This window comes from Bufo bufo, chromosome 3 (assembly GCF_905171765.1).
Source record: "Bufo bufo chromosome 3, aBufBuf1.1, whole genome shotgun sequence".
NCBI classification, from domain to species: domain Eukaryota; kingdom Metazoa; phylum Chordata; class Amphibia; order Anura; family Bufonidae; genus Bufo; species Bufo bufo.
Window position 1 is genome coordinate 40664003 of NC_053391.1, and position 144179 is coordinate 40808181.

At 45.3% G+C, this 144179-nt stretch overlaps 2 protein-coding genes and 1 pseudogene across 2 annotated transcripts; all 3 read right to left on the reverse strand.

The window, feature by feature from the left end:
- Positions 1-38861: 38861 nt before the first annotated feature.
- LOC120994498 (carbonyl reductase [NADPH] 1-like) lies at positions 38862-56403 on the reverse strand. The gene is made up of 3 exons (XM_040423119.1): positions 56053-56403; positions 52023-52130; positions 38862-39432 (listed from the first exon to the last, which is right to left on the reverse strand). The coding sequence occupies exons 1-3, from the start codon at positions 56336-56338 to the stop codon at positions 38996-38998; spliced, it is 831 nt and encodes a 276-aa protein (XP_040279053.1). The 5' UTR covers positions 56339-56403; the 3' UTR covers positions 38862-38995.
- Positions 56404-62589: 6186 nt separating this feature from the next.
- On the reverse strand, positions 62590-88452 carry LOC120994497 (carbonyl reductase [NADPH] 1-like). Its single transcript, XM_040423118.1, has 3 exons — positions 88101-88452; positions 78079-78186; positions 62590-63097 (listed from the first exon to the last, which is right to left on the reverse strand). Exons 1-3 carry the CDS (start codon positions 88384-88386, stop codon positions 62655-62657), a joined length of 837 nt encoding a protein of 278 aa, XP_040279052.1. The 5' UTR covers positions 88387-88452; the 3' UTR covers positions 62590-62654.
- An 8756-nt stretch (positions 88453-97208) lies between these two features.
- On the reverse strand, positions 97209-115302 carry LOC120994499 (annotated as a pseudogene).
- Positions 115303-144179: the final 28877 nt, after the last annotated feature.

The following is a 144179-nucleotide window of genomic DNA, read 5'->3' on the forward strand; positions in this document are numbered from 1 at the left end:
CCATTAGTCTCTGGAAAGTTCCTGGGGCATTACATAACCCGAACGGCATACAATTGAATTCGAACAGGCCCATGGGAGTGGTGAAAGCAGTCTTTTCCCTATCTGCAGGGGCCATGGGTACTTGCCAGTAGCCACTGGTCAAGTCCAATGTGGAGAAATAGGCAGAGGAGCCCAGAGCAGTTAGTGACTCCTCAATGCGGGGCAGTGGGTATGCATCTTTGTGGGTTATTTCATTAATTTTCCTATAATCCACACAGAAACGGATACCACCATCCTTCTTCTTTACAAGGACCAGGGGTGCCGCCCACGGGCTACGACTGTCCCGGAGTCTTTCATCTCTTGGATCATCTCTTTTACAGTCTGATATGAAGTAGGCGGTAAAGGTCTGTATCTCTCCTTGATAGGAGGATGAGAGCCAGTCGGTATGGTGTGTTGTATGGCACTAACCTCTCCATAATCAGTAGCATGCTTACTGAAGGCCTGGTGGTGCTCTTTGACAAGCTGTATAATCCCTTCTTGTTGTTGTTGGGGGGTAGTCTCGTCCCCGACATGGAGCTCTTCCCACCAGGGCACCTGTGGCTGGGTCACCGGCGAACATCCACTGACTGCAGCTGGCGGCTTTTCTGTCACTGGAAGACGAATGATGTCTTGGAAGGACACCTGGGACAGCTGGGCAACACGGCAATGCTTAGTAAGCGCAACAGGATGATTACTCAGATTAATCAGACGGACAGGTACTTTACCTTGGGAGACGTTCACCAGGCACTTGGCAGCTCTCACATAAGGATAGTTCTCCAACTGGATTGGTTCCACCAGGGCTGGATAATCTCGGCCTTGGACTCCCAGGACAGCACGACACCATAAAAGAGTTTGAGAATTAGGAGGCAAAGTCACAGGCTTAATATCACGGATCCTGGCAGTACAAATTTCTCCTTTCCCATTAGCAAACCTCTGCTGGGCACTTAACACAGTAATAGTCTTTTGAATCACCCTCTTGGATGCAGAGGAAGCAGTGGGCAAAGTCTGGTTTAATACGGCAAGTATTTCTGAATAACAGTTTTTGAAGACATTGGTGCCTAGAATGACAGGATGTCCTCCTCTGTCGCCGGCCTGTACTACTATCACCCCCTGTTGCGGTAAGGTTACTTCACCCACCTGCAGGGTGGGTTCCCAGTATCCATGAATCTTTACTGGTTTGCCATTGCTGGCGATAATCTCTACCCAGGATTCAGGCGGCTGGATCAATTGGTCGGTGTCCCAGAACTTTTCAAATGCAGGCAGCTGAATGGTAGTGACCTGGGACCCAGTATCTAATAGGGCTTCAAAGGGGACCCCATTGATCTCTATATTGATTTTAGGATGGGATCCTACATACCGTGGCATCCAATTTGGATCTTTTGGACCTATTGTTCTACCTCCCGAGGGGTGGTCCTCAGCCTCAGGGGTTGCCCGTTTAACTGCCAGCACGTGGATTCTGTGTGTCCCACCTTTTTGCAGTATGTACACACGGGCCGCTTGCGATTTCTATTACGCCTCCCAGGATCCCTGGGGTGAGTCTCTTGGTATGGAGGTGGGAACGGCCTAGGAGGTGACAGGAACTCTTCTTCTGACATTATGGGTTTTTCCCATTCCTCTATTTTTCTGCACACTCTCTCTAGACTTTTAGTGAGGTGATTTACTTGCTCTGTCAGCATGGCGATAGTATCGGTAGCTGAAGCTTGAACAGCTTGACCGGCCTGAGCTTGGTTAGTGATAAGCGGATTTGGCCTGCAGGCTGATGACTCAGGTGGGGTGCTCAACTCCGTAGATGCTGCTGACCCCAGAATTTTTATAGCCAGTTCTTTAAAGTCCAGAAAGGCACTGTTAGGGTGCTGGGCGGACAGCATCTTTAATTGGGTCCTTATTTGCTCACTAGACACCCCGGTGATAAATTGTTCCCTTAGGGTCTGGTCCTGATTATCAGCCTCTTTGGGATCTATCTGGATTACAGCCCCTAAAGCCTCCTGAAGTGATAGGGCATAGTCACGGAGGGACTCACCGGACTTCTGTTTCTTGCCAAAGAAGTGCATCTTTATCTCTGAGGCAGTCCTGGTTTCAAAAGTGGCCCTGAGGCGGGTGAATATCTGCTCCAGAGTACTCCGCTCAGCAGCAGGCCAGGATAATACCTCTCTGCGGGCAGCTCCCTCCAGTTGTGCTAGCAGGATTTCCATTTGCTGGTCGGCATTTATGGGGTACAGTTTGAATAATGCCAGCAACTTTTCTTTAAAGTCTCTTAGGGTATGGGTCTCTCCTTTATAGCGGAAAACCGTGGGGCCCCAAAATAGTAAGGCATGGTAAAGGGCATCATGCTGGGGGCTATAGGATGATTAGGAGCCGCAAGCTCTCCCGGGGCCGGCTGCTCGGGCACTCCCGGTTCCGACATGTTAGCTTATTACGATGTGGCCGCTGGCGACTAAAGGGGCCGGAACAATCCCCTTCCCTCCGGTTACAAGTCCTTACCGGTATCGCCGGGCTTGCGCAGGCCAAATCTCGAGAGACTCCGGACGTCCTGAGTACGCGGTGACGTGGAACAAGCAGGGCCGCGGCGGTGCGATGATGAAGAGGGGCGGGATTCTCTGTGTCTTTGAAGGGATCCGCCCACGAAGGTCCTCAGCAGCGCGGGAAACTTTACTCCAGGCGGCCGGTGGCCATCTTGGTCACCATTCCCTGACAGCAAGCAGGGTTGTTGACAAGTGAATAAATTGTAATCCACAACACGATTTTCTTTTCCTGGGGGTAGCGCAACACAGCACAGCGCCTCCGAATCCTCCCAGGCACACTTGTAATCCACCGACTTGGGAATAAAGGGTACAGTCCTTGCAATACGGTGGTGGAATAGTTAAAGCACACAGTTCACACTTCTCTGCACTCCAGAAGCATGCGGATCCTGTTCGTGACGCCAAAAAGAGCGATGCAGTATCCCAGGGGGTCAGTAGCCGCTTTGAGTATGCGGGGAGTCGTAGTGCAGGGCAACCCACTAACCTGGGATTCACTGTCGTCTTCAATCTGGGTAAATACTGGAACAGGCAGTTCATAAATGTCGTGACGCCAGTGCCAATTGAACGGTGACACACCGTGTAGTGATAGGTGGAATAATGGAGGAGTCCAGGTATTCATACAACAGGTCAACTTTACTGCATGGATTTGTAGTAGGCTGAACAGCCAGAGAATACAGTTCCAAAGTTATTCCACATTTTACCATACAGTTAACAGTAGTGGTTCAGGCTTTTACCTACAACAAGGTTAACTTCGAGACAGGCCTCCTAGGTTCAGGGATTCCCTCTTATGCTACTTGCAGCAATATCCTTAAGGTCCGGACACCTAATTCCTGGTGATAACCCTTGAGCAAATAATTGGTAGAGGTCTTCTTCCCTCCTGATGGCAGGCTCTATCTCTTGAGTTCTTCAGGTATAACTAACCTGGGAAGCTGGGTGGGTATGACCCTCCACACCAGTAGTGCAATCTCTGCACTCTTGACTGAGCCCTGAATCTCTCAGCACTCTCTCCAGAAACTTCTAACTCCCTTCCTAGGCTAGGCCCTAGCCTATTTATACTGAACTGGGGGCTCCCTCTGCTGGCTGTAATAATGATTGCCTGCAACAGGCCTAACTGGCTTAAAGGGAAATACACCTCACAATCTAGCAGTGTCGGGTAGCCTACCCGTATGCTGCAAGCGGGAAGGCCGAAGTTACGCTGTAGCGCAGACAGGCGAGCAGCGGCAGGGTGTGAACACCAGAAGCGCGAACAGACGGCCCGCACTTTATGCAGCAGCTCTGACATGTCGGGGTAGTTGCGAATGAACTTCTGCACCACCAAATTCAGCACATGCGCCAGGCAAGGGATGTGCGTCAAACCGGCTAGTCCCAGAGCTGCAACGAGATTTCGCTCATTATCGCACACCACCAGGCCGGGCTTGAGGCTCACCGGCAGCAACCACTCGTCGGTCTGTTGTTCTATACCCCGCCACAACTCCTGTGCGGTGTGGGGCCTGTCCCCCAAACATATGAGTTTCAGAATGGCCTGCTGACGTTTACCCCGTGCTGTGCTGAAGTTGGTGGTGAAGGTGTGTGGCTGACTGGATGAGCAGGTGGAAGAAGAGGAGGAGGAAGCTGAGTAGGAGGAGGAGGAGACAGGAGGCAAAGAATGTTGCCCTGCGATCCTTGGCGGCGGAAGGACGTGCGCCAAATAGCTCTCCGCCTGGGGCCCAGCCACCACTACATTTACCCAGTGTGCAGTTAGGGAGATATAGCGTCCCTGGCCGTGCTTACTGGTCCACGTATCTGTGGTTAGGTGGACCTTGCCACAGATGGCGTTGCGCAGTGCACACTTGATTTTATCGGACACTTGTTTGTGCAGGGAAGGCACGGCTCTCTTACAGAAGTAGTGGCGGCTGGGAACAACATACTGTGGGACAGCAAGTGACATGAGCTGTTTGAAGCTGTGTGTGTCCACCAGCCTAAATGACAGCATTTCATAGGCCAGTAGTTTAGAAATGCTGGCATTCAGGGCCAGGGATCGAGGGTGGCTAGGTGAGAATTTACGCTTTCTCTCAAATGTTTGTGAGATGGAGAGCTGAACGCTGCCGTGTGACATGGTTGAGATGCTTGGTGACGCAGGTGGTGGTGTTGGTGGTACATCCCATGTTTGCTGGGCGGCAGGTGCCAACGTTCCTCCAGAGGCGGAGGAAGAGGCCGAGGCGGCGGCAGCAGCAGCAGAAGAGGCCGAGGCGGCAGCAGCAGAAGATGTAGCAGGGGGAGCCTGAGTGACTTCCTTGTTTTTAAGGTGTTTACTCCACTGCAGTTCATGCTTTGCATGCAGGTGCCTGGTCATGCAGGTTGTGCTAAGGTTCAGAACGTTAATGCCTCGCTTCAGGCTCTGATGGCACAGCGTGCAAACCACTCGGGTCTTGTCGTCAGCACATTGTTTGAAGAAGTGCCATGCCATGCTCGGTCCCAGATGGCGGCGGTCAGTAGCAGGCGGAGTCTCTTGGCGGCGGGTGTTCTGATTTTTCCCACTGCTCTCTCTTTTGCTACGCTGTTGGCTCGGTCTCACCACTGCCTCTTCCTCCGAACTGTGAAAGTCAGTGGCACGACCTTCATTCCATGTGGGGTCTAGGACCTCATCGTCCCCTGCATCGTCTTCCACCCAGTCTTGATCCCTGACCTCCTGTTCAGTCTGCACACTGCAGAAAGACGCAGCAGTTGGCACCTGTGTTTCGTCATCATCAGAGACGTGCTGAGGTGGTATTCCCATGTCCTCATCATCAGGAAAAATAAGTGGTTGTGCGTTAGTGCATTCTATCTCTTCCACCCCTGGGGAAGGGCTAGGTGGATGCCCTTGGGAAACCCTGGCAGCAGAGTCTTCAAACAGCATAAGAGACTGCTGCATAACTTGAGGCTCAGACAGTTTCCCTGATATGCATGGGGGTGATGTGACAGACCGATGGGCTTGGTTTTCATGCGCCATCTGTGCGCTTTCTGCAGAAGACTGGGTGGGACATAATGTGAACGTGCTGGATCCACTGTCGGCCACCCAATTGACTAATGCCTGTACCTGCCAGGCCTTACCATCCTTAGAACGGCATTGGGCCCCACCAAATATCGCTGTAAATTCTGCTGGCTACTGGGACCTGAGGTAGTTGGTTCACTAGGACGTGTGGCTGTGGCAGAACGGCCACGTCCTCTCCCAGCACCAGAGGGTCCACTAACACCACCACGACCATGTCCACGTCCGCGTCCGCGTCCCTTATTAGATGTTTTCCTCATTGTTCCCGTTCACCACAATTTTGAGAATGGCAAATTTGGGAATGCTTTTTCAACCCAGAACAAAAAGTCTGCTTTGACGGTCACTACAAATAACTTGACCAGCTAAAACTTTGCAGATTTGGTTGAATAGAGATGTGAGACCTGTTTTTTTTTTGCGCTGTGTGACAGTTATAGGTTTAATCACAGAATGACACTTCTATCAGCACGCTAGCGTGTGTCTTAGGTTTTTCTGAATGATACTATCAATAACTTCAATGTAAGATTTTCTTTTTGGGATATATTTCAAGTAGGCCTGAAATACCACAAACTAGTTATTTTCAGAATGGCAAATTTGGGAATGCTTTTTCAACCCAGAACAAAAAGTCTGCTTTGACGGTCACTACAAATAACTTGACCAGCTAAAACTGTGCAGATTTGGTTGAATAGAGATGTGAGACCTGTTTTTTTTTGCGCTGTGTGACAGTTATAGGTTTAATCACAGAATGACACTTCTATCAGCACGCTAGCGTGTGTCTTAGGTTTTTCTGAATGATACTATCAATAACTTCAATGTAAGATTTTCTTTTTGGGATAGATTTCAAGTAGGCCTGAAATACCACAAACTAGTTATTTTCAGAATGGCAAATTTGGGAATGCTTTTTCAACCCAGAACAAAAAGTCTGCTTTGACGGTCACTACAAATAACTTGACCAGCTAAAACTGTGCAGATTTGGTTGAATAGAAATGTCAGGTCTATTTTTTAGGCGCTGGGTGACAGGCTCAACTTGCCCCTGATGTAATATATGGCCGAAAAATAACCAGACTGTTGATGGTTAAATGCACTTCGGTGACACAGGCTCAGCCTGCAGCTGATGTAGTATATGGCCAAAAAATAATCAGACTGTTGATGGTTAAATGCACTTGGGTGAAACAGGCTCAGCCTGCAGCTGATGTAGTATATGGCCAAAAAATAACCAGACTGTTGATGGTTAAATGCACTTCGGTGACACAGGCTCAGCCTGCAGCTGATGTAGGATATAGCACAAAATAACCACACTATCGATGGTTAAATACACTTGGTGATAGCTCGTGCTGGCGCACCACAAGTCACAAAATGGCCGCCGATCACCCCAGAAAAAAAGTGATCTAAAAACGCTCTGGGCAGCCTCAAAAAAGTGAGCAAGTCGATATTAGCACTTCAATGATCCACAGCTGCAGATCGATCCCAGAATGAAGTCTTTTGGAGGAGTTAATCTGCCTAATCTCGCCCTAACGTCGCAGCTGCAACCTCTCCCTATACTGATCATAGCAGAGTGACGTGCGGCGCTACGTGACTCCAGCTTAAATAGAGGCTGGGTCACATGGTGCACTGGCCAATCACAGCCATGCCAATAGTAGGCATGGCTGTGATGGCCTCTTGGGCCAAGTAGTATGACGCTTGTTGATTGGCTGCTTTGCAGCCTTTCAAAAAGCGCCAAGAAAGCGCCGAACACCGAACCCGAACCCGGACTTTTACGAAAATGTTCGGGTTCGGGTCCGTGTCACGGACACCCCAAAATTCGGTACGAACCCGAACTATACAGTTCGGGTTCGCTCATCCCTAATAGATTTGTGTTTAAAGTACACCTGATAATTGAAAAGTATAGACTGTCTGTTTAAATAATTATATATAAATTATAAAATAAATAAATAAGGAAATCATTGAGATGCAGTTTTAGTGGCATTAAAAATACCACTACAAACAAAAAAAATGGGGTTTGTTCCAAAGTGGCGGACTGTGTGGTTGCCATGAGGTCCACAGTGTCAGGGGGCCCAAAACTGAACTGCTCCTTTTGTTTCCTAATTCCCACATACAGTTGTGGCGTTTTTTTTTTTTTTTCTGTCACCACTAGGGGGAACTCACTGCATGTGAACGTATGCCATTACTAATGAACTCCACCTAGTGGTAGCTGCATGAATGTGTAAAGGGGAACAGGTGCTCTAACTGTGAAAAAAATAGCCCATATAAAGGCATATTCTGAAATTACAGTGGATATTAACTTCAATAAAATAAAGTACACTTGTTGGACCTCTCATCGGGAATGAGGTTCATTCTGAATTTTGATATGATTTCTTTGTACACCAGGTATACCTTATACCGGCTGTACATATATAATTATATACAGGAGATACCCAGGTTATACCAGCATGCTCCATAACACTATATACAAGAAGGTGTATAACTTATACCAGCTGTACATATATGATTATATACAGGAGATACCCAGGTAATACCAGCATGCTCCATATCACTATATACAAGAAGATGTATAACTTATACCAGCTGTACATATATAATTATATACAGGAGAACCAAATGTACCTCTCTGGTCCAGACATCACCACCTTACTATCCAGAATCCCACAATGTCTATCTTCTATATCATCCTTCTTCTCCCTTCGCTTTCTAAAACTTAACATGGATAAAACAGAATTCATCATCTTTCCCCCATCTTGCTCAACCCCCCCAACAGACCTATCTATCACGATCAATGGCTGCACACTCTCCCCGGTCAACCAAGTCCGCTGCCTTGGAGTGACCTTGGATTCTGCCCTCTCCTTCCGACACATCCAAGCCCTTTCCACCACCAGCCGCCTCCAACTCAAAAACATCTCCCGCATCCGCGCTTACCTTAACTTTGAATCTGCAAAAATGCTTGTACATGCCCTCATCATCTCCCGCCTAGACTACTGCAACACTCTCCTCTCTGGCCTTCCATCTAGCACTCTTGCACCCCTCCAATCTATCCTCAACTCTGCTGCCCGACTAATCCACCTCTCACCCTATTACTCCTCTGCCTCTCCCCTCTGCCAATCCCTTCACTGGCTCCCCATTGCCCAGCGAATTCACTTCAAAGTACTAACAAATACATACAAGGCCGTCCACAACCTGTCCCCTCCCTACATCTCTGAGCTACTTTCCCGATACATCCCCACACATAATCTCCGATCCTCACAAGACCTCCTTCTCTCCTCTCCTCTTATCGCCTCTTCCCACAATCGCCTCCAAGATTTCTCCCGCGCATCCCCCATACTCTGGAACTCACTACCCCAACATATCAGACTCTCACCTACAATGGAATCCTTCAAAAGAAACCTGAAAACCCACATCTTCAAACAAGCCTACAACCAGTGACCCTGCTGCCTCTATACCACCATGACCAGCTTCACCCGCACCTACTGTGTCCTTCTCCCATACCATGTAGATTGTAAGCCCTCATGGGCAGGGCCCTCTCTCCTTCTGTAGCAGTTTGTAACTCGTCTTGTTCATGATTAATGCAATTGTCTGTATTATGTATGTATACCTCTTCTCATATGTACAGCGCTATGGAATGAATGGTGCTTTAATAATAAATAATAATAATAATCTGCCTGACTGCACTGTGCCAGCTGTAAGGTCTGGTGGAGGAGGGATAATGTTATGGGGGGTTTTCAGGGGTCGGCCTCGGCCACTTAGTTCCAGTGCAGTGAAATCTTAATACTTCACCAGACCAACACGTCTCGGACAGTTGTATTCTTCCAGTTTTGTGGGAACAGTTTGGGGAAGGCCCTTTGCTGTTTCAGCATGACTGTGCCCCAGTGCACAAAGCAAACTCCATAAAGGCACGGCGTCTGGTGTGGAAGAATTTGACTGTACAGAGCCTTGACCTCATCTCCATTTAACACCTCTGGTATGAACTAGAATGAAGATTGCGACCCAAGTCCTCTCCTCCAACTGACCTCACAAATGTTCTTCTTGATGAATGGGCAAAAATTCCCCCACACACCCTCCAAAATCCTGTAGAAAGCCTTCCCAGAACAGCAGAGGGGGGACCAACTCCATATTAATGCCTACGGAGGTAGAATGTACAGTTGTCCTAATACTTACCGTATGTCCATATATTGTAACAATTAGGTCCAGCAGGTGGCAGAATATAAAACATTTTGTGTTGGCTTCATTGTTATTATTACTATATAATACCGTGCTCCTTTCTAATAGGTTTCTAAGGGTTGTCAAGTCCCATGTCTTATGGTTTTATTCTCTGTCATATTACTGTCAGGGTTGATACTCACTGCCTAGTAAGACGGTTAAAACATAACATTTTATTAAAGATTATTTTAAACTATGGCTGATCCCTCTCATTAAATCTAGAGGTAGGCAATCGAAGTGTTAATTGGGGATACGTATATGTGTAACTGTACCCTATATCAAGTTGCGGTTATCTCTTAGCACTGTTTTCAGATACCCACAGTAATAAGAAAAATATCCGTAGTTAAAGTGGCAATATATCATGCTGGGCTATTGTATGTTTGCAGTCCCAGCAATGTCCCCACTAAACATCGATAGTGACCCAGGTATATTGAAAACACCCGGTCACCATCCAATGTTTAATTTCTATGGGGTCCCTATGTGAACCCAGGAAAGTACCACCCCGCTGTCCGTATACTTGACAGTCAAAATGGTCACCCGGAGGGCCCCTTGCCACCGATAAAATCATGACCAGCCCTGCTCGACGCGTTTCTGGTATCCCTGTGTCGGGTACCTCTTCAGGAGCATAAGGGCAAAAAATTGCTGAGTAAATAGTTAGTTGCCTAAGTGACGGAAATAACGGTGAACGCCGCACGTGGTTTGTGCAGCCGTATCGGCAATAGTATGGTCGTGTTATATTACTGTCAGGGTTGCCAGCCTCTACTTCAGCAATTTCTGGACAACTAAGCTGCAAATCACAGGCAGACCCAAATTTTTACAGACACATCACAAAATCAAGAGTTACTAATTGAGAGCATACTGTAAGTCATGGCGGCATATTGGACACGTATATAAAGTATGTAGGACTATAGTTACACACATGTACAGTATGCAGGACTTGGAGCCCTACCTTCCATGAACAAATTAAAAAGGGTCACTAAGTTTAGCCTGAGGAAGAGACAGGAGCGGACGCTGACCGGGATTAGGAGTGCTACAGTAAGTGAGCCCTGGGCATTGCATTTATCAGACGTCACATAGAACTCTGCACTAACTCTTCACAACAAGCCCTCGTTCCAGTGGCGTACATAGAGAAGTAAGGGCCCCATAGCAAGGATCAAACAGGGCCTCCCACACAGGACAGAAGGGTTTTCCGCCTGAACCCTTTTGAATGACCCTTGGGCCATTTTCCCACTGCCTCATTTGCTAAAAGTTGTTCCTTTAGAGGGTAGAGTCCTGACCAAGTTTTCACCTCCAGTAGAAGTGGAGATAATCCTAACTAAGACTGGGCCCCCTCTTGCCCTAGGCCCAATAGCAGTCGCATGGTCTGCCGCTATGGTAGTTACGCCCCTGCCTTGTACCCACTTTGCTGCTCCTCACCTCCCACTGCCCGCACCATCCACCAGCCCAGCTCCGGCACTAAACACCGCTCCCTGCCACCTGCTCCACCTCACTTTCTTCCCGAGGAGAGCGGTTGCTGCTGGCCATGTAGTGAGAGACTCTGATCACCTGGCCTAGCGCTGCAGCATGGGAAAGATAGCCACGCTTTCATTGGTGGCCGGTGAGACTCCTCCTTCTGACCTCCTCCATCCCTATGTAAAATTGTGGCTGCTCCAGCTCCCACTGCGCTTGGACAGTGTAGACTTCAGAGGTTCGGGGCACAGATTCACGGATGGTGTTTTTTTCTCCCGGATGCTAAGGACTGAAGAAGAAAACACCAGGTTTTTGCGGAATGTCCCTAAATTTACGGATGGTTGGCAGACCTGATTACTGTATTGTATACCGTTTGTTTGCATTGACGTTTGGCCCTGCTATCTCCCTGTAGCCCGGCTCTGATGTCCTCCTGTTTTTCTAATGTTTTATATGTTTACACATCCACATCCTTGAGGAACTCTGGAAAGAATCATATTTTCTGCTGTTTTGTGCATAATTACAAGAATATCAACTTGAAGATAAAGCTCAAGGTGAATACAGAAATCCATAACCATATTGTCTGATGAACCTTATGGTATGGCCAGACACTGTGGCTGGCTGGTAGTGAGCGTGGCTTGGCTGTGTATGGTCAGCTTTAGACAAATCATAGTGTCACCGCCAGCTCTGTGAGAAGGCCTGTTAGACGTTCTTCGCTACCTCTTGCATGAAGTTCTTTGTTTTGGTTTCACTTTGTCATCTCCTTTCCTTCTCCCAGCTGTCATCTATTTGCACTGATTGTCTCCCTTTATATTCCCTCCCATACTGCCTAACTTTGCGGTTTATACTTCATCCTGGATGAGTTGTTCACTGCTGGATGCTCCTTCTCCTGATTCCGCAGATAAGTCTGTTTCCTTTATTTGTGTTTACTTGCTGGCTTGATTGTAGGTGACCCTGACTCCGTCCGTATTAAGTGCAGGGAGCCGGTGGTCGTGTCCCCTCACTATTATAGGGTTTTCAGGTGTCAGATAGTATAAGGTACGTGGACATGCAATCGTCTACCATAAAGATCTTTGCATGGGCATAGCAGTCAGGGAGAGCTCTAGGGGTTTTATAGGGCTCACCCATATGCTCCTTAGTTTGGGATCAAGCCAGTCGGATGTTTATTTATAAGTTCCAGCTTTCTGTAACACCATCCGTGACACTTAGATTCTTCTAGCAAATTCTCAGCCTCATTCCAGCATCCTGATCTATCATATCTGTGTGGTGTCATGGCTGAAGATCTGGATCTCAATCTGCAATCCAATGACAAAGCTAAATGCTCTGTTAATCCTTCTTGAAAGGCTAGCGAGAATCTGGAAAATGCAAAACATGTAACAATGTAAACTTTTTGTCTAAAATCTCAAACCTATGGCAGAAATTGTGGCGTTTTATCTTCACTATCTACCATCCTGCGTATGATGTGTCACCACTAGAGGGAGCTCTAGGACAACTGTACAGCATATGAGCTTGACCTAATAAAAAGCCAGGAATATGTTAGTGTAACACCCCAGAGTGGTGTTACCACTTCTGCACCCTGCTACTGTCTTTATTGGTCTAACCTCATGTCATCTTATGCATTTATTCCAGGTCCTCCACACTGTGCATTTCTAATATTATGTAACTGTTCATGCAATGTGCCCAGGTGGCAGCAAACATGGCAGCACTATACTTAGATAGAATGGAACCTTCCATTTCATTCTACCCCCTCTCTGGAGAGAAGTGGGCTTGTCCTACTTCCTGCAGGAAGGGTTGGGACAAGTTAGAAGTCAATCTAGCTCACCCCCTGCTAAGGGAAGGGTGTGCAGGGGCACGTCTCTGCTGGACGTGCCCACACCAGCCAGAGCACCTTAAGCTCTGCTGGCCATGGAGGCCAAAGCTTGAAACCTCAGGAGCAAGGAGGAAAGGTCCCTGGCATAACCTAGAGTCAGACTACAAAGTGATTTGCAGCATACAGAAGAAGCTGAGTTATATAGCCAGCCTGTCAGTACAGTAGAGTCAGAGAGAAACAGATGTAGCAGAGTGGAGTTTGCCTGCCAGTCTCATGCTAAAGCCTGCTGGAACCAAGACAAAGCCTGTAAACCGTTTTGGAGAAACGTTTATTCAAGTAAAGCTGCCACTGAACTTTATCTCAAGGTCTGGACTCAAGGTATTCTTTTATTCCTCAATTATTCCCCCTATTTATTGCTTTGGAGCCAAAGCCTGGGGTCCAGCGGTATCCAGGTAGGAGCACTGTGACACACATAAAGAGACATTTTAGGCCTCACTATACCACTCTGCATTTCCTACACCTAGGACGTGTTTTATATAGAGAGGGCCCTGGGAGGAGGCCCCTATTGCATTAGAACTTCAAAAACATTTAACTGAAGATAGTAAATCTGATGAGCATTGGGAGGCCTCACCTCTGGCAACCCCAACCCACTTTTAAATGCCAGGATTGAAAAGTGGCGCGAACATCGAAGAGTCGCAAATCAGGGTACAAATTCATAAATTATATGCAACTTTTTGTACACCATAAAATGCCATAAAACTGAGTCAATTATCCACAGTAAGATACAGGGCTGATTCTGGGGATGTTTTGAGGTGCAGATGACATGAGGAAAAGTGACTCAAAAGAGTAAAAGGTAAGACCTGTTGAAAGAATCACCTAAAACAATGGGTATGCTGCCGAGGCGTTATGGTAGTGCCACAAATGAGATTTTTAGGTTAGGCTAGGTTTAGGAAGGTTAATCGATGTGGAAAACACAAAAAACTTAAATTTTTTTGAAGATTCAGTTTCAGATTGAGAGTGGACATGATGGACAGACAGTCTCTGGTATTCTGTAGTAGTTCAGGTGTGAAGTCATGGGATGAAGTATATAACTGGGTGTCTTCAGTCTAGAGATGGTACTGAAAGGCCTCTTGCACACGACTGTTGTGCTCCCGTGGCCGTATTGCGCAATACACAGGGCACCGGTCGTGTGCATTCCGCATCACGGATGCGGACCCCTTCAAGTGAAATCCGGAGATGCGGTGTGGAACGGAAGCACAGAATGGAACCCCACGGAAGCACTACGGAGTGCTAGCTTTTTGCGGAACGGACAGATCACGGACCCATTCAAGTCGAAAGGGTCTGGATCCGTCCCGGCCGCCGCACAGACGTTGCCCGTGCATTGGGGACCTCAAATTGCGGTCTCCAATGCACGGAACGGAACCACAACGGCCGTGTGCAAGAGGCCAAAGACAAAACTGCTGAGAAAAGGGGCTGAAAAAAGAGAGCACCGAGGACAGAACCCTAAGGAACCGGACGTTGTCAACATTAGGTTTAATTTTAAATGTCCGTCTTAATCGGTTCTGAACCAGGGTAATTTTAATCTTCAGAGGCAAAAAGTTTAGACACTTTTCACACATGTTATTTTAACAGCTATAACTTTTTTATTGGTTGCACAAAAAAAATTTTTTTTTGCTTTTATTTTTCTTAGAATAAGGCTTCATGCAGACGACCGTATCCTTTTTACGGTCTGAAAATCATGGATCTGCAGAACACGGATACACGAATAGGACATGTTCTATTATTTTTCGGGGGCCGCAGGACGGATGTACGGAGGTGGACGGTACACACTGTTCTTGCTGCCCCATTGAAATGAATGGGTCTGCATCCGATCCGCATTTTTTGAGGATTAAAAATATGCTTGTGTGCATGAGGTCTCATGCAGGTTTCTTTTCATATCAATTTTATACACTTTTATTGTGATATTTTTAAGCTTACAGTTTGAAAAAAAATACATACTGAAAACTATGCTTATTTATATTTTAGTATTTTTATGGCAATAATACAGTATTAATAAATACAAATGAAGAGGGTGGCTCCACTTTTCAGACCAAAACAGGTGAGGTGCAAATATGCTAATTGGATCACCCTATCCAATAGTATAAGTGAAAATGAACAAAAGATCTAGCAGGCACTCTCTATATGGAATATTGCTGAAGCGCTGAGGTATATGTTAAAATATACTACTTATTTATGAATAATACATAGATAGATGATGTACAATAAAAATGCATAAATATTGTTGGCATATAGATAAACGCTGTGCTATAGTGTGCCGATTGGGCGCCCAATATAAAAAATGACATAAAATGCAAAAATAAAAATGAAAAAAGTTAATTAAAAATATATAGGATGAATCTCCCAAAATAACTCGCTGGTGTTAGGCAGTCCTGTGGTTAATGGGTAGTTGCAATAGATTTAGTAATCTACCACGATAGGCAAATAAACATAAGTAACGTAAATGTTGACAGCGTTGTACCTGTACTGTGAATATCATCGCTTGTAGGAGCGCTCGTTTAAATGAATGCGTAATAATTCTTAAGACTTTCCAGTGTCCTCCACATCCTCATACGCGTTTCGGGACAATACACGGTCCCTTCATCAGTGAGTGGAGGATCTTCATTTGCCAATATTATATATATGGTTGACTATTAGGGAACTGAATTCTATTGGTCCGATAATTAAATGGACATAATTAATTCGATTGGCTGTGATTAACTCATTCTGCCTTAGTACTTTGTAGTTCCTATATAAACAATCTCATAGGGAGCTGAAATATGTAAAAATTTTAAAAAAAGGTATTTAAAAATATATTGGCACAATAATAGTAACAATGTTTAGATGTTATAAAACATGTATTAAATTATAAAAATCTAGAAATTTCTTTAATAAAATAATATATATAATGGATGATATAAAAAAAATTTCAGAAGGTATAAGGGAGGAAAAGATGTTCTGATCAGGTGTGCAGGACAAATGTGATAGGTAGAGGCCGCTCACCAAGGGGGGACCGCAACAGGAATAAACTGCTAGGGTCCGCCATCGATGGGCTGCCTCCACCTGTATATAAATGTTATTGATTTCCATTTCAGCATTTAGTCCATATGGCACCATTGAGTTGAATTCAAAAATTCTCCTAGATTCCAATCTGGACTTCTTATTTAGGTGGTTCCCCCCCTGCAACCTCTTTTTACTCTCTCTAATGCTGTAAATTTCAAACTAGTGGGATCTTTGTTGTGTACTGACTTGAAATGTTTAGACAATGTGTGATTCTGATGTTCAGATATACGTCTTTTAAGTTGTCTTTTGGTACGTCCTATGTATAATTTTTGACACGGACATTCTATAGCATATATAACTTCTGTCGAATTGCAAGTGAGGAATTCTTTAATTTACTGTCTATGATGATTGAATCTGGATGTTACATATGTCGTTTTTTTTCGGAAAGGTGGTGGTAGTGCAATTAATACATTTTCCACATCGGTAGAATCCCGTAATGTCTGCCCATTCATGTATAGTTTTAGTTGTTGAGGTCACTTGTTTGATAGATGGTGCTACCTTTAATCTAATGTTTGGAGCCTTGGTGAATGTGATTTGTGGATTGTCTGGAATTAAAGGACCTATTATTCTGTCTTGTTGTATATAGTGCCAATGTTTATTTATAATATTTCAATTTTTTTTGTATTGTGAATTAAATGGAAGAATAATTCTAAAAGAAGTGTCTTTTTGTTCATGGATTTTACTTTCTTTAGTAAAAAAGGATTTTCTATTAATTTTTCGTACTGAATTTAACGAGGATTCTAACAATGGGACTGGGTATTTTCTTTCTACAAATTGTTTTGAAATTTTTTGGGCTTCTTCTTCAAATTAAATTTCATTTGTACAATTTCTTTTGATTCTTCTAAATTGGCCCTGGGTTATATTAGTTAACCACACTGGCAAATGAAAACTGTCATAACGAATAAAACTATTTTTAGCTGTTGGTTTTTTATGTGTAACACAAATTAGTTGATCTTTCTCGACAGAAATTTGTAAATCCAGAAATTCCAATTCGGTCTAACTTATTGTAGATGCGAATTTTTAATTGTAATTATTTGAGTTAATATCTTGTATAAAAGAGTATTAATGTTCCTTACTGCCTCGCCAGATAAAGCTAATGTCATCTATATACCTTTTCCAGAGCACCAGGTCCTCCCCCAGGCTTGGCACAATGGTTTCCAATTCCCACTGTGCCATAAATAAATTAGCGTAGCTGGGGGCGAACCTGGTGCCCATGGCGGTACCCTGAATTTGCAAGTAGTAGTCCAAATTCCAATAAAAATAATTATGATTTAAAATAAACTCAATTCCTTCTGTGATAAGTGTTATTTGTTCCAGTGGAAGTTTACCTTCTAAAAGTAATTGTTTATTTACAGATTATATTTCTTGTTTGTGATTTATACAGGTACAGTACAGACCAAAAGTTTGGACACACCTTCTCATTCAAAGAGTTTTCTTTATTTTCATGACTATGAAGGCATCAAAACTATGAATTAACACATGTGGAATTATATACATAACAAACAAGTGTGAAACAACTGAAACTATGTCATATTCTAGGTTCTTCAAAGTAGCCACCTTTTGCTTTGATTACTGCTTTGCACACTCTTGGCATTCTCTTGATGAGCTTCAAGAGGTAGTCCCCTGAAATGGTCTTCCAACAGTCTTGAAAGAGTTCCCAGAGATGCTTAGCACTTGTTGGCCCTTTTGCCTTCACTCTGCGGTCCAGCTCACCCCAAACCATCTCGATTGGGTTCAGGTCCGGTGGCTGTGGAGGCCAGGTCATCTGGCGCAGCACCCCATCACTCTCCTTCATGGTCAAATAGCCCTTACTTTCAAAGTTTTCCCAATTTTTCGGCTGACTGACTGACCTTCATTTCTTAAAGTAATGATGGCCACTCGTTTTTCTTTACTTAGCTGCTTTTTTCTTGCCATAATACAAATTCTAACAGTCTATTCAGTAGAACTATCAGCTGTGTATCCACCTGACTTCTCCTCAACGCAACTGATGGTCCCAACCCCATTTATAAGGCAAGAAATCCCACTTATTAAACCTGACAGGGCACACCTGTGAAGTGAAAAACATTTTAGGGGTCTACCTCTTGAAGCTCATCAAGAGAATGCCAAGAGTGTGCAAAGCAGTAATCAAAGCAAAAGGTGGCTACTTTGAAGAACCTAGAATATGACATATTTTCATTTGTTTCACACTTGTTTGTTATGTATATAATTTCACATGTGTTAATTCATAGTTTTGATGCCTTCAGTGTGAATCTACAATTTTCATAGTCATGAAAATAAAGAAAACTCTTTGAATGAGAAGGTGTGTCCAAACTTTTGGTCTGTACTGTATATAGGGACTGAACGTCCAACGTACCTATGTGTCAATTTGGATCAAATGGTAAGTGTTCCAATGTGTTTATTATTTGAGATGTATCTTTTAGATAGGAGTTGATGTTTTTTACTCTTGGTTGAAGCAAAGTATCAATATATTGAGATAAGCTTAAAGTTAAAGAGCCGATCCCCGATATGACGGGTCGGCCTGGTGGATTTGTTTTGTGTTTGTGTATTTTGGGTAAACAATATAGCGTTGGTAATCTTTGTTCAGTACCCAAAATATAATTGTATTCAGTATCTGATAAAATACCTCTATCCCGACCTTTGTTACAGTAATGGATCAGTTCTTGATGATATTGTTCAGTTGGAACCTTTCTATGTTTTCTGTATGTAGTGGAATCTGACAGTTGTCTTCTGCATTCAGTGTTGTATATATTAGTGTCTTGAATCACAATTGCGCCCTCCTTGTCCGCTGGATTAATTGTTATATTTTTTTGTTTTTGTAATTGACAGATAGCTTCTTTTTCTTTTCTTGATAAATTATATTTCATATTTGGTTTATTATGTAATTTGCGTATGTCTGTTTCAACACATTGTCTAAAAGTAACTAGTTCCTTGCTAGCCTCTTGTCTTGGATAAGTCTTAGATTTATTTTTTAATGTTGTGTGTTCATATAAATCATTATTTTGGACATTCTTCGTAATCGTGTTTTTCATAAAATACTTCTTAAGACATAATTTTCTAATACATTTTTCTACTCCTATGAATGTGTCGATCTTATTGAGTGAATTTGTGGGGGAAAATTTTAACCCTTTATTTAATAAACTGTGTTGGGCTGTAGTGAGGGTGACCGAACTTAAGTTGACTATCGTGTCTATATCCGTGGTACTCTGTGTGTTCTTTTGGGTTCTCTTCTTAAATCTACCTCTCCTTCTAATCTTCTTGTTCTTTCGTACTTTCTTTCTTCCTGTGACTGTTGGTTCGCTCGTCCTTGATATTGTGTCTTCCGTGGTTGATGTGAGTTGTGTTGGTGATGGGGTCTGTATTATTGGTCTGATTGGTGCCTGTGTCTTAAATTGTATTTGTGATTCTGTGGTGATATTTTTGTTGGAGAGTGAGGTGATCTCTGCCGAGGGCGTGGTTCGTGGTGCGGTGGAGTCCTGTCTAAAAAATTGTTTTGTTCTTCTAATATCTCAAATCTATTTTTAACCGGTATAGAATACTGGTTTTGTTTGTTTGGAACAGTTTCTTGTATGGTGTTGGGTCTTTCTTCGTAGTGATTGTTTTGTTTGTGTTGGGCAAAATATATAGTATTTTTTAATTTTTTGATTTTTTTATCTATAATTTCTTGTTCTACTTTGTCTAAATATTTGCATAGTCTTTCTTGCCATACATTGTAATCTTCATTTTTAGGAAATTTGTCAATGGTAACTTTAATTTCATTTATTTGTGTTGTGATGTTTGTTAACATATCTGCCCTTCTTTTTATAATTAAGTGTATTAATGCTATTGATTGCTCATGTAGTAAACAATCCCATTCCTTATTAAATTCTGTGTTACATAAATCCAAGGCTGGTGTTTTGACTAATTGTAATCCTTTAGGAACTTTATTATGTTCAATATATTTTTTAAGTGATTTGATCTCCCAGTGCTGTTTCAATTGTTTGACTAAGAGAGATTCAGCTTCTCTAAATGTATTTGACATATTTATACCTTGTTGTTTGATATCTATATCTTCAGGTCTATTTAATGTAAAAGTCTCCGCTTTGAGACGTTTACTTTCAGCAAGATTCCAAATATCCATTTTGTCTGAAGGGTGAGCTTAACACCTAATTGGGTGATAGAAAACGACTGAGTACAAATGAAGAGGGTGGCTCCACTTTTCAGACCAAAACAGGTGAGGTGCAAATCTGCTAATTGGATCACACTATCCAATAGTATAAGTGAAAATGAACAAAAGATCTAGCAGGCACTCTCTATATGGAATATTGCTGAAGTGGGAGGGGGGGGGGGGAACCACCTAAATAAGATGTGCAGGTTGGAATCTAGGAGAATTTTTGAATTCAACTCAATGGTGCCATATGGACTAAATGCTGAAATGGAAATCTTTGGATTTCTATAACATTTATATACAGGTGGAGGCCGCCCATCGATGGCGGACCCTAGCAGTTTATTCCTGTTGCGGTCCCCCTTGGTGAGCGGCCTCTACCTATCACATCTGTCCTGCACACCTAACCAGAACATTGTTTCCTCCCTTATACCTTCTGAAAGAAAATTAATATCATCCATTATATATATTATTTTATTAAAGAAATTTCTAGATTTTTATAATTTAATACATGTTTTATAACATCTAAACATTGTTACTATTATTGTGGCAATATATTTTAAAATACCTTTTTTAAAATTTTTTACATATTTCAGCTCCCTATGAGATTGTTTAAATAGGAACTACAAAGTACTGAGGCAGAATGGGTAATCACAGCCAATCGAATTAATTATGTCTATTTAATTATTGGACCAATAAAATTCAGTTCCCTAATAGTCAACCATATACAGTACAGACCAAAAGTTTGGACACACCTTCTCATTCAAAGAGTTTTCTTTATTTTCATGACTATGAAGGCATCAAAACTATGAATTAACACATGTGGAATTATATATATAACAAACAAGTGTGAAACAACTGAAAATATGTCATATTCTAGGTTCTTCAAAGTAGCCACCTTTTGCTTTGATTACTGCTTTGCACACTCTTGGCATTCTCTTGATGAGCTTCAAGAGGTAGTCCCCTGAAATGGTTTTCACTTCACAGGTGTGCCCTGTCAGGTTTAATAAGTGGGATTTCTTGCCTTATAAATGGGGTTGGGACCATCAGTTGCGTTGAGGAGAAGTCAGGTGGATACACCGCTGATAGTTCTACTGAATAGATTGTCAGAATTTGTTTTATGGCAAGAAAAAAGCAGCTAAGTAAAGAAAAACGAGTGGCCATCATTACTTTAAGAAATGAAGGTCAGTCTGTCAGCCTTAAAAATTGGGAAAACTTTGAAAGTAAGGGCTATTTGACCATGAAGGAGAGTGATGGGGTGCTGCGCCAGATGACCTGGCCTCCACAACCACCGGACCTGAACCCAATCGAGATGGTTTGGGGTGAGCTGGACCGCAGAGTGAAGGCAAAAGGGCCAACAAGTGCTAAGCATCTCTGGGAACTCCTTCAAGACTGTTGGAAGACCATTTCAGGGGACTACCTCTTGAAGCTCATCAAGAGAATGCCAAGAGTGTGCAAAGCAGTAATCAAAGCAAAAGGTGGCTACTTTGAAGAACCTAGAATGACATATTTTCAGTTGTTTCACACTTGTTTGTTATGTATATAATTCTACATGTGTTAATTCATAGTTTTGATGCCTTCATAGTCATGAAAATAAAGAAAACTCTTTGAATGAGAAGGTGTGTCCAAACTTTTGGTCTGTACTGTATATATCATTAAAAAGTTAGGTAATTCAGTGGCTCACTGGTACACCTAGAAACCGGGTAGACAATAAATTGGAAAAATATAGTTGTGATGGCACACTCTCATCTGGTATATATTGAAATAGGTTATTAGGTTTAAAAACGTATTTATTTATATTTTTGGTATAAAAACAATTTTTAGATATACATCTAGCACCTTAGTGCTAGACCTGTCCTATTTTTTTGATGGACAACGGTTCACGGACCCATTCAAGTCAATGGGTTTGTGAAAGAACACGGATGCACACAAGATTGGCATCCGCGTCCGTGATCCGTGGCCGTAGGTTACTTTCATACAGACGGATCCGAAGATCCGTCTGCATAAAAGCTTTTTTAGAGCTGAGTTTTCACTTCGTGAAAACTCAGAACCGACAGTATATTCTAACACAGAGGCGTTCCCATAGTGATGGGGACGCTTCTAGTTAGAATATACTACGAACTGTGTACATGACTGCCCCCTGCTGCCTGGCAGCACCCGATCTCTTACAGGGGTTAATTGTGCATATCATAGTCCCCTATAAGAGATCAGGGGCTGCCAGGCAGAAGGGGGCAGACCCCCCTCCCTCCCCAGTTTTAATTTCATTGGTGGCCAGTGCGGCCCCCCCAGCCCCCTCCCTCCCTCTATTGTATTCATTTCATTGGTGGCCAGTGTGCGGCCCCCCCGGCCCCCCTCCCTCTATTGTATTATCATTGGTGGCCAGTGTGCGCCCCCCCCCGGCCCCCCCTATATTGTTTTAATATCATTGGTGGCCAGTGTGCGCCCCCCGGCCCCCCCTTTATTGTTTTAATATCATTGGTGGCCAGTGTGCACCCCCCGGCCCCCCCTCTATTGTTTTAATATCATTGGTGGCCAGTGTGCGGCCTCCCCTCTCCCCCCCGATCATTGGTGGCAGCGGAGAGTTCCGATCGGAGTCCCAGTTTAATCACTGGGGCTCCGATCGGTAACCATGGCAACCAGGACACTACTGTAGTCCTGGTTGCCATGGTTACTTAGCAATATTAGAAGCATCATACTTACCTGCTGCGCTGTCTGTGACCGGCCGGGAGCTCCTCCTACTGGTAAGTGACAGATCATTAAGCAAATGTCACGGCTGAGGATGGGGAAAACCCTCAGCCGTGCGGTATCAGCAGATGGAGTGGTCGCTGCTCGACCAGGACAACAGGATTAGGGAGCAGGTGACCTCCTAATCGCATCTCTAACCTGACCCTGACTCCTAGCTACATGAGCCGACCTTGATGGTAGGAGGGCTCATGCTCCGGAACCTTGAAGTCCCTGCTAGCCCTCAAGATGGCCCTAAACTAGGAGCTGGGTAGACAGCCCGTTCCTCCTGGACACGGAGAAACAGGAGTCTAAAGTGGCCAAGCAACACAGACAAGGAAACATAAACAGACATATGGCAGTGACAGGTAAGTGAGCCTAGTACCACACTTACCTGCCACAGACACACAACCTGGAACCCAAGTGCTGCTGTCCACAAACACCAAAGACAGAGCACACCACACACATCACAGGAAACCAGGAAACCATATGCTGCAATAAGAAACGACCAAACAAACATCTACCAAACACCATACATGAAGTAAACACACAACCTCATAAACATAGAGAATCACAATTTATGACCACAAGGGTGGCCCTCACTGGCAGATGGAAATGTGACCAGGAGAGTTCCTCCAGCTTACAACAAGGCCGGAGTACCCCTCAGACATCAGGTCTAAACTGAGGCTTTATAGCCCATGCAGCCACACCCACAAACGGACACACCCAGTGCACACACACACTAGGAAGGAAGTTAACCCTTCCAAGCCAGGGAAGGGAAACACACACTTAAAGGAGAAGTGTCCAAAACATGAGACACACTGTGGCTGTTGCCGCAGGCAACGACATGGGTGGCACTCATGTCCTGGGAGTCAGCCCGTAGGCCGGGACACTGCCACCACATGTACACAACGACTAAACGTTGCCACGGGCAACCACAGTGAGGGGAACATGTAAGTGCACACCACACATAACACAGAGTGCACACAAACATACCAAAGTGCATACAAACACGCACACAACTCCAAGGGAACCACACACAAAGCTGTTGTCCGCGGCAACCGCACTTGAGCCTAACAACATAATGCCTCAAGCTGCGGTTGAAACTACAACCCAAACCGCGGGCAACTGTATGCGGCTCCCAAGGAGTCACGGCCAAAACCGTGGCCGTGACAGCAATGCGCCGCACAGACCTGTCACTTACCAGTAGGAGGAGCTCCCGGCCGGTCACAGTCAGCACAGCAGGTAAGTATGATTCTTCTAATATTGCTAAGTAACCATGGCAACCAGGACTACAGTAGTGTCCTGGTTGCCATGGTTACCGATCGGAGCCCCAGCGATTAAACTGGGACTCCGATCGGAACACTCTGCTGCCACCAATGATCGGGGGGGGGGGGGAGAGGGGAGGCCGCACACTGGCCACCAATGATATTAAAACAAGGGGGGGGGGGGGCCGCACACTGGCCACCAATGATATTAAAACAATAGAGGGAGGGGGGGCCGCACACTGGCCACCAATGATATTAAAACAATAGAGGGAGGGGGGGGGCGCACACTGGCCACCAATGATATAAAAACAATAGAGGGGGGGGGGGGGGGCCGCACACTGGCCACCAATGATATTAAAACAATAGAGGGGGGGGGGGGGGGGGCGCACACTGGCCACCAATGATATTCAAACTGGGGAGGGAGGGGGGTCTGCCCCCTGCTGCCTGGCAGCCCCTGATCTCTTACAGGGGGCTATGATAAGCACAATTAACCCCTTCAGGTGCGGCACCTGAGGGGTTAATTGTGCTGATCACAGCCCCCTGTAAGAGATCAGGTGCTGCCAGGCAGCAGGGGGCAGTCATGTACACAGTTCGTAGGATATTCTAACTTGAAGCGTCCCCATCACCATGGGATTGCCTCTGTGTTAGAATATACTGTCGGATATGAGTTTCACGATCTAACTCAAATCCGATGGTATATTCTAACATAGAGGCGTTCCCATGGTGATGGGGACGCTTCAAGTTAAAATATACCATCGGATTGGAGAAAACTCTGATCCTATGGTATATTAACTCCTGACTTTACATTGAAAGTCAATGGGGGACGGATCCGTTTGCAATTGCACCATATTGTGTCAACGTCAAACGGATCCGTCCCCATTGACTTGCATTGTAAGTCAGGACGGATCCATTTGGCTCCGCACGGCCAGGCGGACACCAAAACAACATTTTTTTAATGTCCGTGGATCCTCCAAAAATCAAGGAAGACCCACGGACGAAAAAACTGTCACGGATCACGGACCAACGGAACCCTGTTTTGCGGACCATGAAAAAATACTGTCGTGTGCAGGAGGCCTAAAACAGATTTATTGTTTGTGTTAGTGACGTAAATTTTGATATAAAATACTGTATCACATTCCAAATTTTTTGCAACTGCATTTGCATTGCAACAGTGATTTGGGCTAAGAACTTTTTTGTGTGATTTTTTTTTTAAATCACTATCTTTAATAAAAATAAAATAAAAAAGACTACTGAGGGACAAATTATAATTTTTTTTTTTTTTACCTATACTTTCCACTGTAACTGAAGCTGCACGGCATCCCTAGCAGTCTTTGACAGTGTTAACCCTGTTAAGGGGATTATCCAGGTTTTCTGAAAGTGGATATAACAATATTCATAAATGTTTTTAATTTCTCTGCGTGCGTGATAGAATGTGGTGACAATTGGAAAAAAACAAGCATAGGACAAGATGACATAAGCTAAAAAAACCTATAGGAGTTAGCCGTGTGTGTTAAGATTAGAGATGTCCCGAACTATTCGCCAGCGAACATTGCTTGTTCGCCTTCGCTGCGGCGGGCGAACATATGCGATGTTCGGTCTGCCCCCTATACATCATCATTGAGCAAACTTTGACCCTGTACCTCACAGTCAGCAGACACATTCCAGCCAATCAGCAGCATACCCTCCCTCCCAGACCCTCCCACCTCCTATCAAAAAGTAAGGACAGCATCCATCTTCGATTCATTCGGAAGCTGCAGTGTCACAAATTTGACTAAGTTGTAATCGCATTGCGAATTCAACTTAGAGCTGGGTTCCTAATGGTTGTATTGCTAGGATATAACGAAGATTGAGAATTTAGTGCTATATTCGTTATATTCGTCAATTCTAGCAATACAACCATTAGGAACTCAGATCTAAGTTGTAATCGCAATGCGATTAATGCAGGTTATATTAATCGCATTGCGAATTCAACTTACCACACTCTGCGTCAACTACGTAATTTTCCATGGTAGTTTTGCCATGGATCCCCCTCCGGCATGCCACAGTCCAGGTGTTAGTCCCCTTGAAACAACTTTTTCATCACTATTGTGGCCAGAAAGAGTCCTTGTGGGTTTTAAAATTCGCCTGCCTATTGAAGTCTATGGCGGTTCGCCCGGTTCGCCCGTTCGTGAACATTTGCGTAAATTCGCGTTCGCTGTTCGAGAACGTAAAATTTTATGCTCGCGACATCTCTAGTTAAGATAAGATAAAATTTGTACGTGCTAAGTCGCAAATATGCATTTCTTGCTAAAAACCTAAACTCATCAGTTAACACATTTTTGGAAAAGTGAAACTTGTAAAATACTAACCAATCAATAGATGGATTTAGTTCTAACCAATCAAAAGCCATTATTGAAATATTTGTAAACCAATCATGTTTTACTTTGAGAAGTTACACCCCTTTGAATTGGATATAAATAAAAGGCCCAGGACACTCGCACTTTGGGTTCCTGCCAGAATTTGAACTATACTCAGACTTCTGTCATTTTCCTCCGTCGACGTCATTCACCTGAACACGAGGCAACGATCATCACGTGACTGACCCTTGGTCTGCCACAACATTTTCTGGTGGAGAATTGCGGACACCACAACATTGCTGCAGACCGCGATACGGAGACCAGGACCCAGGAAGACCGCGGTAAGTAACCCATTGTGTTACTGCCTGTCACCTGAGCTCTGCTCGATGTTCTGCAGTGTGGTGTGTGAACGTGGTGCCCGTACCGTGTTCTGGTGAATGTTTTATTTCCCCTATATGTGCAAAACTGTCTTTAGGCGTATGAATGCACGAATGTGTAAGTGGCTGAGATAAGCTGGATCTTGGAGGGGTCTGGCCCTGCTCCCCCTGAGCCAAGGAGAACGTCTAGAGCTCGCTGACTGGCTCGTCCAGTCCCTGACTCTGGAGGCCTCTGGTTCTGGTGGAGAAAGGGTTGACGGACCTATCCTGGAGGAGGCTGTGAGAAGTGGCAGTGTATAAAGCTGTCCAGTAAGATTGGATAGGGGCCCTGCAGTTCCTTGTTGGTACCTGAAAAGGCTCCTGAGGTCAGGGGTTGTTCCAATGTTATGTCATACTGTGTGGTTTCACATGTACTGAGTGCCTGCTGATATTGTGTGAGGAGGAATTACTGCATTGTTGCCAACTCCTGTGCTGTATAGTGTATACATGCGTGGCTATTATGATACCAGTGTGGATTGGGTGGTTGCTTTTATAATCATTTGGATTGCAGTATTTGTTTGCTTCCTGTGCCATAGAAAGAACGTAGAGGGGTTTAGGGGGTTTCCAGCGAGTAACCCCAGAGAAGTATCCAGACCGCATATAAAGCCACTTGGGTGGATCTGGAGAGTCTTCTAGAGACTAAAGGAGGGGAAGTACTTAAGAATCAAATGATAGCAAAGGCCCCTGGTACTGTCCCTGTAGATAAGGCCACAGACCAGTCAGGCCAGGAATTTATCATGGCCCTTAAACCCTGGGTAAAAGAGCAATTGGACAATCAGACTGACACTTTTATGATGCAAACACAAGACGCTAAGCAGACTGTAGCTGACTACGCCACAGCTTTAGCACAGCTCTGGCTTGACTATAGGTATGAGACAGGAGACAGTAAGGACATGAGACTTCTAAAACATACATTTATGTCTGGATTAAAAGCATCCATACAGGATGCTGTAAAGAAGGCTGGCCCTGATTGGCGGACCTGCCAGGTCCCTGACCTAGTGGCCATAGCAAAGGGAGCTGAGCTAGACTTGCAAAATAAAAAGAAGCCAATAATGGCTAACCAACCCTTTAAACCTAAGGGCAGGTTCCAGGAAAGGGTACCAAGTGGAGCCCAGTACCCACATAACTGGGACCAAGTAGCATGCTGGAATTGTGGGAAAAAGGGGCATTACTCAGTCAAATGTCCCCGGAGAGGTCAGGCTACTGCCCAGACCTCTCAATGAAGTGACGGCAATCCTGTGAGTTCCCTCAATGTTAACTACCTCCTCGACACAACCCCAGGTCCACAACTAATCATCACATCCACATGTGAGGACACAGGAAATTCAATAGATTTTTTGGTAGACACAGGCGCAGCCCATACCCTAATACAAGAAAAATATCTGCCTGAGGAGCTTATCTCCTCAGATTACGTTTATTGTCAAGGGGTTGAGGGAACAACTGTTAAACTCCCACTAACAAAGCCTGTTAAACTTAACATTCATGATGCCTTATCTATTGTCACACGTGTGTTGGTAAGCTCAGATAGTCCATATAATTTGCTGGGGACTGACATACTCAGTGCCATGAGAGTATCTGTGGATTTCTCTTCAGGAAAACCCCAAATTACAGTCCCTGTGCCTGAAGAGACTCTGTGTGCACTTATGTCCTCAATGACACTTAGTGCCTCCTCTACCTCTAAATTTACACCCCCAGATTGGCTGTCTGAAGCGCCATCACATTTGTGGGCAACTTCCAAGACAGACGTGGGCAGAATACCAGTAACTCCGGTGGTTGTGCAGCTGAAACCTGGCATTTAGCCGCCATGTGTACGTCTGTACCCACTAAATCCTTCACAGGAAGATGCTATTGCAAATGATCTAAAATATCTGTTGGGGAAAGGGTTAATAATCCCTATAAAAAGCCCCTTCAATACACCCCTATTTCCTATGAAGAAGAGACAGACTGTGAAGGGTCAGCCTCCAATCTATCGTATGATACATGATTTAAGGGCAGTGAATTCTGTAACTGTCATAAATACACCACAGGTGCCCAATGCACACACGCTGTTAAACCAGGTGCCCATAGATGCCACATCTTTTACTGTCATTCATCTTGCAAATGCTTTCTTCTCTGTCCCTTTACATGAAGAATGCTGGCCCTATTTTGCTTTCACTTTCCGTCACAAGCAATATGCATGGGTAGTTTTGCAGCACGCCAGACCTGCAGGGTATTGCGATAGTGAGGTCACGGTTATGGGCAATCGAGGGTTACTCACTTTTTGGAGGAGAACCCTGGGCAGGCATGCGGCAGTGAAGGAGAGGTAGACACAAGTTCCTCTGGGGCACACTCTGTATGGAGAGACCTGGCCTGATGTTGGGTGAGGTGCCCTGGATGTTGCAGGTATTTTGAGTGCCTATAACGGTGGTACACCGATTTGTAGGAGGATTAATGGAGTATTGGAGTACACAGGTGGTAAACCAAACGTTGCTTTACTTTAGGAAACAGTCCAACTTTATACAGACAGTTGCAGTAGATGATAATGATGCAGTTCTTTACAGTACAAATGCACAGCAGGTTTACTTCACAGCACAGCAGGTTTCAATCTTGCAAGATACTTGGAGGGTATACAGTTAATGCTTTGCAGTACAATGCTGCTCTATCCCCACAACTATTCTAGCTGGCTGGATCCCAAGGCCCGGATGCCTAATTGCTGGCTTAAATCCTTGGTATATGAATTGGCACTTGCTTTAATTATTACAGTACCTTTGCTGATTAGCTGGATTCTCTGCTGAATTAAATAGATGACTGCAGGTTTCTCCCAGGAGGTGCACTCCTACTACTGGGGTGTCTTCTGAGCTAACTGAGGCTCACTTTATCTACAGGCAGGCTAGAGTTCTTCACTAGCCTCCTGGACGTAGCTAGCAGCCAGGACTATCAAGCTGCATGTCAGGAGGAGGCCCTCAGCATATCTCTGGCTGGTACCTTCTCACTTCTGTCTCCACAGACTCCTGACTATGATCTAACTCCTCCCTGTCTGGGCCTGAACATTTATACTATGGGCTCTCTATCTCCCTCTAGTGTCTAGGATGTCTAACTACACCCAAATAGGCCTGCTGAGCATATAACAGGGGAAACATTGCATGTAAAAGCACATATAAAATACATTAAAGTACATAGTTAAATATAATATTACTGTCCCTTGTGAGCAGAAGTAACACGTGAACCAATTGACCCTTGTGTAGTGCCCACGCCTACCTAGTGGGACACTACATACCCCTATGCTACAACGTTGCCCGTCCTCGGCGCAACATGAAGGGGCCCTGCCCAGCTGGATACTGCACCTGAAAGACAAAAATAATGCAAAGCAGGAACATACATCTACATTTGCAAATACATATACTGTATATATATCAGGCAGTTCTGCTGGCTTAGGAGCAAGTACGGTGAAAAGGGGCGTCGTTCTCTTTTCTCAGGATAATGTAAGGGAACAGGGGCGCTGACCTGGTGCAGCGTATCAATAATACCAGGATAGTCCATAATAGAACAGTAGTAGTCCATAGAAAAATGCAAACATCAAATAACAATTCTTGGAGGCTCAAAGAACAACTTGAGTCCGTACCCAGGTTTTCCTTAATTATTCGTTGAAAGTGTTCCAATCCAGCAGAGGTATAAGATCTCAGAGGCTCACATACAATGGAGTCCATCTCTGGGTACATTTCCTTAAAGTAGCAAGATCTCAGAGGCTCATGTGCATTAGAGTCTATCCCTGGGCGCATTTCCTTGGAATTTAAATGGCATAATAAAAGTCACAGCACATAAAAGTAATCCACATTATTTAAAATGGCATATAAAAAGAAGTGCTGCAAGATCCCTTAATCAACCTGAAAAGGGGGTTAAAAAGGGTTAAAGGTGCAAACAAAAATAGGCACAACTGGGTTTTCAGCTCTGAGCAGAAGCAGGCAGGAGGTCCTGTAAACAATATGGCCTTGATGCATGTGGTATTTTCAGTGGTTTACCGCCTCCACTGAGCCGTGGGCAACTGGCAGCAGCAACAGAGGACCAAAACAAAGGACTCCTCTCCTGGAAGGGTTAAATCCTCAGCAATAAGGTCCCTTGACAAAAGAAGCAAGATCATGGCCTAGCAGGCCTACTCACAGGGGCATGTCAACTCCACTTGGCATAACAGTGGTGCTCCCTGGCTCCATTCTCAAACTGGGCCTGTATTGAGATTCCACAGACGGATGGGCCCACAAAATGGTATTAGGAGGCAACTGCAACATGAAAGGACCCCTAATTGGTATGGGCCCCATAGGCCTAGGGGTAATCACAGTTGGGGACCGCATCGGTCCAGGCATAATAGTGGTAGGCTGTTGCATTGGCCTAGGTACCGCTGTTGCAAGCGGTTCTGTGGGTTCCTGGACAACTGGCTCTGCGCGACGGTGCACAGTATAGGAGGGCCTCACCGCAGCCGCAGACACAGTAGGTGGCCGGCGGGTAGGGACAGGTACCCTTACCTCTGACCCGGCGATGTCCGAGTACTGGAGTCTAATTTCTTCTTTCCTAGGTGGAGTCCGGAATCTGGCAGTAGCAATCCGGTGCAGTCCACGCAGCTGTTCCTCCAGACGGACGATTTGGTCATCCAGACTCTCGGATTCGGGATCGCTGTCTTCCGGAGCTTCCACTGGTACAGGTAGGAAAGTTGCATCCTGCGCAGCCGCTGCAGGTTCAGGTGGCGCGTCCGGTCTTTTACCCTTTCGGATATTGTCCAGGGTCGCATGGAATCGCTCCAGGTTTTCTAGTTCCTTTATAGTTTTCTCCCGGCGAGGCAGCTCAGGGGACGGATATGGGCTCACCCACTTCTCCACTACTGTTGGTTGCCAAAAGACGTTCGGGCCAATGAAAGAGCCCCGCTCTTGAAAGGCATGATGTGCCGGTTCTGGAGAGCGTGCTGGTTCACGCTCGCAGGCAGTGTAGTCCTCATCAGTTTCCCAGTCCTCCGGTTCTTTTCTGGGACGGGTCACAGCAGTGGCATAGGGGCCTCGCAGGCCCTCGGCAGGGGTGAACTCCACTTCCTCTCTCTCGCGGAGGTTATGCATGTACTCCGGGAGGTAGCTCCGCTTGACGGACCTCTGATTAACATACAAGTCTCTGCCGGTGTTATAATCTTGAATAAAACCGTAGCCACGGTCCTTGTCAAATGCCACAACCAACCCCATTCTCCTTTCTAGGCGGGGTTGGGTGTCAGTGTGGCGCTCATGAACGGTCTTTGCCAGTTCCTCATAGTAGATCTTGGTCTTGGTAGTTTTCTTTATGGCGGCCTCCCGTATCTCTGCCATCAGCGCCGACCATTTAAACGAGGGCTGGAAAAAGTCTCTACAGGAGCCATAATAGGTCTCCGGTTGCGTCCTCGGTGGCGGGCAGGTGGGTCTCTCCGGTCCCGGAGAGTAGGCCGGTGGAGCGTCCTCTTGCTCTACACCAGTACAGTCCATTTGTAATCCAGTGGGTGCCGACATAATATTAGAGCAGTCCTCACTCTTCAACATGCTCGATCCTTCTCTGGAGAGCGACAGGGCGGCACTAACAATTGAAGACAGATCCTCCCATTGATCTGGGAGGCCGCCCCCCAGGTACTCCAGTATGGGGGAGGCGGAGTCCATCATTGCAGACATGCAAATGTCCAGACAGTAGCCTTTCCCACACTTTCAGCAGAAGGCACCAATTCTTCCCGCCAAACAAAGTATGAAGATGACGCAGCAATAAATCCAAGCAAGCTAAGCGGCCATCTTGAGCAAAACGCTGTCTATTCACTGACAGCAAGCGGTGGCTTTACAACAGCAAAACAGTCCATAAAAGGCACAGTTTCACACCGCAAATTATTACAGTTCTTTGGCCCAGCAATTTTTCATTAAAGCAATAGGGCTTAGTCACTTTTTAGGTGGATAATGGCACACAGTTTTTGTAATCCAACAATGGCGCGGATATGCTCGTATCCTGTTTGTGACGCCAATTTATGCAGCACGCCAGACCTGTAGGGTATTGCGATAGTGAGGTCACGGTTATGGGCAATCGAGGGTTACTCACTTTTTGGAGGAGAACCCTGGGCAGGCATGCGGCAGTGAAGGAGAGGTAGACACTAGTTCCTCTGGGGCACACTCTGGATGTAGGGACCAGACCTAATGGTGTGTGAGGTGCCCTGGGTGTTGCAGGTATTTTGAGTGCCTGAGGCAAGGTCCCTGACTATGATCTAACTCCTCCCTGTCTGGGCCTGAACATTTATACTATGGGCTCTCTATCTCCCTCTAGTGTCTAGGATGTCTAACTACACCCAAATAGGCCTGCTGAGCATATAACAGGGGAAACATTGCATGTAAAAACACATATAAAATACATTAAAGTACATAGTTAAATATAATATTACTGTCCCTTGTGAGCAGAAGTAACACGTGAACCAATTGACCCTTGTGTAGTGCCCACGCCTACCTAGCGGGACACTACAGTTTTACCACAAGGGGCTGCCAATTCCCCTGATATTTTCTCTACTGCTCTACATTCTGTGTTGCAGTCCTGGCAGCCGGCCTAACCGGACACTGTTCTTCAACAATATATTGATGATCTGTTGCTTTGTTGCCACAGCTCTGAACAGTGTAAGGAAAAAACTTTATCTTTGCTTATTTTCCTTGCTGAAAATGGTTGTAAAGCCTCCAAAGAGAAGCTGCAACTTTGTAAATCTACTATGATTTTCCTAGGTCACTATATTTCTCCAGGTACTAAACCCGTCACATCTGAGAGGGTTACTGCTATACAGCAGCACCCCCTGCCAAGTACTCCAAGGGCTCTGCGTGCCTTTATTGGACTTGTTAGTTACTGTCGCCCCTGGATTAAGGATTGCTCTCAGATGATGCAGCCACTATATGACTGCCTCAAAGGAGAGACCTTTGAACTCACACCAGGAGCTGTGAGTGCATTTCATGCATTACAACTAACTCTCACCACAACACCAGCGATGGGCATCCCCAATTACAAACAAACTTTTACATTGTATTGTCATGAGCAAGGGGGATTTGCCTCAGGTGTACTGACTAGTGTTGATCACGAATATTCGAATTGGCAATTTTTATCAAGAATATAGGTACTTCGAAAATTCGCGAATATTTAGAATATAGTGATATATATTCGTAATTTTGAATATTCAAGATTTTTTGTAATGCAAATTTCCGTAATGCAAATTTTTATCGCAAATATTTCAATTGCCGAGTAAAAACATGATTTCTCCCTGCTTCTTCCTTGTGGGCCAATGACTCGTTGGCCCACAAGCAAGAAGCAGGGAGGAATCATGACTTTAAATGGGAAAAATGATGAATATTATAAAAAAACAAATATAAACACTATATCGAATATATTAGTTTTTCGAATATTCGTAATATTCTAAAACAAGAATATATAGCAATATAGTAAATATACGAGAAAAAAACAGAATATAGAGCAATTTACCTAATATAGTGCCCGTTTCAAAGAGTGCAGGTGGATTACATACAGCTACCCAAGGTGAGCACATATGAGTATGTCCTTGTAGACATTGATGTATTCTCAGGCTGGCCAGAAGCCTGGCCAGTAACTACGGCTACGGCCAAAAATACTGCTAGGAAAATATTGTCAGAGGTAGTCTGCAGATGTGGGATTCCAGAGGTGATAGAATCAGACAGAGGTACCCACTTCACTGGGGAGATAATGGGACACATACTGAAGACCCTAGGAATCACACAAGCCCTGCACACTCCCTATCACCCGGAAAGCAGCGGAAAGGTGGAAAGACTTAATGGGACAATTAAATTAAAGTTACAAAAGTATTTAGACTCACACAGTTCTATGAACTGGGTAGAAGCTTTGCCAGTAGTATTATATGCCATCCGCACTACTCCTACTGGACAAGAAAAGCTTAGTCCTTTTGAAATTTTGTTTGGTTCTGCACCAAGGACAGGGTTATATTTTCCACAGCAGCTGCAAGCAAACTACTCTACCCTGACTTCATATTTGGTGGAGTTGCATGAACATCTGTCAAAGGTGCATTAACGTGTTTTCTCTTCTATACCAGATCCTAATTCTCTTGAAGGTACACACTCTCTGGTTCCTGGAGATTGGGTAGTCCTGAAGAGGCATGTAAGAAAGACCTTGGAGCCAAGGTTTGACGGTCCATATCAGGTGACCACACCCACCGCCGTCAAGCTGAACGGGAGACCAGTCTGGGTCCATGCAAGTCACTGCAAAAAGGTTCTGAAGACAGACAGTCACGAACAGGAAAGCAGCCCCACTGTTGTGAATCCAACCAGTTGTTAGAGTAACGTGGATCAGTAGACTATCACAATGCATGCAATGCCTTGCCTGTTTCTTTGTATTGTATGTTTTTGTGCGCAGGTGAAAAGAGGAAAACATACTAATTCCATTTGGCAACTACATCAACAGACTGCCAAGCAGCTGAATACTACTGACTGTTGGATATGCTCTCACATCCCCGCCAACCACAAGGGAAACCCTCTGATAGGTGTTCCAATCTCTATGAATGATTTGAATCTCACGGACTATAGTTATGATGTTCAAATAGATGTAGAACACACCTCACATAATGCCGTTTCTGATCAAGGGATATACTTAGAGATTACTGGTATAATCTCTCCGCCCACTATATGTTTCGGGCCTATGTATTTGGGCCTCTTTGTCAGTTTACCACAGATATATGTGGGGAAAACAGACTGTAGAAATGCTACTCTGATGTTCAATATGGAATTTGGGGAGACTTCATGTGACATAGTGAATACTAACTGTAATAGTTTGTGTTTCTGTCCAACTATGAAAGCTTATTGTGCCCCCAGGTGTGCCTGTCCAGAAAAAACGGACGAGGACCAATGGAATTGTGAGACCAAATTGTATGATAATATGATATGTGTGAGGAATATGGATTAATATTTACTGTCAGCCATGTCCTCACACCCCCATTTGCTGACAGATAGCGGAGGTAGTGAACTCCACAGGAGGGCCCTGCTTCAAATCCACAGCCTTGATTGTCATTTTATTCACCTCTTGGCATGTTCATCAGTGTACATGCAAAATAAGTTCCCACAACCCCAGCTATCTGAGTGTCAGCTGGCAAGGAAGAAAGCCCCAGGGGTCCAGGCTTCAAGGAGGCCCCAGGTAGATAAGGTCACACCTCAGTCAACCAGTTTGGAGCCAGGCTAAATCCTGCAGGAAAACCCCCAGCAGGAGGTATCAGCCCTTGCCCAGAATCAATGATGCCTCCCAGACATGTTGGCACCTACCTTTCATAAGGAATTATGTATTGCCTGGCCATCGCAGGGGCAAACCGGATACATATTTGTGTCCCGGTGGCCACGATGTACGTGCCATTGGTCTTTGTTTAATGGGGCGAGATCAGGGAAGGGAGAAATCCATAAGTCCCCATAGAAACCACATAACGGTACCAGGTTTGGACTCTTCTTGTAGCCGGAACCCAGGCAGGTCCGTTGGTCCCAGAACCATCTCCCTGTGACCCTCTGGTCTGGAGCTATGAACCCTAAAGGGTTTTGTGGGTCATTTGCTGCTAGCCCAGATGAGGGAGAGTGGACACCTCCCTGAGGCTGGGAGGGGAGGGGCCGGCTACAGGTTAAAAGGCTTGTGCCAGCAAGAGGGCGTGTCTTTCTCTGAAGAAGGGTCACATCGTGTAATGTGTTTAGAGGGACCCAGGAACTAGCTGAGATCACAGCCCTTCATGTGGACTGCAGCAAAGAACACACCACCACCAAAAGGAACTTTCATCTATCCGGTAACTGACTTTTACACTGCTTAACCCTGTTGTACCCATATAATCTGTATCTGTAACCTCAGACCACTGTATATATTCTCTGTGTATATTGTGTTAAATCTAGTGTCTAGTGAAAAGGCTCTCTCAGCTTGTTGCCTCTCTGTGCCCGCGTGGACAGGAGGTGTGTGTGTAAACTGTACCAACCTGACCTTACCTGCTCCTCTGGAGGGCGTAACATCATGTTTTTGGTAACCCATGACCATACCGCATCTCATGAGCTCGACGTAGGTGACGTCAAGCAGGCACGAGGTGTGGTATTCGTCACATATTGGTGGCAGCAAAGTGGGATCGAGATACTAGTGTGTGAGACCCATACTCCCAGACACTAAAGACTACCAACAGTAGCTTTTGCCGCTGGAGTCTTAAGATCAGCTCAACACTAGACAGTCTGAGTGCAAATACAATAAGGTGTGTGGGCATCAGGGTGCAGTCTGTGTCAGTGACCATCCGTTGCAAGGACAGCCAGTATCACAAGGAGAAAAGCTAAGGAGATGGCCGATGCTTTGAATGGTGATGGAGAGGAGGTTGAAAGCGAGGGGGAGCACAACCAAAGCTCCCCAAGGAGCCAGTTGCCGGAGGTGAGGTCCCCGGTGGGCCTCACTTCACCTGCCCATGCCCCCAGCCAAGCTGGCTCAGCTGCTCTCCTACAAGCTGCCATGGACCGTCTCCAGGCCGGAGACCAGGCAGCCTCTGAGCTCCTCCTGGCGGCTGCAGAGCGCCGCGAGCAAGCACAGGCCAAGCGTGAGCACCAGCTACAAATGCTGCAGCTGAAGCTCCAATTCCAGCAGCCCTCCCCAGCCCGATGTGAGTCTCCAGAGGTCCGGATTCCCAAACTGCGGGTGGAGGAATTTCCCCTACTGGACAAGGATGGTGACCTGGACACCTTTTTGTTGGCATTTGAGACAGCCTGCCATCAATACCAGCTGCCAGAGGACCAGTGGGTCAGATTCCTCACACTACGGCTCAGGGGAAAAGCCCTTGAAATCTTCGGGTACCTGGCCAGTGAGACCATCCTGAGCTATGAGGACATCAAACAGGCTCTGGTCAGGCAGTATAACTTAACCCCTGAGTTGTACCAGAAAAAGCTCAGGAATTTGCACCAGGGTTCTACCCAGAGCTGGGCCGATCACATGCGGGACTTGCTGAGAGCGGTCGACCAATAGACAACCGGATTGGAGCTCACCACCGTCCAGCAGCTGAAGGAGCTCATCGCCACAGATCAGTTCTTGTGGAATTGCCTGGAGGATCTCCAGCAGTACCTCCGTGACCGGAAGCCAAGGCCTCCGCAACAGCAGCCCTGGCCAATGAATACACCAACAACAGGACTTCAGAGGCCCGGAAACCTGTCGGCTGGAGAGGGGGTAAGATGCATGCTGCACCTGCTACCCCTGCCCCTAGGCTCAAGTGGGCACCAGCCCCTGCTACACTTTCCACGTCAGTGGGGGAACCCCGACTGTGTCACCTGTGTAAGCAGCCAGGACACTTCAAAGCTATGTGTCCCCAGCGCCCGAGGGATCCGTCCCAGTCATCAACCCGGAAACAGTCCACTGTGTTGTGTGTGGGTGGGGGTGGTGGGAGGTCCCTTGACAATGTTCAACCGGTGACCATGGGCCAGGCCGTGGCCATGGGACTTAAAGACACCGGCGCTGAGATGACACTGGTACGGCCTGAACTGGTGGCACCCCATGATTTACTGCCCGGGAGATCCCTCACTGTCTCTGGGATTGGAGGAGTAGAACTGGCGCTGCCCGTCGCCAAGGTCTATTTGGACTGGGGTGCCGGTCGAGGAGTAAGGGAGGTGGGGGTATCCGCAAATATCCCCGCCAGTGTTTTGCTGGGGACGGACCTGGGGCGGCTTGTGTCTAAGTACGTGGCCGCTGACACCCCCCGAGGTCCGATTCCCCAGAATGTGATGTAATGACCCCCCCTGATGATACTGTACCCACCTCCCAGCTCAGGAAGCAGTTGAAGGATGAAATTGAGCATGTGCGGCCTTCTCTGTGAGCAGGACAAAGAATTAAGAAAAAAAACAAACAGCAGGTGGTGCTATACAGATACATTTTATTGAATTACTCAGTGGCTATACAAAATATTTATTTACATGTAATTACAAAAGTATTCAGATCCAGGTGCTGGTTTGAAAACCGTAGAATATTTTTCATGGGACAACCCCTTTTAATATTATGTGCTGTTACCAAGGCAACATTTTTTTATCGCTGACCAGCTCCCCATAGGGTGAATCCGCTGAAGTTGGGAGGAGAGCCAAATATACTGGGGTCACGGCACCTTCATCTGGGGACTTGGTGGCTTTTGGACCTGCCATATCAGTCCTCACCCACCCTGGGCAGCAGGAATTGAGTATAATGCCCTCTCCCTTCCTGGTTTCCTTTAATTGTCGTGCTTGAATTCTGGACAACACTGTTACCCCAATTTTGGACACCCCATAGGCGAAGTTTGGCCAGCCCCTTTCTTCATGGACTCCGTTCTTGGCATCTTCTACAAACTTCTCCATCAGCTTCACCAGCTCGTCCTCTGTGATCGTGTCACTGCGGAATTTCTCCTGAAGTTCGGGGCTGCACTTAGGAAGGGATGTGTGGCTGAAAATACTGGACACATTGACCACTCTTCCTAGGGCGAAAGATAGGGAGATATTGACTGACGGCAGATCTTCCTCAATTCAAAAGGCCATCGATAGAAAGATCCCACCCATCCACAGTCCATGTTTTTTTTTCAGTAGTTTCTACCATTGAAACTATTGTTTATTTGGACATTTAAAGGGGTTGTCCGGGTTCAGAGCTGAACCTGGACATACCTCCATTTTCATGCTCCGATGCTCTCCTTTGCCCTGCGCTAAATCGCGCAGGGCAAAGGCATTTTTAGGAGTTCCGGTGACGTACCGGGGCTCTCCATGGGGCTGCCAGGAAGCCCGGTACTGATGGGTGGGCTTTAGCGCTGCCCTAGCCATCAGAGCCGGTGACGTCACTGAACACACTGCCGGGCGGAAGTTTCCGCCCGGCAGTGTTTTTATGATAAACAAAAGAGCCCTTGCCCTGCGCGATCTAGCGCAGGGCAAGGGAGCGCATCGGAGCATGAGATGCTCCGATGCTAGCCTCAGGGATGCTGCCGGGGTGAAAATAAGGGTATGTCCGGGTTCAGCTCTGAACCCGGACAACCCCTTTAAGACTGTTATATATTTTATTGTAATTATTTTTTTTTTTAAGTGTAACTAATGTTTTCATAAATTTTTTTTTTTTTTTTTAGCATATGTTACTGCTGCTGCAGCATTATGAATAGCGATGAGCAAATTTCCGGTTATAAAATTTGTTCACGCTTCGTTTACTGGTAAAAAGTGAATTTCGTTATGGATTCCGTTACCATGGACCATAACGCAATTCTATGACGGAATGCATGACGGAATGCATTTAGAGGCATTCCGTTATTCATTCCGTCATAATAAAAGTCTATGGCCTGCATAACGGATCCGTCCCATTTCCGTAATGCAGGAGTTCTCCAGGCAATCAGAGCACTTTTGATTCATGTAGAATTTATTTGGACCTGAACTGAATCATGTGATTAAGTTGGACCTGAAACTAATTTTGAGTGATTTGCTGGTGATTGTTACTAACTACTCCCACAAAAAAAATACCAGTTAATTAAAACGTTCGATTTAGGGATTTGTGATCATGGATTAGAGTTAGGGCACATGAACATGAAAGTTGTTTGGTTCCGCATCCGAGCCGCATTTTTTGCAGCTCAGATGCGGACCCATTCACTTCAATGAGGCCGCAAAAGATGCGGACAGCCCTCCATGTTCTGTCCGCATCCGTTGCTCCGTTCCGCGGCCCTGGAAAAGAATAGATCATGTCCTATTCTTGTCCGTTTTGCGGACAAGAATAGGCATTTCTATAATGGGCCACCCGTCCCGTTCCGCAAATTGCAGAACACACACGGGCGGCATCTGTGTTTTGCAAATACGCAATTTGCGGACCGCAAAACACGGCATGTTCATGTGCATGAGCCCTTACAGTTTGTATAGTGGGATCCAAATTTATATGCATATTTCTTTTGGAGTTTTTTTTTTTTTGCAGCACATTTAAAGTTTTCTACAGTTTTGCTTATAATCACTGTTTGATGCAAAATTGCATGAAGGTGTCTGTGTAAATAAATTACGTTGTATTTTTATGTAGAGGATGCTCTATGCTCTCAAAAAATGTAGATTTTGATCACAGTTTGTGGTGTGCAGTATATATTATTAACACATTTGTATGTTTCTTTAATAATTTCTGTTTGTCAAAGTTACGTAAAGGTGGACATGACTGTCAAACAGCACATCAAGATAACTTCAGGAAATATGTAGGGATTGGGGTTGTAATCCACGTTGTACTAGTCAAAGCTAAAAACTACACGTGGCACCACCATAGTGCGATCAATATGTAAACCGGAATCCCAATGAGCCCAATAAGGGTGCCCACCTTGGCTCATTGTGCAATCACAGGCACAGTACTAGGTAGGGCATGTAATGTCTAAATCGACTGCAGTTCACAGGAACGCCGGTCGGTCCAGAGGAACGCCACATAATGAATGGTTCAAAAATTCAAAAAGGTTCATAGCGGTGGTGCTGAAGAACTTGGTAAATTTGTTGAAGAGAAATGGTAAAGCGTTTTGATGTGGACATCCTATCTTTGTCAGGCCGATACAACCGTTATCTCTATTGTAACTATTTTTAAATTTTCAACTTAAAGGCTATGGACACCTTTGTGCACTAAAAATCAATAAACCAATATCTTACCGTAATGCAGCACATAATAAAATTGCACTTGTTTGTGTACTGGTATCAGCTTTGCTTCACATGCTCTCAGAAATGCTCTTCTATGAATTTTGCTGACTGCTGTCATCTCCTGTGAGAATCTGTGGGCGTTCCTGTTGATTTCACATGCACCAGCACAGGCTCTGCTGCCCCGCCCCCACATCCTGTTACACAGCACAGCTCTGCTGCCCCGCCCCCACATCCTGTTACACAGCACAGCTCTGCTGCCCCGCCCCCACATCCTGTTACACAGCACAGCTCTTCTGCCACGCCCGCACATCCTGTTCCACAGCACAGCTCTGCTGCCCCGCCCCCACATCCTGTTACACAGCACAGCTCTGCTGCCCCGCCCCCACATCCTGTTACACAGCACAGCTCTGCTGCCCCGCCCCCACATCCTGTTACACAGCACAGCTCTGCTGCCCCGCCCCCACATCCTGTTACACAGCACAGCTCTGCTGCCCCGCCCCCACATCCTGTTCCACAGCACATCATTTGTAGACACAATAGATATTTCTGCTGGTAACAATGCTATGTACACATATAAGTACACCGGGGGGGGGGGGGGGGCTGGAGATTTATCAAAACTGGTGTAGAGTAGAATTGTCTTAGTTGCCCATAGCAGCCAAAAGAAAACTCTTTGAATGAGAAGGTGTGTCCAAACTTTTGGTCTGTACTGTATATTATTCTTTTTATGAGGCAAGGTAACCAAAAAATGGCTGTTCTGGCACAGTTTTTATTTTTTGTTTTTTACAGTGTTCACCTGACAGGGTAGATCATGTTATATTTTTATAGAGCAGGTCGTAGCGACGCGGCGATACCTACCGTATTTTTCAAAAGTGGGGGGAAAATAGCAGTGCGTCTTATGGGGCGAATGCTGCTGATTTTGCCGAATTTTCAATGATACACCCGCCGCGATGCCGCTCGGCGGGTGTATCAGCTGTGAGGGAGGAGGGGCTGGGGGCCGGCATCTGCTTTTATAATGACAGCGGGGCCCGTGCAGTGACTGTATTCTACTACACGGGCCCCGCTCACTGTATAATCGTATCTATAATAGTTAATTATGTATATAATCGCATAATCAGCGTCTGTATTACTTACAACTACAAGCGCTCGGTAGGTAGCAGAAAGGAGGGAGGAGGCAGGCCGGGAGGATGGGCGCTGGCAGCGTGAGTCACTACGTTACGCACCTGCGCCGCCCACTTTATGAATGAAGCAGGCGGTGTGGGCACATGACGTAGTGACTCACGCTGCCAGCGCCCGTCCTCCCGGCCTGCCTCCTCCCTTCTCTCTGCTACCTACCGAGCGCTTGTAGTTGTAAGTAATACAGGCGCTGATTATGCGATTATATACATAATTAACTATTACAGATACGATTATACAGTGAGCGGGGCCCGTGTAGTAGAATACAGTCACTGCACGGGCCCCGCTGTGTCATTATAAAAGCAGATGCGACCCCCACCCCCTGTATTGAGGGTCATTCACTACAGGGAAACTGTTATGGAGGGGATCTGTGGATGACACATAGCATAAGCTTCTATATATGTGTCATCCACAGATCCCCCCATAACTGTCATCCACAGATCCCCCCCATAACTGTCATACACAGATCCCCATAACAGTGCCATCCAGAGACCCCAATAAGAGCCACCCACAGATCCCCCATAAGTGTCACCCACAGATCCCCCATAAGTGTCACCCACAGATCTCCCATAAGTGTCACCCACAGATCCCCCATAAGTGTCACCCACAAATCCCCCATAACAGTGTGTCACCCACAGATCCCCATAACAGTGCGTCACCCACAGATCCCCCATAACAGTGCGTCACCCACAGATCCCCCATAACAGTTCGCCATCCACAGATCCCCCATAACAGTGCGCCATCCACAGACCACAATTAGTTCAAAACCCACCAAAAGCACACCTATTGGTTCAAAATATTTTTTTTCTTATTTTCCTCCTCAAAAACCTAGGTCTTATGGGCCGCACCGTCTTATAGGGCGAAAAATATGGTAATATGTCTATTTTTTAAATTGCAATTTGGATCTACACAATAATTTATTTATTTTTTAAATCATGTTTTTATTTTTTATTTTTTAGGCGGTTGTCTTAGGTAGGTTCTCATTTTTTGCGGGATAAGATGATGATTTGATTGGTACCATTTTGGGGCACGTATGAATTTTTGATCGCTTGGTATTACAATTTTTTTGATGTAAGGTGATAAAAAATAGCTTTTTTGGAATATTTTTTATTAGATTTTTTATGGCGTTCACCAGATGGGTTGGATCACATGCTATTTTTATAGAGCAGGTTGTTACGGACACAGCGATGCCTAATATGTGCATTTCTTAAAATTTTATTTTACACAATAAAAGCATTTTTGAAAAAAAAAATCATGTTTTTGTGTTTCCATTTTCTGAATACCATATTTTTTTTATTTTTTGGGAGATTGTCTTAGGTAGGATCTCATTTTTTGCGGGATGAGATGATGGTTTGATTGGTACTATTTTGGGGCACATGAATTTTTGATCGCTTGGTATTACACTTTCTGTGATGTGAGGTGATAAAAAATGGCTTTTTGGCACATTTTTTAATTTATTTTTCTACGGCGTTCACCAGATGGGTTGGATCACATGCTATTTTTATAGAGCAGGTTGTTATGGACACAGTGAAGCCTAATATGTGCATTTTTAAAATTTTATTTTACACAATAAAATCTTTTTTTTTTTTTTAGAATGTTTTTGTGTTTCCATTTTCTGAAAGCCATATCTTTTATATTTTTGGGGCGATTGTCGTAGGCAGGGGCTCATATTTTGCGGAATGAGGTGACAGTTTGATTGGTGCTAACGTACATATGATTTTTTTGAGTCAGTTAGGTAGGCAAAATTTTAATCCTATCGTAGCTTTCTTTATGGCGTTCACTGTGCGGGGAAAGTAATGTGATCCTTTTATAGATCAGGTCGTTATAGACGCGGCGATACCAAACATGTTTTTTATTTTATATTTTTTTTATTAACCAATTATATGTGCGGATATAGGAAGAAGTAGGTTTTTTCACTTTTTTTTTTTTTTACTTTATTTCCCTTTTTTTTTTTACTTTTTTGACCCAGACCCACTTGTTTCTTGAAGATCCAGTGGGTCTGATGGTTTACAATACACTGCAGTGTATTTTCAATTACGTTTAGTCTGCTCAGGCTCCTGCCTTTAGCAGGGGTCTGATCAGGCTCAGATATACTACGGCAAGCCGGATGCCTGTGAAGGTGTCCAGTTGCCATGGTAACCATTGGGGCGCTGCCATAGCAGCGCAGTGGCACGATAGTTAGCCCCTTCCATACAGCGGGCCCTAAGGACCGCGGCATAGAAGGGGTTATCAAGCAGAGTGGCAGCTGTATGTTACAGCTGACACTCTGCTGCGCTCGGCCATCCTCAACGGGGGGGGGAAGTGGTTTGGTGTCTAGCAGCCTTCAGAGGGTGGGGGTGGGAGGGATGGAGGATGCTGTGTCGGCCGCCGGAGGAGGGGGGTGATTGTGTCCGCGCCGGCAGCATTGAGAGGAGGGAGGTATGGAGGACGCTGAGCCGGCTATCCTGAACGGGGGAGGGGGGTGATTGTGTCCGCGCTGGCATAATTTTGAGGAGGAAGGGATGGAGGATGCTGCGCCGGCCATCCTGACCAGGGGAAGGGGGGTTGGGGTTGTGTCCGCGCCGGCAGCATTGAGAGGAGGGAGGGAGGGATGAAGGATGTTGCGCCGGCTATCCTGAACGAGGTGAGGGGGGTGATTGTGTCCCCGCCAGCAGCATTGAGAGGAGGAATGGAGGACCGCTGCGCTGGCCATCCTGAAGGAAAGGGGGGTTTTGTCCGTAGTTAGCCCCTTCCATACAGCAGTCCCTAAGGACCATGGCATGGAAGGAGTTATGCTGACACTCTGCACCCTGGGCGATCCAATTGAGGGGAAGGGGGTGGAGTGAGAGAGAGAGAGGGTGTGCACTCTCGTGTAGAGCTAGTAGGAGCTACAGAAAATCCGTCAGATGATGGATTCTCTGTAAACTCACTGAGAGCAGCCTGCTGTGCTTAGGAAGCTGTCATGGTCTTACCTGCTTGCTGCTCTCCTTCGTTTGACATGTGCTGGCGGCCATCTTGGTTTCTGGGTTTCTTGTAGCCTTCCACCCTGCGGCTCCTCCTTCCCCTGGGAGGAGCTGGATGCCTAGCTCATATATATAGGAGGTCTGTGGCTTCAGTTCCTTGCTTGGTCCTCTTGTGTTCACATGCTTCTAAGACTGCTGCTGCTTCTGGTTCCTGATCCTGGCTTCGTCTGACTACCCTTCTGGTTCCTGATCCTGGCTTCGTCTGACTACCCTGCTGGTTCCTGATCCTGGCTTCGTCTGACTACCCTGCTGGTTCCTGATCCTGGCTTCGTCTGACTACCCTGCTGGTTCCTGATCCTGGCTTCGTCTGACTACCCTTCTGGTTCCTGACCTCTGGCTTCGCAAAGACTCTGCTCGGTTTCACCATCCGTTTGGACTTTTGCTTTACAGCTTTATTTTCAATAAAGCCTTCTTTTTCACTTATCTCTTGTTGTACGCCTGGTTCATGGTTCCGTGACATTAGGACCAAGCCATGAATTCTGACGGTACAGGGCCATCCTCGCTACCCACGCTGGTTGCCAGACTTGATCAGCAGGATCACCTGTTGGGTCGGTTCGCTGTGGCGTTGCAAACCCTGCTTGAACGCACGGCTCATTTCGCTCCCGTTGCCGATGGGTCGGTTGTCGCTCCTGGGCTCGCTCCTACTGCCGCTCCGGTTGTTGCGCCAGAGTCTACCCCGACACCTGTTGTTGCGCCTGCGGTGTTTCGGGGTATGACCGGTTCTGCCCCTCTTCCACAGCGCTTTGGGGGAGAGCCAACTCAGTGCCGAGGTTTCCTTAACCAGGTGGGCATTTATTTCGAGTTGCTGCCACATGCCTTTCCTACTGAGAGATCGGTCGAGATCCTCTCCTGGTCACCGCAGTGTGGGGCTAGTTGCATCCATGGGTCTGTCAAGTTGCTGTGTACTTCCTCGGACTCTCTGTTGCCTCCTGAATATAAGGAGTACCGGGATGTATTCGATAAGGTGCGCGCGGTTGCCCTACCTCCGCACCGCCCATATGATTGTGCCATAGAGTTACAATCTGGTGCCGTTCCTCCTCGTGGCAAAGTCTATCCACTGTCGGTAGCGGAGAATGAGGCCATGGAGGAGTACGTGAGGGAGGCGCTTTCACGCGGACACATTCGCAAATCTTCGTCCCCGGCAGGGGCTGGATTTTTCTTTGTGAAAAAGAAGGGCGGTGAGTTGAGGCCTTGCATCGATTACAGGGGTCTCAATCGCATCACGATCAAGAACGCTTACCCGATACCCTTGATTTCCGAGCTGTTCGATCGCCTTAAAGGGGCCACGGTCTTTACCAAACTCGACCTGAGGGCGGCATATAACCTGGTAAGGATCAAGGCGGGCGATGAGTGGAAGACCGCGTTTAACACCAGGACCGGTCATTACGAATCCTTGGTTATGCCCTTTGGGTTGTGCAATGCGCCCGCAGTCTTTCAGGAATTCATCAACGATGTTTTCCGTGACCTGTTGCAGCAGTGTGTGGTAGTCTATTTGGATGACATCTTGGTATATTCTGAATCCATGGAGGCCCACATTCTGGATGTCAGACGAGTGTTGCAACGGTTACGAGAGAACAAGCTGTTCGGTAAGCTTGAGAAATGCGAATTTCACCGATCCCAGGTAACCTTCTTAGGTTACATCATTTCCGCTGAGGGGTTCTCCATGGATCCTGAGAAGGTTTCGGCTGTCTTACAGTGGCCCCAGCCCAGTGGTCTTCGTTCCCTGCAGCGCTTTTTGGGCTTCGCCAATTATTATCGGAAGTTCATCAGGGACTTTTCCATGCTGGCCAAGCCTCTCACGGATCTGACCAGGAAGGGCAGTAATTCCCAGGTCTGGCCGCTCGAGGCCATCCGAGCTTTTGAGGCCCTAAAGTCCGCCTTTGTGTCGGCTCCGATTCTGTCGCATCCCAACCCTGGGTTGCCCTTTGTCCTCGAGGTGGACGCGTCTGAGACGGGAGTAGGCGCCCTTCTGTCTCAGCGTAGAACACCAGAGGGTCCTCTGCTTCCTTGTGGGTTTTACTCCCGGAAACTGTCTTCCGCGGAGTGCAACTATCAGATTGGTGACAGGGAGTTATTGGCCATCGTGCAGGCCCTTAAAGAATGGAGGCACTTGCTCGAGGGTTCGGTGGTTCCGGTTCTCATCCTGACGGACCACAAGAATCTGACCTACCTTTCTGAGGCCAAGAGATTGACACCACGTCAGGCCAGATGGGCTCTGTTCTTGTCACGTTTTAATTACGTGGTCTCCTACCTACCCGGTTCCAAGAACATCAGGGCGGATGCCTTATCACGGCAGTACTCCGAGCTGTCCAGGGAGGAGTCGATTCCGACTTCGGTCATACCTCCGAATCAGATCCTGGCCGCCATTCGCACCAGCCTGACCTCTCCCCTGGGTGAGCAGATTTTGGCGGCTCAATCTGGTGCTCCCTCTGGGAGACCCAACGGCAGATGTTTTGTGCCTGAGGAGTTGCGCACTCGGTTGTTGCGAACCTACCATAACTCCAAGACCACGGGGCATCCTGGAAAGAATCAGCTGTCCTGGGCTGTTTCACGTCTGTTCTGGTGGCTTTCCCTACGTTCCGACATCGCCGCATATGTAGCGGCATGCTCCGTTTGTGCCCAGAGTAAGTCCCCTCGGCACCTTCCGTTGGGCCTTCTGCAACCCATAGCCACCGGGGAGCGTCCATGGTCACACCTGGGGATGGATTTCATTGTGGACCTCCCTGCATCCCGAGGCCATACGGTCATTCTCATGATTGTGGATCGGTTTTCCAAAATGTGCCACTGTGTTCCTCTCAAGAAGTTACCCTCTGCACAAGAGTTGGCCACGATTTTTGCCAGGGAGGTCTTCCGGTTGCACGGTTTGCCTAAGGAGATTGTGTCGGATCGGGGGAGTCAGTTTGTGTCCAGGTTCTGGCGCGCCTTTTGCTCCCAGTTGGGGATTCATCTCTCCTTCTCCTCGGCCTACCACCCTCAGTCCAATGGGGCCGCAGAACGATCCAATCAGGCCTTGGAGCAATTCCTTCGTTGCTATGTCTCCGATCACCAAGACAATTGGGTTGACCTCCTGCCTTGGGCTGAGTTTGCCAGGAACACGGCGGTGAACTCTTCCTCTGGGACGTCTCCCTTCATGGCCAATTATGGGTTCCAACCTGCCGTGTTACCGGAGGTATTCTCTCCCCAGGATATTCCGGCTGTGGAGGATCACCTTTCCGTCCTACGTGCTTCTTGGGTACAGATCCAGAGGTCCCTTGAGGTCTCTGCGCAGCGCCAGAGACTCCAGGCTGATCGCAGACGAGCGCCTGCTCCTTCCTACCAGGTCGGAGACCGTGTATGGTTGTCCACCCGCAACCTCAACCTTCGAGTGCCCACTCCCAAGCTGGTGCCTCGCTTTGTTGGTCCCTTCCGAGTGCTTCGCAGGGTAAACCCGGTAGCCTATGCCCTTGCGCTTCCTCCTGGCATGCGGATCTCCAACGTGTTTCATGTCTCCCTGTTGAAGCCGCTGGTGTGTAATCGTTTCACTTCCTCGGTTCCTCGGCCTCGTCTGGTCCAAGTGGGCAATCGTGAGGAATATGAGGTGAGCAATATCCTGGACTCACGCCTGGTCCGCGATCGGTTGCAGTTTTTGGTCCATTGGCGTGGTTATGGTCCAGAGGAGCGTTCCTGGGTTCCCTCCGCAGATGTCCATGCTCCTGCCTTGCTCCGAGCCTTCCACGCACGCTTCCCTCAGAAACCGTTTTGTGCTCCGCGGAGGAGGGGCCCTTGAGGGGGAGGTACTGTCATGGTCTTACCTGCTTGCTGCTCTCCTTCGTTTGACATGTGCTGGCGGCCATCTTGGTTTCTGGGTTTCTTGTAGCCTTCCACCCTGCGGCTCCTCCTTCCCCTGGGAGGAGCTGGATGCCTAGCTCATATATATAGGAGGTCTGTGGCTTCAGTTCCTTGCTTGGTCCTCTTGTGTTCACATGCTTCTAAGACTGCTGCTGCTTCTGGTTCCTGATCCTGGCTTCGTCTGACTACCCTTCTGGTTCCTGATCCTGGCTTCGTCTGACTACCCTGCTGGTTCCTGATCCTGGCTTCGTCTGACTACCCTGCTGGTTCCTGATCCTGGCTTCGTCTGACTACCCTGCTGGTTCCTGATCCTGGCTTCGTCTGACTACCCTTCTGGTTCCTGACCTCTGGCTTCGCAAAGACTCTGCTCGGTTTCACCATCCGTTTGGACTTTTGCTTTACAGCTTTATTTTCAATAAAGCCTTCTTTTTCACTTATCTCTTGTTGTACGTCTGGTTCATGGTTCCGTGACAGAAGCACAGCAGGCTGTAGAACAAAAAGAAAGAAAAAAAATAAAGACAACCAATTGGAGAAATTATTTTCTCCACAGAACAAATTAATTAGTGTAAAAAAAGGTGTCCATAGCCTTTAAAGGCCATGAACACTTTTTGGGGCAATTTTTTTTTTATCATTGCACTGTACTCATTTTGAGCTAAAACCTCATTTTTTAGATTGATCTTTATTACAAATATGGAATCCTTTTCTCTGTACAGAGCTGAGATCCTCTAATACAGGGATCAGAATTTCCTCTCTTTTCCGGAGTTGGGGAGCTGACGGGCTCCTTATGTCTGCTCTCTGACATTATAAAGACTTATTATAGCTGAGCTCTTATCTTACTGATAAGAATGTGGCTTAAGTGTTTATGACCTCTTAGTAATTTAGAGATAAGGTTTATTAGATGACCGGCACAAAGTGAAAGTAAAACATACAAAAAGTATGATTTACCGTATTTTTCGCCCCATAAGACGCACTTTTCCCCTGCGTCTTATTGGGCGAATGCTGACAGTTTAACATCGCTGGATGCGATGTACGAGCGAGCGGGGGCCGGGGGAGGGACTGGGAGGAGGAGCTGGGGGCCGGCAATAGCGGCGGGGCGGTGCAGTCAGTGTACTATAGCCCCGCCGCTTCGGTATACTAATATAAAATGTATTATTCAATTAAAAATTATTACACATGCCCCCTCACTCCTAATAGTACCTTACATCCTATTCCTAATAGCTTCTGTACAATGCCGGCAGGCAGGCCGGGCGGGCGGCAGCGTAACTCCCTGATGTCACGTGCCTGCGCCGCCTACTTTATGAATGAAGCAGGCGGCGCAGGCAAGTGACGTCAGTGAGGGAAGCGCCGGCCGCCCGGCCTGCCTGCCGGCATTGTACAGAAGCTATGTACAATGATTTCACACAACCGCATCCTAATGGAACGGATGCCTCCTGATGTACAAAATCAAAACGGATCTGTTTAATTCCGGTATTGAGATCCTCTGCGGGATCTCAATACCGGAAATAAACAACGCAAGTGTGAAAGTAGCCTTAAACAAGTTTGCAACATGTATAGCAGTTGCAATTGTGATGTGATCATTTCATCCCATGTGGGTCAGACATATGGTTGGTATCACACATCTTGTAGGATTCCCCAAAGGGATGCGAGGTGGGAGGCCACAAGAAATGAAATGCATCTTCTAGGTAGTCCTCTTTCCCCAGAAAATAAGCTGGTCATCGGAGGTCCTGGCCCTGGAGTTTCCAGTGATTAATTGCTTTGGACAGGGAAAGAAGCTAGAGGTACAATGAAGCATTATATGATGCCCACTGAAGTCAGTAGGCATCTATGGTGGACTGCCCCTTTAAGCATCTTGCTCTATTTGTCTTGGTGCACCTCTCGATCTTGTGAATGAATGATCATATTACACAGAAACCTGAACGGAAAATACAACATATGTACTCATCGCCTACTGGGTTCCTGGGGATATCATTTTTTAAGCTGTGATATCTATTTCCCTTATTTTTTACTTTGTATCTGTACCCTACTGTAATACCTTTATTTTGTAGTTTTTGTTCTGCTGTTAGGCCTCATGCACACGACAAATTGTGCGTCCAAGAAAAAAAACGGATGCGGCATCCATTTTTTTTTGAGGATCCATTTTTTTCCACAGATCCCTTGTAATAAATGCCTATCCTTGTCCGCAAATGTGAAAAAAGTAGGACATGCACTATTTTTTTTGCTGAAGGGAAACACGGACAACGGACGCGGAGCACAAAAGGATGAACTATCATAATTTTTTTGCTGACCCATTTAAATGAATGGGTTACCATCCTATCCGCAAAAAAAACGGAACGGAGGCTGAGAAAAACAACTGTCGTGTGCATGAGGCCTAATAAGACTGTGAATTTCCCCATGGTGGGACTATTAAAGGATTATCTGACGTCTTATCTTACACTTACCATTTGGTCTAATGAGCGGCAGTAATTCATTGCAAACGTCCCTAGTGCCAAAAAAGTTGGTTTTCAAAATGACTTCAGCTTGGGTTCCAAATGGGGTCGTGTCAGCAGCTGATGATGATCGAAATAGAAGTTTATTACATGGTCAGTTTTATATACTGAAGGACCAGCATTGGTTTTACTACTATTGTATGCATAGGGTTATAAATGCCAAGCAGCGGAAAGAGTAGAATCCAGAAGTACACAGGGCAGAACAAGGCAGCAGAGGACAGGATGGGCAAACCGAAAAGGGTGTGAAAAGACAAGAAGGCACTGGAACAGACAAAACCTTAAAGGGCATCTGTCAGCAGTTTTGTACCTATGACACTGGCTGATCTCTTACATGTGCGCTTGGCAGCTGAAGGCATCTATGTTGGTCCCATGTCCCATGTCTCATATTGCTGAGAAAAATGAAGCTTTAATATATGCAAATGAGCCTCTAGGAGCAACGGGGGCGTTGCCGTTACACTTAGGCCCCTTTCACACGGGCGAGTATTCCGCGCGGATGCGATGCGTGAGGTGAACGCATTGCACCCGCACTGAATACCGACCCATTCATTTCTATGGGGCTGTTCAGATGAGCGGTGATTTTCACGCATCACTTATGCGTTGCGTGAAAATCGCAGCATGCTCTATATTCTGCATTTTTCACGCAGGCCCCATAGAAGTGAATGGGGTTGCGTGAAAATCGCAAGCATCCGCAAGCAAGTGCGGATGCGGTGCGATTTTCACGCATGGTTGCTAGGTGACAGTCTATTCACTGTATTATTTTCCCTTATAACATGGTTATAAGGGAAAATAATAGCATTCTGAATACAGAATGCATAGTATGTGATCAATTGAGGGTTAAAAGAAAATAAAAAAATTAACTCACCTTCTCCTCTTGTTCGCGTAGTTCCCAGTCTCTTCTTTACTTCTTAAAAGATGAAAATACCGGCTAGGACCTGTGGTGACGTCAGATCACATGCTCCAATCACATGGTCCATCACCACGGTGATGGACCATGTGATTGGAGCATGTGATCTGACGTCACCAAAGGTCCTTTAGCCCACAGCTCATCATTAAAGAAGAGACCGGGAACTACGCGAACAAGAGGAGAAGGTGAGTTAATTATTATTATTTTTTTTAACCCTCAATTGATCACCTACTATGCATTCTGTATTCAGAATGCTATTATTTCCTCTTATAACCATGTTATAAGGGAAAATAATAACATCTACACAACACCTAACCCAAGCCTGAACTTCTGTGAAGAAGTTCGGTTTTGGGTACCAAACATGCGTGATTTTTCTCACGCGAGTGCAAAACGCATTACAATGTTTTGCACTCGCGCGGAAAAATTGCAACGCACCCGCAGATTCGCCTAGAGCAGGGATGCTCAACCTGCGGCCCTCCAGCTGTTGCAAAACTACAACTTCCAGCATGTCCTAATAGCTGTATGCTGTCCAGGCACGCTGGGAGTTGTAGTTTTGTAACAGCTGGAGGTCCGCAGATTGGGTATCCCTGCCCTAGAGTGTCATTCAGCACTCTCACAGGAGACAGAAGACATAATGCAGCAAGAGAGAAACTGAACCACTACCTACAGGATTAGCTAATATGATTGACAGCTGTCTCACAGAGTCAGACAACAGTTGTAGTAAGAACCGCAGTTAGTGTGAACTGAGTCCAAGAGCAGACACGGTGGTGACAAGTGGTATTGCAGAGAAGACTGGATTAAAGGCAACAGCTGATAATGATGATGATTAGAGATGAGCGAATTTCATATTTTGAAATTCGTTCATACTTCGTTTGTTGGTAAAAGGTGAATTGCGTTATGGATTCCGTTACAACGGACCATAGCGCAATTCTATGACGGAATGCCTTTAGAGGCATTCCGTTATTAATTCCGTCATAACAGAAGTCTATGGGCTGCAAAACGGATCTGTCCCGTTTCTGTTATGCAGGGGAGGACTTTCTTTTGGGGTTTTGATTTTGGATTTAGGTCCCCTTTAACCCCTTAACGCAAAACGCAGTGCATGTACGGCGGGGGGATGCATTGCAAGAATGCATTCCGCCGTACATGCATGGCGGGCTAATCGGGCGGGCACAGGAGCGGTGCGCGCCCGATTACTGCAGGGGTCCGGCAGTCCCTGGTAAACCGGGCCCCTGCTGTATCCGCCGACATCACTGTTTACAGCGATGCCAGCGGATTAACCCCTTCTATGCCGCGGTCCGCGCTGACTGCAACATAAAAGTTGTTTCCGGCGGGTGAGGGAGCCTATCGAGTCCCCGCGCTGCTGTGGCGGGGACTCGATGTGTCAGAAGGCAGCCCTGATGCCGTGCAGAGGCTGCCCAATGCCTTGCACGGCATCAGGACCTGCCTTCTACGGGAGCCGAGGAGATCCAGCCTCAGGCCCGGTCTCCTAGGCAACCTGTTAGTGTATGACTCAGTGTCATACACTAACAGGCAATGCATTACAATACAGATGTATTGTAATGCATTGCAGAGGGGATCAGACCTCCAAAAGTTGAAGTCCCAGAGTGGGACAGAAATAAAGTTTAAAAAAAAAAGTTAAAAAAGTGTTTTGAATAAAAAAAAAAGAAAGAAAAAAACGCCCCTGATTTTATAATAAAAAATTGAAAAAAAAAACGCACATATTAGGTAACGCCGCGTCCGTAATGACCGGCTCTATAAATATATCACATGATCCACCCCGTCCGATAGACACCATAAAAAATAAAAGCTAGGTAAAAAAAAAGCTATTTTTGTCACCTTACATCACTAAAAGTGCAACACCAAGCGATCAAAAAGGCGTATGCCCCCAAAAATAGTACCAATCTAACCGTCACCTCATCCTGCAAAAAATTAGCCCCTACATAGGACAATCACCTAAAAAATAAAAAAAACTATGGCTCTGACTATGGAGACACTAAAACATGATTTCTTTTGTTTCAAAAAGGCTTTTATTGTGTTCAATGTAAAAAAAAAAAAAAGTATACATATTAGGTATCACCACATCCGTAACAGCCTGCTCTATAAAAATACCACATGATCTAACCCCTCAGGTGAATACCGTAAAAAAAATAAAAAAATATTGAGTTTAGTTTGGCTGTTAATCCTTGCTTTGTTACCGGAAAAATAATGATTAAAATGGAAAATCTGCCAAAAAAAGTGAAATTCTTAAATTTCATCTCCATTTTCCATTAATTCTTGTGGAACACCTAAAGGGTTAACAACGTTTGTAAAATCAGTTTTAAATTCCTTGAGAGGTGTAGTTTCTAAAATGTCATTTTTGGGTGGTTTCTATTATGTAAGCCTCACAAAGTGACTTCAGACCTGAACTGGTCCTTAAAAAGTGGGTTTTGGAAATTTTCTGAAAAATGTCAAGATTTGCTTCTAAACTTCTAAACCTTCTAATGTCCCCAAAAAAATAAAATGGCATTCACAAAATGATTCAAACATGAAGTAAACATATGGGAAATGTAAAGTACTAACTATTATATGAGGTATCACTATCTGTTTTAAAAGCAGAGAAATAGAAATTTGGAAAGTTGCGAATTTTTCTAAATTTTTGGTAAACTTGGTATTTTTTTACAAATAAAAATGAAATATTTTGCTTCAAATTTACCACTGTCATGAAGTACAATATGTGACGAGAAAACAATCTCAGAATGGCTTAGATAAGTAAAAGCGTTTTAAAGTTATTACCACATAAAGTGACACTGGTCAGATTTGCAAAAATCAGTCTGGTCCTCAAGGTGAAAAATGGCCCGGTCCTTAAGGGGTGAAGGAGCCATAACAGAGAGTTTCTTGATATAAAACTGTGGAGATACTGCACGTTTAAGGCTTTGTGCTCCATAGCATTCTTGTCTAGGTTAGAAGCTTTTTTTGGATTCATTTCCATATTACCTATTAGTCCGCACTGATGATATCATGTTTGTGTGCCATGATAGCAGCTTTTATACATGTAGTTCTGCAGTAGTAACCTTTGTTTCTGGCTCTCATAAGACCTACCTTTAAACGCGATTCCAGCATTATTAACAAGCACATCCAGCCCGCCATACTTCTTCTTCAGGAAATCCCGCAGAACCCGGATACTGGTCGGGTCATTGATGTCCAGCTGATGGAAGAGCGGGGACAACCCCTCCTTATTCAGGGTCTTGACAGCTTCTTCTCCAAGCTTGGGGTTCCTGGCTGTCAGATACACGTCTCCCTGGAATTGTTTGCAGAGGGCCCTGACCACAGCCAGCCCAAGCCCTTTATTGCCCCCTGTGACTACTGCAACCCGCACCCCGGCCATGCTGATAGCCTTTACTGTGTACAGGACCTGGCTGTTATGGTTGAATCTAGAAAAGTTAGTAGCTCCTGATATGTATCACAAGAGCTCCACCTCCAGCACTAGAAAAAGATAGGACTAAGCTACCCAGAAAAAGTTGCACAATGTCAGACTAACATAACCCTTGAACATATTAAAACATTGGAGAGAACAGGGAGTTCCAGAGATGATTATTTCAGATAGCTGCCGCTATGACGCTTTGGCATTTTTATGCATTTATCTTACTTTGATCCTTGTTAAAGAGGCTGAGTTAAAAGGGTTTATTTTTACTGATGACCTATCCTCCGCAGCCTTCCCGCAGCTCACCAAGCACAGCACTGTACATATACAGGTCCTTTTCAAAAAATTAGCATATTGTGATAAAGTTCATTATTTTCTGTAATGTACTGATAAACATTAGACTTTCATATATTTTAGATTCATTACACACAACTGAAGTAGTTCAAGCCTTTTCTTGTTTTAATATTGATGATTTTGGCATACAGCTCATGAAAACCCAAAATTCCTATCTCAAAAAATTAGCATATTTCATCCGACCAATAAAAGAAAAGTGTTTTTAATACAAAAAAAGTCAACCTTCAAATAATTAAGTTCAGTTATGCACTCAATACTTGGTCGGGAATCCTTTTGCAGAAATGACTGCTTCAATGCGGCGTGGCATGGAGGCAATCAGCCTGTGGCACTGCTGAGATGTTATGGAGGCCCAGGATGCTTCGATAGCGGCCTTAAGCTCATCCAGAGTGTTGGGTCTTGCGTCTCTCAACTTTCTCTTCCCAATATCCCACAGATTCTCTATGGGGTTCAGGTCAGGAGAGTTGGCAGGCCAATTGAGCACAGTAATACCATGGTCAGTAAACCATTTACCAGTGGTTTTGGCACTGTGAGCAGTGCCAGGTCGTGCTGAAAAATGAAATCTTCATCTCCATAAAGCTTTTCAGCAGATGGAAGCATGAAGTGCTCCAAAATCTCCTGATAGCTAGCTGCATTGACCCTGCCCTTGATAAAACACAGTGGACCAACACCAGCAGCTGACATGGCACCCCAGACCATCACTGACTGTGGGTACTTGACACTGGACTTCAGGAATTTTGGCATTTCCCTCTCCCCAGTCTTCCTCCAGACTCTGGCACCTTTATTTCCGAATGACGAGCAACAGTCCAGTGCTGCTTCTCTGTAGCCCAGGTCAGGCGCTTCTGCCGCTGTTTCTGGTTCAAAAGTGGCTTGACCTGGGGAATGCGGCACCTGTAGCCCATTTCCTGCACACGCCTGTACACGGTGGCTCTGGATGTTTCTACTCCAGACTCAGTCCACTGCTTCCGCAGGTCCCCCAAGGTCTGGAATCGGTCCTTCTCAACAATCTTCCTCAGGGTCCGGTCACCTCTTCTCGTTGTGCAGCGTTTTCTGCCACACTTTTTCCTTCCCACAGACTTCCCACTGAGGTGCCTTGATACAGCACTCTGGGAACAGCCTATTCGTTCAGAAATTTCTTTCTGTGTCTTACCCTCTTGCTTGAGGGTGTCAATGATGGCCTTCTGGACAGCAGTCAGGTCGGCAGTTGTACCCATGATTGCGGTTTTGAGTAATGAACCAGGCTGGGAGTTTTTAAACGCCTCAGGAATCTTTTGCAGGTGTTTAGAGTTAATTAGTTGATTCAGATGATTAGGTTAATAGCTCGTTTAGAGAACCTTTTCATGATATGCTAATTTTTTGAGATAGGAATTTTGGGTTTTCATGAGCTGTATGCCAAAATCATCAATATTAAAACAAGAAAAGGCTTGAACTACTTCAGTTGTGTGTAATGAATCTAAAATATATGAAAGTCTAATGTTTATCAGTACATTACAGAAAATAATGAACTTTATCACAATATGCTAATTTTTTGAAAAGGACCTGTATATCATATGTTCACTTCAATGGGGCTGAGCTGCGTCTAGGCCGTGTGACCTATGTACGTGATATCACATGGCCTAAGGAAAGCTAAGAGAAGGCCGCAGCGCTACTGCACCCAGGGCTGATCGGTGGGTGTCCCAGAACACCAGGAAAGCCCTTTAAGCTGGGTATACAGAATCATTATTAATCCCCCAGAATGGCAGAATGGCACAGCGGACATAAATCAGAACCAAAACATACCAAGCCGAGGTCAATGCCAGGAGAGTCCAAACCAGAATCAGCAACTCAAACCGGGGGTAGCCAGGGGTCAAAACTAGGAAATCTCGTCAAATCCAAAGGGTCCGCCAGAAAGCAGAGTCAGGGTGCAAATCAGTGGTCAGGAATCCAGAAATCAGGGCAGCAAATTAAAGGGGTTCTGCAGTTTGTTTAAACTGATGATCTAGCATCTGATTGGTGGGGGTCCGACCAGGCCCGTCGCTACCAGACAGGCAAAACAAACAATTGCTTGGGGCCCCGAGCCGGTTGGGGCCCCGAGCTGGCCAAGCAGAGTAACTCAGAAGATCCAATGATATAAAAAATTCTAACCCCCAGGCGTTCCCATGGTGACGGGGACGCTTGCCTGGTTAGAATATACCATCGGATCTGAGTTTTTCGAGCTCAGTGAGATCGTAAAAAACTCAAATCCGATGGTATATTCTAACCCCCAGGCGTTCCCATGGTGACAGGGACGCTTGCCTGGGGGTTAGAATATACAGGGCCCCGACTACTTTAACTTTAATCATTGCTCATTGGCATTGCTGAGTGAGCTGTTTACTTGGATTATTTCGGATATCTCTTACTTTGTCTTAGCTCCGGACTCCGGTAATAGCAGGCAGTGCGGGGGGCGGCGCTCACTCACTGTCACTGACGTCACGCGCCTGCTCCTCCCACTAGGCGGCGCAGGCGCGTGACGTCAGTAACTGAGCGCCGCCTGCACTGCCTGCTGTTGTGCTGTTGTTACCGGAGCTAAGACAAAGTAAGAGTCAGAGACTCAGAGATATCCAAACAATCCTAGTAAAGAGCTCAGTAATGACTTGAGCAATGATTAAAGTAGTTACTGATTCGTTTATTAATATACTGTGCTGTGAGCGTCAGGGAGGGGGATCTGTGGATGGCGCTGTTTAGGGGGGAGATCTGTGGATGGCACTGTTTAGGGGGGAGATCTGTGGATGGCACTGTTTAGGGGGGAGATCTGTGGATTTCACTGTTTAGGGGGGAGATCTGTGGATTTCACTGTTTAGGGGGGAGATCTGTGGATGGCACTGTTTAGGGGGGAGATCTGTGGATGGCACTGTTTGGGGGGGAGATCTGTGGATGGCACTGTTTAGGGGGGAGATCTGTGGATGGCACTGTTTAGGGGGGAGATCTGTGGATGGCACTGTTTAGGGGGGAGATCTGTGGATGGCACTGTTTAGGGGGGAGATCTGTGGATGGCACTGTTTAGGGGGGATCTGTGGATGGCACTGTTTAGGGGGGAGATCTGTGGCTGGCACTGTTCAAATTTCATGCACATTAAATGCAACAGCAGTATTTGCACTGTAAACCTCCTTTTTTATTTTATACAAAGTGTGGGTGAACTTAAACTGTATGGCTATACTGTGGTTCCTGTAGGCTTTGCGTGCGTAAGGTGTGGAGGGGGGGGGGGGGCCTCCATGTCTTTTTTGCTTGGGGCCCCCAAATTCCTTCAAACGGCCCTGGGTCCGACACCCGGGACCCCAGGCGATCAGCTGTTTGAGAAGGCAGCGGCGCTCCAGGAGCGTCGCGGCCTTCTTACTGTTTACCGCAGGCCCAGTGACGTCCCAACTAGTATCAACTGGCCTGGGCGCGGCTAAGCTCTGTTTACTTGAATGGAGCTTAGCTGTGCCCAGGCCAGTTGATACTAGTCGGGACGTCACTGGGCCTGCGGTAAACAGTGAGAAGGCTGTGGCGCTCCTTGGAGCGCTGCTGCCTTCTCCCACAGCTGATCGGCGGGGGTCCTGGGCAGTGGCGTACCGCCAATATAGGCAGACCCCGCCGTTGCTATGGGGCCCGCAGCGCAGGGGGGCCCGGAGCGCAGGGAAGCCCCCGCCCCCTCTGTTTATTTTAGCCAGTACTAGTAGTACACTACACACACTGTCGCGCAGGCGCAGCGGGCCCGCGGCACCTGTCTTTGACTTTGATCGGCGGCCCCGCCCCCCTCCCCCCGCACGTCTTGTATTAACCTGCCTCACTGCATGAACTTGATTCTCCCGGCCAGGCTGCAGGCGTGTTCTCTTTTCACACTGGCCAATCAGCACAAGTCAGCAGCACAAAGAGGCAGCTGCTGATTGGCCAGTGTTTGCAGGCAGCAGGAGCGGGCGCCGCTTAAACCCATTCATTCTCTGACCTGACCCTGCACCGAGCCCAGCCCCAGCCTGAAGGTCTGCCTGCCTGCCCGCTCCTGACTGGACACGGAGTCCCGGACGGTGGTCACCTTCTATTGCCCCCCAAACTGCCCAGGGCCAGGGGGGAGAGGAGTAGAAGTAAATCACACTGTCCTGAGCATTTTGGGGGGCATTAAGGGTTTGGGGGGCTCATAGAGGACAGTCTGCTTTCCTCCTACTCTGTCCTGTATGAGCCCCCCCCTGAATCCTCTATGAGCCCCCCTAATGCCCCCATTACCCCAAAATACCCAGGGGGGGGGAGGAGTAGGAGGAAAGCACACTGTTCTGAGTCGCCCCCCCCCCCCCCCGAGTCCTCTATGAGCCTCCCAACCCCTAATGCCCCCATTACTCAAAAATGTCCGGGGGGGGGGGGGGGGGGGAGTAGGAGGAAAGCACACTGTCCTCTATGAGCCTCCACCCCCCCTCCTAAGTCCTCTCTGAGCCTCCCAAACCCTGATGCCCCCCAAAATGTCCAGGGGGGAGGAGCAGAAGGAAAGCACACTGTCCTGAGCATTTTGGGGGGCTCATAGTGGACAGTGTGCTCTCCTATTCCTTCCCCCCCCGGGCATTTTGGGGGGCATTAGGGATTCTTTAATGGGGGTGTGGCATGGGAGGAGCCAGGACAGGAGGTGGGACGGGCCAGGGGTGGGTAGTGGGCGGGGTTAGGGGGCCCAATTCAGACGCTTGCTATGGGGCCCAGTGATTTCTATGTACGCCCCTGGTCCTGGGTGTCGGACACCCACCGATCAGATGCTGATGATCTATACAGAGGATATATCATCAGTTTAAACAAACTGCAGAACCCCTTTAAGGCTAGTGAGGCAATCTGAGGACTAGAACCCAATCACAGGCAACCTGTCAATGTAAGCACTGTATAAGGCCATATGGTGGTGACAGACTCCCTTTAAAGCAAATGTTTTTCGTGACGCCAGTTGCAGTGAAGGAGCAAGGGCACAGGGCCCCTTTTAGTGATGTAGTAGATGGTACCCAGGTGGAGGAATGCCAGAGTGGTGTAGGGTGGCCTAAATGTCCCTTAATGTTAGTGCACGTGTCACGGTGCTCCTACCTGGATAAGCTGGAACCCAGGCGTTGTCGTCCAAAGCAGAGCAAATAGGGGGAATATACGAGGGATTTGAAGAAATAAACCTTGTGATGAAGTTCAATCACAGCTTTACTTGAATAAACGTTTCTCCAACAGTTTCAGGCTTTGTCTTGGTTCCCAGCAGGCGTTAGCATTAATTCTGGCAGGCAAACAAACTCAACTATACTACATCTGTTGCTCTCTGGCTCTGCTGTGCTGACAAGCTTACTGTATAACTTTGCTTCTTTCTTTATGTTGCAACTTCTCTCTGTAGTCTGTCTCTAGATTAATTCCAGGGAATCTATACCTCCCGGCTTCAGAGGCTTCGGGCTTTGGCCTCTGTGTCCAGCAGAGCTGAAGGTGCTCTAGCTGGCTTAGGCAGGACATGTCCAGCAGGGACGTGGACCTGCTTCCTTCCCAAAGCAGGGGGTACTCTCCACTGACCGCTAATTAAAACCCTCCCCTCATTAGAGGGAAAACTAGAATGGAAAAAAAGTTCCATCCTCTGCAAATGTAGCTCTTCCATGCTTGCTGCCACCTTCTGGTGAACCAGGTACATTACATGAACAATAACAGTTACATAGGAATAGCAATGCACATTGTATAGGACCTGCAATAAATGCATAAGATGACACTGTGTTAGCCCATAGGAGACAGTAGCGGGGTGCGGAGTGTTAATGCCACTCCGGGGCATTACATAAGCTGGTATGGTGACTTTCGGTTCCTACTGCACTGGAGGGATCTCACAGTCTACTTTGTGCCACCATGCAAAATCAGGAAAGTAAACAAATTAGACATTTTATGTTACCTCATAGTTTATTTTTACATGAAAAAATACTTCTGACATATATTCGCAGGGATTTTACATCTACCAGGGGATGACTTTCTTTTCGCTGACCATCTCCCCGTAGGGTGAATCTGCTGAAGTTGGGAGGAGAGCCAAATATACTGGGGTCACAGCACCTTCATCTGGTGTCTTGGGGGCATCTGGACCTGCCAGATCAGTCTTCACCCACCTGGGGCAGCAGGCATTGACGATAATGCCATCTCTTTTCCTGGTCTGCTTTAGTTGACGAGCTTGAATTTTGGACAACACTGTTACTCCAATTTTGGACACCCCATAAGCGGAATGAAGGGTTGGCCAGCCCCTTTCTAGATGGGATCCGCTCTTGGCATCTTCATGAAATTTCTCCATCAGCTTCACCAGCTCGTCCTCTGTGATCGAGTCATTGCGAAACTCCTCCTGAAGTTCAGGGCTGCACTTTGGAAGGGACATGTTGCCAAAAATACTGGACACATTAACCACTCTTCCTATGGAGAAGTATAGAGAGATATTAACCTCTAAAGGGTGCAGTCTAGTTTGGTATTTAAGAGATTTTTTTCAGCTTTACGATCTCTGCATTTCAATTTTTTTTTGTCAACATAGCTTTATATGGACTTGTTTTATGCATGGCAAGTTGCATTTTTTAATGACACCACATTGGGGTACATTAGTGGAATTGTGTAACTTTCTAACATTTTTTGGTGTGGAAAAAACAAGGCAATTCCACCATTATTTTTAGGGTTTTCACTATGCAGTAAAAATGACATGTTAATTTATTCTGTGGGTCAGTATTATGTTTTGTTTTGCCATAACTTATTTTTTTTTTTCTGTAGATGGAGCTGTGTGAGAGCTTCCTTTTTCTGGGGCAGGCTGTAGTTTTATTGCTCTCTAAAACTTTTATTGCTTTTCTAAAACTCTCGCTTTCTAAAACTTAACATGGATAAAACAGAGTTTATCATCTTTCCCCCATCTTGCGCAACCCCCCCCAACAGACCTATCTATCACCAGGGCGGTGCAAGGATTTTTGCCGCCCTAGGCAAGATAAAAATTGCCGCCCCCCCCCCCCCCTTATCAGATGATCTGCCCATATCATGACATCACATATGTTCCACCCCTTTCTCAGCTTTTAAATTAAAAGAACTGCTATGTTTCCCTTACGGTTAATCGGGCTTCTTGTAGCTGTCTCTTTTTGCGGAACGGAATTGCGGACCCATACATTTCTATGGACCCGGATCCGCAATTCCGATCCTGAAAAAAATAGAACATGTCCTATTCTTGTCCGCAATAGCGGACAAGAATAGGCATATTCTCTTAGTGCCGGCAATGTGCGGTCCGCAAAATGTGGAACGCACATTGCCGCTGTCCGTGTTTTGTGGATCCGCAAAACACACACGGATGTGTGAATGGACCCTAAATGTGAGGTAAATTAGTTTCCAATGTAGTATTAATAACTAAACAATTAATTAATAAACATATTGCATTGTCTACTTACCACCAGGACAATAAGATGATCTGGTCTCTGGCTGCAGTCTGGATCTTGGTCTGGCTCTGCGGACTCACTTGTCACTCTCTTCTCCTCCCTCCCTCCCTTGTCACTCTCACCCCCCCCCCTCCCTTGTCACTCTCATTCTACCCCCCCATGTCACTCTCATTCTACCCCCCCTCCCTTGTCACTCTCATTCTACCCCCCCTCCCTTGTCACTCTCATTCTACCCCCCCATGTCACTCTCATTCTACCCCCCCCCTTGTCACTCTCATTCTACCCCCCCTTGTCACTCTCATTCTACCCCCCCCCTTGTCACTCTCATTCTAACCCCCATGTCACTCTCATTCTACCCCCCCATGTCACTCTCATTCTACCCCCCCCTTGTCACTCTCATTCTACCCCCCCCTTGTCACTCTCATTTTACCCCCCCCCTTGTCACTCTCATTTTACCCCTCCCTTGTCATTTTCATTTTACACCCCCCCTCCCTTGTCACTCTCATTTTACACCCCCCTCCCCCTCCCTTGTCACTCTCATTTTACCCCCCGTCCCTTGTCACTCTCATTTTACACCCCCCCCCCCCCCACCTCTAGTGTAGCGTGGCCGAGCTTTGTTTGGTCCGCGGTACAGGAGCATTTGTTTCCTGCACCCGGCCGGACTGAAAGGAAGGCCACACTAAGTGAGCACTTCCTGTCAGTCTGGCCGGGTACAGGAAACAAAAGCTCCTGTACCGCGGACCGAACAGAGCTCGGCCACGCTACATTAACAACAGCAGTAGCACAGAGCAGACAGCAGGCGCAGGCAGGCTGCACAGCACTGAGCCGGCGGCCGGAGATTCTTTAGAGCGGCAAGCGCTCAGGAGGCGCAGCATGAGGGGCGCCGCCGGCCGGCCGCCCGAACTTATAAAACCCCTGCTAAATGGCGCCCTAGGCGACTGCCTAAGTCGCCTTACTGGTGGCGCCGGCCCTGTCTATCACGATCAATGGCTGCACACTCTCCCCGGTCAACCAAGTCCGCTGGCTTGGAGTGACCTTGGATTCTGCCCTTTCCTTCCGACCGCACATCCAAGCCCTTTCAACCACCTGCCGCCTCCAACTCAAAAACATCTCCCGCATCTGCGCTTTCCTTAACTTTGAATCTGCGAAAATGCTTGTACATGCCCTCATCATCTCCCGCCTAGACTACTGCAACACTCTCCTCTCTGGCCTTCCATCTAGCACTCTCGCACCCCTCCAATCTATCATCAACTCTGCTGCCCGACTAATTCACCTCTCACCCTATTACTCCTCTGCCTCTCCCCTCTGCCAATCCCTTCACTGGCTCCCCATTGCCCAGCGAATTCACTTCAAAGTACTAACAAATACATACAAGGCCGTCCACAACCTGTCCCCTCCCTACATCTCTGAGTTACTTTCCCGATACATCCCCACACGCACTCTCCGATCCTCACAAGACCTCCTTCTCTCCTCTTCTCACCTCTTCCCACAATCGCCTCCAAGATTTCTCCCGTGCATCCCCCGTACTCTGAAAATCACCTACAGTGGAATCCTTCAAAAGAAACCTGAAAACCCACCTCTACAGACAAGCCTACAATCAGTGACCCTGCTGCCTCTATACCGCCATCACCAACTTCACCCGCACCTACTGTGTCCTTCTCCCATACCATGTAGATCAGGGGTACTCAACTAGTTTTATTAAAGGTCCACATACCTGGGTCTGCAGTCAGGTGAAGGTCCGAGCTGAACGCCAACAGTAAAGATGCCATGCGATCATGTGATCCATGCGCGTGGGGCGCTCTGACGTTATAGTGGAGCGCCCCGGGTAAGTCCCAGAATTAGTAATGGCCACATTAGTGCCCCAGTAAGAATAATGTCCCCATTAGTGCCCCCAGTAAGAGTAATGCCCCCATTAGTGCCCCCCTTCTCTGCTTTTGCAAAAAAAAAATAAAAAATTTGCATTCACCTGGCTGCGGTGAACATTCGCTGCTGACTGCAAGCTCAGGACCGGTGCTCCAACGTGATGACGTCTTGTAGGTCCTGTCCTGAGCTTCTAGTCAGCAGGGAGTGCTCTCCACAGCGTGAGCAAATGGAGGTGGAGGTACCGTAATATATATATTTTTTTACTAGCACAAGTAGCGGTGGAGGTAAAGGCTGTACTAATGGGCGTTCCATGATGGAAGCGCTCATTAGTAAGGGTACTTTCATACTTGCAGCAGGACGGATCCGACAGGCTGCTCACCCTGTCAGATCCATTTTGCCACTACTTTGCCGTGCCGCTGCTCTGTGCCCATCGACTATAATGGGGATGGGGGCAGAGTTACGGTGAGAGGCAGCCAGACTAAAAGTACTACATGTCCGACTTTTCCGTCTGGCGGCCTCACGCCGTGCACTGCCATGCTGCGCTGTAGCTCCACTCCCGCTATAGTCAATGGGGAGTGGCAGTCCGGCGAAATAGCGGCAGGACGGATCTGACAGGGTGAACAGCCTGTCGGATCCGTCCTGCCGCAAGTGTGAAAGTACCTTAACAGTCCTTACAGGAAAATTCTGGCACCGGCACGGGAACTAAAATACCAGCCTTGCTGGTGAACTACTGGCCGGGTGGCAACCCAAGCCACAGAACAGACATATGATAGTTTTGTTCCGCATCCAATTCCCATTATTGGGGGATTGGATGCGGCCCCTTAATTACAATGGGGCCCCAAGAGATGCAGACAGCACACTGTGTGCTGTCTGCATCTTTTTCCGCTCCATTGAAACTAAGGGGTCCGCATCCAATGCCCCAATAATGGGAATTGGATGCGGAACAAAACTATCATGGTTTGATGGGGCTTAATCACTTTATTTAATCAGGTTACCTAAAGAAGATGGCCCAGGGGAGATGGGAGCATGACACTGGAGTCAGTGACGTGTTCCCGCCTCTCTGCAGCCCTCTCCACGCACCCCTTACTTTCCAAATGTGACATTTATTTCATTGGTGGCAGTGGTGATGTCCCTCCCCTCTCCAGCAGCAGGTAAGTGTCCTTTGGAGCTTGAAGCTCCCTTATGTGCTGCCGCTGCTGCAGGGGAGGAGGGACCTGTGAGCGCACTGAGGGAGAAAGCGCTGGTGCCTGCATGTGGAGGGAGCCGTCTCTCACTGCGCCCCTGGGAAGGAGGAAGTGCGCCGGTAAGCTCCGCCTCTTGCACGTACCAGAGTGTGCAGGAGGAGGAGCGCTATATGTGGAGGGAGCCGGCCTGTCTCACTGCGCTGTGGGACAGGCGGAAGTGCGCCGGTAAGCTCCTCCTCCTGCACGGCACAGTGTGCAGGAGATAGTGATGGGAAGTTCGGATCTTTTAGGTGAATCGGTTCATTTGAATCAGCTCATTCGGATCAGAATCGGATCTTCGGTTCACTTGGCGAGTCAGACTGCTGAGCTGACTCGCAAGTGAACTGAAGACTCTAGGTGCCGGTGCGCATGCGCAGCTGCTGACTCAGTCAGTGACACTGCAGTGAGTCGGCTCTTCAGCTCTCTGAAGTTGAACTCGTCTCTGATTAGTATTGAGTGAGTCAGGAAGAGTGATTTTTTTATAGTAAAGGGAAGCTGAGGCTGACGTTGGACAGGCGGACAGGAGGAAGCTGTCACTGTGGTGTGCAATGTGAATTGTTGTCTGTTGTGCATTGTTCCCCACAGTGACAACAGTCTGACACTGACAGTAGTACAACCAACCAAGTGAAGTGAAATGTGAATGCAGCACAGGGAAAACTATGTGCTGAACTGTGTCATCTGTCCCTTCTCTCATCTCTCTGCTCCTGTCCCTTAATCTTATCACTGCTGCAACAAGAGCCGACAGCCTCAGTGTAACCTGTTCTACAGTCTGACAGCCTCAGTGTGACCTGTTCTACAGTCTGACAGCCTCAGTGTAATGTAAACTGTTCTACAGTCTGACTCACGGCTCTTTTAACTCAATGAATCGAATGAGTCACTGACGGAGTCGGATCTTTAGATTCTTGTGACTCATTCCATTCATTTAGACTCCCTGACCCTGCACTACTCCGAGGACTCGAGTCAGAGCTGCTAGTGTGCTGTGCTGGCCTCGCCCCCTCAGCTCTGGTCGGTGATTGGTTGGTGGGCAGGGAGGGGTGGGGCTGGCAGAAGCAGCTTCCACTCTAAGATCATATTACGCTCCTCCCGAGTCCCTCCCTCAGGCTCCTGCTGCCAGCGTGAGGTGAGCTGAGCGTCTCTGTCAGCATTGCTGTGTGCTGTGACTGAGCTGAGCCGGTTCAAACGGATCGGATCACTCTGAACTGAATCGATTGGAGGAGCGCTCTGAAGGATGGCCGCGGTCCGCCAGTTGAGTACCCCTGATGTAGATTGTAAGCCCTCATGGGCAGGGCCCTCTCTCCTTCTGTAGCAGTTTGTAACTCGTCTTGTTTATGATTAATGCAATTGTCTGTTTTATGTATGTGCACCGCTCATCATATGTACAGCGCTATGGAATGAATGGCGCTGTAATAATAAATAATAATACCATTTTGGGATACATGGGACCTTTTGACAATTTTTTATTCAAAAACAGCAACCCATGTGGGTTAGGGTACTTTCACATTAGCGTTTTTCTTTTCCGGCACTGAGTTCTGTCAAAAGGGCTCAATGCCGGAAAAGAACTGATCAGGTATATCCCCATGCATTCTGAATGGAGAGTAATCCGTTCAGGATGCATCAGGATGTCTTCAGTTCAGTCTTTTTGACTGATCAGGCAAAAGATAAAACCCCAGCATGCTACGGTTTTATATCCGGCGAAAAAAACAGAAGACTTGCCTAAATGCCGGATCCGGCTTTTAATCCATAGGAATGTATTAGTGCTGGATCCGGCATTCGAAATACCGGAATACCGGATCCGTCCTTTCGGTCTGCGCATGTGCAGACCTAAAAAAAAGGTAAAAAAAATAAATCCCGGATCCGTTTAGCTGGATGACACCGGAAAGACGGATCCGGCATTTCAATGCATTTTTCTGACTGATCAGGCATTTTTAAGACTGATCAGGATCCTGATCAGTCTTACTAATGCCATCAGTTGGCATACGTTTTGCCGGATCCGGCAGGCAGTTCCGGCGATGGAACTGCTTGCCGGATCACTCTGCCGCAAGTGTGAAAGTAGCCTTACATCGGGTTGTTTTGGATGTGATAATACTTTATACATTTCAATATTTTTTTTTTACGTGAACTTGAACCTGCGATCTTTTGATCACTTTTACTATACAGTTCTGTATTACAGGCATAGAGAATATGACAGCAGGAAATGGCTGGGACATGGCAGGACTTGGGTCTTTCAGAAGACCCCTTCCATCCATTCCAACTACATTTATAGGGTGCTGATTGGAAAACAAAAGAAGCTCCCTCCGTCTGTCTAACCGCTCAGATGACATGATTGACATTGGTAGCGGCAGCTGAGGAGTTAAACTGCCGAGATCAGTGTAATCTCTGATCCTGGCAGTGAGAGCTGGATGTATAATATCCACAATGGGACTCAAAACAATGGTGTGGGCCCAGCTCCCGCGACATCAAATGTTATACTATAACAGTACAGAGCATTAACTACATGTGCTCTGTTCCGCAATAGAACATCACGGAGTGGTAAGGGGCAGGAGCGTACACAGATCTCATAGGGCCCTATAGCTAAATTTAGTATGGGCCCCCCGTCCCAGTACAGATGCAACAATCCCTCCCCAGGCAACACAAAGTGCAATGTCCCAGCTTTCTGACAACTTTCCCTTATTTTCATTAAGCAGAAGAATTTTAATTAAAAAAAGTGATAAAAAAAAGTCGCCCTCACTTCTTTGTCGGAAAAAGTGAAATAGGTGCTTTGTAAATATGGCGCTAATTCTGAAAAGCATATTACTCAATGTATTCACATCGGACAACTGGCATAAATACACTGATAAATCTCCTGCTTACCTTCTATTATAAAGCTGGCCGCCCGCAGCCACCACTAGGGGGAGCTCAGTGCATAGAAAGATATACAGTTGTCATTTACCAGAATGGAAGATTAAATAATCTCTTTGCACTGAGCTTCCCATAGTGGTCACTGCATGAAAATGCAGTTTTTTCTTGTCAAGAAAAGAAGAAGGAGTTCAGCCCCGTAGCCGTTGCCATGTCTGCGTCCACTGAAGATACGCCATTGGTAAAGGGTTTAGTAGTTGATTGACTCATGGCAGATACTCCACAATACAGCCAGTCATGGATATAAAGATCCCATTCGCTTTAAATGACAAAAATACGTGGTCTCAAAAGGCAGGAAATGCTCAACCCCAAATGCAGTTGTGCCTTTATGTTCGGGGGAGCAGATACTGCGCTTGTGGTCTGTTGCTAAGGGCGATCCCCAGCAACAAATGCATACAATGGAGGATGCCACAGAGACATCCTACACCAGATGGTAAAATGTGTGGATGTGGAATAATATATGGAATAAATAGTTACAAGAATAGGTGCACTACTGTGGTGGATGCAAACAGTAACATCTGACTAAACCTCACACTGATGTTAAAAATGAGACATTAGCCAGTATATCCTTATATTAAGGACATACCTGAGCCCGCACACCACGCCAAGGTTTCTCAAGTGGCATGGGACCTAACTCTAAACCTACCTGTACCATATGGGTAGTACCAGGAGCCAGTGGGCAAATTACAGCAGCGTAAGGTCCGACTCACAGCACAGCTCCCAGTTACCTCCAGTGTGACTAACCACACATACAATGGGAGGAGAGAGGAGGCTTAGAGTCCCACCCATGGGTGGCTGATATGTTGCAGGCCTCATAGGTGCATCTAAATGCTGCCTAATTATGGTAATCAAGGTGCATTTAAATTGGAGTTTATACACCTCCAAATGTAAATATTCTATTTAAATGACAAAAATACGTGGTCTCAAAAGGCAGGAAATGCTCAACCCCAAATGCAGCTGTGCATTTATGCTCGGGGGAGCAGATACTGCGCTTGTGGTCTGTTGCTAAGGGCGATCCCCAGCAACAAATGCATACAATAGAGGATTCCACAGAGACATCCTACACCAGATGGTAAAATGTGTGGATGTAGAATAATACATAGAATAAATAGTTATAAGATTAGGTGCACTACTGTGGTGGATGCAAACAGTAACATCTGACTAACCCTCACACTGATGTTAAAAATGAGATATTAAACCAGTATATCCTTATATTAAGGACACACCTGAGCCAGCACACCAGGCTCAGGTGTGTCCTTAGTATAAGGATATACTGGCTAATGTCTCATTTTTAACATCAGTGTGAGGGTTAGTCAGATGTTACTGTTTGCATCCACCACAGTAGTGCACCTAATCTTATAACTAAAGATCCCATTCGCCCCCCTTCCCCCAGTTTATGCTGTTTTGTTTTTCCTACTGCGGACATCATCATTAATTTAGTGTCACGGATGGTGTTGCAGAAAGCTGGAACTTATAAATAAACATCCGACTGGCTTGATCCCAAACTAAGGAGCATATGGGTGAGCCCTATAAAACCCCTAGAGCTCTCCCTGACTGCTATGCCCATGCAAAGATCTTTAAGGTAGACGATTGCATGCCCACGTACGTACCTAATACTATGTGACACCTGAAAACCCTATAATAGTGAGGGGACACGACCACCGGCTCCCTGCACTTAATACGGACGGAGTCAGGGTCACCTAGAATCAAGCCAGCAAGGAAACACAAATAAAGGAAAAAGACTTATCTTGAGGAATCATCATCAGCAGCAGCCTCCAGCAGTGAACACAATCCAGGAAGTAGTATAAACCGTAAAGTGAGGCAGTATGGGAGGGAATATAAAGGGAGGCAATTAGTGTAAATAGGTGACAGCTGGGAGAAGGAAAGGAGATGACAAAGTGAAACCAAAACAAAGAACGTGATGCAAGAGGTAGAGAAGAACGTCTGCCAGACCTTCTCAGATAACTGGCGGTGACAGTACCCCTCCCTCTACGGGTGGACTCCGGACACTCAGACCCCACCTTCTCAGGATGAGACCTATGGAAAGCCCCGATGAGACGAGTGGCCTTAATGTCCGCCACTGGGACCCACATCCTCTCCTCAGGACCATAACTCTCCCAATGAACGAGGTACTGGAGAGAACCGCAGATAATGCGAGAATCCACAATCCTAGAGACCTGAAATTCAAGATTACCATCAACAACAATCGGAGGAGGAGGCAAAGAGGAAGGTACAGTGGGTTGGACATAAGATTTTAATAGGGACCTGTGAAAAACATTATGGATCTTCCAAGTCTGAGGAAGATCAAGACGGAAGGCAACGGGATTGATGACAGACAAGATCTTGTAAGGCCCAATAAACTTAGGACCCAACTTCCAGGAGGGAATCTTCAGTTTGAAATTCTTTGTAGACAACCACACCAGATCACCCACATTCAGGTCCGGACCAGGCACACGTCTCTTATCCGCCACACGCTTATATCTCTCACTCATCCTCTTCAGATTACCCTGAATCTTTTGCCAAATAAATGACAAAGACGAGGAAAATCTCTCCTCATCAGGTAAACCAGAAGACCCCTCTCCAGAGAATGTCCCAAACTGCGGATGAAACCCATATGCACCAAAAAATTGTGACTTATCAGAGGACTCCTGGCGACAGTTATTTAAAGCAAACTCAGCAAGGGACAAAAATGAACACCAATCCTCCTGATTCTCCGCCACAAAACAGCGCAGATATGTCTCCAGATTCTGATTGACGCGTTAGGTCTGACCATTCGACTGCGGGTGAAAAGCAGAAGAGAACGACAACCGAACCCCCAAGCGAGAACAGAAGGCCTTCCAGAATCTGGAAACAAATTGCGTGCCCCTATCAGAAACAATGTCTGAAGGAATGCCATGCAATTTAACAATGTGATCAACAAACGCTTGCGCCAGCGTCTTAGCATTGGGTAACCCAGGAAAGGGAATGAAATGCGCCATTTTGCTAAAACGGTCCACTACTACTAGAATCACAGTCTTCCCTGAGGAACAAGGCAGGTCCATAATGAAGTCCATGGACAGATGCGTCCAAGGACGGGAAGGAATGGGTAAAGGGAGGAGAGAACCCGATGGCCGTGAATGAGGGACCTTGGCACGAGCGCAGGTCTCGCAGGCTGCCACAAAACCCTCAACCGTCTTACAAAGAGCCGGCTACCAAAATCTCTGAGCAATGAGATCCACTGTGGCTCTACTCCCCGGGTGCCCAGGACAGTATCGTGGTGCTCCTTAAAAACCTTGTGTCATAAATTGAGAGGCACAAACAACCTCCCAGGAGGACAAAGATCAGGAGCCTCTGCCTGGGCTGCCTGAACCTCTGCCTCCAAATCAGGATAAAGAGCAGAGACGACCACCCCTTCAGCCAAAATGGGACCCGGGTCTTCAAAGTTCCCCCCTCCCAGAAAAAAACGTGACAGGGCATCCGCCTTCACATTTTTAACCGCAGGGCGGAACGTAACAACAAAATTAAACCTAGAAAAGAACAAAGACCATCTGGCCTGTCTCGGGTTCAGACGCTTGGCCGATTCCAAGTAGGCCAGATTCTTATGGTCTGTAAACACGGTAATAGGGTGTCTGGCTCCCTCTAACCAATGGTGCAATTCCTCAAAAGCTAATTTGATGGCCATTAACTCCCTATCTCCCATATCGTAATTTTTCTCTGCAGAGGAGAGTTTCCTTTAGAAAAAGGCACACGGTCGCCATTTGGCAGGAGAGGGACCCTGAGATAAGACCGCACCCACCTCAGAAGCGTCCACCTCAACAATAAAAGGTAGAGAGACATCAGGTTGTACCAAAATGGGAGCGGAAGAAAAACTCTCTTTGATACTAGAAAAGGCTTTAAGCGCATCTACCGACCACAAAGGAAAATCTACCCCCTTTTTAGTCATATCAGTGAGTGGCTTAACAACAGATGAATAATTCAAAATGAACTTTCTGTACTAATTGGCAAAACCTAAAAACCGCATCAGCGCCTTCTGATTCTCAGGAAGCTCCCAATCAAGCACAGCGCTGACCTTCTCAGGGTCCATGCGAAAACCAGAAGCGGAGAGAAGAAAACCAAGAAATTGAATCTCTGGAACCGCAAACACACATTTTTCCAGTTTAGCGTACAATTTATTCTCCCGCAGAATCAGCAGGACCTGACATAGGTGGTCTCGATGAGTCTTGAAATCAGGAGAAAAAATCGAAATATCATCTAGATACACTAGTACAAATTTCCCCATTAAATGATAAAAAATGCTGTTCACAAAATGTTGGAAGACGGCCGGAGCATTCATCAAACCAAAGGGCATAACCAAATTCTCGAAATGACCCTCAGGGGTATTGAAGGCCATCTTCCATTCGTCCCCTTCCCTGACCCTGACTAGGTTGTATGCCCCTCTTAAATCCAACTTAGAAAAAAACCTTAGCCCCAACAATCTGGTTAAACAGATCCGGGATCAGAGGAAGCGGATATGGGTCACAATTCATGATACGATTCAGCTCCCTGAAATCCAGACAAGGTCTTAAAGAACCATCTTTTTTCTTAACAAAAAAAAAACCCAGCGGCAACAGGTGACGTCGAGGGTCGGATGTGTCCCTTTCTCAGGCTCTCAGAGATATAAGTACGCATAGCGACTCTTTCAGGTTGGGAGAGATTGTATTTTGGCAGCTTGGCACCTGGGATGAGATCAATAGGGCAGTCGTACTCCCGGTGAGGGGGCAACTCCTGGACACCACTATCGGGAAACACATCAGAAAATTCAGAGAGAAAAGATGGCACAGTCTTGGTAGAAACCTCTGAAATAGACGCCGTGAGACACTTCTCTCTGCAAAACTCACTCCAACCATTTATTTGCCTTGCTTGCCAATCAATGGTGGGGTTATGTTTAGTGAGCCAGGGTAGCCCCAACACTAGAGGAGTAGGTAATCGGCTTAAGACGAAACATGACATATCCTCAACATGAGCGTCACCCACAGTCAAACGGATATTGTGAACTATGCCCTTTAACGATCTTTGAGAAAGTGGAGCGGAATCGATAGCAAAAACAGGTATATCCTTTTCCAAAGTGCATACCTGGAAACCATGTGTTATTGCAAATTGATTATCAATGAGATTGACAGCTGCTCCACTATCTACAAAAATCTCACAAACAATGTTATTGCTGTCTAGCGCCACCCTGACAGGTAGGAGAAAACAGGAACTACAAGTAAACGGCAAACCTTCAATTTTCGCATCAACCTTGCCAATAGTAGCAAATGGAAAGTTTTTAGAGGGTTTTTTTATTTTTGTTTTTGTTTTATTACCCTCAGAAAACTCCATGAATCTCCTAGAGGGGCAAACATTAGGCAAATGATTTATACCCCCACAACAGAAACAAACCCTCCTCTGAGAGCTGAATCCTCTACTATCAGAGGCAAGCAAAACCAGCTGCATGGCCTCCTCCTCAGAGGGGATTGAGAGAGACTGAGACCCCTGCGCACTGAATGAGATAGCCCCACTGTCCTTGGACTGAGTAGTCTCCTCTCTTTCTCTAAGACGCCTGTCAATACGAACAGCTAGAGACATGGCAGATTCTAACGAGGCTGGTCTCTCATGAAATCAAATGCATCTTTCAATCTTTCCGAAAGACCATGGCAAAATTGACTTCGGAGTGCAGGATCATTCCAACCAGTATCAGCTGCCCATCTCTGAAATTCAGAACAATATATCTCTGCGGACTGTTTACCCTGGCATAAAAGACACAGTTTAGATTCAGCCAGAGCAATACGATCCGGGTCATCATATATCTGCCCCAGGGCTACAAAAAATTCATCCACCAATCGGAGGGGCCGTGCCCCCACCGGCAGCGAAAAGGCCCAAGACTGAGCGTTATCCCTGAGCAGCGAGATGATGATCCCCACCCTCTGCTCCTCATCACCAGAGGAATGGGGAAGTAGGCGAAAATGAAGTTCGCAAGCCTCTCTAAAGCGAACAAAATTCTCACTGCCCCCGGAGAACGTATCCGGAAGCGAGATCTTAGGCTCGGAACAAACTCCATGAACGCCAGCAGAATCAGTCACCTGAAACTGAGACATAGTTTTACGGAGATCTGCTACCTCCAGGGAAAGACCTTGCATGCGGTCAATCAAGGCTGAAACCGGATCCATGCTTAAGACGGTTATGGCGGTTTATAATGTCACGGATGGTGTTGCAGAAAGCTGGAACTTATAAATAAACATCCGAGTGGCTTGATCCCAAACTAAGGAGCATATGGGTGAGCCCTATAAAACTCCTAGATGTAACGGTCGCGTACACACACACAGGGGGAAGGGAAGTGACCACTGCGCTCCACCCTTACCCCTGGCCCTGTCTACTTGCCTCGCGAGTCCTAATGACAGGGGACAACTGGACGGCAATCCCTAACTTGGAATAAGTGCAGGGATGACAGACAGACAAACAACAGGACGTGAACGGACCGAGTCAATACCAGGAAAGCTACAAAGTACAAAGGGAGCAAGCAGAGAATTGTCAGGAGAAGCTGGGGTCATAAATACCAGGAGAGCAGCAAAGTACACAAGGAGCAGGCAGAGGATCATCAGGAATTCAGCAGGAGGTAAGTACGCCAGGAAAGACCAAATCACAGGTGGAACCTAAATTAACAGGCAACCTGTGGCCAGCAGGCTGCCTGTATTTATAGTGGGGAGTGAGGGTCATGTGACGTGGGCAGCGTCACATGACCGACAGACCAACCAGTCGAGCACCGAGTGATCAGCTCGGCGCTCAAGGCAGACTTAGGAGCAGGGAGCCACCCAGCTAGTAACGCCGCCCTGGGAATAAGGTCAAACACAGATCCTCATTCCCAAAGCTAAGCAACAGGTCTGCGGGTAATGGGGAACCGAGTGCACCTTCGGAACCCCGTTACACTAGAGCTCTCCCTGACTGCTATGCCCATGCAAAGATCTTTGAGGTAGACGATTGCATGCCCACGTACCTAATACTATGTGACACCTGAAAACCCTATAATAGTGAGGGGACACGAACACTGGCTCCCTGCACTTAATACGGACGGAGTCAGGGTCACCTAGAATCAAGCCAGGAAGGAAACACAAATAAAGGAAAAAGACTTATCTTGAGGAATCAGCAGCAGCAGCAGCCTCCAGCAGTGAACACAATCCAGGAAGTAGTATAAACCGCAAAGTGAGGCAGTATGGGAGGGAATATAAAGGGAGGCAATTAGTGTAAATAGGTGACAGCTGGGAGAAGGAAAGGAGATGACAAAGTGAAACCAAAACAAAGAACGTCATGCAAGAGGTAGAGAAGAATGTCTGCCAGACCTTCTCAGAGAACTGGCGGTGACATTTAGACAATCTGGACCCAAGTGAATTTTACTATAAGTTTTTTTTAATTACCAAATGAGTCTGGTCAATACGTTATCCGAACCTGTTGGAGCTGATCATGTTAGGACAATCCCTGTCTGTATATGTGTGTAATACTAAATCACGTGCTGGCCTTAACTTCTCCCTCGAGATCACTAGTTAACTAGCAGCTCCCATATTAAAAAGGGTTCTCTATAATCAGACAACCCCTTTAAAGGCTGGCAAGGCCACCATCATGAAAATACAGGTGGTAATGTTCTCAGGGACCTCAGCAAATAAGGGGCCTCATCTGACCTGTTCTCTGCCAACTACCAGCTGGATACCGCTCATGCATTGGAGCTGCAAAGTTTTCACTTATGGATAGAAGGACCACCTTTAAAGAGGTTGTCCCACCATTAAATATCATAGTCATGAACATTTACAATTTACATACTCGACTGATCAACTCAGATTTGGTCGTAAGCCAGATTGTTCAGGAGAGGAGAGAGAGGGAGACTGTACTGTAGTGGAATACCTACCGGCTGCAGAAGACAAACGGTCTTGTAGGTTTAATAAAAACCCATAAAAAAAAATTGTCAACCCAAAAAGGGTGTATTTCTATAAAAACAAATAATCTAAATGGGATTTCAACTTACCATTTGGTCTAATGATAGGCAGAAGTTCATTGCAAACGTCCCTCACACCATAAAAGTTGGTTTTCAGGGTGATTTCGGCTTGGGTTCCAATAGGGGTCGGGTCATCGGCTGAGGAAGATAGGAAAATAAGTTTATTACATGTTAAGTGTTATATTATGAAGGACTAAGGGCTTGTTCACACGAACGTATTTTGCATTCCGTATACGGGCCGTTTTCTGCGTTTTGCATACGGTCTGTATACAGAACCATTCATTTCAATGGGTCAGCAAAAGGCAAAACGACATAGTGGTAAAGTACCTCCGGTGTGACAAAGGCGGTCTTTTCCTTTGTTGACTCTGTCACAGGTACCTGCCAGAAACCATTGGTTAAATCCAGCGTTGTGAAGTACTGGGCCTGGCACAATCTTTCAATCAGCTCGTCAACCCTGGGCATTGGATAAAGGTCAAACTTCGACACTTCATTCAATTTCCAGAAATCGTTACAAAATCGTAACAATCCATCCGGCTTTGGAATCAACACATTGAGACTACCCCACTCGCTCTTGGATTCCTCGATAACTCCTAGGTTAAGCAACTTCTGTACCTCTTCTGTAATGGCTTGTCTCCGGGCCTCTGGCACACGGTACAGTTTCACTCATACCCTTACCCGCTGGACCACTGATGTACGACCGGACTTTTCTGAAAAGACATCGGTATTCTGCTGCACTAACTTCTTGACCTCTCGTTTTTGTTGTTTTGACAGGGTTTCTGCTATTTTTACTGACGTTGGAGGGTCTACACTAGTCCCAACCAGCGCCTCAGTGGCCCACAGGGATTCTTGGCCCTTCCACGCCTTTAGCAAGTTTACGTTATATATCTGTTCCGGTTTTCTCCGCCCAGGCTGATATATTTTATTAAAAAATGACAGGAAAAACTAAGATAAAAACATCCTGCACGGTATGATATATAAATGTGCGGATGTCCCTGGCCATATTATTGAAGGACATGATAGAAATAAGGTAATACTGCACTTCATAAAGTAGATGCAAGTATTATATATGGTCAAAGTCCTCACTCTGATATGATAAAATCTGAGACACTTAGCCAATATATTTTGATCAAAACACATCTGAGCCTGCCTACCAAGCGCCAAGGTGGTCTCAGGTCAGGCAGGTCCTACGCTAAACCTACCTAAGCCATTGGGCTTTTATGTTCAGGAGCGCAGACCCCGCACATATGGTGTGCTGCTCCTAGTCACCTCCATGTGCATCAAGCAACCAATGGAAGGAGGAGCAAGCACACCTATATGTACCACCTAATCAAGGTGATCTATGAGATAGGAAGGGCAAAAGTGCAAAGGCTACTCCCAAGATAAAATAGGAGCGCATTCACACTTGAAGGTGCCACTCTCTCAAGCATATACTACATAGACAAAAAATCACAGAAAAAAACTAAGATAAAAACATCCTACACGGCATGATATATAAATGTGCGGATGTCCCTGGCCATATTATTGAAGGAAATCACAGAAATAAGGTAATAATGCACTTCATAAAGTAGATGCAAGCATTATATATGGACAAAGTCCTCACTCTGATATGATAAAATCTGAGACACTTAGCCAATATATTTTGGTCAAAGTAATGGAATTGAGTGGCTCTACAGGTAGGTAAGATGTATGGGTGCTACTATCAATAGATCCCCCCTATCAGTAAATATTGGATATAGCAATTGGAGATAGGCACAACCAAATATTTGGTTCACTTGAAATTACAAAATATTTATTCAACATCAGAATATAAAATTATTCTAAAACATATATAAAATATGTAGGCGATAGTCAATAGCAATAAAACAAGACAATAAAACAAGGAGATGATATTGTTGATTCACCGGGTGATAATGTGCAATGACACAAGCAATAGTCACATATACATATGGAAGAGTAGAGATGGACTCCAAACCCTATATGGTAAAGCAGAGTTGAATCTATTGCAATTGTCTCTCCAGAAATAATGCAGTAAATTGATTATGTGCTGTGCGTGCTCACACTAGCATCACTCCATGTTCTCCGCAAGGTTTGTTAAGGTGGGGATAAACTTTTGTTCGTCCACTTAAAAATAACCCCTGATTTCTACAAATTGTTCATTCGTAGTATCGGCATCACAGGGTACTCACAGTTGATGTCTCCAGACCGCGGGTAAAGTTGCACGCTGTGTGGCGTCCCACCTGTGTTCAGCGTGACTGCGGCTCCTTGCGTAGTGAGTCTCGTAAGTTATCACAAGATTTTGGATATTTACCCTGTTGTGCTTGCCGGCATTTGGTCCTGGGGTCTGTGAATTGGTGGACAGCTGCTCTTGGTAGTTAATCAAGCTGATGAGCACGATTTCCTGGATAAAGTTCTCTATGTTGTTTCAGTTGCGCAACTTTGTACTTGTTTCTTCAAAATATAATGCTGGGGCCAAATTTGGGATTGAAGTCTTCTTAAATATATGGAACTGGATTATGGTGTCCAACAACTAAGAACATCATTGGTTTGGTATATGATACCTTTTTTCTAAAAATACATATTTAGTTTTAAAATCCTATGAGATACTCATTAGCTGGAAAGATTGATTTTGCTTTTAGCCTTTACTTGCAGATTTAGAGATACTTTTACGCTAAAATTTACATTATGTTGAATATTAGGCAGCAGCAACGAAAATGTATGTATTGGAGACATGGGAGTGATGTTTTTTGTGTCTACAGATATAAATACACAAAAAACGCATGTGGTCCCAAAAAAACGCATGGAAAACGCAATAAAACTGCATCATACATCATATGCGTTTTTTGTGTCAAGATGCTCCTCAACATGTTTCCAATCTTTCCAGCTAATGAGGATCTCATAGGATTTTAAAACTAGATATGTATTTTTAGATAAAAGGTATCATATACCAAACCAATGATGTTCTTAGTTGTTGGACGCGTCATATAGAAGAAACCGCAGCACTCTCTTGTCTTCAATTCTGTGGAATTTATTTCACCAGCAAAAAATGCGACGTTTTGACCGTAAAGGTCTTTCTCAAGCCTTTACGGTCGAAACGTCGCATTTTTTGCTGGTGAAATAAATTCCACTGAATTGAAGACAAGAGAGTGCTGCGGTTTCTTCTATATGACGCGTCCAACTTCTATATGACGCATCCAAGGGGGAACTTCTGACTGGCTCCCAACACGGCTGGCACCACCACAAGATAAGGCTTTAATTTTTCGTTGTGCTGCTATACGCATTTTTTCCTTAGTTGTTGGACACCATAATCCAGTTCCATATATTTAAGAAGACTTCAATCCCAAATTTGGGACGGTATATAAGGGCACATTCATTCACAGTCAAGTCACCACTGAAGAAGGAGTGGGAAATCACTCCGAAACGCGTTTGGTTTTAATGAAATTTTTGATTAAGTGCCCCAGCATTATATTTTGAAGAAACAAGTACAAAGTTGCGCAACTGAAACAACATAGAGAACTTTATCCAGGAAATCGTGCTCATCAGCTTGATTAACTACCAAGAGCAGCTGTCCACCAATTCACAGACCCCAGGACCAAAAGCCGGCAAGCACAACAGGGTAAATATCCAAAATCTCGTGATAACTTACGAGACTTACTACGCAAGAAGCCGCAGTCACGCTGAACACAGGTGGGACGCCACACAGCGTGCAACTTTACCCGTGGTCTGGAGACATCAACTGTGAGTACTCTGTGATGCCGATACTACGAATGAACAATTTGTAGAAATCAGGGGTTATTTTTAAGTGGACGAACAAAAGTTTATCCCCACCTTAACAAACCTTGGCGAGAACAAGGAGTGATACTAGTGTGAGCACGCACAGCACATAATCAATTTACTGCATTATTTCTGGAGAGACAATTGCAATAGATTCAACTCTGCTTTACCATATAGGGTTTGGAGTCCATCTCTACTCTTCCATATGTATATGTGACTATTGCTTGTGTCATTGCACATTATCACCTGGTGAATCAACAATATTCCTCTCCTTGTTTTATTGTCTTGTTTTATTGCTATTGACTATCGCCTACATATTTTATATATGTTTTAGTATAATTTTATATTCTGATGTTGAATAAATATTTTGTAATTCCAAGTGAACCAAATATTTGGTTGTGCCTATCTCCAATTGCTATATTTTGATCAAAACACATCATATCAGAGTGAGGACTTTGTCCATATGTAATGCTTGCATCTACTTTATGAAGTGCATTATTACCTTATTTCTGTGATATATTTTATAATTAACTTCACCCACTTTTTCATAGGGCCCTTGCAACTTGGCCAGAAACTTACTCTCAGCAGTGGGTGCGAGTGCAAGAACTCTATCTCCTGGGGAAAAGGTCCTGACTGTGGCCTTTCTATTATACCCATGGCTCTGAGCTGCCTAAGCCTCTACTAGATGTTCTCTCAAAATGGGTATTACTGATGCAATCTGGTCCTTCATATCTGCAATGTGCTCTATTACACTCCTATAAGGAGTAGGCTCCTACTCCCATGTCTCTTTGGCAATGTCCAGCAGGCCTCTCGGATGTCTGCCATATAACAGTTCGAACGGGGAAAACCCCGTTGAGGACTGGGGTACCTCTCGGATGGCGAACATCAAATATGGCAGCCAGCAACATATCCCAGTCCTTCCCATATTGGGATACTACCCTTTTTAACATACTCTTTAATATTAAACCTTTCCACCAGCCCATCTGTTTGGGGTGGTATATTGGTGTTCGTAACTGCTTGATTCGAAGCAGCTTGCACAACTCCTTTGCACTTTGGACATAAAAGGAGTACCTTGATCTGTAAGGATCTCTTTGGGCAACCCAATGCGGCAAAACATAGCAAAGAGTTCCCTGGCAATAAGTTTGGCTGAGGTATGGCAGAGAGGAATGGTTTCCGGATACCGAGTTGCATAGTCCAACACCATTAATATGTGTTGGTGGCCCCGGGCTGACTTTACCACGGGCCCCACAAGATCCATAGCGATCCGCTCAAAAGGTACCTCTATAATGGGAAGAGGTACCAGTGAACTACGGAAATTCGCTGTGGGAGCAGTAATCTGACACTCTGGACATGACTCACAAAACTTCTTAACCTCTTCATAAACACCAGGCCAAAAGAACCGCTGGAGTATACACTCTAGTGTCTTTTTGACCCCAAGATGACCTCCCATTACATGTGTGTGAGCCAAGTCTAATACTGCTTGGGGTTAGGGCTGTGGTACTACTAGTTGCTCCACTACCTCCTGTCGGACCTTGTCTACGCGGTACAATAAGTCCTGGGAAACAACCATATGGGGAAACACCGCTTCTTGGGCTACCCCATTGATTACAGTCACTCTCTCTCTGGCCCGTACCAGAATGGGGTCCTGGAATTTGCCGGTCCCGTACCTGTCCCGGAACACCTCCAGCTCTGGGATAGATGTGGCCTCTGCGGCCTCACCGGCCAGTACCTCTAGAGGAAACCTATCGGGGTTACATTCTGGCCCTATGATGGGGAACCCTATGGCCAGTACCCAGGAATCGGGGTCTTTGGATTCAGGACCCGGAAAGTCTTTCTCCACAAGAGATTGCACTCCGTCCTTCCATAAGGACCAGAATATGGGCAAGTCTCTTCCCAAAATAGCCCCGTATGGAAGATTCTTTATCACTAGGGTTACTAGACTCCTGGAGACTAACAGCGTGTTAATCCGGTACCTGTTAATGGACACCAGGCACATGGGAGGTTCACCAGAGCTCAGCAGGGTGTCTGCGGTATAGACAGGCCTGGTGTAGAATGAGGACCGGTGTGCAAACCCGCAGTCCATGGACTCAGTGGTCAAGGGGCAGTTAGCAACCCTATGTCCAGGCCCCTGGCACCACTAGCATTGGATAAATGTGTCTTCATGAGCCGACAGGGCATGCTTAATGGGCCATTGGGTTGCATTTTCCCCTGCTTGGGATCAGGACTTTTTCCTAGTCTCTATAAGTGGGGCCAGGGGTCGGGGTGTCACTTGTTTGTGACAAGTGTCCCGCACCAAATCCTGGGTGGCCATCTACCGCTCAACCAGGCTGACCAACTGGTCGAGGTTGCTCGGGTCCCCCTGACCTACCCAACGCTGAATGGCCACTGGCAGAGTACTCATAAACGAATCCACCACCACCTGCTATATATCGTCTGCTCTGGGCCCAAAGACTCATGCTGGAGCCATTTGTTCACAAGGTGCAACAGATCATAAGCCTGCGACCTGGCAGGCCGAGACTCTGGTACACTTGCTGGGCCCGCACATATGTATTGACCCCCATGCAGGCCAGGACCTCACCTTTAAACCTCCCATAGTTCTGGGCGTTCTCACGGCTGAGGTCAAAGTAGGCCTTCTGTGCATTCCCCACCAGAAACTGAGCCACCACTTCAGCCCACTGGTCGGATGGCAGATTCTCCTGCTCTGCTGTTCGTTCAAGGGCCTCCACGTCATCTTCTGGAGTCTTCCTCAATGCTGACCGAACTTTATCCCGGGCCGCTGGTTGGAGCTGGGTCACCATTGGTGGTGTCTCCCTCAAGGCCACAATCTGATGTAGCAACAGTCTGTTGGTCTCCTGCTGTTGTGCATAGGCCTGCTGTTGCTGAACATTGGCCTGTTCTTGCTGAACATTGGCCTGTTCTTGCTGCGCATTGGCCAGCACCAGCTGCTTTAGTATTTCCTTCATCTCAGCTGCTGGCTTAGGTTGGAACTTTGCTGATTCAATCGCAGACATAAGAACAATGTGTATGCCTTACTGGTCTTCCCGCATCCTCCACCATATGTAATGCTGTGGGCTCCTATGACCACTTTTGAAGAAAGGCAGGGACACAACAAAGTCACTTCAACACTGTTTATTGCTTGTTCAAGCCAACTTAGGGCTCTTTCACACGAGCGGATCCCATGCGGGTAATCCGCTGCGTGAAAGAGAGCCAAGCCCCATTCCGGACAGCAGACACACATGATTGATAATGCTCCGTGCCTCTCTGTGACCTTTTTACTACAAAATCACAGTGACAACTTTATCTCACTGTGATTTTGTAGTAAAAAGGTCACAGAGAGGCACAGAGCATTATCAATCATGTTAATGCTCCGTGTCTCTGCTGTCCGGAATGAGGCTTGGCTCTCTTTCACGCAGCGGATTACCCGCATGGCATCCGCTCGTGTGAAAGAGTGTAGTGTCCCACTCCAGTTGGATGGGAACACTCCAAATTGCTATATGTCATTTCATGCCATTAAATGCATTTCCTTTGTCACAGCTGCTAAATTCCTATTTCAGGATGGTGAATCCATTACATACATCCAAGACTAGAAGTCTATGTAACATAATTTATATAGGTCAGCCACAGGAAGTTAGAGAGAGATTAGGAGTGAGGAGTTAGAAGAAGAGGAGACAGACTTGGCTCTGTTCTCCTGGGCCTAGCCCGGGGGACCCTACTACTGCAACCTTTGTAGTCCAAGACTAGGACTTATTGATCCTTTACTGTAATACCCCCTTCCAGGGATCCCTTCCGAGGATTAAGAGAATAATTGCTGTATCTTGTACAATCTTTTCAAAGAATGGAGCAGAGAGTTTGCCTGCCATGAGGGAGACTGCCTTTGGGTTGCTGAATCACTGAATATTGCTGAATTGCTGAGTGCTAAATATTTAGTTACATAGTATCCACACTATATTGAAAGGCTGAGTAACCAGAGCAAGATCAGGAACCAAGTATAGTAAGATCATTACTCCTATACAGCTCAGCTGGAAATCTACCTACACCACCTCACTGAGCCTGCTATTGGGATTTGCATTTCTACAATCTTGATGTATGACAAAGTGCTACTATGGGATGATACTTATTGCAAGATTACAATTTACAAGTAAAGTTCCTGTTTGGTTCAACTACTTCCTCTCTCATCATTCTACTCTATCTCCAAATTGCACCTAACGGTGCTGGCGTCACGAACACTGGATCCCAGCCACCAAAGCACCCTAAGTGTGCCCATTACCATCAAGGGCACCTCAACTTCCATCTGGCTGGTGTTCCCTGCAATAGAGAGTGCCCCGGAGGATTTAGCGCTGTCTTCCTTATCACTGCACACCAACCCAGGGAGCTGCAAAACCGTGAGTACGACTACTACCCCCATTAGCCTATCATGCACTCGCATACTGCCCCTGCGGTCCGGTCCTCTGCAAAAGCCCTTACAGTTCAGTTACAGCTGGATTGTAGCCGGGTCAGGTAATCAGTTCACAGGCCAGTGTTTCCTTTACATGTGCCTTGCAGTGTGTGATCTGCAGCCTCTCACTCCACAGACACACCCTACTTCCTAATGCTCACTTTCAAAATACAATCGTGGACATGAGCCATGTATAAACCGCGGAGTGGATTTTGGGGAGTAAGCACCCACCCAGCTCTTTGCTTACTCCCAATAAAAATCAGGCATGAATTAGATGATATACTAGCTAGCAACAGTGTCCACTATCTATCTTAGTGGACACTCTAGCTAGTGGCTTCCACTGCACCAAGACCAGGTACCTTGGTGGCACATCTCAGGTGCATTCCCTCTAAAATGTTTCCTGCAGCATTCTCGGGGACACATACCTTCCTTCGTATATGAGGCCTGTCACTGCTTCACAATGTATACATACCCAAATATACACTGTGACACACATAAATACACATATATATATACATACTCAAAAACACATACACACATATATATCTATACACAAATATAACGAAAATGTATTTACCTGAAATTTTTATTTCCTGAAGTCCGTAGGCAGCACAATTTTATAAGTCCTATTCGTGACTGTGCTGCGGTAGGACGTCCAGGAAATATACATGTATATATACACAAATACACACTGTGACACACACACACACATACATATACACACTGACGGACTCTGCACAACATAGCTGGCTGTACCCAGTACTACAGACAGGCGAGACTCCGGAGCGTCAGCTGTACATGGGGATAGCTTATAATTCTTATGTGTTATAATTCCTACCCCATACACAGAAATGGACTTGTCCTAATCACAAGTGCCTTGCAGCGCTGAGGTCCTAGGTTTGAATCCTTTGAATCTGACCAAGGACAACATCTGCATGGAGTTTGTATGTTCTCCCCGTGTTTGCGTGGTTTTCCTCCGGTTTCCTCCCACACTCCAAAGACATACTGATAAGAAACTTAGATTGTGAGCCCCATTGGGGAAAGTTGGATACTGGTGTCTGTAAAGCGCTGCGGAATATAGTAGTGCTATGTAAGTGTGTAACATAAATAAATATATAAATAAAATAAATAAATCTTTTCTGTGGGGATCTGATGTATTAGGAGTACGACCACACCTTCAGGTTTCTTGGTGGAGTTTTGGAAGCCAAAATCAGGAGAGAATTCCAAAAAACAGAAGTCGTATCTGTCCTTTATACTTTCTCTCCTTTTATGATCCACTCTTGATTTTGGCTTCCAAAACTGCGTGCCGAAACCTGACCATGTGGCCGTAACCTTACAGGACCTAACTAGTGTTGAGCGAACTTGTGTTTTAAGTTCTGCGTCTAAAGTTCAGGTTCGGGTTATCGAAGAATCCCGTTATGGATTCCAAATTCCGTTATGCTCCGTGGTAGCGGAATCCATAACGGGATTCTTGGATAACCCAAACTCGAACTTTGGACGCAGAACTTAAAACTCAAGTTCGCTCAACACTAGACTTAACCACAAAGATGTAACACACCCACCTAGTGCAGAACCCTTTGCCTCTAGGGCAGGGATAGGGAAACCTGCTGTACTCCAGCTGTTGTGAAACTACAACTCCCAACATGCATACATGCACTTCTCTTCTCAGAACTCTCATAGAAATAAATGGAGCATGCTGGGAATTGTAGTTTCACAACAGCTAGAGTGCCGCAGGTTGTCCACCCCTGCTCTAGGGTCTCTCCTGTCAGTCCTCGCTGATGATATGTGTGCGTGCTCTGAGAGCAGGTTTCCAGCATTCAGCATTTCAGGCTCTGATAATACATACGTTTAAATGCAATCCCAGCATTATTGATCAGCACGTCCAGCCCGCCATACTTCTTCTTCAGGAAATCTCGCAGAGCCCGGATACTGGTCAAGTCAGTAACGTCCAACTGATGGAAAAGCGGGGACAACCCCTCCTTATTCAGGGCCTTGACAGCTTCTTCTCCAAGCTTGGGGTTCCTGGCTGTCAGATACACGTCTCCCTGGAACTGCTTGCACAGGGCCCTGACCACAGCCAGCCCAACTCCTTTATTGCCCCCTGTGACTAATGCAACCCTCACGCCGGCCATGCTGATACCCTTTACTGTGCACGTACAAGACTGGTCTATTATGTTAGAATCTAGAAAAGTTAGGTTCGCCAGGTATTTATTAGAAGAGCTCCACCCATATAAAATAAGCCCAAGCTATTTACAGAGAGCTGATTACATGATCTGACTAATTATTTACACAATTCACTGACATCTAGTGGTGAAAAAAGGAAGTGCACCAAACTAATGTTACACATACAAGTAGCATTTTTTGCACAATTTTGCCATATAAAAATCTATACATTGGTGCTTGAGCCTTAATAAAATGGAGGGGACACTTATTCTACTGTATATAATATATCCAAATCTTTTTTATGCTTACCTATAATATTTAGGCTTTTTTTTAGGGAATTGCATTACAGAAGAAGGAAAGTGCTCCTACGAGCTGTATAGATAGCACTATTTAGTTTATCATGCCCTCACTTCAGCAGAGGGAGGCTAGCCCTGTCTTCTTGGAGGAAGGAGCTGTGTAGCCGGATTGCATCAACCAGTTCAGTCTGGCTCTGCCTGTGAGAGAGGCGGATGGCTGTGTGCCTGTATGAAGCTAAAATCAGAAATCAAAAATCAGAAATCCAGGAAAATACATAATTTCTGTTGAGTGATCACAAGGCTGTGTCTATTAGCAACTAGGGATAAATGAACCCAAACTTCACCGGGTTCAGCTTCGGTGTTCGGGTGGGTTAGGAAAACAGAATATAACGGAATTCATAGACAGAATGCAAAACAGAAGCCTTTAAGAGGCATTCCATTTTGGTCCATCATCATAGAAGTCTATGGCCAAGCATAACGGATCTGTCTGGTTTCCGTTACGTTTTCCGTCCTGCATAACGGAAACCAGACGGATCCATTATGCTTGGCCATAGACTTCTATCATGACGGATCAAAGCGGAATGCTTCTTAAAGGCTTCCGTTTCGCGTTCTGTCTACGAATTCCATTATATTCCATCTTCCTAACCTACCTGAACACCCAGTGACGTTCGGGTTAGCTCATCCCTATTAGCAACAGTAACACTCCTTTATGGCTATCGACTTTGGTGCTTCATTGAGAGGGTATGTGCTGAGAGCATCCACCACACTTATATAATGCATTGGCTGTCCATTTGAAGATCTACACCCCATAGTGGGAACTGCAGTACTGTTGCAGTCGCAGCATGTGGCAATGCGACACCATAGACTACCATTATAAAAATTGATGCGCGACATTAGTGCAACAAAATGTTGCGCGACCAATGTCGTCGTGTAGACCTAGCCTACTGCTACCATCATTGCTGCCTACGCCCAGATCCTGGGAAAAACATACTCTGTAAAATACTTCAGAATTGTACCTAATCTGTGCTTGTACTGCATCACCCATCATCCCCATGTCACGGCGGACAGGGTATAAGATACACAGAAAGATAAACAAACAAGTTTCTTGGCGAGAAGCTGGGGATCAAGGTCACCTCCTGACAAATCCCTACCAGCTCTCCCTATACTGCTATGCCTACGTTCAAACCCTTAAGGTGGGAATAACGTGTCCTCGTGCCTGGGCTGAAAATACCCTAAGATCCCTAAGATGGTGAAAGGGGAATAGAGGCAGCCTGCTCCCTCAGAACCTGGAGGGGCAGGCGTCTCTCTAACAGCCTAGACAGCAAATCACAAGAGAACAAAAAAAAAACAACTTATCTTTCTGAGCAGGAACAGCCAATCCATCCTTCCTTGCATACACAGAGCCAGAGAGAAGCTATAACCCACAGGGAACACTGGGAGTGGGTGTGATTTAAACTAAAACCAACGACCCCACCCAGTGCACCTGAATGGAGGCAGATCTAGCTTGACTCCAAAACAAAACAAAAGGCTAGACACGTGCTGCTAATCTGGCAGACCTCCGCACATAGCCTGAGCAGGGCATGACAGTACCCCCCTTTCTACGGGTGACCTCCGGACACCCCGGCCCAACCTTATCCGGGTGGGATCTGTGAAAAGCCTTCACCAGTCGGCTGGCACTAACATCCAGAGCCGGAACCCACATCCTTTCCTCTGGGCCGTATCCCCTCCAGTGTACCAGGTACTGAAGGGAACCCCGAAGAGTCAAGAACCCTGGAGATCTCGAACTCCACCGTTTTCACATATTTTTTCAGTAAAGACCTGTGGAACACATCATGGATCCTCCAAGTCTGCGGAAGATCCAGCCGAAACGCTACTGGATTGACCACCGCAGATATTTTGTACGGTCCAATAAATATTGGACCCAGTTTCCAAGATGGTACTCTCAGTTTAATATTTTTAGTAGATAACCACACCAGATCACCCACACACAGGTCCGGACCAGTCATACGTCTCTTGTCAGCCATTCGCTTATACCACTCACCCATCTTCTCCAAATTCACTTGGATCCTCCGCCAGATAGAAGACAGATAGAAGACAAGGCAGAATAAGGATCAGTATTAGAGCATCCGAAACATGTAGACCTGCTTGCCGTGTTGGATTGTTTTTTATCCTGTGTCATTTTGGAATAAAGAACAACGTCTTTTTTGGAAAGCTGGACATCCTGTCTTATTTTTATACTCCTTGAATACCTTGTATCGCAGTCCGTCAGGAACAAACAACCTCCCTGGGGGACAAGAACCAGGAGCCCCCTCCTGGGCTCCCAACACCTCCATCTCCAATTCGGGGTACAGAGCGGAGACCACCACCCCATCAGCCAAAATCGGAGCAGGATCTTCTGAATCACATCCCCCAGGAAAACTGCGAGACAACGCATCTGCCTTAACGTTTTTAACCCCCGGACGAAAAGTAACCACAAAATTGAACCTGGTAAAAAACAGTGACCATTTGGCCTGTCTAGGGTTCAAACGCTTGGCAGATTGTAGGTAAGCCAAATTCTTATGATCCGTATATACTGTAACGGGGTGAGACGCCCCCTCCAACCAGTGACGCCATTCCTCAAAGGCCAATTTGATGGCCAGCAATTCTCTATCTCCTACATCATAATTCCTCTCGGCGACCGAGAGCTTCTTGGAAAAAAAAGCACACGGAACCCATTTGCCAGGAGATGAACCCTGCGACAGCACTGCTCCAACCCCCACCTCTGATGCATCAACCTCCACCACGAATGGCAGAGACACATCGGGCTGCACCAGAATGGGAGCAGACGCAAAACATTCCTTAATAGTCAAAAAGGCCTGCAATGCCTCATCCGACCAGACAGAGACATCGGCGCCCTTCTTAGTCATATCGGTCAGAGGCCGTACAATGGTAAAATAGTTTGAAATAAATTTTCTATAATAATTAGTGAACCCCAAAAACCGCATCAAAGCTTTCTGATTCTCCGGGCGGTCCCACTCCAGAACCGCCCGGACCTTTTTGGGGTCCATACGAAAACCAGAGTCAGAAAGCAGATATCCCAGAAACGGAAGCTCCTGCACAGAAAACACACATTTCTCCAATTTGGCATATAATTTATTCTCCCGAAGGATCGTCAAAACCTGTCTCATGTGATCCTGATGGGTCTTCAGATCAGGAGAGTAAATTAAAATGCCATCCAAGTAAACTACCACGAACCTCCCCACAAAATGATGGAAAATGTCATTGACGAATCGCTGAAATACCGCTGGCGCGTTCGTTAACCCAAAAGGCATAACCAGGTTCTCAAAATGACCCTCATGCGTGTTGAAGGCCGTTTTCCACTCATCCCCTTCCTTGATTCTGATCAGATTGTAGGCCCCTCTTAAATCCAACTTGGAGAACACCTTGGCTCCAACAATCGGATCAAAAAGATCAGAGATCAAAGGAAGGGGATACGGATCACGGACAGTAATACGGTTCAATTCCCGGAAATCCAAACAAGGTCTCAGCGATCCATTCTTTTTCTTTACAAAGAATAAACCCACTGCCACTGGAAACTTAGATGGCCTAATATGACCTTTTGCCAAACTCTCGGCAATATACTTCCGCATGACCTCTCTTTCAGGATGAGAAAGATTGTAAAGCCGAGACTTTGGCAACTTAGCCCCTGGGATGAGATTAACTGGACAATCATAGTCACGATGAGGGGGCAATTCCTGAGCCCCACCCTCCGAAAAGACATCCGCAAAATCTGAGAGATACAGAGGTAGAGCCGTAGTAGACACACCAGAGATAGATGTGCCAAGACAATTATCCGAACAAAACTCACTCACCAATGATCTGTCTTGCTTGCCAATCTATAATTGGGTTATGTTTTGTCAAACACGGTAACCCTAAGACTATAGGAGCGGGCAAGTCCTTCATGACAAAACAAGACATAATCTCAACATGTGAATCACCCACCCTTAACAGAATACCATAAGCAATATGAGTGAGACTCCTTTGAGAAAGAGGGGAAGAATCAATTGCAAAAACCGGAATCTCTCTTTCTAAAGTGCAAGTATTTAGACCCAGATTTTGGAGAAAAAGAAAATCAATAAGGTTTACCCCAGCACCACAGTCAATGAATACTTCAAGAAAAAATTCTCTTGAGTCTAGCGCCACCATAGCTGGAAGGAGAAAACGAGTACTACAGGGAGCTTGCATACCTGCTTGCTCCACCACTCTATTCACACTACCAAGAGTCAGGCATGTTTTCTTTTTCTCTTTAAGTAAACCTCTTTGTGATTCTTTCTCATCAACATGCGGTTTAACAAAAGGACAAGAAAAAATGCAAATCTATCAGGGAGAGCGACTTTAGGCTCCCCATATATTTGACTTGCACCTGATGCCAGAGCATTCTGACATCATGTGACCGAATTACGCAGATCCGCAACCTCTAGGGATAATCCCTGCATGCGATCAACTTCCGCATCAATTGACTCCATCTCAAAACCGCTGAGCAATGGCAGTCAAAGTATTGGCGGGTTATAATGTCACGGCGGACAGGGTATAAGATACACAGAAAGACAAACAAGTTTCTAGGTGAGATACTGGGGATCAAGGTCACCTCCTGACAAATCCCTACCAGCTCTCCCTATACTGCTATGCCCACGTTCAGACCCTTAAGGTGGAAATAACGTGTCCTCGTGCCTGGGCTGAAAATACCCTAAGATCCCTAAGATGGTGAAAGGGGAATAGAGGCAGCCTGCTCCCTCAGAACCTGGATGGGCAGGCTTCTCTCTAACAGCCTAGACAGCAAATCACAAGAGAACCAAAAAAAACAATTTATCTTTCTGAGCAGGAACAGCCAATCCTTCCTTCCTTGCATACACAGAGCCAGACAGAAGCTATAACCCACAGGGAACACTGGGAGTGGGTGTGATTTAAACTGAAACCAACGACCCCACCCAGTGCACCTGAATGGAGGCGGATCTAGCTTGACTCCAAAACAAAACAAAAGGCTAGACACGTGCTGCTAATCTGGCAGACCTCCGCACATAGCCTCAGCAGGGCATGACACCCCAGGAGAAAGACTGTTCTTTTTTTATCACCTAACTGGGCCTGGCTCTTGACTCCACCATCTGTCCGCTGGTCCCTGCTGCCATCCACCCTGCAAATATCCACTATCAAGGTCTCCCAACCAATACTCCCATCTCCCCCCCCCCCTGTTTTTCACAGGACTGCAGACTATAGATCAGACTACTCTGTTATTCACAAATGAGGCAGACCCAGCATACGATGACATAGTAGGCTCTGCTACATCGCTGAGTCATACTTGGCATCAGGGTGGTTCAATTTACATAACAAGGGCACATAAAATGAATAATGCTACAGGTCTGTATCAAGATGGTGGAGACCTCCAGTCAAAATGACTTGATGGCAGCCTCCTCGCCACTGGCTGGGTCATGTATTGTGTAGTCATAATTCCATTTTAATAATTGGTAAGCTTCAGTGGTGAGTGCTGCCTATTCTTCTTCTTCCTCTTCTATGTGAATTATATCGACTGCTTGTGAGGATTGTGCACCACCGATACTGTAGAAAAGTAAGGAGGTACAAGTGGACCTTTGTGTGAATGTTCCGGATTTATTGAGTTGCAGCTGTGCCACCAGGTCTTTTATACATGGTTCATAATCCCAGTCTAATCTGATGTTCTTGTCTAGAAAATGGAACTCATGAGGAATTGGCAAAGAGACACAAAAGTCACAAAAAACTGCTTTTTAGACCAAAAAACAAACAAAGCTTAGTTCATAAATAAGCCTCATAGTGTGTATAGGGGCCCAGACTTTCCATAAAGACCAGGGCCCATGGAATCCTTAATCTGCCCCTGGGTCTATGTACACTTAACCGGTTAGCAGCTCATAAGACACATCAGTATACTTCTTAAGAGCTTAGTCATGCTTGTTCTGCACAATAAGATATCTGCTGACTTATCATTAGTCTCCTAAAGGAAATGTGTCACCAAACATTTTATCTGTCAGTTAAAACCAGATAGAGCACATAGATTTTTTCTTGTCTCTTTTTATTTTCTGACTGCATATTTTTTATTCTATTTCTGAACAAGATTATGGGGGCGGCCATCTTTCCTGAATATGATTATGGGGGCGGCCATCTTTCCTGAACATGATTATGGGGGCGGCCATCTTACCTGAGCTGTTCTTAACAGGATTTAGAAAGCATTAGGAAAACTGCGTTGGAGCAGCCTCATGGTCTATAGACACAATGGTCAGGAGGGGACCTCATTGACTTCTATGGGAGAGTTTTCTGGGCATGCTCTGTGACCTGTACGAGAAAAGAATAGATAAACGTTGACAATCGCCTATTGTGAATGGTGGATCCTGTCTTATCTATACTTAGAGGTGATAACATTACAGGCAGGATTAGAATGACAGATAAGCAGATAACTGCAGTAAAACAGATAAGCAGATAACTGCAGTAAAGTGATCTGTACAGAACAAGAAGTGGTGCCTATTATTGGGCTTAGTGACCAATGCGAAAACTGCAGGATTTCATAGTTTTTGCTTAAATATAGATATTGACATGGAAAATTAAAAATAACACCATCAAAAATTATTGAAAAATATGTTAAACATGTTCATTCAACCACTTCTGGCATGTCTGTTTTAGTAACTACCTGCATTCCCCATGTAATGAAAGTTCTGGAGCGTCTATTCTTATCGCTCTATGTTGTGACATTCAGGGCTGTGGAGTCAGAGGCAATTTTAGATACCTGGAGTCGGAGTCAGCAAAAATGAACCGGCTCCGACTAAATTTAAATTGGAATAAAAAAAATTAAAAAGCAAGTTTAAATGTCCCAATTCCCAAAAAGTTATAATTAATTACTTCTTTACTGTAAGAATAAAGGCCAAAGCATGCGGTGCCTCACGTTACCGCAAAACGAACACGCTAAGTGACCATGAAGAAGCATGCTTTTCATGTGCTTCACTATATGGCACGCAACGCACAGTTAAGGAGCGGCAATACTTATACTTTCCATTGTGTTGTGTTCTGCTGTTACAGGGAACGCAACGCCCATGGTTAACCTCGCCTCTCACTGATAACTGATTAAGTAAATATGTTTTTTGCAGGACTAGAGACACTTGTATAACTGAAGGGAATGGATGGTCAATAGTTCAAGACTGGAGCTGTAAACCATTTGAAAAACTGCTGTCATTCAGCTAAGGCTATAAAAACTTGTAAACTCAGATTGTTAGCTCAAACTTTTAACATGACTATGGGATTCTACTAGGGAAATCATGTTTTGAAATAAATGCCCCTTCCCCTGCCCCTTCCTGGATCCCCCCACTGCCCTATCTTCAGCAGTAGATCAGCACACAAAGGAGAAGGCAGCGGCTTCCTAGCCAGTAGTTCTCTGGTAATGACATGCATGTTGCATTTCTTTCCTTCAAGGAATGTATAAAATACATTTGCATATTAAATACAGAGGAGTCCGGAGTCGGGGAGTCGGAGTTGGAAGTACCAAAAACTGAGGAGTCGGAGTCGGAGCATTTATCTACCGACTCCACAGCCCTGGTGACATTCCTTAATTATTTCTGCTAGAAGTTATGAATGAATTTCTAGCAGTCTGCAGTAAGGGTACAGAGGGGTGGTAACCGGTTGGGGGGTGCACTGTGATTTATGCTGCTGTGTGCACTTGCACTGTTTTATATTGTTGAACTACAGGTTGTCTATGGCTGTGGACACCAGCAGAGTCAAAGGAACCGTTGACTAACATTAGCTCTGCGGCAGGGTTGCCAAACAGAATTTTTCTTTTTTCTGAACTACTTATCCCAAGATCACAGACAGCCAACGTTTTGTACGGACAAATTGGAAAACCATAATGAATTATAAAGATAAGTAATCCATGTCTTTAGCTCAATATCCTGATGACACCTCATTAACAGCATTACCACAAAATAATCTAGTCACCTACCACCAGCCTAAAAAAAAAAAAACGTACGCATCAAATTTTTTTCACAGACACAGGAAAAAAGGTTCCCCATGTTTACGGACTGTCCAGAAATGTCTGGATGGTTGGCAACTGTGCTCTGTGGTATCACTAAACATGGCGCCAGTGCCGTTACTGACTTTTCAGTTCCTTCAGAGTCCTGTGCAGGAGGGTTTTCACAGTTTCTTAGTGTATGTTAGGGCCAATATAATTTCACTGATCTCCAATACAGTTCATTAAAGGACCTCACTGTCTGAAACATCTCCGCTTTATGCACTGGCGACATTACCGTTTCAATCATTTGTGTATTTATTCGCAATACCTGAGCCGGGTGCTGTCCTTGACTCTTTCTGCTATAGTTGATCTAATGTAGTCCATGGCACTGGACACTACCAGGACTCCTCGATGGGTCTACTTGTCTTCCAGCAAGAGTGCTGCTCACCAAAAGAAGGCCAACAACTGATCTAAAGGATTCACAGGAATTTTATATCTAAAAGGTGACAACTTTATTGTCGCTGACCAGCTCCCCATGAGGTGAATCGTCTGAGGTAGGAAGAAGAGCCAAACAGACTGGGGTCACGGCACCTTCATCTGGTGACTTGGTGGCTTTTGGATCTGCCATATCAGTCCTCACCCACCCTGGGCAGCAGGCATTGAGAATAATGCCCTCTCCCTTCCTGGTTTCCTTTAGTTGTCGTGCATGAATTCTGGACAACACTGTTACCCCAATTTTGGACACCCCATAAGCAGTGTTCGGCCAGCCCCTTTCTTCATGGACTCCGTTCTTGGCATCTTCCACTAACTTCTCCATCAGCTTCACCAGCTCGTCCTCTGTGATCGTGTCGCTGTGGAATTTCTCCTGAAGTTCAGGGCTGCACTTGGCGAGAACTGAGGTGCTGGCCAAGCTGGACATATTCACAACTCTTCCTGTAAGAGCAAAGCACCATAAAGAAGTGGTCCTATATCTAAGCCGATAATATGAGTACTCCCATACGCTCACCCTTAGGGCTCATGAACACGACCATAGCCGTTGCCCGTAATATGGACAAGAATACGTCATGTTCTTTTTTTCTGCAGGTTCCAGGGGAATGGACATACAGATGCGGACAGCACACAGTATTTGCGAGCAAATCAAATATATCTACTGCTCTTGCTTCTGATCTACTCATATACTTGCCAACCTGTTGGGACCACTTACTTTTGGTCAGGGTTTACATAAATCCAACCTTTTGCAGTCCATTTCCTGAAATTATCCAAATAGGACTGTTGGCATGTAAGTAAAAGGGTGTAATTTCTCCTTTAGATAGTCTACTCTCATCACTGTATAATTACCATTGGGTTTGATCAGTGGAAGTAGCTCACTGGAAACTTCTTGTGTGCCAAAGAAATTGGTCTTCAGAGTCATTTCAGCTTGGGTACCAAATGGGTTGTGTCAGCAACTGGATGAAGAGAACATTAAAGTTACATGCGGTTAGGTCGAGTTCAGCTCTGGAGTATAATACAGGATGTAACTCAGGATCAGTACTGGATAAGTAATGTAATGTACACAGTGACTCCACCAGCAGAATAGTGAGTGCAGCTCTGCAGTATAATACAGGATGTAACTCAGGATCAGTACAGGTGAGTAATGTAATGTATGTACACAGTAACCCCACCAGCAGAATAGTGAGTGCAGCTCTGGAGTATAATACAGGATGTAACTCAGGATCAGTACAGGATAAGTAATGTAATGTATGTACACAGTGACCCCACCAGCAGAATAGTGAGTGCAGCTCTGGACTATAATACAGGATGTAACTCATTAGGATAAGTAATGTAATGTGTGTATGTACAAAGTGACTCCACCAGCAGAATGGGGGAGGAGGGGGGCGCTCTCAGGTTGCACTACTATTGTAACGGGGACCCTTACGGTGCACCATTGTTGTGAGGTGGCATAAACTCTGTGAGGGAGGCACTAAGGGGTATCATTAATCTGTGGGGACCCAAAGGAGTCATAATTGCTGTGTAAGAACAGTAATATACAGTATCACAGAAACAAGGCAATGTCAGAGTTGTTGTGCTTTTTCATAAGTGTAAACAGTTATATCTACTTATTTTAGTTATAATGGGTATTCATTGCCTTTAAGAGCAATGTTGATTTATATTCACTGTTTTGTATGGATTTTCATGTAGGCCAAAGTAAGTCCATGAGAAGATTACTGTGCTGCTCAAAAGCTAGTGTTATAGTAACAATATATTATACATTTAGAAAGTTAGAAGATACACCGCACCTGCAGATTCTAAGGCTTCATTGTTTTTCCTATCTGAACATGAATTCCACAGTGTGAGAATTGTCTACATGTTCCTCAAAGTATACATTCATGTATCAAAGTTTGTCCCTCGGCCCTGAGACAAGGCCTCTAGACGTCAGAGGTGTAGTAGTGAAAATATCAGGCATGTATGAGTTAACCCTTAATGGTATGATGCCTATTGCTTACACAACAGTGCCACCTAGATATGAGCAGTTGATACGACATAAGTAGCAAAAGTGCATTCTGGGTAGTATTATGACGTCATGCTCCTTATCAATGCCCACACCCATCCAACAATGATTGGAAGTTCCAAACTCAGAGGGCGTGTTCTGATAAGTTTTGGGTTAAGAAACCAGTTACCAAAAAAAAAAAAAAAAAAGGGAAAGAGAAAAAAAACAAACAAACAAAGAAACATTGGGATTATAGATCTCTAGAGAATCATTGGGATTATCGGGAAAAACTCTCGAGAGCTGGCTGCCCCAAGATTCTGCACATCACTTGACCCTTGGGTAATGTATATTTTTGTTTTATGTAGTATTGATCTAAATTAATTGGCTTGATACTTAGTCAGGTACCCGCTCATTTGCGGACGTGTAACGTTAGTTGCCACATCAGTATTCTCTCTTGTTTCAGTTACGATGCATATAACTGAATAAAGGGGATAATATTGGAGAAACTTTCTGTTGGGAATCTTAGTATTCCCTAGTTTGACATCAAGCCAATAATTTATAAGTTTTGTGCAATACTACCATACTACCCCATATCTGAGATTGGTCACCATTTTTTTGGCGGAGCAAGGGCTCGTATCTGTCATCTTCTTGATTGAGTTTTCCGCATAATCCATTGATTATATATCTCTCACAAATTTAAAGCTGTATTGCATAATATTGGTTGAGTATTGTTTTGTTGGCATCATATAGTGGTGAATTCTGGGTACTGCATATCATTGTATATTATTGAAATTTATGTTGATTCATTTTTGATTGTATATTAAACTATTGTATAATAAACCATTTATATTTTTGCATAGACGCTTGTACCCTGTTTTACTGATTGCACAAAATAATCAGGTTCTTGATCGAACTCGTTTTGAGATGATTATGTCCATCTCCCGGATCAATATCGTTTGCATAATTTTTCTTTTGATCCGCTAATTATTATTTTTTTATCTTTATATAAAGCAATTGCTTTATATACCCGACATAAAATGGAGGCCCCGGTAGCGAGATCGAGTTAATTCTTTGATTATTTGTGCAAATAGTAAACCGTTCCATACCTTTCTTGGCTAACCAGATTATTCATAAATCTGTGTATAACTTTATTGCAAGAAAATGAGTGAAGCCGGTAGTGATGTTGCAACAGGAGATAGTCCATCCAGCCCGGAGCAGTTAATCCAGAACGTTGTTGAATATGTAAATTCACATTTAAATTTGGATCATGATGTGGCTGCATGGATAAATGAGTTGCAGGCAGAAGCCAAGAGAGAACGTGTGGATGTATGGACGCCACTTGGCACAGTCAGGAGACAACTAACTTATCTTGATGTGCTTAAAAATACTGCCAGTAAAAACCAACACCTCTTAAAGATGTTGCCACCAATTTTGTATGCATTATTAGAGATCAGCATTCTCTCAGAGAGTAGACATGTGCATATAACGAAAGTGCAAGCATATGTATCCCATATGGAAGAAAGATTAGAATCTGCAAAGGCATCGATCGAGGATTTAAAATGCAAGCTCGATCACAGCCATGCTGCCTATCGCAAATTAAAAAGTGAGGCAGAGGATCTACACATCCGTTATAGCAGTCTGCAGCAAACAAATGAACTAAGCCAAACTGTAGCTAATGTTCAAAGTGATCTGTCTGATCATGAGGGATCTCCGGACCCTCCAATTCTCACACCCCAAAATGTAGATATGTCATCATCACATGCTCTTAAAGCGCAATCCATCCGAGACCCTAAGCCACCCGAGGGTGATGGCATGATTAAACAGGAGGCCTTAAACCAATTAAATCAGGCGTTTCAAGCTGTAACCGCCTTACTAGGCGCTAGCGACGCAAAAGGGTACAGAAGTGCCCCTCCACGTCCTCCTCTAGAGAGGAATGTTAGGGTTAAGTCACCTGTGCCAAGAGGGTCTGATGGAAGTGAGCGGAGCGTGAGTGATTGTGACAGTGATGTGGGAAAGCGTGTGATCCATTCCCTACCACGCAGGCATAAGATTGCCCATCAGGGGGATGAGAGTTTCAGACGACCAACATATGCTGAGGTGGTCTCTAGAAAAAAAAATACTCAGTGTTCAGAAAAGGATCAGAACTCCTCCAGTATCATTAAGTTTCTAAATGTCACTGTGCCAAAATTCTCTAAAAAGGGTTCTGCTGAAATTGCCAATCACCTAGAACTGTACCAGTCCACCATGGATTCTTTAAAATTGTATTCTGATGCGGACAGGATCAGATTCCTACCATGGGCATTTGATGGTAAATATCGCCACTACTTTGTTTCATTTAGGGAGAGAGGAATTCTGGATTGGCAGAATGTTTTGCATGAGGCCAAATTAGAATTTGGCCCTTACCGTACTGTGACTGCTGCAAAACGTGATATCTATAAACTCACATGTAGACCCAATCAGAGTCCCCGGGAATTCCTCCCCATCCTTAAAAATGCCTATGGGTTGGCGTATAGATCCCCAAACTGGGAGTCTGAGGAGTTCAAACAGCTGTTTTATGATGCAATGCCCATGCAAATTAAACTTAGCTTGGCTAGAGATCTTGATCTCAAAGCTCCCTTGGACAGGTTGGTGACGGCTGCCACCTCACTGTATAACATCAGTGAATGCCATGCTACAGGTGAGAGGAGATACAAAAAGTCCCCAGAACAAAGCGTAGCAGAAGCTAGGGTAAACCCTGGTTTCAAATTTGAAACGCAGCCACGTAAGTACACTCAGTCTACAGGACCTGTCCAACAAACCCAGCGACAACAGGTAGGACCCAAGCAAGCAAGACCTCAGAGCCCCAAGGGGCCAGAGGGGGATAACTCCAGTGCTGGGAGGTCTAACTACCGTCCCCAATATTACAATAGAGGTCCCCAAGGATACAGGCGCTGGAACAACAGGCCCAGACAACAGAAGGAAAATAGGCCTGAATCCCCTACCTCACCTAGAGGTCGGTCACCCACTTCTAATAAGGAAGCACCAGAAGTCCAAACTGTGCGCAAACCAAACAATCGTTTGGATCATTTGGCAGATCAAGTAGCCAAATTACAGGAGATCATTAGTAAAATGTCCCAGGTGTCAACTGGAAAACAGCCTGAGTCTTTTTTAGGGGTAACTGCAGGAACCAGCTCAGCCCCATAATGCAGGCTGGGCAGGGTCAGAGCCCAGGCCGGTGCAAGGCTACAGAGATGGTTGTAACAGAATCTAATGTGATTTCTAATCCTACTTTGCCTTGCAGTGTTCGTGACCCTAAAATTGAGGCCAAGGAGGAGATGTCTAACATGTTGCCTATATTACAGTCTAATCATGATGATTCCTGCACTAATGTGTCTTCTCCAGTGAGTGATCCTATCCTCTCAGCGTCAACCTGTGAGCTGCCGTCTGTAAGCTGTGATGTGATCCAGTGTTCTCCAAAGGTGGGGGCTGCTGCTGCCGCCGCGAGCAGCAGGAATTCCAAGAATTCACCAGAGGTCGCGACGCTGCAGAAAGGTCAAATCCTTAACAAATGTCAAATAAGTGATCACCCTAATTTTTTATGTGATTTGTTTCAGATCAAAGGCCGATATTTTCTTGATTCCTATCTCCAAGATGAACTTATTGGGCCAATCAGGGGTTTACTTGACACAGGATCACAAGCCACTATATTGTCATATAGTTATTTCGAACAAGTATTGGAGGGGACAGCAAAGAAGCCGAAACTGAAATCGTTTGATGGCTCTTTGATAAGTGTCGGCGGAGACGCTTTGCAGGTAAAAGGTACATCATGGTTAAAATTCAAAATTGGCAAGAAGATAATTAGACATCCCACACTGATTGTGGACCTTCCCTATGATCGGCTGATCATAGGAATAGACCTCCTGAGAAGATTGAGTTCCATAGTAGACTTCATCAATGAAGCCGTCTGGACTCAGGTGAAGGCACCCATTGCCTATGAGTACTCTTGCAATGCACAATCCCAACGTAATTGTCATGTGATTGAGGAAAGGTTTAACTCTGTTGAAGTGCATTTTAGGAACAATCAAACGCCGGATGTCACAATCCTGAAAAATGGTGAGTCTGAGGAAGCCGTCAACGGTGCCGCACATACCATAACCATCCAGAGGGACAGAATTTAAAAGGTAACCCTGGATGGGGATGCATTAACTATTTCTCTTAAAGGGAGAAGTTACGAAGTCGCGGACCTGACCAGGCATACTCAATCCATGGTACGGATTGAGAAGGTTAATGATAACTTATTGATTCCCGTACAGGTGAACAATATGGCCCGGGTGAAATACGCCAAATTGGATCTGAAATCCGAAGCCAGTTACATAAGCCTGAGTCTCTTGAAACAGATTGCTAATCCTAAAATGATTAAATTTTCCTCTCCACAGGACCAATGGGTTCATGATTTGGATGGAGATTCACAGAGTCATAATGTGATTGCAAGATGTCTTTTGTCTATTTCCATAGGAGATAAAACCACAGAACATTTATTCATTGTGTTGAATGAACCACGGTACCAAATGTACATAGGTAATGATCTTCTACACCGATTTGCCGTGCAGATTGATATGATCAACAATACTCTATGGTCCAGATTACCTGGGAACCCAGAGGGATTCCAGAATGAAGAGCAAGCCTTGAGATGGGGACAACAGATGCCCTATGCCGTGAGTATCGTGGTTACAGATGAAGTTAAAATCCCTGAAGGATGTAAACCATTTCTTCTTCCCATTCAAACAAAGAAGGGACAAAGACTGAAGAATGCAGATGCTTTGATCTGTTTGTCCAACCGGATGCAGCAACTCGGCCTGAAGGTAAAGCCGACTCCTATGGTAAACATTTATCAGGATCCATTGCATATGGTAATTCATAACATGGCTCCCCATAGTATATCTCTACAAAAAGACACTATAATTGGTCTGGCTATGGATTCGGAGTATTACACTTTTGGTTTCCAAAATGATGTCATTGGACTTATTCCTGATGAATACCTGACAGAAGAACAGGTAGTGGAGCAACATTTTTCCTCAACACCTGAGGGGTTATTTAATATCCACTCTGTTTATCCTTTCAGCTCTGAAGAAGGTACATGCCACATCGAAGAGTCATCATTGGTTTTCAACCATGAGATCGATAAAAAGGAGTACGAGTCATGCCAAACAGGAAAGGATAAGGTACGCAATACTCAAAACGATTTAACTAGTGAGCTTGAAGAAGCTTACGAGTTAAATCAACCTGAAATCTTTCCAGAATTTCAGGAAAGGGTAGAAGAGCAAATCTCTGTGGCTGACGCATGTTCCGAGGAGTCGGAGCGTCAACAGCTAAAGGGGCTCTTTGCCGAATTCCAGGACATGTTTGCTAAGGATTCTTACGACTGTGGGGAAACCGACCTACACGTTGCAAGAAGTCAAACGGATCCCAATGCACCCCCTGTATATGTTAAACAGTACTGACTTCCGCTGGCGGCGTATGAGTCGCTATCGGAAATCGTCAAAAACTTGGAGAAGCAGGGGATCATCCGTCCAGTACACATCTCATTCAACCATCCTGTGCTTGGGATTCTCAAACCCAATGGTCAATTCCGTCTCTGTTCGGACCTAAGGCAGTTAAACAAACGTGTATACATGTCCGGATGGCCCGTGCCGTATATTGACCAGAGTTTGGCACAAATACAGGGATCCAAAATTTTCACTGCTCTGGATTGTGCGCAAGGATATTGGACAATTAAAGTGGACGAGAGGGATCAATACAAACTGGCCTTTACGTTTGGAAAGCAACAATATGCATGGACCCGATTACCTTTCGGGTACATAAATGCGGGTCATGAGTTTGCTGTGTTCATGCATAAGGCAATGCCTGATGCCACTGAACGAGGTACCTTATCCTATGTGGATGACATCCTAATCAAAAGCACAACTTTTGAGGAGCATATTACGGAACTGAGGCATGTACTAACCCAACTGAGAAACGCTGGTGTAAAACTTTCTTTACAGAAGGCTCAATGGTGTCGTACCAAAGTCAATTTTTTAGGTCATGAAATCACTACCGATGGAATTAACCCACAGAAGAAGAAGGTGGAAGCAGTGATCAACACAAAGTCACCTACAACTACCAAGGAGTTGAGATCCTTCCTGGGCATGATGAACTATTCACGTAAGTTCATATATAACTATGCCGAGATTACAAAACCTCTTTTGCAGTTGCTGAAGAAAGGAGTAAAATGGGAGTGGAGTGAGCGTCATGAGCAAGCTGTGAATGAGCTCAAAACCAAACTTATCCAGGCCCCATGCCTTGCCTATCCAGAAGGTGGAAAACCCTTTTACATTGAAACAGGCTTCACCGACAAAAGCGTGAGTGCAGTCCTTTTCCAAAAACAGGACAACCTAAACAAGATCATCGCCTTGTCACCGGTTGAGGTAAAATTCAATGACTGTGAAAAAGCATTACTGTCAACTGTGTGGGCTTTGCAATATTTCAGGAGTTTTATCCAGGGCGAAAAGATCATTGTGGAAACTGCACACCAACCTCTGCAATATTTGCAGAGTGATAGAATCAAGGATGGGAATTTATCAAACAGCAGGATAACCGCCTGGACGATGTCCTTAATGGGATGGCCATTGGAAATCAGGTACAAACTAAATAATAAGAATCCAGTTGCTCAAGGATTAGCCGAACTGCATGATTGTTCCAATTCAGGACATAAAGGTGAACCGCCACAAAATGATTTCCTGGAAGAACAATATTCATCTCCATACAAGTCTTATGAAGAAGAATACTGCAAATCCTTACCATGTGTATATGTTGATGGCTGTTCTTTCCATACCGATGTAGAAACTGAATGCAAATTGGTTGCAGGTATCGGAATCGTATGGAATAACACATTCCCAGACATTTCCGTCGGATATAAAATTGGTTCCAAAAGTAGCCAGTTCGGGGAGCTCACCGCTGTGTATAAAGCTGTACAAATGGCTATTGATTCTGGTCTTAAAGAGTTTGTTATAATCACAGATTCTAATTATGTTCGCAGTAGCTTCGTGGAGTACTTCCCTGGATGGAAAAGGTCTAATATGGCAAGAAGTAACAATAAGCCTGTCAAGCATGGTAAAATGTTTTGTAAGATCGACGACATGGTTACCACCCATGGTCTCACTATTTACTGGAAAAAGGTAAGAGGTCACTCAAAATCTCCAGGTATGGATAAAGAGGGGAATGATTTGGCAGATTCCCTCGCTAAACAAGCAGCCATTAATGGAGAAGTCTTGAACGTTGATGACCTCGTGGGAACTATCCACGTTGATGCAATGACAAGAAGACAGGCCCAAAAGGAAACCGAAGCCAATGTGGCACAATGGAGCCAAGATTCCCCTAGTGAGGATCTCATCGCGAGTCAAAAGGGGGATCCAGTCATTGGTATGTTTTACAAACACATTGAAGATCCGCAGAACTGTCCCGTAACTATGGAAGACTGTACAGGCAAAGAAGAGTTACGAATTTTGATGAAGGGTAAGTCCCAATTCTCGTTACAGGATGGATTGTTGGTAAGAACCTCGAAGAATGGTATCTCACAATGGGTAGTACCCACAGCATACCGAGGTTTGATGTTACAACACGCCCATGACGCCCCAACGGCTGGTCATCGAGGTGAGAAGTTAACGTATGAATTACTACGGGATTACGCTTATTGGCCTCATATGTTGCAAGACGTTCGCACATATTGTCAAGGATGTTTAATATGCCCTCAATTTCAGCCGCAAGCACCCACTCATCGGGCACCGCTGATGAAAAGGGGGATGTCCATGCCATGGTCAGACATCCAGATTGACTTTATTGGACCAGTAACAACTTCATCAAAAGGTAACAGATATATGTTAACCGTGACTTGTCTATTCACAAAATGGGTAGAATGTTTGCCTTGCAAGACTTGCAGTCCAAGTGTGTGTGCGTCTCTACTCATTAACCACGTGTTTTCCAGGTTCGGTCTTCCTCAACGCATAGAGTCCGATCGCGGAAGTCATTTCACTAGTGAGGTGATGACAAAAACGTGGGAGATACTGGGAGTAAAAAGGAAGCTACATATAGCTTACCGGCCAGCCTCTAGTGGTGGAGTGGAACGCTACAACCAAACAATTGTCAACATTCTAAAGAAATTTGTCAATGAATCCGGTAAGGACTGGGATGTAAAGTTGCCTCTGGTTCTCATGGCCATCAGAGCAACTCCAAGCGCAGCAACCAAACTTTCTCCCTTCGAAATGATCACAGGAAGGAAGATGGTGTTACCCCAGCATTTACTCTACCGGACAACAGACCAAAATTTGATAAATGCTTCAACAGCTCATCAATACATAGAGAATCTACGTAAGCACCTTCAACATGCTTTTGCATTTGCCCAGAAGAATCTGGAGAAAGCAGCCGTAAGCGCCAAAACCTACTATGATCTGAAGACTACTCAAAAGGAGTACCAAATTTCCGATCAGGTTTATCTCTATAACTTCGCCCGGGATCAGGTGAAGGAAAAGAAGTTCCTGCCTTCCTGGAAGGGACCCTATGTCGTCATTGACAAATTGTCACCTGTGGTCTACAAGATCAAAATTCCTAAGGGGGATGAATTTATAGAGAAATGGGTGCATATTAATCAATTACGTGTTTGTCATCCTAGGTCACAACTTCGCCAAATGGAAGGATTGCCGGATGATGAAGAGTAAAGAGATATCAAGGTTCCAGCTAAAGATGGAAACCCAGGATTGGTATAGTATGAACATACAAATGTACTAACCTATCCTCATGTATTTTCCTCTGTAACTAATTATCTCTTGACTCACTTTGGTATCGAGAACTTGCTCTGTCCAAGAAAAGAAACGATGCCAAATCAAAGATGTATGGTAGTATTAACTCTTTTCTTGCAGGAGTGATAAAAAGTGGAAGATGTATGTACTTATATTTGTCATACAATATATTTCAGGCGCAAGATGGCATCGAGTGTTGTTGCCGTTGTCTACATCATCCTGATCTTGGGGAAGGAGTTCCAGGCCGAGCCGATTGCTGTACCAGGCCCTTCATCTGGGATCATGCTACAGGATACCGCGGGATTCCTCTTGACGAATAAAAGGATTCTATCCCAAAAGATCTACGTCAGTTTGGATCCACGTGTCTTCATTGAAAGACAGTTCAACATTTCCGAGATTTCGTCTCCGGAGATAAAGATTTGGTATCAAATGCACATCGGCTATTCCCAAGAAAGGATTACACAGATCCTGGAACAGACAAGGAAAACCATGACCAGAGAACAGTTTTCAACAAGTCGACGATGCTCCTTATCAATGCCCACACCCATCCAACAATGATTGGAAGTTCCAAACTCAGAGGGCGTGTTCATCTGATAAGTTTTGGGTTAAGAAACCAGTTACCAGAAAAAAAAAAAAAAGGGAAAGAGAAAAAAAACAAACAAACAAAGAAACATTGGGATTATAGATCTCTAGAGAATCATTGGGATTATCGGGAAAAACTCTCGAGAGCTGGCTGCCCCAAGATTCTGCACATCACTTGACCCTTGGGTAATGTATATTTTTGTTTTATGTAGTATTGATCTAAATTAATTGGCTTGATACTTAGTCAGGTACCCGCTCATTTGCGGACGTGTAACGTTAGTTGCCACATCAGTATTCTCTCTTGTTTCAGTTACGATGCATATAACTGAATAAAGGGGATAATATTGGAGAAACTTTCTGTTGGGAATCTTAGTATTCCCTAGTTTGACATCAAGCCAATAATTTATAAGTTTTGTGCAATACTACCATACTACCCCATATCTGAGATTGGTCACCATTTTTTGGGCGGAGCAAGGGCTCGTATCTGTCATCTTCTTGATTGAGTTTTCCGCATAATCCATTGATTATATATCTCTCACAAATTTAAAGCTGTATTGCATAATATTGGTTGAGTATTGTTTTGTTGGCATCATATAGTGGTGAATTCTGGGTACTGCATATCATTGTATATTATTGAAATTTACGTTGATTCATTTTTGATTGTATATTAAACTATTGTATAATAAACCATTTATATTTTTGCATAGACGCTTGTACCCTGTTTTACTGATTGCACAAAATAATCAGCTTCTTGATCGAACTCGTGAGATGATTATGTCCATCTCCCGGATCAATATCGTTTGCATAATTTTTCTTTTGATCCGCAAATTTTTTTTTTTTTATCTTTATATAAAGCAATTGCTTTATATACCCGACAGAGTGTGTGGGGGACAAAGCTGGGTTTGTATGGAGATAAACAGGGCAGCGCATGCCTGAATCTTAAAACTAATTCCCCTCTTTGGTTTTCCACTTTGGACAATCCCCTTTGATAGAACAGCCTGCAGGGTGTCCTGCTGCTGGAACCCCCAGCCATCAACTATGAATGTGAGAGAACCTGGTAGCAAATATAGCAAGGGCAGCACGCTGGCTCAGTGGTTAGCACTGGTGCCTTGCTGGGGTCCTAGGTTCAAATCCGACCACGGACAACATCTGCATGGAGTTTGTATGTTCTCCCCGTGTTTGTGTGGGTTTCCTCTGTGTACTCTGGTTTCCTCCCACACTCCAAAGACATACTGATAAATTGCTTTACACTTGCGTTCTTGTTTTGAGATCCGGCAGAGAATCTCAATACCGGAAAAAAATACGTTTCCATTTAGTCCTCATGCATTCTTAATGGGAAAAGATGTGACAGATCCGTTTTTTTTTCCGTTTTGATTTCACAAAGCTGCATCCTAATGGAACGGTTGCCTCCTGATGTGCAAAATCAAAACGGATCCGTTTAATTCCAGTATTGAGATCCTTTGCCAGATCTCAATACCGGAATTAACAAAGCAAGTGTGAAACAGGCCTAACAGATTACCGGCCCATGAGGACCTACCTTTAAATGCAATTTCTGCGTTATTGATGAGCCCATCCAGCCCGCCATACTTTTTCTTTAGGAAATCCCTCAGAGCCCGGATACTGGTCAGGTAATTTATTTCCAGCTGATGGAAGAGCGGGGACAACCCCTCATTATTGAGGGCCTTCACAACTTCTTAACCAAAATATCTCAAGAAGACCTGGACATTATTACAATAAAACGTAACTTTTACTTATTAAGAATAAAAATAAAGAACATGCAAAATGTGCTCAAATAATAAGGTGAGATAAGGATGTCAAATGTACATAATAATCTCATATGCACCTGGATAACAAACATTCCTGGATAATAAATGGAAAGATCTTACCAGACCCAGGAATGCAAATTGTGGTTTATATCTGCCAGGTGCCCATCCTTCAGTGTGGTAACGATGGAATTAAGGCAGCCGGAGCTCGTGATACAGCTGGTCTTGTAGAGACAAGAACTAGCAAGCCCTATTGCAATAACCCTGCCTAAGAAAGGGTAGGGGGATAGTAGTCCCTGCCTAGCAAACACAGAGCACCCGCCCCAATAGGGGCGACCCCGTCAGGAACCTGTCCCTGCTTGGGGCCTTATCCCTAAAACTGTCCCTCACTAATGTCCCAACATAACATGTTTCGTCCAAGATTGGATCTCCACGGTTTATAAATTAGTCTAGAGAACCCAAAGCTGCTTTCTAACGGAAGCGAGGAGTAATGAGAGTATAAGGTAAACCCCAAACCTCCTTACAAAAAACCTGAGGCACAGAGTGGACAGTGGTCCGTGCCTAAGTGGGCATGGGGAAGTGTCCGCACCTAACCCTCATCTCACCGCCGATAAGAGTAAAAAAGGGAGGGAAGCGCACTGCATAGCGCTAACCTCCCTTTTTAGTCCTCCCGGCTCATTGCCCTGACTGAGCCCCTCTTGTCTGTTACGTGCGTTGGAACGCACGTGGAACGCACGCCCAATGCGCTGACAGTAGGGAAGTCGGAGGCAAAGTAGCGCGGCAGCCTGCTGCTTAGCAACCAAGCAACGCCAGGCCCCTGCCCAACTCAGGGCTATCACAGATGCAAGATAGCTATTCTGCAAGACGAGCTATGTAGCTCATAAACAGTAAGACAGGACACAAAGCGGTATTATCTAAATGAATAAATCATAATAGAGATGATAATAAGTATAAATAATTTTTTAAAATCATAATAGATCAGTATGAATGACTTAAAGGGAACCTGTCACCGGGATTTTGTGTATAGAGCTGAGGACATGGGTTGCTAGATGGCCGCTAGCACATCCACAATACCCAGTCCCCATAGCTCTGTGTGCTTTTATTGTGTAAAAAAAACAACGATTTGATACATATGCAAATTAACCTGAGATGAGTCCTGTATGTGAGATGAGTCAGGGACAGGACTCATCTCAGGTTAATTTGCATATGTATCAAATCGGGTTTTTTTACACAATAAAAGCACACAGAGCTATGGGGACTGGGTATTGTGGATGTGCTAGCGGCCATCTAGCAACCCATGCCCTCAGCTCTATACACAAAATCCCGGTGACAGGTTCCCTTTAAAGTTAAACTAAGTAACGCCATTTGATGTAGGGTACACATAGGGGCAAAACAAAAAAGGAACACAGAAGTTGTTATAAATTATATAAAACAACTATAATTTTGTTGTACATTAAGGCCATTGGGATACACTGTTTTCAGATAAAAAGTCCATTTGGCTTCACATTGTAAAATTCTCTTGTCCCAATTACCCCTTCTCTCTGTCTGTTTGATCAATACAATGCCCATGAAGCTGAGACAATCAGTCCTCCCTTCATGTTCATTTCTGATATGGCGTGATATGGATGTATTTCTTTGATTTGTTACATCTCCAATATGCTCTCCAATCCTGCGTCTCAATTCCCTTGTAGATTTTCGGATATATTCCTTTCCACAATTGCATGTTATCTTGTAGACGACGCCTATAGACTTGCAGTTAATCATGTCTCTGTCACGGACGTTCCCGCAACAGGTGGCAGGAGATCGGTGAGACTGGCAACACGTGATCTGACAGGTTTTCCTTGTGGATCAATAGGTGTCTGTGTTGTTTCTGGTAATGGCCACAACCTTTGCCTCAGGTGTTGCTAATGTGGTCATTTAACCTTTCTTATTTATTGTTGCTTCTCCCACAATGCTGTGCTTCAGTTTCAGTTGTGGATAGCTGGTGTGTGGATCTCGGCGGAGTTCCTGGTGCTTCCATAGCCTCTTTGAAGTTAAGTCTTTCCTTTCCCTTTTGTATTTTGTTTGGGTTCTGTGTGTTGCATTTCCCTATTCTTTGCATTGTGCCTGAGGTAGACTCCTGTTCGTCCTTCCTTTTGGAAGAACAGCTAGTCTTCTTGTCCCTGCCATTAGTACCAGGGTCCTATAGGGGTAGATAGAACTCTAGGTATTCCTGCGTATGAACACACCTACCTTTGGGGTCTGTTCATACTGGTAGTCAGTCAGGATTTTGGTTAGGGTTTTACTAGGAGGAGTCCATCTTCCTTCCCTAGTTCTCAGGCCTGATTCCCTGTTCCACCCTTTCCTCTTATGCTCGGTGTGGTGTTTCCCTCCCACACCGAAGTGTGACAGTCTGACTTCATACACTCTGTTGGTGACGTTACTTTTAAATGTTTTACCATAGCACATGTATTTACAGGCGACGCAGCCTCCACATTTAAAGCAACCTGAAATAGGTTTATTGAGCCAAGTTCTAATTGCTGGCGGTGCTACATAATGGCTCTTGACTAGTCTGTCATGGACTCTCCTCCCTCTTCTATATGTGATACTCGGATATTCCCTGATTACTTTACAAATATCTGGGTCCATCCGCAAGATGTGCCAGTGTTTGGAGATGATGTCTCTCACATTGGGGGCAGCCTCATCGAATGTACCAATGAGGCGAATATCTCTTTTATTCCCTCTATTGACACCGCTTGCGGGTGTGTTTACATTCTTGGGTGTAAGGAGTGATATACGATCCTGTAGGACTGCCGATTGAAAAGCCGGCTTCAGAGTGCTAAGGGGGTATCTCTCATCGAGGAATCTATTCCTCAAATACGCCGCCTGTTCTAAAAAAAATCTGAGTGTTGTGAGCAATTTCTCCTAATACGCAAATACTGGCCACGAGGAATTCCCTTGTTTAGGGGAAAAGGGTGGCTACTCTCCCAACATAAAAGGGAATTAGTGGAGGTGGATTTTTCTGAAGATGGAAGTGTCTAAGGTTATGCAGATGTCGAGGAAGGGTAATCTTGTAGTATGGCATTCAGAGGGGAACTGAAGGCCAAAACTATTGGTGTTCAACCTGTTGGCCCATGTAGTGAATGTCTCCATACTCCCATTCCAAATAACAAAGACATCATCAATACATCGTGCCCACATATGGATGTTCTGTGTCTCCACTGTTGTCTCATCCCCAAAGATGCAGGTACCCTCCCTGCAGCCCAGGAACAAATTAGCATACGATGGGGCACAAGAACTCCCCATCGCAGTGCCCCTGAGCTGGTGCTAGAACCTGCCATTGAAAAGAAAAAAGTTTTTTTAAGGGAGAATTCAAGAAGCTGGAGAACAAATTGGTTATGCGATGTGTATTGGCGCCCCCGTATGGAAATAAAATGTGCAACTTCACGCAAGCCAAGTTCATGAGGGATGGACGAGTACAAAGCCTCGATATCAATGCTACCTAGAATGGAGCCATCATCCAAGTGAATACCTTCCAACTGTTTAAAAGGAGATCCCCTGTGTCTCGTACGTATGAGGGAAGAGCTGTTACGAAAGGTGATAGTATTTTGTCTATATGGATTCCCAAATTCTGACTTAGCCTACCGACTCCCGAAACAATGGGTCGCCACTTAAGGGGGTCATATCACTTTGTACTTTCGGGAGGCAGTAGAATGTAGCCGTTTGGGGATGTTGGGGAAAAAGGAAATTATATTCATCCTGATCAATCATTTTTTGGGTTTTTGAATTATCCAGGATGATCTTGAGTTCCTGTTTATACTGATTAGTTGGATCCCCATCCAACAACTCATAACAATCCCTCGGTGCCAATAAAGTCTCACACATGGATCTATACATAGTAGTATCTAAGATGACCGTATTACCGCCCTTATCGGAAGGTTTAATAGTTATATTTTTATCTTGCTCTAAGCTACTTAGGGCTTTCAATTCCTCCTTTGTACCATTGGATGGAGTAAAATGTAGAGATGTAAATTCTAATTCACTACTCACTAGGTTCAAGAACACATCAATGCAATTTGTGTCACCACAGCGTGGAGTTTTGGTGCTTTTATTATTGAGAGATGTAAAGGGGCCTTCTCCCTCTATGGGTCCGCCCTGTGAGGACATACCATGCAGCAATTTGACGCCCTTTACAGCTTCTTCTCCAAGCTTGGCAGAGGCGGCTCTAGACTTTGTGAGGCCTTAGATGAAACTCGAACATGAGGCCCCAACGAAGATCGTTGGGATGCTCGTGATCTCCCGTACGGCGCCCCGGCTCTGTCCTTAAGAAATAAGCTGTGTCAACCACCGCACGGAGCGGTGGTGTGGTCAACACTCCCCCTCCATGTATCTCTATGGAAGACTCGGAGATACACAAGTGCTGTATCTGCGGCTCTCCCATAGATACATGGAGGGGGAGTGTTGACCACCGCTCCGGGCACAAGGATATTGGGAGTACCATACAGGAGATCGTGGGGGTTGGGATTCCATCGGCCGAACCCCCCCGATCAGACACTTATCTCCTATCCTTTGGTCACTGGTCTCGCGGGATTACGTGCCGCAGGATGGGGTTGTGCTCTGAAGTGACTGAACTCATGCCCGCGCAGTAGCCTAGCAGATCAGCGGACAAGTACAAGGGGGGTGGGGAATAGCATTCGGGGCACTGGCTCAAGCCCGGAATGTTTTGACTTAAAGACGCTCCCACCCGACACCGCCTCAAGTACAATTTTTACTTGCGGCGGTGTCGGGTGGGAGCCAGAGCGAGGCCCCCACCAGTGCGAGGCCTTAGGCGGCGGCCTAAGTGGCCTAATGGAAGAGCCGCCTCTGAAGCTTGGGGCTCCTGGCTGTCAGATACACGTCTCCCTGGATCTGCTTGCACAGGGCCCTGACCACAGCCAGCCCAACTCCTTTATTGCCCCCTGTGACTAATGCAACCTGCACTCTGGCCATAACTGCACTTAGGATGTTCACAAAAAGAGCAGAGGAAATGCACAGTGCTTTTTATTACTGACTGTGTAATGCTGCTGCTATCTGGTGGTGAGAAAGGAGAACTACCCTGCTAAGTTACATAAGCCTATGTTCATGCTGCAGTGTAGATGTGGCATATACAGAGGTTCAGACTCAGAAGGGGCCCACCCAGGAGGAGGACTAACAGATTTTATGGTCAGGGCCTTCTGAACAGAATTATACAATGACATTATATTTATTTATTGTATGCACTTTTATAGCGCTGCTATATTCCACAGACCTTTACAGACATTAGCATCAAGCTGTCCCCAGTGCAGCTCACAATCTAAGTTCCCTATCAGTATGTCTTTTGAGAGTGGGAGGAAACCCACGCAAACACAGGGAGAACATACAAACTACACACAGATGTTGATCTTGGTCGGATTCAAACCTAGGACCCCAGCGCTGCAAGGCACCAGTGCTAACCACTGAGCCACCGTGCTGCCCAGTATATACATGTAGGAAACCAATGGAGCAGCTGCTGAGCTTTGTCTAAGAGAGCGATCTAGACTAGCCACAGGAATTGGGGTTGCACAGGAGGAGAGGGTTACAAAAAAGTTGCTGGGGGGGAGCAGGCCCATTCAAAAATTTGATGTGCGGCCCAGTCATTTCTAATTACGCAACTGGGTCTATACAATAGGATATCCTCCCGACATATTCGCCAACTGTATCTATGAATTTCTATGGACCCAACCCAAGATTTTTCATAGCTACTGCAACACAAAAATGGAGTAGTTTGAAAAATATTCAGTATAACTTGTATTGCCTTGCCATAAACCTGTGCTCTTTGAGGGCTTAGGAGACCAGGGGGCAGTACTATCAATTACTGGCAGCTATATCTTTATGGAAACTGATACAGAGCAGGCTGTCAATCACCAGTAGGCCCATCCATTAAATCAACTCTGTTCTTGGCATCTTTAACAAACTTCTCCATGAGCTACCCCAGCTCCTGAAGTTTGGGGATGCACTTGGTGAGAGCCGAGAGGCTGACCATGCTGGAGATATTGACAACTCTTCTGGTAAGAGCACAATACATGGTGGTAAGCTGCGTCCTAATTCAGATAATAGGCTGTCTATGGGGGCTCTCAAACCTACACCTGAAGCCAAAAGTTGGTCGTAAATCAATGAGACAACCAATATTGCTGCAATTCCTGGAGAGAGGGCGAGGCAGTTGCAGAGAGAGCAGAGCCTATAGGTGTAATGGCAACGCCCGCATTGCTCCTAGAGGCTCATTTGCATATATTAAAATATAATTTTTCTCAGCAATGCGGGCACATATCAACATGGGACCAACACAGATGTCTTCAGCTGCCAAACGCACATGGAACAGGTCAGCCAGTTTCATAGGTACAGAACTGCTGACAGATGCCCTTTAAATTCTCTTGTGTCCAAAATGCTTCATGAAAGGAAGGTGAGTGTACCCTAAGCTCCTGGTTACTTAGCAACCACTTGAAATGCAGGCTGGGTGACCACAATTTCATTACATGTATAGAAATGATTGAAGTATGAACAATGGACGGCTCCCGTATTTTGCACGGACTTGTTTTAGGACAATTTCTTTCAGGCCTAAAGCCTAAGACTGCACAAAAAAAATCACAAAAATACAGTAACATGGGAATAACACAGAACATGTACAGGAAGAAGAAAGATTGTAAACTGTGTGTCTTCTATGTACTGAGAGGAAACATTTGGTTACAGGTATGATACTGACGCTGCGCTTCATACATCCATAAGAAAAGTGTGAGAATTTGGCTCACGTCTGATAAATGTATATGCCACAAGGACACTACTTCTACGTGCTGCAAAGGACAGTCATGTGTAAAATTAGGTCCTTGAAATGACTTTATACTTCCAGCCTTGCAGACTGTCATTCACATGGGTCAAGGAACATTTTTATTGGGCCAGTTCCAAGAATCATGATGTGAGAAGAATTAGACGAATCAACGGGACACAGTCCAAAGTCATTTTGTGCTGGTAGATGACCCTCTGTCACTTGGCTGTCACAGTTCCCTGCTCTTGGCCGTTGTAGGCAAGTAGTTTCTAGGCATCTTGAGGTGCTCACATCTCTTCTTCCTACTCAGGCTGCTTTAAGCACTAGGAGTGTAGTTGCTACACAATCAGCAGTGCCAAGACAAATTCAGGCTGTCCCAGGCCAAAATATGTGGGCTTATGTAGGCCCTGCCCAGAAATGGTCGTGCCCATGTGGGTTTGGCCATTACCAGGGTGGGGTTTTAAAGTCCCTGAATTTACCAACAAGGATATTGGTAAGTATGTTAACCCTCCTGGAAGCTCCAGGGAGCCTCTCCTTTTCAGGTAGCCAAGAAGACGATACCACCAGCAGCTTATTAAAACTTTGTGCCCGACGATAAGCTCTACCTTAGCAGGTCCTACACGGTGATTGGCAAATTCTGAATGTTTGCTTCTGGTGCTGACCTTTGGCTTTACCACTGACATTCCTCTGACATTGGTCCTTGGACCTCTGCCTGGTACTCAGAGTTTTGCACTATACTGACTTTCGCCTGTTCTAGACTTTGTGGTTTTCTTGGTCCCTGCCACTTCTGCTGACCTTGTGTTGTCTACTCCTGTTACTGACTACCTTTGTGATACTTCTACGCGCTATCATCACTGATCCGAGTGTACTCTGAGCGTTGTGATCTGGGGATTCTCTGCAACGAAGAACAAATTCCTGTACAGGAGTTAGAGGGAGAAAATCAGGGAATCCCTTGCACTCGACACTTTGGTTGAACCAGTGCATATCAGGTAGAAGTTTAGAAGGTCCATCACTGCTGCAGTGTAACAACAATTTATATAACACAATGGTAGAACATTCTCAGTATAAGTAAATACTTATTTTCCATTGGGGTGTCCCAGGCCTTACCACCCTCTCCAGAGAACAGCAACCCATGGAGACACCTCAACAGTGTCCAGGGGATCCAGTGAAGCATTGGGGGCCACCTCAAACCCAGGCCACTGCATATGTTGTGGAAAACAATGGGATATTGCTGATGCATTTAGCGTGTGCGTGCAATAAGAGCATGAGAAAGAGTAAAACAGCAGGTGGTGGAGGACTGGGCATAGACAGCCACCAAGTTGCACACTGTTGGGTGTGAGAGTGAAAGGCCAAATGGAGTGACTGAAGCCTGAGGAGGAGTGGGGCCCATGATACCATGGAGTGGGAGTGGGATGGGCCCTGGAGCCCTAAGAGGGGTAATTCGAGATTGAAAGAAAGTAATTGATGCTGGTGAGTTTGGAGGGGGCACGTGTCCCAGAGCATTGATAAAGCCCTGACAAGTTTAGTATCGTAATTGGACTGGATGCCAAACAGGTGCATTAAAGGCCGTTTAGAGACTCAGACTGTTAGACCACATGTGTAATTGGAGGCAGCAGGGATTGTGTCTACAACCAGTACAGTATTCAAACAAAGTTTTATGCAAATCATCCAAAGTCGATTCGCTCATCCCTAGTTATGATGTAATGGTGGGCTTTAGAAAGTGGATAATCTTTGCATTAGTGATGGAGGTCTTGGCCAAGATAAATGTACTTGTCTATTGAGACTGAAGTAGGCCATTAGCACGTTTATGATCATGTTTAATCCTTGGTGTTGGATAGGTGATAAATGAAGGGGCCCACTTTTGGTTTTATGTTCAATATGGGTCTTTGAAAGAAAAATGGAAATTGGTATTAAAACTGGAGAGGATTAATGGAAGGTTTAAGGAACAAATTATGTCCGCATGGAGTGTTCATTACAAGAAACGTTTATCCAATTAGAAGTTGTTGTAGGTGTAATTTTTGTGGATTAATGGTTACGTATAATAATGATGTAATCTGTGTAACATTGAAGTTTATGGACTGCAGCATACTGTGGAAAACCTGAATTAAAATACTAATTATTCCTTTGTTCTCTGGCATACTGTATAAGAAACTTTGTCTGAGGGTTTTAAGGGGACACTGCCTTTTGTCCCTGCTGCTTCACACTTTCCTCTTCATGCCATAATCTGCCTGACTTTTATATTTATTTCAATGCTGTCTAGTTGCTCTGGTCTCTGAATAAACAAATAATCTTCTCAACAAAGAAGTTGCTTCAAGAAGTTTTGTTTTGCTTCGACCAATTTCCAACAGCACTGTAACTGGCCCTGCATCTGTATGTAATTGTCCACTTCCTGAACGTAAGGAACCGTGCAAGTAGCACTAAAATGGTCTAAATAGCCAAGTTACTGTCAAATTGAACTGTGTGTTATTAATCCAAGTTGAAGTTGGAAATGTATCCCGAAGTTGCGGTATCTCCCGATATATGGACTGTGTGACCTTGATTTTTGTTTGAAGGGACTACTCTCTACAAAAGCACATGTTTGTCATGCCATGTGCACGCAGCTTTCACTGATCAGGAATTGGCAGTAGTGTGGCAGAGACCCTGGTGGCACCAGTATAGGAGAGCAACCCTGTGTATAAAACCCTATAAAAGAGACTGTTCAAAGACTACCTGAATAGTACAATCATAACTGTGAAGGAGTGCGTGTTTTTTGGGCCTTCCCTAAAGTCATTTTAAGCCATTTATTCCCTGTTTCAGCTGCACAGCTAGATGCATTTCACTCAGAAGCAGGGGTTGTCTCTTTTCTGTGAAATCTGCCAGCACTCTACTGCTGTGACGTCCTTTCCTTTACTTCCCACTATGTTTGTTTTCAGCTCCAGAGCTCACAGAACAGATAAGGAGGGGGAAAGCACACTTACAGACACACAGGAGGCTCCCAGAGCTGTGTAGAAGCAATTATTTTATAAGGCTCAGGTAGCAAGGTGACAAGCCCCCATTTCCTCTGAGCCGTCTCCTGTCTTTTTTTTTTTTTTTTTTTAGATGTTAGACCCTTGGTAGCCATTACTTTACAGCTTTTTCAGGTGGATTTAGGCAGATTTTTTAAATAAAGTGATTTAGAAATGTTATATTTACACCATTTCCTATTAAATGAAATGTAATTGCATGAAAGTACAGTGACTCTTTAACTTTATGCAACTGTTCAAGAGACTGTACCCACTAAATGTGAAATAAACCATAAAGTTTATTGTACCTCTACAACGTTTGTGTAGTATTAAAGGGGCTGTGCCCACTGATCCCAAAAATGAGGGTCCCATTACCCCACATGACTGGAGCTCCATTAATTCTCTAAGGGACTGTGAAAAATAGCTCAGTACAGTGCTTGGCTATTTCCAGCAGTCCCATAAAGAATGAAGAGATTAGCAGCACACATGCTCCACCTATCACTCCATTCAGGTGGGGAACAGAACCCCCATTCTTGGGATTGGTGGGTATAGCACTGGTCCCCCACCGATCAATTAGTTATCCCCTATACACAGGATTAACTTTCAATGATGGCATCATTTTTTCCTGTAATTTTTTATATAAAATACAAGCAAAAATAATTCAAATTCCTCATGTATGAATGAGCTCTTAGGGAGAAGCAAATAACCACAGAGCCAGGAAAAACCTATCCCCTCCGCCAGTGGTGTAACTAGAACTGACTGGGCCACACAGCAAATTTTTGAACGGGGAATCCCCCTCTCCCTTGTCCCCTTAAAGGATAACAGTCACATTTAGACCCTAATTTCAATTTTCATATATGTAGTTACTAATAACTAGTGTTGATCACGAATATTCGAATTTTTATCGCGAATATAGGTACTTCGAAAATTCGCGAAAATTTCGAATATAGTTATATATATTCGAAATTTCGAATATTCGAATTTTTTCATATTTTTTTTTTTTTTTAGCAGTACACATGATCCCTGACTGCTTCTAGCTTGTGGGCCAATAAGAAGGCTGCAATATACTTGACTTTAGGAGTAGTAGTGTTGCGAATTTTGCTGTATATTAGTTTTTTTTTTGAATATTCGCTATATTGCTATATATTCTTGTTTTAGAATATTACGAATATTCGAAAAAACGAAGTTATAGCAATATAGAGAATATAAAAAAAAAATCGAATAGAGCAATTTAGCTGATATAGTGATATAATCTTCTTTGTCTAATAGTTGTAAGTTGAAAAATTCGCAATAAAAAATTCGAATCCGAAAATTCGAATTCCGAAAATTCGCATATTGCACAATCATTACCTTTCCGATTTTTTGAGTGAAAAAAAAATCTCGAATTTTCAAATTTTCGAATTTTCGGCGAATATTCTACAAAATATTCGCGAAATATCGCGAATTCGAATATGACCCCTGCCGCTCATCACTACTAATAACATGATATTCCAGAATCAGTTACTATTAGACTGACTTACCCCATATTTAATAAGATTCAGCCCTTAGCAACCAGTCTGCATAAAACTGCAATTTCACTATTCAGTTAAGATGGCCGCCACTGCCCTCACCCTGAGGCTAATCCCGCCTGTCCTCACTTGCCAGTAACAATAGCCCCCCAAAAGTGTCAGTAACCAGAGCCCTCCCCCCTAAAGGGTTAATCTCCTGCAGCACAAAGGGGTCCTCTTACCACATGTTGCTTTCATTTATACACTGAGCAGATGGCAGATCTTCCATCCCTGTTGTGCGCTGCTCCAACTCTGCATTCTCCAGCTCTGCTGAGTGAGGGAGCGTCTGCCAAGCGCAGGGACAGGGAGAAGTGCACACAGCCCAGGCACTGTTATCAGCTGCTGGGGAGGACCTGGCTTTAATCATTTATTTACAGTCCCTGGCTGTCAGTAATGTGAGCCTGCTTCTGCGTGCTCCGTCCTTTAACAGATAGACGGACCATGCCTAGCAACCCTATTTTAAGCACAGGTAAAAATAGGCAGTACAGGGAACAAAAATGTGGAATTAAGGGGTAATTGAATACACAGTAAAAAGTTGAAATAGGGCCACCAAGGTGATATTAATCACCACAATCCAATACTCCAAAAATATATATACGACAGTTATCCTTTAACCACCTCAGCCCCCCTAGCTTAAACACCCTTAATGACCAGGCCACTTTTTACACTTCTGACCTACCCTACTTACACCGTTTATTGCTCGGTCATGCAACTTACCACCCAAATGAATTTTACCTCCTTTTCTTCTCACTAATAGAGCTTTCATTTGGTGGTATTTCATTGCTGCTGACATTTTTACTTTTTTTGTTATTAATCGAAATTTAACGATTTTTTTGCAAAAAAAGAAATTTTTTACTTTCAGTTGTAAAATTTTGCAAAAAAAACGACATCCATATATAAATTTTTCTCTAAATTTATTGTTCTACATGTCTTTGATAAAAAAAAAAATTTGGGTAAAAAAAAAATGGTTTGGGTAAAAGTTATAGCGTTTACAAACTATGGTACAAAAATGTGAATTTCCGCTTTTTGAAGCAGCTCTGACTTTGAGCACCTGTCATGTTTCCTGAGGTTCTACAATGGCCAGACAGTACAAACACCCCACAAATGACCCCATTTCGGAAAGTAGACACCCTAAGGTATTCGCTGATGGGCATAGTGAGCTCATAGAACTTTTTATTTTTTGTCACAAGTTAGCGGAAAATGATGAAAACTTCTCCTGAGTACGGAGATACCACATGTGTGACACTTTTTTTCAACCTAGGTGGGCAAAGGGGCCCACATTCCAAAGAGCACCTTTCGGATTTCACCGGCCATTTTTTACAGATTTTGATTTCAAACTACTTACCACACATTAGGGCCCCTAGAATGCCAGGGCAGTATAACTACCCCACAAGTGACCCCATTTTGGAAAGAAGACACCCAAGGTATTCCGTGAGGGGCATGGAGAGTTCCTAGAATTTTTTATTTTTTGTCACAAGTTAGCGGAAAATGATGATTTTTCTTTTTTTTTTTTCTTACAAAGTCTCATATTCCACTAACTTGTGACAAAAAATAAAAACTTCCATGAACTCACTATGCCCATCACGAAATACCTTGGGGTGTCTTCTTTCCAAAATGGGGTCACTTGTGGGGTAGTTGTACTGCCCTGGCATTTTAGGGGCCCAAATGCGTGCAAAGTGGTTTGAAATCAAAATCTGTAAAAAATGGCCGGTGAAATCCGAAAGGTGCTCTTTGGAATGTGGGCCCCTTTGCCCACCTAGGCTGCAAAAAAGTGTCACACATCTGGTATTGCCGTACTCAGGAGAAGTTGGGCAATGTGTTTTGGGGTGTCATTTTACATATACCCATGCTGGGTGAGATAAATATCTCGGTCAAATGCCAACTTTGTATAAAAAAATGGGAAAAGTTTTCTTTTGCCAAGATATTTCTCTCACCCAGCATGGGTATATGTAAAAAGACACCCCAAAACACATTGCCCAACTTCTCCTGACTACGGGGATACCGGGATGTGTGACACTTTTTTGCAGCCTAGGTGGGCAAAGAGGCCCACATTCCAAAGAGCACCTTTCAGATTTCACCGGCCATTTTTTACAGATTTTGATTTCAAACCACTTCTCACGCATTCGGCCCCTAAAATGCCAGGGCAGTATAACTACTCCACAAGTGACCCCATTTTGGAAAGAAGACACCCCCAGGTATTTCGTGATGGGCATAGTGAGTTCATGGAAGTTTTTATTTTTTGTCACAAGTTAGTGGAATATAAGACTTTGAAAAAAAAAAACAAACATAATTTTCCGCTAACTTGTGACAAAAAATAAAGAATTCTAGGAACTCGCCATGCCCCTCACGGAATACCTTGGGGTGTCTTCTTTCCAAAATGGGGTCACTTGTGGGGTAGTTATACTGCCCTGGCATTCTAGGGGCCCTAATGTGTGGTAAGTAGGTAAATGACCTGTGAAATCCGAAAGGTGCTCTTTGGAATGTGGGCCCCTTTGCCCACCTAGGCTGCAAAAAAGTGTCACACATCTGGTATCGCCGTATTCAGGAGAAGTTGGGCAATGTGTTTTGGGGTGTCTTTTTACATATACCCATGCTGGGTGAGATAAATATCTCGGCAAAAGACAACTTTTCCCATTTTTTATACAAAGTTGGCATTTGACCAAGATATTTATCTCACCCAGCATGGGTATATGTAAAATGACACCCCAAAACACATTGCCCAACTTCTCCTGAGTACGGCGATACCAGATGTGTGACACTTTTTTGCAGCCTAGATGCGCAAAGGGGCCCACATTCCTTTTATGAGGGCATTTTTAGACATTTGGATCCCAGACTTCTTCTCACGCTTTAGGGCCCCTAAAATGCCAGGGCAGTATAAATACCCCACATGTGACCCCATTTTGGAAAGAAGACACCCCAAGGTATTCGATGAGGGGCATGGCGAGTTCATAGAAATTTTTTTTTTTTGGCACAAGTTAGCGGAAATTGATTTTAATTTTTTTTTCTCACAAAGTCTCCCTTTCCGCTAACTTGGGACAAAAATTTCAATCTTTCATGGACTCAATATGCCCCTCAGTGAATACCTTGGGGTGTCTTCTTTCCGAAATGGGGTCACATGTGGGGTATTTATACTGCCCTGGCATTCTAGGGGCCCTAAAGCGTGAGAAGAAGTCTGGAATATAAATGTCTAAAAATTTTCACGCATTTGGATTCCGTGAGGGGTATGGTGAGTACATGTGAGATTTTATTTTTTGACACAAGTTAGTGGAATATGAGACTTTGTAATGAAAAAAAAAAATTCCGCTAACTTGGGCCAAAAAAATGTCTGAATGGAGCCTTACAGGGGGGTGATCAATGACAGGGGGGTGATCAGGGAGTCTATATGGGGTGAACACCCCCCTGTCATTGATCACCCCCTATAAGGCTCCATTCAGATGTCCGTATGTGTTTTGCGGATCCGATCCATGTATCCGTGGATCCGTAAAAAACATACGGACATCTGAATGCAGCCTTACAGGGGGGTGATCAATGACAGGGGGGTGATCAATGACAGGGGGGTGATCAGGGAGTCTATATGGGGTGATCACCCCCCTGTCATTGATCACCCCCCTATAAGGCTCCATTCAGATGTCCGTATGTGTTTTGCGGATCCGATCCATGTATCCGTGGATTTGTAAAAAAACATACGGACATCTGAATGCAGCCTTACAGGGGGGTGATCAATGACAAGGGGGTGATCAGGGAGTCTATATGGGGTGATCACCCCCCTGTAAGGCTCCATTCAGACGTCTGTATGTGTTTTGCGGATCCGATCCATGTATCCGTGGATCCGTAAAAAACATACGGACAATGAAAAGATAATGGTGATTATTGATGTGGTGACGTTATTGGGAGGGAGGGAGGGGGTATTGAAGGGGATGTTTTCTACTGCTTTTTTATGTTTGTATGGAAAATGAAAAATTGTAACACCTACTGACTGAATCTGTATCCAATGTCTGTACTTTTCCTTTTATGGTGGAACAAATAAAATAAAGTTTAAAAAAAAAAAAAACATACGGACATCTGAATGCAGCCTTACAGGGGGGTGATCAATGACAGGGGGGTGATCAATGACAGGGGGGTGATCAGGGAGTCTATATGGGGTGATCACCCCCTGTCATTGATCACCCCCCTGTAAGGCTCCATTCAGACGTCCATATGTGTTTTGCGGATCCGATCCATGTATCAGTGGATCCGTAAAAATCATACGGACGTCTGAATGGAGCCTTACAAGGGGGTGATCAATGACAGGGGGGTGATCAGGGAGTCTATATGGGGTGATCACCCACCTGTAAGGCTCCATTCAGACGTCTGTATGTGTTTTGCGGATCCGATCCATGTATCCGTGGATCCGTAAAAAACATACGGACATCTGAATGCAGCCTTACAGGGGGGTGATTAATGACAGGGGGGTGATCAATGACAGGGGGGTGATCAGAGAGTCTATATGGGGTGATCACCCCCGTCATTGATCACCCCCCTGTAAGGCTCCATTCAGACATCCGTATGTGTTTTGCGGATCCGATCCATGTATCAGTGGATCCGTAAAAATCATACGGACGTCTGAATGGAGCCTTACAGGGGGGTGATCAATGACAGGGGGGTGATCAGGGAGTCTATATGGGGTGATCAGGGGTGAATAAGGGGTTAATAAGTGACGGGGGGGTGTAGTGTAGTGTGGTGCTTGGTGCTACTTATTACTGAGCTACCTGTGTCCTCTGGTGGTCGATCCAAACAAAAGGGACCACCAGAGGACCAGGTAGCAGGTATATTAGACGCTGTTATCAAAACAGCATCTAATATACCTGTTAGGGGTTAAAAAAATCACATCTCCAGCCTGCCAGCGAACGATCGCCGCTGGCAGGCTGGAGATCCACTCGCTTACCTTCCGATCCTGTGAACGCGCGCGCCTGTGTGCGCGCGTTCACAGGAAATCTCGCGTCTCGCGAGATGACGCGTATATGCGTGACTCTGCGCAGGGCTGCCGCCTCCGGAACGCGATCCTGCGTTAGGCGGTCCGGAGGTGGTTAAAGGGCTTCTGTCATCCCCAAAACCCTTTTTTTTTTTTTTGGGCTGGTTAAAATCGTTATTTACGACTATTCCCTATATAGGGATCTTACCTTTGTCTGTGGCTTCTTTTCATTAAAAAACGATCTTTTAAAATATGCTAATCACTTCACTACCAGCAAGTAGGGCGTCTACTTGCTGGTAGCCGCCGCAAAAAACTGCCCCCTCCTCTTGTTGATTGACAGGGCCAGCAGTGCTCTCCTGCTCCGGCTGGCCCTGTCAGCATTTCAAAAATCCCGCGCCTGTCTTCATTCGGCGCAGGAGCTCTGAGAGAAGGAGGCTCGCCTCCTCAGCACTCCTTCAGTGCACCTGCGCCAATGACGTCTTCTCTTTCGGTGACGTCATCGGCGCAGGCGCACTGAGAGAAAAATGTAATACTTAACTCTCTTCTCCTCCTACGGGCACCTTCGCACTGTGTCTACGCACCACACTGTGACCCGATGTCACATATTGTCAAGTCATAGTGCGCCCCTACGCACACTATGTACCATCCTGACGCTGTGCTCTGCCAGGACTTAGTGCAGCACAGGCACCCTGAGAAGAAGACGAACAGGGAGCGGTGAATAATATCAGTGCTAGGACTAGGAGCACCATATTCACTGCTCCCTGGGCCCTGAAAATAAATCCATTTGTCCTCCTGGGCCCCTTCCTCAGTTCAGTTCAGGCCCTGCAGCAGATGTCTTCCCCTGCTTCCATGGTAAACACACCCCTGCCCTCCGCCTATTTTACTACTGCCCCCTGAACCCTGCTTTACAGATATTGATTAGACCACCTTTATAGGACTTTGCAGAGCTTAGTTTGTCTTTGGTTTACCTAGGACTGCAAAAGTCAGCGCTGTTACATCTCTGTATGTGCAATGGTTTCTACGTAGGAGCAATGTGAGCAGAGAACTAGGGAATATAAATTCTCTAGGGTAGCCTTAGGACCTTCCTTCTATACTTGGCCTACAGTCAGTAGCTTGTTGGTGTTTTACAGGCAAGCAGTGGTTTATTACAGTATATTTAAGGGTGAGGTACTGTATAAAAACAGCATGGGGGGATTTGGGTTTCTTTTGCAAAAAAACTGTAAAATAGTGGAACTCCTTCCTTACCTGGGGCTAAACTATTGCGCTCTTTGTGTTGTTTTATTAATCTTTTTATTTCAGCTAAGTCCCCTGTGAGTCAACTGGGTTGGAGTAGTGACGCCGTGAGACCCAAAATCGCTAAAAGAACAGAGTAGTCTCAAGAAAAAGAAAAAGTATCTCTATGGATTATTAGAGAGCCTTGAGGTGGAACCCACCACAGCCAACCAGTCAAATAAGGTGGGGCTTTAACCCATTACAGCAAATGGATGTAACCAAGTGTCCATTTCTGCGATGTGTTCATGCAATTGGGTGAAAAGGTACATCCATGGGAAGTCATGGGCATAGAAGCCATGCCCCCCTACAACGGCTGAGATTTGCCCTTTTAATCCCTTAGATGCCATGGTCAATAACAACCGTGGCATTGAAAGGGTTTGACAGGTTAAGTCCCATCCGCAACACAATCGTGGAGTGCCTATGGTTTCTGTGGAAGAGAGGAGGGACCTGACAATGCTCTGCCCAATGGCTGCCAAATAGGATGCCTGGCTGTATTTATGAACAGTTATAACACACTGCAATGCATATGTATAACAGTGTATTATACTAGAAATCGAGACCCTTAGTGGTGAAGTATGCTGGGACTTAAACAAACAAACAAAAAAAAAAGAATAAAATATTTAAACATATAAAAATTACAATAGACAAAAATGCATATAAAAGATTAAAAAAGTATTACAATGTAAAAACAAACAAACACATAAAAGACGCATTTAACGACACAATCTTTAACGACACGTTATTTATGCCACACAGTGAATGGTGTAAAATTTCTAAATTAAAACAATTAAAACAATGGCGGAATTGTTATATTTTTTTTCTTTTGCTACCAGAAGAGTTAATCAATAAGTTATATGTACTCCAAAATGAGAGCATTGAAAAATACTGCTGATGTTGCAAACATAAAAAAGTAGTCATATACAGTCGTGGCCAAAAGTTTTGAGAATGACAAAAATATTAGTTTTCACAAAGTTTGCTGCTAAACTGCCTTTAGATCTTTGTTTCAGTTGTTTCTGTGATGTAGTGAAATATAATTACACGAACTTCATACGTTTCAAAGGCTTTTATCGACAATTACATGACATTTATGCAAAGAGTCAGTATTTGCAGTGTTGGCCCTTCTTTTTCAGGACCTCTGCAATTCGACTGGGCATGCTCTCAATCAACTTCTGGGCCAATTCCTGACTGATAGCAACCCATTCTTTCATAATCACATCTTGGAGTTTGTCAGAATTAGTGGATTTTTGTTTGTCCACCCGCCTCTTGAGGATTGAGCACAAGTTCTCAATGGGATTAAGATCTGGGGAGTTTCCAGGCCATGGACCCAAAATGTCAACGTTTTGGTCCCCGAGCCACTTAGTTATCACTTTTGCCTTATGGCATGGTGCTCCATCGTGTTGGAAAATGCATTGTTCTTCACCAAACTGTTGTTGGATTGTTGGAAGAAGTTGCTGTTGGAGGGTGTTTTGGTACCATTCTTTTTTCATGGCTGTGTTTTGGGGCAAAATTGTGAGTGAGCCCACTCCCTTGGATGAGAAGCAACCCCACACATGAATGGTCTCAGGATGCTTTACTATTGGCATGACACAGGACTGATGGTAGCGCTCACCTTTTCTTCTCCGGACAAGCCTTTTTCCAGATGCCCCAAACTATCGGAAAGAGGCTTCATCTGAGAATATGACTTTGCCCCAGTCCTCAGCAGTCCATTCACCATACTTTCTGCAGAAGATCAATCTGTCCCTGATGTTTTTTTGGGAGAGAAGTGGCTTCTTTGCTGCCCTTCTTGACACCAGACCATCTTCCAAAAGTCTTCGCCTCACTGTGCGTGCAGATGCGCTCACACCTGCCTGCTGCCATTCCTGAGCAAGCTCTGCACTGGTGGCACTCCGATCCCGCAGCTGAATCCTCTTTAGGAGGTGATACTGGCGCTTGCTGGACTTCCTTGGATGCCCTGAAGCCTTCTTAACAAGAATTGAACCTCTTTCCTTGAAGTTCTTCATGATCCTATAAATTGTTGATTGAGGTGCAATCTTAGTAGCCACAATATCCTTGCCTGTGAAGCCATTTTTATGCAACGCAATGATGGCTGCACGCATTTCTTTGCAGGTCACCATGGTTAACAATGGAAGAACAATGATTTCAAACATCACCCTCCTTTTAACATGTCAAGTCTGCCATTTTAACCGCTTCATGTCCGCCCATAGGATATAAACGTCCTATGGGTGGACGTCTATTTCTGAACGGACGTTCCAGAACGTCCGTTCAGAAAGTGCAGCTGCACGCTAATCGTGCAGCTGCTGATCGGGTTGCCCGCTGTGAGTGACAGCAGGGCAACCCTAAGACAAGGCAGGGACAGTGCCCAGGTGTCCCTGCCTTCTAGATCGCTGCAGACACAGCGCTCACCGAGCGCTGTGTCTGCAGAGAAGGAAGCGCTGTGCGCTTCCTGTTCCGGCCCGGCGGTCATGTGACCGCCGTGACCGGAGTGTGCAGGAGCTGTGTGAGGTCTCTCAGAGACCTCGATCAGCCCTGCTGTGAGGCTGTACAGCGCAGGATTGCTGCTGTACAGCCTCTATAGGGGTGCATTTGTCCTGTAACTGGGGCTACTATGTCAGCCCCAGTTACAGGAGAAATCAACTGTGAAAAAAAAAAAAAAAGTGAAGTAAATATCCCCCAGAGGTCTTGTATGACCTTATGGGGGACGAAAAGTGTAAAATAATAAAAAAATAAATAAAAGGTTGAAAATAAAAAAAATAAAAAAAGTTTCACATGTAAAAAAAAAAAAAGTCCCCAAGTAAGGAATGAAAAAAAAACATTTTAAATAGAAAAAAAAAAAAAAAGTATACATATTAGGTATTGCCGCGTCCGTAAAAACCAGCTCTATAAAAATATCACATGAACTAACCCCTCGGATGAACACCGTAAAAAAAACAAAAAAAAAAACGGTGTCAAAACAAGCAATTTTTGTCACCTTGCATCACAAAAGGTGCAACACCAAGTGATCAAAAACGCGTATGTCCCACAAAATAGTACCAATAAAACCGTCACCTCATCCCGCAAAAAATGAGCCCCTACATAAGAAAATCTCTCAAAAAATAAAAAAAACTATAGCTCTCAGAACATGGACACATTAAAACATAATTTTTTTGTTTCAAAAATGCTATTATTGTGTAAAACTTTAATAAATGAGAAAAAGTATACATATTAGGTATCGCCACGTCCGTAACGATCTGCTCTATAAAAATGTCACTTGACTGAACCCCTCAGGTGAACGCTGTAAAAATAAATAAATAGAAACTGTGCTAAAACAACCAATTTTTTGGTCACCTTGCCCCATAAAGTGTTATAATGAATGATCAAAAAATCATATGTACCCAAAAATAGTACTAATAAAACTGGCACCTTATCCCCTAGTTTCCAAAATGGGGTCACTTTCTGGGAGTTTCTACTGTAAGGGTGCATCAGGGGGCTTCAAATGGGACATGGCATCTAAAAACCATGTGGAGTTCCTTTTCTTCTGCGCCCTGCCGTGTGCCCATACAGCAGTTTATGACCACATGTGGGGTGTTTCTGCAAACCGCAGAATCTGGGTAATAAATATTGAGTTTTGTTTGGCTGTTAACCATCGATGTGTTAAAGAAAAAAATTGATTAAAATGGAAAATCTGCCAAAAAAGTGAAATTTAAAAATTTGATCTTCATTTTCCTTTAATTCTTGTGGAACGCATAAAGGGTTAACAAAGTTTGTAAAATCGGTTTTGAATACCTTGAGGGGTGTAGTTTCTACAATGGGGGTATCCACTATGTAGGCCCCACAAAGTGACTTCAGACCTGAACTGGTCCTTATAAAGTGGGTTTTGGCAATTTTCTTATAAATTTAAAGAATTGCTTCTAAACTTCTAAGCCTTCTAACGTCCTAAAAAAATAAAATGACATTTCCAAAATGATGCCAACATAAAGTAGACATATGGGGAATGTTAAATAATAAATATTTTATGAGGTATCACTTTCTGTTTTAAAAGCAGAGAAATTGAAATTTAGAAAATCCCAAATTTTTGGGTAAATTTGGGATTTTTTCATAAATAAAGGTGAAATATTTTGACTCAAATTTATGATTATCATGAAGTACAATGTGTCACGAGAAAACAATCTCTGAATGACTTGGATAAATAAAGGCGTTCCAAAGTTATTACCACATAAAGTGAGATATGTCAGTTTTGCAAAATTTGGCCTGGTCAGGAAGGGGGCAAATGGCCCAGATGGCAAGTGGTTAACCCAATCAGCCTGACATAATGATCTCCAGCCTTGTGCTCGTCAACATTCTCACCTGAGTTAACAAGACGATTACTGAAATGATCTCAGCAGGTCCTTTAACCACCTCAGCCCCCAGTGCTTAAACACCCTGAAAGACCAGGCCACTTTTTACACTTCTGACCTACACTACTTTCACCATTTATTGCTCGGTCATGCAACTTACCACCCAAATGAATTTTACCTCCTTTTCTTCTCACTAATAGAGCTTTCATTTGGTGGTATTTCATTGCTGCTGACATTTTTACTTTTTTTGTTATTAATCGAAATTTAACGATTTTTTTGCAAAAAAATGACATTTTTCACTTTCAGTTGTAAAATTTTGCAAAAAAAACGACATCCATATAGAAATTTTGCTCTAAATTTATAGTTCTACATGTCTTTGATAAAAAAAAAATGTTTGGGTAAAAAAAAAATGGTTTGGGTAAAAGTTATAGCGTTTACAAACTATGGTACAAAAATGTGAATTTCCGCTTTTTGAAGCAGCTCTGATTTTCTGAGCACCTGTCATGTTTCCTGAGGTTCTATAATGCCCAGACAGTACAAACACCCCACAAATGACCCCATTTCTGAAAGTACACACACTAAGGTATTCACTGATGGGCATAGTGAGTTCATAGAACTTTTTATTTTTTGTCACAAGTTAGCGGAAAATTATGATTTTTTTTTTTTTTTTTTTTTTTCTTACAAAGTCTCATATTCCACTAACTTGTGACAAAAAATAAAAAGTTCTATGAACTCACTATGCCCATCAGCGAATACCTTGGGGTCTCTTCTTTCCAAAATGGGGTCACTTGTGGGGAAGTTATACTGCCCTGGCATTCTAGGGGCCCAAATGTGTGGTAAGGAGTTTGAAATCAAATTCTGTAAAAAATGACCAGTGAAATCCGAAAGGTGCTCTTTGGAATATGGGCCCCTTTGCCCACCTAGGCTGCAAAAAAGTGTCACACATCTGGTATCTCCGTACTCAGGAGAAGGTGGGGAATGTGTTTTGGGGTGTCATTTTATATATACCCATGCTGGGTGAGAGAAATATCTTGGCAAAAGACAACTTTTCCCATTTTTTTATACAAAGTTGTCATTTGACCAAGATATTTATCTCACCCAGCATGGGTATATGTAAAAAGACACCCCAAAACACATTCCTCAACTTCTCCTGAGTACGGGGATACCAGATGTGTGACACTTTTTTGCAGCCTAGGTGGGCAAAGGGGCCCATATTCCAAAGAGCACCTTTCGGATTTCACTCCTCATTTTTTCCTGAATTTGATTTCAAACTCCTTACCACACATTTGGGCCCCTAGAATACCAGGGCAGTATAACTACCCCACAAGTGACCCCATTTTGGAAAGAAGACACCCCAAGGTATTCCGTGAGGGGCATGGCGAGTTCCTAGAATTTTTTATTTTTTGTCACAAGTTAGTGGAAAATGATGATTTTTTTTTTTATTTTTTTTTTTCATACAAAGTCTCATATTCCACAAACTTGTGACAAAAAATAAAAACTTCCATGAACTCACTATGCCCATCAGCGAATACCTTGGGGTCTCTTCTTTCCAAAATGGGGTCACTTGTGGGGTAGTTATACTGCCCTGGCATTCTAGGGGCCCAAATGTGTGGTAAGTAGGTAAATGACCTGTGAAATCCGAAAGGTGCTCTTTGGAATGTGGGCCCCTTTGCCCACCTAGGCTGCAAAAAAGTGTCACACATCTGGTATCTCTGTATTCAGGAGAAGTTGAGGAATGTGTTTTGGGGTGTCTTTTTACATATACCCATGCTGGGTGAGATAAATATCTTGGTCAAATGCCAACTTTGTATAAAAAAATGGGAAAAGTTGTCTTTTGCCAAGATATTTCTCTCACCCAGCATGGGTATATGTAAAATGACACCCCAAAACACATTCCCCAACTTCTCCCGATTACGGAGATACCAGATGTGTGACACTTTTTTGCAGCCTAGGTGGGCAAAGGGGCCCATATTCAAAAGAGCACCTTTCGGATTTCACAGGTCATTTTTTACAGAATTTGATTTCAAACTCCTTACCACACATTTGGGCCCCTAGAATGCCAGGGCAGTATAACTACCCCACAAGTGACCCCATTTTGGAAAGAAGAGACCCCAAGGTATTCGCTGATGGGCATAGTGAGTTCATGGAACTTTTTATTTTTTGTCACAAGTTAGTGGAATATGAGACTTTGTATGAAAAAAAAAAAAAAAAAAAATCATCATTTTCCACTAACTTGTGACAAAAAATAAAAAATTCTAGGAACTCGCCATGCCCCTCACGGAATACCTTGGGGTGTCTTCTTTCCAAAATGGGGTCACTTGTGGGGTAGTTATACTGCCCTGGCATTTTCCAGGGGCCCTAATGTGTGGTAAGTAGGTAAATGACCTGTGAAATCCTAAAGGTGCTCTTTGGAATATGGGCCCCTTTGCCCACCTAGGCTGCAAAAAAGTGTCACACATGTGGTATCGCCGTATTCAGGAGAAGTTGGGGAATGTGTTTTGGGGTGTCATTTTACATATACCCATGCTGGGTGAGAGAAATATCTTGGCAAAAGACAACTTTTCCCATTTTTTTATACAAAGTTGGCATTTGACCAAGATATTTCTCTCACCCAGCATGGGTATATGTAAAATGACACCCCAAAACACATTCCCCAACTTCTCCTGAGTACGGCGATACCAGATGTGTGACACTTTTTTGCAGCCTAGATGCGCAAAGGTGCCCAAATTCCTTTTAGGAGGGCATTTTTAGACATTTGGATACCAGACTTCTTCTCACGCTTTGGGGCCCCTAGAATGCCAGAGCAGTATAAATACCCCACATGTGACCCCATTTTGGAAAGAAGACACCCCAAGGTATTCAATGAGGGGCATGGCGAGTTCATAGAAATTTTTTTTTTTTGGCACAAGTTAGCGGAAATTGATATTTTTAATTTTTTTCTCACAAAGTCTCCCGTTCCGCTAACTTGGGACAAAAATTTCAATCTTTCATGGACTCAATATGCCCCTCACGGAATACCTGGGGGTGTCTTCTTTCCGAAATGGGGTCACATGTGGGGTATTTATACTGCCCTGGCATTCTAGGGGCCCTAAAGCGTGAGAAGAAGTCTGGAATATAAATGTCTAAAAAATTTTACGCATTTGGATTCCGTGAGGGGTATGGTGAGTTCATGTGAGATTTTATTTTTTGACACAAGTTAGTGGAATATGAGACTTTGTAAGAAAAAAAAAAAAAATTCTGCTAACTTGGGCCAAAAAAATATCTGAATGGAGCCTTACAGAGGGGTGATCAATGACAGGGGGGTGATCAATGACAGGGGGGTGATCAATGACAGGGGGGGTGATCAATGACAGGGGGGTTGATCAATGACAGGGGGGTGATCAGGGAGTCTATATGGGGTGATCACCACAGTCATTGATCACGCCCCTGTAAGGCTTCATTCAGACGTCCGGATGCGTTTTGCGGATCCGATCCATCTATCAGTGCATCCGTAAAAATCATGCGGACATCTGAATGGAGCTTTACAGGGGGGTAATCAATGACAGGGGGGTGATCAGGGAGTCTATATGGGGTGATCACCACAGTCATTGATCACTCCCCTGTAAGGCTTCATTCAGACGTCCGGATGCGTTTTGCGGATCCGATCCATCTATCAGTGGATCCGTAAAAATCATGCGGACATCTGAATGGAGCTTTACAGGGGGGTGATCAATGACAGGGGGGTGATCAGGGAGTCTATATGGGGTGATCACCACAGTCATTGATCATGCCCCTGTAAGGCTTCATTCAGACGTCCGGATGCGTTTTGCGGATCGGATCCATCTATCAGTGCATCCGTAAAAATCATGCGGACATCTGAATGGAGCTTTACAGGGGGGTGATCAATGACAGGGGGGTGATCAGGGAGTCTATATGGGGTGATCACCACAGTCATTGATCACGCCCCTGTAAGGCTTCATTCAGACGTCCGGATGCGTTTTGCGGATCGGATCCATCTATCAGTGCATCCGTAAAAATCATGCGGACATCTGAATGGAGCTTTACAGGGGGGTGATCAGGGAGTCTATATGGGGTGATCACCACAGTCATTGATCACGCCCCTGTAAGGCTTCATTCAGACGTCCGGATGCGTTTTGCGGATCGGATCCATCTATCAGTGCATCCGTAAAAATCATGCGGACATCTGAATGGAGCTTTACAGGGGGTTGATCAATGACAGGGGTGTAATCAATGACAGGGGGGGTGATCAGGGAGTCTATATGGGGTGATAACCACAGTCATTGATCACGCCCCTGTAAGGCTTCATTCAGACGTCCGGATGCGTTTTGCGGATCCGATCCATCTATCAGTGGATCCGTAAAAATCATGCGGACATCTGAATGGAGCTTTACAGGGGGGTAATCAATGACAGGGGGGTGATCAATGACAGGGGGGTGATCAGGGAGTCTATATGGGGTGATCAGGGGTGATCAGGGGCTAATAAGGGGTTAATAAGTGACGGGGGGGGGGGTGTAGTGTAGTGTAGTGGTGCTTGGTGGGACTTTACTGAGCTACCTGTGTCCTCTGGTGGTCGATCCAAACAAAGGGGACCACCAGAGGACCAGGTAGCAGGTATATTAGACGCTGTTATCAAAACAGCGTCTAATATACCTGTTAGGGGTTAAAAAAAACACATCTCCAGCCTGCCAGCGAACGATCGCCGCTGGCAGGCTGGAGATCAACTCTCTTACCTTCCGTTCCTGTGAGCGCGCGCGCCTGTGTGCGCGCGTTCACAGGAAATCTCGCCCATCGCGAGATGACGCATATATGCGTGACTCTGCGCAGGGCTGCCACCTCCGGAACGCGATCCTGCGTTAGGCGGTCCGGAGGTGGTTAATGACAGCAATGAAATGCAGTGGAAAGTTTTTTTGGGGATTAAAGGGTTTCTATCACTTCGTATGCCATAATTAGCTCTCAGACACTAGCGATCCGCTAGTGTCTGCTCTGGCCAACCATCCTAATATAAGAGCTTTTTGGGCAGCCGTTTTGCTAAAAAAATAACTTTTATAAATATGCTAATGAGCCTCTAGGTGCTATGTGGGCGTCATTAGCACCTAGAGGCTCCGTCTACCTTCATACACAGCCACCGCCCAGCGCGTCCCTCCAGCCCGCCCATCTCCTGATGAATGCGATCCTCCGTGTGACGCAACGGACGAATTCTCGCGCATGCGCCGTGCGCGGCTGTATTCGGCGCATGTGCAGAGAATGTCTGACCGCTTCCCTGCTCAGACATCTCCACTGCGCCTGTTCCTTGGAGCACTATGACGTCATCGGCGCAGGCGCAGTGGAGATGTCTGAGCAGGGAAGCGGTCAGACATTCTCTGCGCATGCGCCGAATACAGCCGCGCACGGCGCATGCGCGAGAATTCGTCCGTTGCGTCACACGGAGGATCGCATTCATCAGGAGATGGGCGGGCTGGAGGGACGCGCTGGGCGGTGGCTGTGTATGAAGGTAGACGGAGCCTCTAGGTGCTAATGACGCCCACATAGCACCTAGAGGCTCATTAGCATATTTATAAAAGTTATTTTTTTAGCAAAACGGCTGCCCAAAAAGCTCTTATATTAGGATGGTTGGCCAGAGCAGACACTAGCGGATCGCTAGTGTCTGAGAGCTAATTATGGCATACAAAGTGATAGAAACCCTTTAAGTAAATTTTCATGGCAAAGAAGGACTATGCAATTCATCTGATCACTCTTCATAATATTCTGGAGTATATGCAAATTGCTATTATTAAAACTTAAGCAGCAACTTTTCCAATTTCCAATATTTATGTAATTCTCAAAACTTTTGGCCACGACTGTACAGTCAGGTCCATAACTATTGGGATATCGACACAATTCTAAATTTTTTGGCTCTATACACCACCACAATGGATTTGAAATGAAACAAACAAGATGTGCTTTAACTGCAGATTGTCAGCTTTAATTTGAGGGTATTTACATCTAAATCAGGTGAACGGTGCAGGAATTACAACAGTTTGCATATGTGCCTCCCACTTGTTAAGGGACCAAAAGTAATGGAACATAATAATAATCATGAATCAAACTTTCACTTTTTAATACTTGGTTGCAAATCCTTTGTAGTCAATTACAGCCTGAAGTCTGGAACGCATAGACATCACCAGACGCTGGGTTTCATCCCTGGTGATGCTCTGCCAGGCCTCTACTGCAACTGTCTTCAGTTCCTGCTTGTTCTTGGGGCATTTTCCCTTCAGTTTTGTCTTCAGCAAGTGAAATGCATGCTCAATCGGATTCAGGTCAGGAGATTGACTTGGCCATTGCATAACATTCCACTTCTTTCCCTTAAAAAAACTCTTTGGTTGCTTTTGCAGTATGCTTTGGGTCATTGTCCATCTGCACTGTGAAGCGCCGTCCAATGAGTTCTGAAGCATTGTATATGAGCAGATAATATTGCCCGAAACACTTCAGAATTCATCCTGCTGCTTTTGTCAGCAGTCACAATCAATAAATACAAGAGAACCAGTTCCATTGGCAGCCATACATGCCCACGCCATGACACTACCACCACCATGCTTCACTGATGAGGTGGTATGCTTAGGATCATGAGCAGTTCCTTTCCTTCTCCATTCTCTTCTCTTCCCATCACTCTGGTACAAGTTGATCTTGGTCTTATCTGTACATAGGATGTTGTTCCAGAACTGTGAAGGCTTTTTTAGATGTCGTTTGGCAAACTCTAATCTGGCCTTCCTGTTTTTGAGGCTCACCAATGGTTTACATCTTGTAGTGAACCCTCTGTATTCACCCTGGTGAAGTCTTCTCTTGATTGTTGACTTTGAAACATGTAACAGACCGTTTTGCACACAAGAGGTTAAAAAACGTTTAGGAGATATTCTCCTTTCCAATGCACAGGCAGCTACTGCAAGCACCAGTCTGCCGAACTGCAAACTACAATAACCCCATAACAAGTATATCCTCGGAACCGGGGGATCTGGGTGAACCACATATCCCAAATTCACCCAGATCCGTTCAGTAGTTTGGAAGATACAGTTTAATGCAGATTCTGCAGAACATATACAGGCTATATAAAAAATAATTACTGTATAATGTGTCCCCTGTTGTATAGTTTAAAACTACTGCCCGATGTCTTTGTGCACCAAATACCGGCGAGATGGCACCGTGTAGAAAAGTACAAACATTGTCTGTGAGTTAAAATGGGCACCATCCATTGTTCTCACCATGTGCTTCATCCATTGTTCTCACCATGTGGCTCTGATACATGAAATGGTGGCCATCCAGTAACTCCACAGTATGTCCCCAGATGGTTCTTAAAGGGCCAGCAGCAGCATAATAAAATGCAATATGCCCAAACCTCCGAGGGACCATAATCACATGGCAAGAGGCTGGCAAGCAGTCCTCTCCAGGCACAAGTGGCAGAGCTGGTTCCGCCACATTTCTCCCCTTTACCAATCAGACTAACAGGGTATCGGACCTCCTGTCGGTCAGTGCCTTGGTTAGTCCAGCAACCCACCCACAGAACACAATCAGCAGTACAGCCCACCCACAATAAAGAGTTATTACATCTGGGGTAGTGGGTCGCTTGTCCATGTCCAGGAGCTCCACCTCGGCTCTGGGGGTTACTGGCGCTCCGGATCGGTGGGTTGCTGAGTGGGCAGAGACCAGCGGTACTCTGCCCTGCTGCCAGTGCTACCATGGGAGTAGCCTGGTTGGAGCCCAATTGAGGGAGTGGCGTAGTAGGCCCCACTCTGGACCCGGTACTGCTGCTGGAGGGCATGACAGGCTGTCTCCCCTTTGGATGAACATCCCTGCTGCCGGGGAACAGGACCGACCGTTCCCAGCCCCTGTGAGGCATGTGCAGAGACTACGGTCCTATCTGCACGGGTGTGGGGCTTATCATCTCCCCTTGGCGGGCTAGGCTGCTGCTGGGAAGAGGGGGTAATAAGTTCATCTCCCTTATCCACTTTCTGTCGCTGGGGAGAGGGGATGACAAGCTCCTCTCCCTGAATCTCTCTCTGCTGGTGGAGGGGGGGACCGACTGTCTCCCCTTTCCATATTTTGTCCTGCTGCTGGGGTGCGAGACTGACAGTCTCTGCTCCTGGCAGGACACTCTGCCGCTGGGGAGGCAGGACGGCACCTTCCGCTCCCTGTAACATACACTGCCGCTGGGGAGGAAGGACGACACCTTCAGCTCCCTGTAACACACACTGCCGCTGGGGAGGAAGGACCGCACCTTCAGCTCCCGGGAACTTGCTCGGCCGCTGGGGTATTTCCCCCCTGTCTACCGCTGCCATGGCCTGCAGGTACTCTTTGATCCTCCACTTCACGATCTGTACGGGGTTTTCCCTGGGGTTGGGTCCCAAGAGAGACAGCAACCCATTAACCTCTCTATCAAACTCCTCCTGAGTGTAGCAGGGCTCCATGCTTTCTCTGCTGATTTTGGTTCCTTTGTAGATAGGGGTGCTGTATGGGTACTAGCGTTGCCCTCAATTTGTAATCCAGGAACTGGTGTTGCCTTGTAGCTGTCCTTCTGGGCCGTGAGAATGATCCCGTCGCTTGCCACCAATTGTAACGGACTGTTTTGCACACAAGAGGTTAAAAACCGTTTAGGCAATATTCCCCTTTCCAATGCACAGGCAGCTACTGCAAGCACCAGTCTGCCGAACTGCAAACTACACGAATCCTTCAACTCCGGAACAGGAAACACACGAACACTGGAAACAGCTGAACAGGAAAAGCATACAATCAGCTTACACTCCTGGCAATCAGCATACAATCCAATTCCCACAATAACAAAACGACACTTCGTTTTGAGGTCAAGCAGAACTGACTGTCCTGGCACATGCAGCCTCTTTTATTCACAATCCACAAACATAGTACTGCCCACAGGGTTTTGAAATACAACCAATCAATCCGTACAATACACACAGACACTCCCACACAAAATCCTCCCCTCTGCCTGTGATATGATTACTGAGCACAATGGGTAATATAATTATCACAGGCAGAGAAATACAGTTTTATAAAACATATCACAGGAACCCCAAAACATGCAATAACCCCATAACAAGTATATCCTCGGAACCGGGGGATCTGGGTGAACCACATATCCAAAATTCACCGAGATCCGTTCAGTAGTTTGGAAGATACAGTTTAATGCAGATTCCGCAGAACATATACAGGCTATATAAAAAATAATTACTGTATAATGTGTCCCCTGTTGTATAGTTTAAAACTACTGCCCGATGTCTTTGTGCACCAAATACCGGCGAGATGGCACCGTGTAGAAAAGTCCAAACAGTGTCTGTGAGTAAAAATGGCCGCCATCCATTGTTCTCACCATGTGCTTCATCCATTGTTCTCACCATGTGCCTCTGATACATGAAATGGTGGCCATCCAGTAACTCCACAGTATGTCCCCAGATGGTTCTTAAAGGGCCAGCAGCAGCATAATAAAATGCAATATGCCCAAACCTCCCAGGGACCATAATCACATGGCAAGAGGCTGGCAAGCAGTCCTCTCCAGGCACAAGTGGCGGAGCTGGTTCCGCCACAATACACATACACCTACCTCCAGTGGCGACTCTAGGATCAATATATAGGGGGGCACAGAAGATACACAGTCAAAAATGGGGGGGGGCACTAATAATTTTCACCAGCTAATCATACTACTGAAAAATACAATATACGTTATAGTTCATACACCATGCTGTACAGTATATATAGAATTATAATATATATTGTATAGCATGTTTATGAACAATACTGTATATTATACTGTGGCATGGTACAAGGATTATAATGTATACTGTACATCAAATTTATGGAGGTTACACCATGCCGGACAATATAACCTCTGCGCCATGCTGTACAATAAACAGTATAACCCCTACACAGTGTAGGCTATATGTGTATAACAAACATACTCCACATGAAAACTTACAATTACTTGGCTTGACCTTGGTGATCTCTGATGCCACTTTAACACTTTGGCTGGGGGGCTAGGTGTAAGAAAATGCTGTCCCCTGGGCAGTATGGTTTTTGGGTTCTTCCTCTTCGGACTCTGTACAAGCTGTAACACATAAGAAAGGATGTTACACGTCTAGATCCATCTGCTCACTTACATCTATATTCGCTTCATGGAAAACTATAGAAACAATATAGTATAGGTTTCTACACAAATTGCAGATGCTGAGGCAAACAGCCCGGTGAATGTATGTTGCCCCATAACAACCAGATGCCTGTACAGCCAAACCGAGGGACGGTCACGGACTGAAATGTCCCAGTCCCCATGGCTAGTTAATCACATTACAGTACCAGGCCCGGCAGCTGTTCCATCCTTTTCCTACTCTGTCTGTACTATCTGTATATTTTTTCATAGTGTAATACTGTTGAGGAGGCCCTGACAAAATCTTTTAGTCCTCCTCCTCCTGGATGGGCCCCTTCTAGGTCAGGGCCCCAAAGCAGCCGCTTCCCCTGCAGCTACGCCCCAGGCGCCGGGGTAATATAATTAAGGGGTATCAGGGTACATTGGGTGTAATATAACTGAGGAGGGCTGATAGGATAGCACTCCTCAGTTATGTTACCCCTGTATAATGCACCCTGATACCCCTTAGTTATATTATATAACTAAGGGATATCAGGGTACATTACACAGGGGTAATATAACTGAGGAGTATCAGGGTACATTATACAAGGGTAATATAACTGAGGAGGGCTATCATGGGACATTATACAGGGGTAATGTAAGCTATATTGCAACCGTATAATGCCTAATAGGCCTCCTGAGTTATATTACCCCTGTATAATAATGTACCCTGATACCCCTTAGTTATATCACCCCGCCGGGATCATATAACTAAGGGGTATCCGGGTACATAATTATACATGGGGTAATATAACTCAGGAGGCCTATCAGGCATTTTACGGTGGTAATATAAGTTATATTACCCCCTGTATAATGTACCCTGATACCCCTTGGTTATATTACCCCCTGTATAATGTACCCTGATTACCCTCAGTTATATAACTGAGGGGTATCAGTCAGGGGACATTATGGGCAATATTATAACTAAGGGGTATCAGGGTACATTATACAAGGGTAATATAACTGAGGAGGGCTCAGTGCTATCAGGGGAGTGGGGACATTATACAGGGGTCCTCAGTTATATTACCCCTGTATAATGTACCCTGATACCCCTAAGTTATAGGGGTATCAGGGTTGAGGAGGGGCTGGACGCAAGCCAAGCAGGAGGGCAGGCCATGAGGCGAGGTAGTGGTCCACTCCTGTCCTCCTCTCCTGACAGTCCGAAGCTGGGGCCTAGCACTAGGCAGTGGGCACCTGTAGACAGTCTCAGACAGCCACTCACACTAGTCTAAGTCACTAGACTAGCAGAGTGACGCAGGAGCAGAGCAGAACATGAAGGCAGCAAAGTCCTTTCGCGCGGGCGGGCAGGCACGCAGCAGCGCAGCTTTACGTGTTGACGACCGTGATGTCAAGTCGTCTCTGCGGCTGCCACACTCCCAGCCTGCGCCCTCCCTGCACGCTCTGCCTCCGCGAGTCCGCTGGGTCCGAACGCCGCCCCCACCCCCATCTGTCATATGACTCTCATCTGAGACTGACTGTGTATGTATCTGTGTTCTGTGTACTTTAACTTTAATCACTGAGTCAGTAGTGCGGGCGGCCGGCCGGGCTCAGGCAGCAGCAGCAGGCAGCAATTACTAATTAGCGATTCAGCGAATCAGCAAGGTGGGCACCGGGGGGGGGCAAGGAATGACCTGGGGGGGGGGGGGGGGCAATTGCCCCCCCCTTGCCCCCCTGTAGCGACACCACTGCCTACCTCCTGGAGAGTGTTCTTGATATGGCCAACTTTTGTGAAGGGTGTTTTCTTCACCAGGGAAAGAATTCTTCGGTCATCCACCACAGTTGTTTTCCGTGGTCTTCCGGGTCTTTTGGTGTTGCTGAGCTCA

Coding starts and splice junctions, on each gene's coding strand:
- LOC120994498 (XM_040423119.1), bottom strand. CDS start 56,338: ATGGCCGGGGTGCGGGTTGCAGTAGTCACAGGGGGCAATAAAGGGCTT. Junction 52,131..56,052: donor TGCTGGAATCGCGTTTAAAG/GTAGGTCTTATG, acceptor GATCATCATCAG/CTGCTGACACGACCCCATTT. Junction 39,433..52,022: donor GCCGCTCATTAGACCAAATG/GTAAGTGTAAGA, acceptor CTTTCGCCCTAG/GAAGAGTGGTCAATGTGTCC.
- LOC120994497 (XM_040423118.1), bottom strand. CDS start 88,386: ATGGCCGGCGTGAGGGTTGCATTAGTCACAGGGGGCAATAAAGGAGTT. Junction 78,187..88,100: donor TGCTGGGATTGCATTTAAAC/GTATGTATTATC, acceptor TATCTTCCTCAG/CCGATGACCCGACCCCTATT. Junction 63,098..78,078: donor GCCTATCATTAGACCAAATG/GTAAGTTGAAAT, acceptor ACTTCTCCATAG/GAAGAGTGGTTAATGTGTCC.